We start from the raw sequence: 144,179 nt of genomic DNA on the forward strand, positions 1-144,179 counted from the left end.
TTATACTGTACAGGAATTTGGCACTGCTGCATTGATCTGGTACATGATCTGGTAAATGATCATGCATGCACTAGAAGTATTTACTGTATATATTTATGAAGGTCCCCCACTATGCACTCTCCAATGGTTAGCCAAGCCTCTGGGGTGGCTAACCACACCCCGTGTGGAGACTGGCAACACCCCTGAGCATTGTCCCCTACCACTACATTACCCCGCTGGGACCTTCATATCCCAGTAAAACACTGATACTACTCAGCCTACATTTTATGACTGCTAATCTGTTATTTTAAAGTTGAGTAGTGTCTAAAGATGCAGGAGGGAATTAGGTGAAGCCCTACACCAGGCCTGTCCAATGTTGGCCCTCCAGATGTTTTGAAACTACACATCCCAGCATGCTTTGCAATAGTTTTAGCATTCTCTAATAGCAAAACTGTGGCAAAGCATGCTGGGATGTGTAGTTTTACAACATCTGGAGGGCCAACGTTGGACATGCCTGCCCTACACCAAGCAAACTATGGCCCTCCAGCTGTTGTGAAACTACAAGTCCCATCATGCCTTGCCACAGTTTTGCTATTAGGGAATGCTAAAATTATGGCAAGGCATGCTGGGATGTGTAGTTTCACCACAGCTGGAGGGCCGCAGTTTGGACATACCTGCCCTACACTATATATCCTTCATGCATAACTTCTATTATGTTATGCGGGAAAGGTGTATGTAACCTCAGTGTATATGCCATCATGTAGGAGGACAGGAGTTATATCCAGTTCTTGACAACTCCCCAATGAAAACATTGTGTGGTAAATTTACTAAAGCTTCTAAAATTTTAAAAGAGGTGATGTTGCCCATAGCAACCATTTAGATTATGGGCCAGATGTACTAAGCTTGAAAAGTGATAAAATGGAGAGATAAACCACCAGCCAATCAGCTTGTAACTGACATGTCACAGGCTCTGTTTGAAAAATGACAGGTAGGAGTTGATTGATTGGTGGTTTATCACTCTCCATTTTATCACTTTTCAAGCTTAGTACATCTGTCTGTTATTTCTCTTTTGTATAATAGAAAATGATAGCCAGAATCTGACTGGTTGCTATGAGACCCTGAATATCACGACCCGGCATCTGCCATTAACATGCAAGCGCTGCATGTTACTGCCAGGAGTTAGGCCCATAGTCACATAAGGCAAGTGAATAAATATTGATATAATGCAGCAAGTTCTAACATTGAATGAAACAGAATGAAAATAAAAGGATGATTAATAAAATCAATAATAACATAATAAATATGGAATAAAAACATAAGCCTTTCTAATTTACCTAATTACTTTGTCACTCTTTGTCCTTTTGTAATGTTGGCATGTGTCCACTCCTCATCATTTAATTAGCTATTGAAAATTAGCCTACTGTGAAAAATATGATTGCAGGATCTTAATACAACTTCTGAAGTAGATTGTGCAGACCGCGTCTCAGCAAGTATCCTAATTAACAAGATCATTTTCCATAGGTTTCAAACAAAACTTTGACAGGTTAAAGCTATTTTGATTTAATTGGCCAAGAGTAAATATTCCTGTGAGTTATTCATTTTTCTGAGCCGGTCTGAGCTACTACGACAGTAGACCGTTCTAGAATGGCTATATTTATAGATAAGAGTATAAGGTTTTCACTTATCATGGATCGCATATTCAATGTGATCTGGACGGGATCTTACCACCCAGGATCGCATTGCGATATGTGATCATATTGGCGAGAGGTGTTATTATTTGGCCCAGGCAGGAACGGGGCTTCGTTAGGAGCCCATCTTTGGGATGTATTCTGACGGCGGTGCTGCCCATGTGCCGTGAGCAATGACCGCACTGCACATCAGACACTACTGGGGAGAGTTCCAGGGAAACCCTCTGCTAAGCCAGCTGCACGAGGTGTAGCCCATTGGCTACCACCGTTTTATATGGCGGTAGCTGCAGGGGCCAATATCCAGAATGTTTTGCATTCCGGATATTGGTAAATCGGTTAGCATTGCATACGCCATAGATACTATTGTATGCTGCTATTTTTGTACTGGATTAAAATTGTGTTGGTGATGGATTATACTGTGATACGAGACATTCCTTGATTGGCTGGGATACCTGGAATACCAAAGATACCTTTCAGTGAACATAGGGTCCCTCAATGAGGTGAGTGTCTATCCTTAAGGGGCCCTTTCATCTGATCTGTGTGGTGACCGTGGCATACTAGTGTGGAGTGATGAACTCATTTTAAAGAAACCCTTATATGAATATAGGGCCCATATATGAGGTCAGTAGATACCATTTCCTAAGGGATATCTTGTGGGTATGGGTAAAAACCGGACCAGGACAAAACCCCCAGACCGGACTTCAAACTCTGCATTATGGAGCTTGTAGCATCCGGGGGGTGTCAGTCCGGGGGTGTCCTGTCCGGGGGGGCTGACTGTGACACCTGTAACCAGGTAGAGGAATAGGGGTAGAATAAAGCCTCCCTGTATGGTCCGGGCATGTAGCAAAAACCGGATGGTCCGGACCACACGGGGAGGCTGGTTATAGCTATCACAGGGACCCCCCCCCGAATGGGCCACCCCCCAGACCGGACCCTACAAGCTTCGGACTGCAGATTTTGATGTCCTGTCTGGCGGTCCGGAGTCTAGTCCGGGTCCGGTTTTTACATAGTCCCATATCTTGTTCGTGGTCTGCCTAGCTGGGGAGGAGGATGCAGGAGGAATTATTATTACAACAAGAAAGAAACCTCTATGTGAATATAGGGACCTTTGATAAGGTCAGTAGATTCATCAAGGGTTACCTTCTGGACAGAGGAAGACATCAAGGGGTAGAAGATCATCCTGGCTTCCTAATTCTTTATTATTGGGAAAGGATATTATATTCCCTATTCCCCACGGAGTGTTTTCTTTAGAATAGCGCTGGAGTTTGTTTCCATTTTTTGTTTTAATGATTCAGGGTAATGCCTTCTAAACTAACCAATGTAATTTTATCCCAAAGATGGGATATATTCTGTACATTTGTGTATGTATATCTGGTTTATTTTTAATCTTATAACTAAAGATACTAGACTGACATATAATACATTAAGGGTTATGACTAGCCACCTGGTTCAGCATTCCTACATCATTATGTCCCATTACAGTAAATCCCATAAATAGCTAGTCCCCAAGTAAGGGGCAGGGCTAAATTTACAGCAATTTGCATGATTTAACCCTGACTCCTTCATACAGTATAGACCTGCATTTTCTACATATCCTTATGGCTTCACTGGGAGGTTGAAGCAGGAGAACCAACTCGTTCAGGGCTGTGGCCTGGGGGACTAATAGGGTTGCCACCTCTCCCGTTTTTCCAGGAAAATCCAGGTTTTCTTGTGTGAAAGCAGCAAGCTGCTACCCTACCCCCCCTCCTTCCTACCTGGGCAGCGCAGCACAGGGAAAGGAATGATTGTGCTGGCGGGCAGTGGGTCCATGGAGTGTATGTTAGATCAGTGGCAGGGTCCCTGCAGTGTTTGGGAACTACTAGTTCAGGGACCCCACTGCTGATCTAACATATGCCACAGGGACCCCCTGCCCGCCAGCACGATCATTTCCTTCCCTGCGCTGTCCAGGTAGGAGGGAGGGGGGGTAGGTTTGCCCAATACCTCATTGTAGGGAGGGGAGGGTGTTTGGAATTGTGCATATCTAACGCCCGCACTGCATATTTAATGAGCGGGTCCCCACCTGCTCATTAAATATTCACTGCCCACTCATTAGATATGCACAGAACGGGACCACTATTGGCTGGGTCCTAAATACTGTTTCAGACATGTTTAGACTGCAAAAAAAACAGGTCTGAAGCGAGCAGGAAAAAAACCCATTAAGAACACTTTTTAAATGCCGACCTTTTGGCTGCATTGAACTTTTAAACATGTCAACCTTGGCCTGTTGATCAATAGTGCTCCACCTATTGGATGCCGGATGACCTCCCAACAATTGGGATTCCAACGGTCAGTAGATTGACGTTGGAATCCTGACTGTTAAAAGCCCGACAGTTGGGATACGACTTACAGGAGTTATTCTCCCTTGTGGGAATCCATGACTCCCATAGAGTGAGAATAGTACCTGTGGAGAGCACAGCTTCATTGCACTCACCACACTCTCGGAGTACTGGCAGTCAGAATTCTGACATTAGTTTAATGACCTTTGGAATCCCGACTGTCGAACTCTATCTATTGACTGTCGAACTTTATTTTGTCGACTGTCGACCACATACCCAAGTAGCCTACAGCACCATTGTTGACTATTCCTTTCATTTCCATTGAGTTTCATTCCTAAAAAAAAAAAAAAAAAAAGGGTTTCAGCTACAAGTGCCTTGTAACTGGTTAATACAGCATACCTTTACAAAGGATCAAAAGGGCTTGAGATTATACCTGAAGGATAAAAAAGGGGCAGACTAGATGGGCCAAGTGTTTCTTACTGTATATAATAGGCAATGTCTTTTCAGAGCTATTTTGACAAAAGCCTATCCCAGAGATGGGCAAGATTCTATCTTCAATAGAACGCCACTCTTAGTAAATGTATCCTCATGTCTCTGGACAACAATGGGTCGTAGACCTAGGACTGAGTCCCCTAATGTTGCTTTCACACCACAAAACCGCAACACTGAAAGAAATCACATTAAACATATATTTCTGTACCTCAAAATACTATAAAGACATTGATTAAATAAAAGTGCAAAAATCTGCCTTTTTTTAAGAACCTTTAATACATTCCTAATTACCACCTCATGAGTCATGAGGTGGTAATGAGAAATGAATTGAGTCATGGCCACTAAAGCCTTTGATATAGTCCTGCTACATCAGTGGTCATTATTTTGGGTCTGGATCATTAGGATTCCCACACTTTTTCACGCATGTGTTCCAGGGAACTTTTTGTACAAATGTTGAGTGACTATGCTGTGAGTCCCACAGAAAGCCATTCTAATTTAGTGGGGTATCCAATTAGCCATGGCATTTTTGTTTTATTGACCTATCCAATTAGGTCCTAGTTGTTGCACACAAAAAAATACATAAGATCTGCAAAAGATCTGTATCACAGCTGTAACTGTAGGACAAAAAGCAAGTTTTTGGGAAAATGGTTTAAAAAAATCCCTGCTAAGCACTGGCATGTGGGCTAATTGTATAGCTCTTGTCTGCAGCAATTTGGGCGGTATATTACCATAGTTAATACCGCCCAAATTGCTGCAGACAGAGCTATACAATGGTTAAGGTGCCCATCCACTAATGCATGGTTAAGGTGCCCATACACTAATGCGAAGATTTGTGTGCTAGCTTCACATGCTATACCTCAACAGGCAGCTTGATCACATGCAATCCCATTCACTGCACAGGGCATGATAAATCCTTACTGCAGCAGTGACAATCTGTGGATACGACATGCAATGCACGGGACATGCAATGCAATGGATCAGAATTGTAGGTAAATGTCATATGATTTCACACTTTTCAAAGTATTGGCCCAATGCTTTGAAATCTTATAGAAAAGGCCCAAATCGCACTAGTGACCACCTTTCATTTTGCATTTGCTTAGGGGCGCAAGCATTCACACAATATATGCAAGTTTTATTATGTAAGCTGTTCGCCTTTGCAAACTGATTGAATTGACCATTAAATGAGTTTGAGATGATTAATTATAGCAGCTTTGTTTTGGATGCAGAGATTTTTATTGCAGGTCTTCATCTCATATGGTTCCAAGCCACCAGAGTTCAGCCTGATTGTATAGGAAGTAATCAGCCATGTTATTAGTGAGTAGCTGGAATTTTTACTGAAGTGGCTCCATCATTGGCGTTTAGTGGAGGCGGCTCCATGCAAAAAATTAACAGGTTAAACACATGCATGCAACCCTGCCCTGTTACCTCGCATCCCCTGCAGCCGGGACACCCGGTGCTGCACCACCCCGCTGCCGGTCATGTAAGGGCCGAACCGCACCGTGACCAGGGCGCTCTCTGGCATCTTCTCCTCACTGTCCCTGCGGCGCCATCATGTACACAATCCGGTCACCATAGTAACCCTATCCGGGACGGGCCGCCGCCTGACTCACACAGCACGTGTGCCGGAGCACTACACCCGGGGAGAGCAGCGACGTCTGGTTACTGTACATTGCATCACAACAACAGTCGCTGAAATACCTGCAGCAGAAGCACACTGCGAATCCACGCCTACATAGTACTCCTGCACCTTGTCACAGCACTGTGACCCTGGTATCGTGTCTACTGTCGTAAAATGGGCCTGGTTTTGCACAATAAAATACAGTATGTATGTAAATTGTTCTCTAGAAGATCTTTACTCCGACAAATCACATCATTATCTGACCAGTATTTAGGGTTACCACCTTTGTTTTGTGAGATTCCCGGACAATGCCCCACCCCTTGACACACTTCCAGCCAGGGCCGTTTCTAGACAATTTAGCTCCCAGGGCAAATAAATAAAAATATTTTAAAAGGGGGTGTGGCTTAAAATAAGGGCGTGGTCTAGCAGCAAAACAATTACCTTACATCTCACTTTTGCAACCTGCATGTCCAGACATTGGTTACCGCAGGAATTGTCATTGTCCTCCCGCACTTAAGTTGGCGGGCTGAAGACCACACGGTGACATAAAAATATAAAGCCCCACACAGTTACCTAGTACGCCTCACAGATCAAGGCCAAACAATGACAGGCTACTTAAATCATTATACACTTTTTTTTCCGTGATGCCAATTACACATTACATATTACGCCGCACACCATGATGGCAAGTACACAATACTCCCCACAACGTAATGCCTATTACACATTATGCCCAACGCGCCGCTGCCACACAACTGATGCCGTTTACTAATATGCCCCCACAGTGCCATACATATATGCCCCCACAGTGGCAGATATGCCCCCACAGTGCCACACATATGTCCCCACAGTGCCACACATATATGCCCCACAGTGACAGCTATGCCCCCACAGTGCCACACATATATGCCCCCACAGTGACAGCTATGCCCCCACAGTGCCACACATATATGCCCCCACAGTGAGAGCTATGCCCCCACAGTGCCACCCATATATGCCCCCACAGTGACAGCTTTGCCCCCACAGATATGCCCCCACAGTGCCAGATATGCCCCCACAGTGCCACACATATGCCCCTACAGTGCCACACATATGCCCCCACGGTGCCACATATATGCCCCCACAGTGCAACACATATGCCCCCACAGTGCCAAACATATGCGCCCACAGTGCCACACATATGCCCCCACAATGCCAAATATGCCCCCACAGTGCCACATATATTCCCCCACAGTGGTAAATATGCCCCCACAGTGCCACCCATATATGCCCCCACAGTGACAGCTTTGCCCCCACAGTGCTACAGATATGCCCCCACAGTGCCACACATATGCCCCTACAGTGCCAAATATGCCCCCACGGTGCCACATATATGCCCCCATAGTGCAACACATATGCCCCCACAGTGCCAAATATGCTCCACAGTGCCACACATATGCGCCCACAGTGCCACACATATGCCCCCACAATGCCAAATATGCCCCCACAGTGCCACATATATGCCCCCACAGTGCCACATATATGCCCCCACAGTGCCACATATATTCCCCCACAGTGCCACACATCTGCCCCCCTCAGTGCCAGACCTATATGCCCCCACAGTGCCAGAAGATAATATCCCAGCAGCAGCACAACTCACCGTTGCTGCTGCTGGGGAGAGCAGAGTCCGGGTCTCCGAGTCCCGTTGCCGCCGCCGCCGCTGCTTCTGTTTCCCAGGGGAGGAGAGGGGAGCGCATAGCGCATCTCTCCTTCCCCTTCACTGTGACTGGGCTGTCAGACTGAGACAATCATATCTCGCGGGCTGGCTCCTTATTGGCTGCCGGCCCGCGAGCTGATTGGCTAACAGCCCAGTGACACAGCGAGGGGAAGGAGAGACTTATGCGCTCCTCTCCCCTCCAAGTCCAAGAAGAGAGATCATCTTTTTGGGGCGGCGGACGGGGCGTGCGGGGGGGACAGCGGCGTGGGGGAAGCTGGCGGGCGCCCTGGCTGCTAAACAGAGGCGGACAAGCCGTGCGGCGCCCCGGGCGGCTGCACGGCTTGTCCGCCTCTAGAAACGGCCCTGCTTCCAGCCCACCCACTGACCCACCCTAGCCCCGCCCATTGATCCGCCTTATGGGTTTTATTTTTTAACCTTTGCTTCAATTCTATTCTATTTGCACACCGTAATGCCACTTACATGTCACACACTGTAATGCCCATTCATACCTCCCAACTTTGGCACTTCAGCAGGCGGGACGCTGCTGCTGCTGCGCGCCGGAGGCTCTTCCGCGAGGCCACGCCCCCATTTTGCCGCTATTGGGGCATGACCCAGAGGCTATGTGAGCCTCTAGCCATGCCCCCAGCCCCCTGGCTGCGGGAATAGACGCTGTGCGCATGCACACAGCGTTTATTCCCCGCTGCTTAGCAGCTGACAGGGGGGACTCCCAACAGCCCCCCCACACCGCGGGACACTGCCGCCCGCGGGTGGGACAGCGGGACAGGCCCTGACAATCGGGACTGTCCCGATAAAATCGGGACTGTTGGGAGGTATACCCATTACACATTATGCCACACAGGTGATACCCATTACATGTTACACCACCCACCCTGATGCCCAATACATGTTGCGCGTGCCATACACCATGATTCCCTTTACATATTATGCCATATACCAGGATGCCGATTACACATTATGCCATATAACATGATGCCCATTACACATTATGCCAGGACTCAACAAATTTTTCTTAAATAGGGATGCAGCAGGTGATGTTGGTGGCAGAGAGAGGGAAATGGTAATCAGGAGAGGGTGAGGGTTACACACAGAGGTTAAGGGTGACATGGCGATAGTGGCTGACACAGAGAGGACAGGGGTGACGCAGAGAGGACAGGGGTGACGCAGGCAAAAGGGGTGTCGCAGAGAGGAAAGGGGTTACGCAGAGAGGACAGGGGTGACACAGAGAGGACAAGGATGATGCAGAGAGGACAGGGGTGACACTGAGATACAGGGAGTAAGGGGCTGACATGGAGAGAGAGACGGTATTCTCTAAGTTCACCCCCTTCTCTCTTCAGCAGCAGCAGCAAGCCTCCGCTGCATGCTCCACCCCTCTCCAGGCTTCCCACACCGGGATTTACCTTCTGCTTGAGGCTTGCATGCAGGGCGTTTGGAGACTTTCACTGCTGTGTTGAGCGTCTCCTCGTGGCTGGAATGCTCGGGAAATCAAAGGCAAGGGAGCTCTTACAAATATCAGCCTCCTCCAGAGCCCACACTGACGGCTGCTGGAGGAGTGCTCTTGCAGCAGGATGTAGAGCAATGTGATTTGGCAGACAGTTGTCAGGTGTGGGGGCTATCCGATGGCCGGGGGGTGGCTTGGGGCGTTGGGCTTGCCCAAGGTTCCCTAGGATTATGAGATTGGCGCGGGACCTGGCTGTCCATCCTGGCACTTCAAATCTCGTGCCGCCTCGGGAGCCAATAAGAGCTCCCCCCGGACCGCGATATTTGAATCTGATTGGTGGAAGATTTGAAATGCCAGGTCTGACAGGCAGGTCCCGCACTGCGGGTTCTTATTCCTGGCGAGTCTACTCTCCTCAGGCATCCTCTCACCCACCAAGTGGCGCCTCGGTTCCCGTACAATGTATAGTCCGGAAACACCACCTGTCCGGACTCCGGACATCAGGCTTAATAACCAGACTGTCCGGAGTAATTCCGGACGGGTGGTAACCCTAACAGTATTCAGTGTAGTTTAGATTTTACATTATACAGAGAGCAGGCTTGGCTGGGGTGATCAGAGAAATCTGTGCTGATGTTCTATCCCCCAGGCTGCGCATACAGGGTCTTATATCGACACAGTGGTGTCTTATGCCACAGTGGTGTCGATTTTAGTTCAGGTTGGATCGCATAAGTGATCCAGATTCCAGCCCGCATTGTGCCTAATGTTTTTGTTCTGCATATTCCCAGGAACTGTTATGCCCAGGTGCAGGACAGGTCCTGATATCACAACGAAGAACAGTGGATGCCTCTGTCTGACCGCAGTGTGGCATGTCACCCCCATTTTCTGGGAATGTCAGGGCCAAAGGCGCAGTTTCCTAGGCCTCGCAAGCTGGCCTGCAATTGGAAGCCTGTGTCATACCCATTTCACATCGCACCTAGTTACATGCCGGTTTCTTGCCGGTTTGCCCCGATAATTGGTGCGATGTGAAAGGGGTTACCGGTTACAGCAAACCGGTATCAACACAGCAATATGAACTGGTAAAAAAGAAGGGTTCTTACTGGTTTGTTGCTTTGTGTTTCCCGCTCACGCTATGAAGGAGGCAGTGCTTGGAGCAGCGCAATCTCTAAACGCTGCCTCCTCCCCCACCCCCAATGACGCTCTACAGCTCTGCCGCGCCCCCGGATGACATCAGCGAACTGGCAATATTGCCAGTTCGCTGATGCAATAAGAACAGACTCACATGCAGGATCGCAACGGGACTGAACCGTTTCAGAGTCTCAATGTGACCCTGCATTTGCGGTCTGAATGGTATAAGATGAGACCTAATCAGGCTGCAGTCACAGAGGGACACTGATGGATCAGTTGCATGCCCAAGTCAACTTCACTCACTCCCATGAACAATCTCCTCTAAAATTCACAAACCCTGCCTCATACTATGGACTGCATCTCTGAGCGTTGACTATTGGGACACATGTGCTGTGTGAATCAGATGCATGTGCAGATTTAAAGATTAAAACAACTGCGCACAACATTGACACTGCATGTGAATCAGAATCAGGCCAAAGGATTGTCAAAGCATAGGAAGTATGTGAATGTGTGGGCCAATACTAAACTATTGAGCCAAAGCCCGATCCACCATAATCACCACTGGTGGTAGATGTACTAAACATCGGTTTTACAAAGCCGCCAATGATTAGCATCTTCAACCAATGTTTTTAAAAGGGCAATAGTAATTAATGCCATATGATGTGGATTTAGCATTAACTACTATTAGTCAAAGCAGCCAAAGTAATATTTATTGCCCTGTCCGATCGTTTGGGGTAGGTTTGGTGCTCAACCATTTATGCTCTATTACTGATAAACGTTGGTTTTGCCATTGATGGCAGTAGAGAATAACACAGAACCAAATAAATAACCATATGGACTGGATCGGCGTGCTTGATGAGAATATAAAGGAGCACAGGGAATTCACTCACAGCGTGGCCATGATACACATTGCCCTGGCGATCTGCTAAATCTGAAAATGCACTTTGCGGTTCTTGGCAGCTGTCATTGGCTGCCAGAAACAACTGAGACCGTTAGGGCGGTTTCACACACTCCTGCTCCTGCCGGGCGCCGAAAACCCGCACGGCCAGAAAGCCGTGCAGCACACAGTAGTTTATCATGGAGGGGATGGCCACAGCCCGGCAGCCGTCCCTTCCAGTGACGGGATCCGGCTGAAACCGGACGGCTGGGCCGTGGCCGTCCTGTGTGAATGGACACAATAGTGTCCATTCACAACTACTGTGCACTGCACGGCATCCTGGCCGTGCGGTATTTCGCCGTCCGGCAGGAGCCGGACAGTGTGAAATAGCCCATAGGCTGACTGTAGTCAACTGATCGGCCCAACAATGGCAGCGCCCATTGCGTGTACTCTGCGGGAGCCTGCCCAGCTGTAATTGTATCAATGTCAGCATAAAGGCAGCATATAGATCTATATAATATAGTATGTTTTACACAACTATGATACTAACCATATAAATATATGAATAAGACAGTTCCAAAATAACATTCCTTTATTCTTTGTACAGTAACATCTAGATATACAGTTTTGTTCCTAACCATGAGATTGCTTCACATAAATAGATACCACATAAAACAATATGCTATGTCCTCTTATAAAAATAAAATGTAACATTTTATTTAATAGCTGTTCATCTATTTTGACTAAGTCTATATGTATGTATATACAATAAATTATACTTGTTTTGCAACTGAAAATAGTTACATATTCAATACAAAAGGACAATTGTTGTACATATAAAACATTGAAGTTGTGTTTACACATGTGGCCTGATTCAGAGGTGACCGCTGTTCCTTTAGTCTGGTTGCAGAAATGCAGAATTGTGCATACAGTACACTCAGGGGAATTGATGCACCATAGGGGTTTTCTGATGTAGTTATTTTTTGCTCGTGTATAGTAACAATTTATTAGCTACTGTTCGCATTGTGTGCATTTTAAGTGTGACTTCGAATCAGGCCCGTGATGTTTAGCAGACATTACATTTTGCTTATACCTACAGTAGCTAACATGATTGATGTAGGTGCTCATATTTACTTAGAAGCATTCCACTATCTGCCTTACAATTGGCAGATGCTTGCTAGACATATATTTGAGACAATAGATGCTACAACAGTAAAATAAAACCCTGCACTATGTATTTATTAAACACACTGGTCATACAGTACAGGGTTCTCCGCATTTAGAATCTGTGTGCCATGCTTCATACATTATGTTATATATTCCATTGTGGCTAGCAGGTGAAAAGCGACATAAACATTTTAAATTTTCTCTCACAACTTCATGAGACGCTGTAATTTGTTCCTATATGACATGCCGGTAGGAGGAAACAACTATTTTCCATTTAATACACACGTGTGAATAAGTTTGGTGCTGTACAGCTACACTGTACATATCATATATACATATCATATATACATATTTACACATCTTTGTATGTGTTATTTCAGTATATAGTACATAAAGGTGTACAAATGGTATTTAGATTAAGGCAGGGTGATTAAATTTGATTCACAATTTGGCACTAAAGTAAAATGAACATACAGTAGAGGCAGATTTATAATTGTCACTAGAATTTATAATTTCTTATCCTTGCTTATCACACAGCTATAATAAATATATCATTGCCTGCAGTGTGAGACTGGGATAAAAAAGGGCGCACAGGGGAAATGTTATGTGAGTGGCTTATGTCTAGGAGTGAGAGTGCATGGTCTGGGGCTCTGGGCCCTTTATACATTATACATACAGATGCATACTGCTAGTGCATTCATTATAATGTACCATATTAATAACAGGATTGTACTGTAGAAAATACACCATAGCTTTGCAGTATAATGCAACATAGGGGTATAATGTATAATTCAAGTGGGATCTGATCAGGGCCGCCATTAGGGGGGTGCTGTGGGTACAGGTGTCCCAGGCTCAGCCTCTCTGAGAGAGAGAGAAGGGCTCGGGCCACTCATTTCGCCCACGCACCCCCCTCCGCTGTGCTGCCTGTGGCTGAATGAAGCCCTGCTCCCTGAGCGCATGCTTCTTCACATCAGGTTGCTGGCAGCCAATTACTATGCGGCACCAGGTGGTGAGCCAATCAGAGTTAGCATACCATTAGCCAATCAGAGCACCTACCAGTACGCGAGCTATGATTGGCTTACCACCCGGTGCCACATATTAATTGGCCACTAGCATCCTGAATCTGATGTCTGGGAGCAGGGCATCATTCAGCCACTGAGCAGCGCAGGCAACACAGCAGAAGGGGGATGGGGGAGCTGGGCGGTAAGTGAAGTGTGTGTGTGTGTGTGGGGGGGGGGGGGGACAGGGCCCGGACTAGAAATCAGTCCCGGGCCCCAAAATTCTTGGTGGCATTAGTGGTTGACCTAATGACTGTCGACATAGATATTGTCTATCTGTTATACCATGTATCACTGCTGTTCTTGTGTTGAATTTGGCAATATGTAGGGTCAGATGCACTAAGCTTCAAAAGTGATAAAATGGAGAGTGATAAACAACCAGCCAATCAGCTCCTACCTGCCATGTCACAGATTGTGTTTAAAAAATGTAAGTGAGGAGCTGATTGGTTGGTTGTTTATCACTCTCCATTTTATCACTTTTAAAGCTTAGTGCATTTGGCCTGTAGAGAGTACAGTACAGCAAAGGAATTTACCTTGCTAGATAGATGCAGTGGCCTGGCAAACAATTCTGAGGCTAGTTGCTAACACCTCAAAATGGGAACATAACAGTGATGTCAGCGCCGACGGCTGTGTGTGCTGGAACGGAGCAACACTTGAATTGCTCTGTGGGGCACCTTCTAGTAAGCACAACACTTTAATTCCCCCTATAGGTGAGGAGCAGCATTAGCCATTTATTATATATGATTTATTCGGGCCAACCCCCCCCCTCCTGGGCAATAGCTCATCTAGGTCTTTGTGTGACCCCTGCAGATAATGGGCCAGATGCACTAAGCTTCAAAAGTGATAAAATGGAGAGTGATAAACAACCAATCAACTCCCGTCTGACATTTTTCAAACACAGTCTGTGACATGACAGGTAGGAGCTGATTGGCTGGCTGTTTATTAATCTCCATGTATCTCTCCATTAGTCTCATACTTGTTATTGCATCTTGTTATTATCTAAAACTAAATCTATTTGATATGCTAAATACCTTAGCTTATGCTGTTAGCCTATGTTTTTGTCCTTGGAGGCTCACTAGCCCCTGCCCCCCCCCCCCATCCCCAGCCTCCCCAGGTGCTGGCACCCTAGGCAGCTGCCTAATAGTAGCATCGACTCTGGATGTAACTCATCTGCTTTAAAATTGGCAATTATAGGATTACTTCTATGGTTTTAGGCACAAAACGCATCTAAGTCACGTAATATACTAAATGTAATCTTATTTTACGGTCTTGACTCGATGAATGCATCCTAATTTGATTTACTATAGGAAGTTTCTTGTTAGGTATTGCTTGTTACAACATAATTGCTGCATGGTTCCACTAACGAGACCTCAGAAAATGTTAATCAAGTACTGCATTATATACATACTAATTACAGGAGATTATCATTATTTGCAATATCATATTATTCTAAACAGCTAACTAGACATGATGAATGGAAAAATAACATTAAAATATATTTTTTATTTACTCATGAATATCGACCTACTGTATACTATATTATTGCTATATTACTATATTATTCCATCTGTATAGTAGAGGTAACTGCATTAAAAATGTTGGTAGAAAAAGGCATTAGCAAAGGACTGCTCCTCCTCTCTTTTATAAGCTGCTCATTCATATTCTTTGTGGCAAGCAAAACGATTTCAAACTCTCAAAGCAATCCCTCTAGTTAGATTTATTTACAATAAAGTTAATTATCTTAAAGGCCCATACACACTGGGCAACTTTGAGCTGAAAGCCGCTGAAAAAAAAAAGTTTGAGTGACTTTCAGCTCAAAGCCACCCAGTGTGTACTGCCCGACAGGGAGCGCTGCTGCGTGCTCCCGCATCATCGTGGGGAAAGGCGTTCATCTGCTGGTATTACCAGCAGATGATTGGCTTTGAGGACGGCTTTGCACAGCACTGCGTTATGCAATGCTGTCCTCACCCCGCTGACGGCGCCGGGCAGGGAGAAAGCACTGAACGGCTTTCCCCCCAGCGATGATCGCGATCATCGCTGTCCATACATGCTGGGCATAGTCGCCCAGTGTGTATGGACCTTTAGTTTAAATATGTGTCACTTGAACTGTCACATGGACAGTAGTGTTTATCCATTAGTGAAAAAGGGCCTTATGCAAACCCTATGTATAGTACATCTATGATGATGCGGTGCTTGTGCAGGACCCCTTCTGTGCATGTGCCCAGCGGTACCTGCTTCGTTGCATGCAGTGCCCCCTGAGAGGTAGCCTGATTTAACAGGTGCCAGCCTCTGTACCAGAAATGGGGGCTTGTCTGGGTGTGCCAAGGCCAGAGTCTGTGTCTTCACCAGGGAAGCAACTCTGGGCTGCCTAGGGGGTTGCATGAATTAGGCACTGGATGTAATACCCATATGTGTAAGTGGGGGGGTGGAGCGGATCCAAATTACTGCCTTGCCCTGGGTGATGAAAATCCTAGTTTCAGCCCTGTCTTCCGTTGCTGTTATAAAGTCTTAGGTCACAGCACTGGGATCTACAATGCCGGAAGGAGGTGTGCACCCCGAGCGCCTCCATTTCTCATTGCTGCTGTGTTCACAGAAACTGCAGCAATGTGAACTGTGTCCATCTCTGAATTAGGCGCTAAAAGCTAAATTTAATAAAATAAAAAACTAAAAGTTGATAAAAACTAACTGGCTACAGTCATACTAAACACTGCTTACAGGGTTAGGCATACCTCCCAACTTTGATGAGGCAGGTGAAGGGACAGTCATGTGCGCCGTAGGTGCGATGAAAATTTTGGGGGCAAGGGTGCGTGGCCTATACTCGCAATGCTCCCGTGAGGCCACGCCCCCATTTTCAACACTGTGGGACATGAATAGATGCTGTGCGTATGCAACAGGAGGGACTCCCAACTGCCCCGCCGCTGCTGGACACTGCCGGCCCCGGGCAGGACGCAGGAACGTCCCCCAAAAAACAGGACGTTCCCACAGAAAGCAGGACAGTTTGGAGGTATGGGTTAGAGACTAGTGTAGAAAACACTAGCAACAAATACTACTGCATTAAAAAGAATGTCAGCTGATCTCCTAATGTCACACTTACCTGGCATTACCTGTCATTCTTAATCTGGACTTAGTAGTTGACATTTCAACTTTTGAACTGTGAGTTTGTAAGAAGAAAAATGTTCTAGGCATTCACAGTATGTTAAAAAAAAAAATGACAGCTATTTTTTTTCCAGGCAACTTGAAAAGCTGTCGTCTGGCACAAACCACAAGAGGGCTCTTTATTTGTAGGGCTCCCATGTGTATAATTTTATTGCTCTGTTTCTGCCACTAGAAGTCTGTCACTCGTTATTCTTACTATTCCAGAATCTAGACAAATCAGAATTGTTAGGAAAAGAATCCTACAGCTGTTTTGCAGAACTGGTATGCAAAATGTAAGGCATGTTATGAGATCAGCACACCCTTCTCTTGTCACTTTATACTATATACTACAGCATGGCAAAATGGAGCCTGAGGATAAGAGGAACTGCACAGCCACCCTGACATTGTGCGCATGGGCTGTTCAAAATTATTTAAAAGCCGCAGGAGGTGTCTTAAGTGAAAAGATGTCCCCCTGCAAACTCCTGCAATCCACTGCAGTTTTGGATTACCATTGGACAGGCATTTAGCCATGACAATTAAAGCGCTCAGGCCAGTAAACCTGCTTTAGTAGATCCTCAGCACACCCATAAATGTGACTCACATGCCACTCATTTCGGAGACACATCCAGTTCCCTCTCCCAGTCTGCGTCCATGGCATTGTTACTGCATTGTTACTGCAGCCAGTGGTGCAACTTGTGGGTGGTGAGACCAGGTTCAAAAATATAAATTGGGCCCCCTCCTCCACCCAATATGCAAAAGAGCTGTGGATGACAGGGATAGACAACATAATTTCCAGAATGTACTTTTTTTTGTTGCTAATAATGTACAGAGGACATCTGTAACTGGCACTACTGGGGGCATGATATGTAACTGGCACTATTTAGTGCCTGAGATTGTACACAAACTTTGTTTCATGCACAAGTAAAATATATTTGTGTGTATTTCATGTGTTTATACAACATAAACGCAAGCTACCTCAAGATACATAATTGAAATCTAAAAATATTCCAAAATACAGAATAAACCATTATCCAAAATGCTTCAGATCCAGAGCATTTTGGAGAAGGACAAACGGTGTAATGGTTGGTATTACTGCTTCACAGCACTGAGGTCATGGGTTTGATTCCCACCATGGCCTTAACGATGCAGAGTTTGTATATTCTCCCCTTGCTTGCGTGGGTTTTCACCGGGTACTCAGGTTTCCTCCCACAATCCAAAAATATACTGGTAGGTTAACTGGCGCCCAACAAAACTTAACCCTAGAAATTCTGTCTGTGTGCGTGTACATGTGGTAGGGAATATGCTCCACTGGGGCAGGGACTGATGTGAAAGTTCAAATAATCTCTGTAAAGCGCTGTGGAATATGTGTGCGCTATATAAGAAACTGTAAATAAATAATAAATAAGGGATACTCAAACTGTAATATGTCTTTTTGGGCATAAGCCTTAGTCAAGCATAATCATCTTACATATAGGCCATGCATGGATCAGCCAATATTGGAAATCCAGCATTCTGTATTTGCCAACAATTGATTTATTCTCTGCATAGGGAAGTTCTTAGTGAGATATGCAAGGTTGCGGTTCTTCAAGTAATGCCCTTGTAGCCATACATCCAACTGCTTAATGCTCTATAAACTGCAAAGGCTCCATCATGGCAACAACGAGCCAAAATTCTGGAATTGGGTAGAAGTGGCAATATACTGTATTATATAGTTTTCACTAAATTACAACATTTAATTTGTTTATAAAAAATACCTATTTTTCTCTATTTACTCCTTTGCACAGTTCCTACACTCAAAAATGATGGAAAGCAATGAATACTTCATCTCTACAGTCTGACGTCAGCTAGGTTCTGTGTCCATTCTTTGGCTCAGATTTTGTTTTTACTGGAGTTTGAGGCTTTGTGTTGTATTTTACACATAAGTCCGCCATGGCAGACAAACTGTCTTCTACGGCTTTGGCAAACATGGCTGATGAAGTCTCTTTGCAGTCACGGAAGCTTGAGATACAGAAGAGGATGTGTTCAGGCTGTGGGTTGTAACATGCACCATATCCATTTGGGACCACTGGACCATAGCAGCAAAACATTTCCATTGTAGTAGGTACCTGAAAAGATCAACAGATGGCAATATTTACATTTAAATACAATTCAGTAGCAGAACGTTCTTTCATAGCTTTGAATGGTGCCTAATGTCATCAACCAAGTCAAGATATGAAACTACCTAATGCTATGACAGTCAGTTTAAGTTAACTGTATAGTACAAGTGTCAACCAGTTCTACCATAGTTTGAGAACACTTGTTATTAAAAAAAGTGCAGGGCTATTAACCCACATTTGGGATGAGGGTGTGAAACTGTGCTGTCCGCTGCCTGGGACCGTATTTGTAAAGTAGTTACTAGATCTCAAAAAGTACTTAGCAGTCATCAAAACTTGGGAGTCCTGTATTCCAAATTATTAGGATCTCCAGGTCTAGTCAGAGAAGTAACTCTGGGAGGCAATGGAGTCATCTGCTGTCAGGCTCCTGCTCCCAAGGGGGCACCGCTCCTCTCCTGCAAGTTTGAATCAGTTAATTGAAAGCCATCAATATCGCTTCTGTGGCTGACTCCCCCTCCTAACATCATTTTTGCAAGTGTCACACCTTGTATTAGAACCCATGACTTGTCTTACTGTAGACAGACACCTTACTGATTGAGATTTTGGGGGGGGCACCAATATTTATCTTGCCTCTGGGCAACTGGGACGAACTTACGCCAATGGGTCTAGTAGTTACCAGAGATCTCTGGACTACCAATCAATTAGGCGCTGCTAAGAGTGAAATCTCGCCCCGTGCAAGTCTACAAATAAGCTTATTTGCTAATGGCTCACTGAGCTGAAAATCGATTTTGCAACTCAATCACCATCAAATGATTTCCCGGTCTGTACAAGTGTGTGTAACTCTGGCCATTCAGAATGTCTGCCACAAGTACAGGCCAGAGCTGACGTCACACGCCATCATGACAGGCCAGTTCTACCCACCAACTTCCTGTCAATTAAACTGTGGGGGATTGCGAATAGATTCATCGCTGTTTATGTTGCTGTTTGGCATTGTGCATGCATGCTGCGATCCCGATGCATGCGCAGTCATTCGATAATCGATCAGCTTGCAATTTTGCACAACAGCAATCAGGTCCTAATAACCCGCTATGATGTTTATTGTACAAACCAACAAATTGTGGTATGCTTTGTTTATTCGTCACCACCCTGTATTACATAATACATTGTAGTGTATATTAGTTGGCTCTGCATTAATTACTGCTCAGATGATTATGCAATGTGGCTAACATTTCATATTTTCATTTTTCCGTTGTGTCGAAGACGGAATTAGTAAAGATCAGGGCCGCCACTAGTAATGTTGGGGCCCAGGACTGACCTTCAGCTCGGCACCCTCCCCCCATTGCACGCGCCGGCACCCCCCCTCCTCCTCACGTCAGCACCCCCCCATTGCTATTACTTACCAGCGGCAGGCGGCAGCGCAGCATCTTCTCACTCTGGGAGTCAGGACTCGGGGCTCGGATCATCACTCACTGCACAGTGCTGCCTGCAGAGCGCCGAGCCCCTCTGTATCCTAGGCCTGGCGCTCTGCAGGCTGCACTGTGTATTGTGCGTGCCTGGCTGCCAGCGCTGGGTGGGGGAATGCATTGTGCGGGTGCGGGAGGGTGGTGCCGTGCCATTGTGGGCAGCTGCCCGGGCCCCTCCAGAGGACAGCTGTACCCCTGGGACCCCCCTTATGGCGGCCCTGGTAAAGATATATGTAGACCAGTAACCAATAAGTACTCTCTGTTACTATCAGCTGGATAACGCCTGAGATGATGGATAGGTGACGTTAAATGGGACAGCCCCCTACAAGCCCCGCTCTGTGCGAACTCCTCGGCGAGTGTGCTACTCGCCTAAGAAGTTCACGCAGAGGGTCTGCATATGCATATTTTTGCCGATACGCATGCGCAGAACCCCAATATCGGTCTCCGGATCAAACTTGGATTTTACCAAGTAAAACTGAATCACCCTCATACTACAGTATATACCAAGCTGAAGCTACAGGCTATAACTTGGGACAAGCCACATTAAAAAAGCAGATGTTCTAAGTCCAGTCTAAGTTCTTATCCAGCCAGAATCCTAATTAATGAATCACTTCTGGTAAGTGCTCTTCTGGTTTATTACCCACTGACGTTGTATAAATCAAGCATCTATCTCTTACCATGCATACTTTGCAGTATCTGCGCACACAAATGGGGCATGCCGATATTTGGTTGCCAACAAATAGAAACTGTTCAGTACTATATTAAATATAACATGGTGTAGCAAAACAATAGTTATGGTGTAGCGGAACAATAGTTGTTTTGTTTTCATCTCCTGTGAAGGGATGAATCATTTGTCCTAATCACTAATGGATTGCTTTGAGTGCTTTGATGAATCAGACTTGTGGTTTTGACAAATTTCAAGATACAAACAATGATAGAATATTTTAGACTTGGGTATTATACAGTACATAGTTAACAGATGCTTTGAAAACATATCTATATTAGGATGTTGTGGAGAAAGTACAGTAAATTCAGGTTTTCTGGTAACTGTTATTCGTGTATTTTAAGGACTTTGGGGGAAATTTACTAATATGAAAAACCTAGTTTTTCGTATTAGTATTTTCCCTACGACTGCATACGACTGTTTCAGTCGTATGCAAAGTCGTGTTCCGGAGGGGAAATTACAAAGCAGTCATATACGACTGCTTTGTAACCCTCAGATGTCGTATTCATTCGTATAAGCTGGCCATATATACGGCCGCTAATACTAATTTTTCTGGCAGTCTGCACGGATCAGTCAGATCCGTGCAGGCTGCAGTGTGTAAAAAAAAAGTAGAAAAAAAAAAATTATAAAAAAAAAACGGCGTGGGGTCCCCCCCACAGCTGTAACCAGCACCAGGCTGAAAGAGCCGGGGCCGGTAATTAAAAATCAGGGAACCCGACAAATAGGGGTTCCCCGATTTTTAACAACCAGCCCCAGGCTCCAGGTCCGGGGCTGGTTCCCAAAATACGGGGGACAAAATGACTAGGGGTCCCCTGTATTTTAAGAACCAGCCCCAGGCCAAACCAGCCAGCAGGGTAATGCCACAGCCGGGGGGAGACTTTTTATACAAGTCCAAAGCATTCAGCCCTACCGACCAGTCAGCCTGGCCAGGGGCCCTGGGGGAGTGGGGACCCCCCCAATAAAGGGGTCCCCCCCCCCTCCAGGACTTACCTGACCAGGCTGAAGCCTGGTGCTGTCCCCGGTGGCCCTGTGCGGTGGCCACCGGGCTGATCTTGGTGTAAAAAATAGAACAATAAACTATTGTTTCAAACTGTGGAACTATGAGTCCCAGCAAGCCTCCCCTGCAAGCTGGGACTTGGTGAACCACAAGTCCCAGCCTGCGGGGCATTAAAGGGCCCGCTGGATCTTGTAGTTCCACAGTAAAAAAAATAGTTAAATAAATACACACTGACACCTGAAAAATAAAAGTTTAATACATACATTACACACACACTGATACTTACCTATCTTGAGCCCGTAGGTAGGTCCCAGAGTCTTGATCCGGTGCCATGTCCTGGTTCCGGATCATGTCGTCTTTCTTCACCATGTCGATCTTCATGTCGGTGTCAGGTCCGGGTCCAAAGAAATCCATGGTGGACCTGTGGAAGGAAATCCAACTCACCTAGGTCCTCCATGGAAGTTTTTCTGGCTTGGTCTGACGTAGTCCAGGCATTCTTCCATCTTCTTCCATCTTCTGGCTTCTTTTTCAAGCTGCCGGGCGACTCCGGCAGCTCCCCGACTGTCAGAGCCGCAGAGATGTTTACTCCTCGGCGTCTGGACAAAGAATGAATTCTGGCCAATCAGAAGCCGCCTAGCGGCCAATCAGGAGCCCGGAAAGTCGGCTCCTGATTGGCTTGCTGGGACTCATAGTTCCACAGTTTAAAACAATAGTTTATTGTTCTATTTTTTATACCAAGGCCCGCACAGGACCACCGGGGACAGCACCAGGCTTCAGCCTGTTCAGGTAAGTCCTGGAGGGGGGGGGACCCCTTTATTGGGGGGGTCCCCACTCCCCCAGGGCCCCTGGCCAGTCTGACTGGTCGGTAGGGCTGAATGCTTTGGCCGGGGGGACTTGTATAAAAAGTCTCCCCCCGGCTGTGGCATTAGCCTGCTGGCTGGTTTGGCCTGGGTCTGGTTCTTAAAATACGGGGGACCCCTAGTCATTTTGTTCCCCGTATTTTGGAAACCAGCCCCGGACCTGAAGCCTGGGGCTGGTTGTTAAAAATCGGGGAACCCCTATTTGTCGGGTTCCCTGATTTTTAATTACCGGCCCCAACTCTTTCAGCCTGGTGCTGGTTACAGCTGTGGGGGGGACCCCACGCTGTTTTTTTTTCCTATTTTTTTTACACTAAAGCCTGCACGGATCTGACTGATCCGTGCAGGCTTAAAGCAAATACGACAGGGAAAGCAAGGTGTATTTTCCTGTCGTATTTGCGTGCCTGTTTTACACCAATTAGCAGCCGAATTATCAATACGGCTGCTTAGTACATCAGGAACCACCATTCTTTTGAATGGTGATTCCTGTCGTATCCTATCGATGGTGTAGACATTCGTATTTACATCATTAGGAATACGAATTGTTGTATTTATATGTATAATACAAATGTGTAAAAAATAGGTGTATTTCTGCCTACGAATACACCTATTTTTTACGAATCCATTTTGGTAAATTTCCCCCTTTGTTGAAAATTGTATATTTCTAAACATCTGTGATTATGGTGTGTACACACGGTGAGATTCCTTTACTATTGGACAGATTCGATTGCTACGCAATCTTTGCTAACTCATGTGCTATTTATACCCCTTTTACACCAAGGAATAACCCAGGTTGGACCCAGGTCGGACCCAGGTCAACGTTGGTGTAAAAGGGGTCAACCCAGGTCCAGTAACACTGGTCTCCTACCCAGGTCCTGACCAGGGTTGAACACTGGTTGGACCTGGGTCGTGGGCGGTGTAAATGGTCCCAACCCAGGTTGGGACATCCGGGTAGTGCTAAAATGATACCAGAAGTGCTGGACACCTTTCCACAGTGCGCTGCAGTGGCAAAAGATAGCAGCCAGGAAGGATACGGGCAGTGCACACATAAATCATAATTGGATGCAGTATCATTTATATCATTATTTTTTTTGGGGGGGGGGGGGGGGGGGCTGGGGGGAGCACATGTGAGATTTGGTCTGCTGCTGCAGGGGAAGGGGCTGGGGGGAGCACATTGGTGATGCTGCACTTTTATACCGCTATGTGTGCTTGAGCACTGAATAAAACTTTTTGAAAAATATTTTACAAAATAAACAAACAAACATTTTTCATGTGCTTGTCATGTCTTTTAATTTTTATTTTAAATCATTGAGGGAAGGTTGGCTGGCAGCTTATCAGTCCTAAAATGGACATTTTTAATGTCATCTATAGGGAAAAGCAGTGCTGACCCAGGTCCAGTGTAAACAGCGCAGACCTGGGTCCGACCTGGGTCACAGTGCTGTGTAAATGGGGTATGAAGCTGGGTCCAACCCTGGAAACTCCTGTGTTCAAAGACCAGGGTCTGACCAGGGATTTTGGTGTAAAAGGGGTATTAGATACAATTCATACTATCTACATTCAATCTGCACTAAATAGTCATTGCTGCACTGTCTATTTGGCTTTACAATTTCAGCTGAGCAGGAGCGCGCATCGGCATCAAATCGGGAAAGCTTAAAAACAAGTTCTATCTCCATTCGATGTCTCTGCAATCCCAATTCGATTTTGACTATAAAGTCAAAATAGAAAGTCAAATTGTACCGTGTGTACACAGCATTACTGTATTAATGTTACTTGTGTAAAATAAAATTGTTTTACAAATAATGGGGCAGATGTATTAAGCCTTAAAAAGAGATAAATTCAAGGGTAATAAAGAGAGATAAGCGTCTAGCCAATCAGCTCCTTACTGACTTTTTTCAAACACAGCCTGTAATATGGCAGTTTGGAGGTGATTGGCTGGACATTTATCTCTCCTTATCACCCTTGCATTTATCTCTTGTTAAGGCTGGTACTGTAAGTAGCATGACTATGCGTGTAAGTATGGTATATTGTACAGTAATGCCAAATATCCTATCTCTACGGAGTATATTTACTAAAGTCCATTTTTGTGGACTTTTGTGGCGATGTTGTTAATAACAACTTTATAAATAGGAAAATTAGTTATTTGTATGAGAGTCAAAACCCTCCCTACCTGCAGCCTGACCCTAACCTTCCCCCCACACCCTGACCATATGTATATCATCTATATACTGTATGTGTCTAGTGTCTGTGAGTCTCTGAAACACTGCCATCTGCAGGCAGAGGGTGAAACGACATCTCTTTCTCACACATGCGCAAACACAGACAGTAGCACACTAGCTTTCGAAGCTTTTGCTTCGAGCGAACTTACTAGCATATATATATATATATATATATATATATATATATATATATATATATAAAACGGAATACTGATCTCACAACCCACCATTTATTTAGGTACATTGTTATTTCAAATACTTTTGATTTGTGCTAGTTCTCTCCCAAGTTACATATTTATCAAAGCTTGGAGTTTAGAGAGAGATAAGGTACTAACCAATCCGCTACTGTCATGTTACACTCTGTGCTGTAAAAATGAGAGTTAGGAGCAGATTGGTTGGTACTGTATCCCTATCCAAGCTTTAATAAATATCCCTCCAAGTGTTATGCACAACCTGTAAGCTACTGTACTTGTTGATACTGCAGTGGCTGGCTATGGTGAAGTGCATATTGTGTATTAAAAATGAATCACTTATTGTTACAGTTTTGTTTTTTGTGTTGTTTGTATTATTGGGGTTTTCTGTTAATTTATTTGTAACAACATTACAGGTAACATATTACACATAACAAGTATTACAAAAAATCCCAACAACTTTTACCTGACTAGTAGAGAGGATGAAGCGATTACTAGACAGATACATTTCATCTGTAAAAAGTTCCGGCATCTCATCACAGTGTTCCCGCGCTAACTCCCTCAGTGCTAGTAAATGGTTATCTATTGCCATCCCTGTAATTGCCTGAGGAAAACAAGAGAGGACATAACTTATACACCAGTCTCCTTATTTAATAACCAGATTGTATTACATTACATATGTCATATGGCAATATGCTGTCCGAGAGCATTTGTTTTATTATCAGTTACATACATTTCCCAATGGTAGACTATCCATATATCACGTATGGGATGCACGCTGTTACTGGCTCATCCTAAATGACTAGATTCAGAACACTGGATTGCGGCAGGCTCAAGGCTGGACCATGGATGTTGCCTCCCAGGATGCTGTCATTTCACTTTGCGTAGAGGAAGATTGGGTTTCTCAGACCTCCATTGTGGACCTCACTTGTATTGCCAACCTTGTACATGGTGACTGCCTTTGCTGTCATTAGCTACAGTTTTATTGAATGGTAAGAGCAGAGTTCAGTGCATGACATGACATTAGATATAAGTAGCCTGTTCTTTTATTGTCTGATTGTGCTTGTTTGCCTGATGCTTACCTCCCAACTGTCCCAATTTTTGTAGTCCCATTCTTGGTCCCACCCGCGGGCAGCAGTCCTCCTGTCACTTGCTGCCCTGCTTAGCAGAACAGCTATGAATAGATGCTGTGCTCTGTGCTTAACGGCAGACACTATGGGACTGGTCATGACCCCATAGTGATTGCAAACAGGAGGTGGCACCCAAGAGAGCCTCAAAGCCACAACCTTTATCCTGAGGTCACACCCCTTATCGGGAGCGCATGCCAGACCCGCCTCCGCAATTTTAAAAGTTGGGAGGTTTGCACTCATCCTATGACAATTAACAATCTATTGCCAGTTCTCACCTAGGGGGCCGATTTATGACTACCTATATCATCAGATGTGGATGTGCTGTGATAACATCGGGCCAATTCGCAATGCGATAATTTACAACATTGTACGGATGTATCAATTATCGCATATAGGAACAGAGCTTCACAAAACAATTCCCTGATGCTATGCTATGCATGCATCTCTGACATCAAACTTCTACTGCCAATGCTGGAATCCCAGGGCCGGTGCTAGTCTGTATCACGCCCCTGGCGGGAAGGGGGGGGGGGGTGCACAGAAACAAAATAACTCATCCAAATCTAATTCTCTCTGCACATTCTCTGCTCCCCAGCAGTGCACATGGTTTTGTCCATTTTAGAAAGAATTTTCCTCTTAGAGTGAACCAGAATAAGTCTTACCTGTAAGTGCAGCTGAGAGGAGAGGGAAGTGCGATCAGTGTCCCCCCCCCCCCAGGAATCAGCGCCCTAGGCTGCTGCCTAATGGTAGCCCCGGCCCAGCTGCAGTCACCACTAACAATTCAATCCTCACAATCTATAATCATTTCTATATACACATTTTCGCATATGGCATGCCAGTGAGAGCTCAAATTATCCCTGCAGAGCCGGGTGGAAGGAGGTGGTACACAGTCCCAGTAGAAAGGCAGCTGCCAACAGTAAAGCGTTAGATAATGGCATTTACACAGTTAGGTAACCCCTATTGTTAAATTGCCAGCATATTAAATGAAATATCATGTTACAACATAACATTTACATTTTCCTAACATTGACATTTTGCAACATTTATCAATGTCATGTCAGATGGGAAACCGAGAGCAGCTAGTGCAAGGCAGCACATTTGATTAAATTATATGGAATAGAATCTCGGGAGGTCCTGACTTGTTAGACTCCATAACAAGTAGCACAACACATGGGGCCTAATTCAGACTCGATCAAACACATTTTATCTCAAATGGACAAAACCATGTTGCACTGCAGGGGAGGCAAATGTAGCATGTGCAGAGAGAGTAAAGCCCCATACACACTAAACGACGGGGGGCAGCGGCCTATACAATTAACAATATCATTCGCCGCCTCATCTGTATCAATTATTAATGTACACACTAGACAATATTGTGTACGATATTGCAAAGAAGCCCCTTTTGGAGCGATATTGTTCCCAATATCCTCTAGTGTGTATGGGGCTTTAGATTTGGGTGAGTTATTTTGTTTCTGTACAGGGTAAATACTGGCTGCATTATTCTTACACTGCAATTTAGATTTCAGTTTGAACACACCCCACCCAAATCTAACTCTCTCTGCACCTGTTACATCAGCCCCACATGCAGCGCAACATGGTGTTGTCCATTTGCAGAAAAAAAGTGTGCTCTACACAATCGCTCTGATTCTCCCCCGCATGTTCACAAGGGGGGGAATGATGGGGCAGATGTATTAAACCTGCCGAAGAGATAAACTGGAGAAAAAGTGGAAGGAGTTAACGCACCAGCCAATCAACTTCCAACTGTCATATTTCAAACACTGCTGATTGGCTGGTGGGTTATCTCCTTTCACTTTTTCTCCACTTTATCTCTTCGCCAGGCTTAATACATCTGCCCCGATGTTTCTGCCCGGCCTATTCTCATATGGGCAGGTGCAGGGAACACAAGCAAAAGGTCGAAATAAGTTTTTTGGGATTTTGCTTTTTCAAAACAGACCTGTTCATACTACATCATCCCAGTGGGCATAGAGGGTGAATATAAAGGTGTGCCTGAAGCGTGGCGAGCGCAGAGGTACACTTATACCGTGTCCTTCTCAACATAAAAACCAAAGAACCATGAAAACTCTTGTCCACCTTTTCATGTTAACATTTTGCTTGTGATTAATAGTGACTATGTTGACCCTTTTGCTATGTCGATTAATAGTGGTCAACTTATTGACTTTCGACCTAGACACTGTCGACTTAATGGCTCATAATTATATTCAGACATTTCAAAAGTGTCTAGTGATACATACCAGAATGGTGTAATTTGTCTGTGCTGCAATAGCTTCTTTCAAATATTCCATTTTCTCATGATCCTGCAAATACAAAATAAATTATAATGGCTATGATATAACTTACTGAGAATATTCCCAAACCATTGTGATAGAGAAAGACTTCCCTTTTCATTGTTCATTTATGTGGGTGTTCCTGGCTGGTGCTTTTGCTCAAGCAATGGCTAGAGGTGCGTACACACTGGCAGATGTATCGGCCATTTGATCTGATACAGATGATGCAGCTCTCAATGGAGCTGCTCCTGGCGATAGAATCGGCAATTGCCGTCGCACGCCACCCAACAGAAGGGGGCGCGCCACCCTCTGCCGGTCTCCAGCGCTCCCCGCAGCTCCCCCAGACTGCCCCCACTCCCTGCCCTGCCGCCTTGGTGACGGGGATGCGCGACTGTGTGAGACACTTGCGAATCCCCATCAGATGGAGCTCTTGCCCACCAGCCTGCGCCAGCTCAGGACATCTGGCAATCCTGCAGATATATCTACCAGTGTGTATCCAGCTTTAGCTATGCAGCTACAGGTGAGACCTGTTCTAATAATGATGTTGGTGCTGCCATTGTGGTGAATAGGTCCCAGGTGACATCGACTCAGGTTTACCCGTTTACACTGCGCCGCGATACAGGTTGAACCCTGGGGTAGAGACTGATGTGACTGTTCAAATATTATCTGTAAAGCGCTACGGAATATGTGTGCGCTATATAAATAACTGGTAATAAATATATATAGTCATAATGTAGTAATCAGTGGCACTCAAAGGAGTTTTTGACCGACGTTTCGTGGCGTAACGCCTCTTTTTCAATACTCACTTTGACTTGCCTTGAAACGTCTGTTCTACCAGTATTGATGTTTTGACACACATAAGGGCTATTTCACACCGGGCGGCGAAAAGCCGTGCCGCACACTGTAGTTAATAATCGACACAATTGTATCCATTCACACGGGGCGGCCATGGCCCAGCCGCCCGGTTGCAGCCGGATCCCACCACTGGAAGGGACGGCTGCCGGGCTGTGGCCATCCCCACCATTGTAAACTGCTGTGTGCGGCACGGCTTCCTCCTGGCCAAGCGGAGTTTCGCCATCCGGCAGTACCCGGAGCGTGTGAAATAACCCTAAGGATTTCAAAGTCCTCTGAGTGCCACTGATTATTATATTCTGAAATTACATGGATTACAGATCACAGGAGGCGGATAACATAGAAAAGTGGAATGCAGATCTTTCTGCTGACTCATTCAGTGTACTAGGTGAAATCTAGCCAAAGGCCCTATAGACAACCAAATAGGCTCACCTAAAGGGAGCACAGCCCCAGGCTATGGTACTTATGTGCTTTATGCGCTTTGTCTGATTGTATCAAGTTTTAGACAGGATAAGGCCCCCATTCACTAGGGCAAGGTATCACATGCAGGACTTTGTGGTACCCTGCCAACTCACCCGGCAGCTGCTGGGCGGCAGGATCGCATGTGATACATTGTATGTGGTCTTTTTGCATACAATGTATCATTTGTGATCCCAAAAAGGCCTCCGGGCTGCTATGAATATTCATGGCAGCCTGTAGAATCGGGAACGCGCCTCGCATCACAATCGCAGGAAAATTACATGCAATGTGTCACTTTTCATGCGGTCTGTTGCAGCAATTAGATAAGTGATTAGACCAACACAGTGAGTTTCAGAAGACCCCCATTGCACATTGACCCCCTTAATCCACCCCTGACTAATAGTAATAGAAAGTACAGTTACCGGCACCGTGCTTTTCCCATCCACCATAGCCTTTACAAATACTAGTGCTTCAGCAGTGGATGATCTTATGTTGTCCACTCGCCCCATTCGGAATCGGCGTGTAGAAGCACTCTCGTACGTTGGGACAAGCTTCCTGTGGCATCTGCACAATATAATAATTACAGGTTTAGTATCAACTCCTATTACCCAAATGTATTATTTGCTGAAGCTTACAAACATAGGGGCAGATGTGATAAGCCTGGTAAAGAGATAAACTGGAAATAAAGTGGAGATAAAGTGGAAGGAGATAACGCACCAGCCAATCAGCTCCCAACTGTCATATTTCAAACACAGCTGATTGGCTGGTGCGTTATCTCCTTCCACTTTATCTCCAGTTTATCTCTTGCCAGGCTTAACACATCTGCCCCATTATTTGAACTTTAAAAATATGTTGAGGTTAAAATATAATGACATGTAGGGAATGCGTATAATACCAGTGATAAATGACAATGCAGATCAAATACTATTGTTATACAATTAACCAGGGTGCCCTGGAAAACATGGGCAGGCTTGTCTTTTGAAGGAACACGGAGTTCCATAAATGAAATATCCCAAATGTGTAAAGTTGAGCTATTTCATGGGGCCGATGGCCCTATGTGGGTTTGATACAATTTTCTAAAAGAATCTGACTTGCATTGACCAGGCTTGGGCTGGCAACAAACAACGATGGGAGACTGTTATACCAGCCCAGCCATTGTTTTTCTTGCATTAACCCTCCAAGGCAATAGTATGAATTACTTCTTTAAGTAATGAGGTAGTTGTATACATTTGATGACAGAGGGCCAGCAATCAGCTGGATAATTGTTAAACCCCAAGGCTGTAATGCAATGAGCTTAAAGTCTTTAGTTACTTGTCCCCTTTTGAATGGATGTGTATACTATAGGGTTCCTGGCCACTGGATGGTTTTAATATCATGGGGAGGGGTTGTGAAAGGATTAAAGATCCCCCTTTAGGAGTGTGAGGCCTCTATTTCCCTCCCCGCCATTTGTAATTAATGTGCATATAATTTACAGTAGGGAGAACAATATTCCATGGACTCTGAAGATAGTTTATGCTTTTCCCCAATGATGCCCCCCCCCCACACCCCATCTATTTGTAGGAATCTGTCTGGCTGGAGTCAGGTGAGTCAGGTGTCAAACTCCCGAGCCTAGTATATACATGGAGGAGCAGCTTTACCTTAAAACTAAACCATTACTCCCATATATAATCAATATACACTTGTTCCCTTTACCTGTAAAATGCAAGCTGCAGGGACACCTGAATGAAGGCATCTGGGCTCATTCTCTGTTTTTTAATGAATTCTTTTCCATAGTTCTTAAACTTATACACCGTGAAATCAAGATTATTCACTATCCTGTAAAACACACACACAAGCAAGATACGCATTACATAACAAACTGACAAATGCTTGGCCTATAGCACTTACTAACTAAACTAAGTGCTTTCACTGTTAAATGTAAGGAGATGAACGCAGGGACGGACTGGGGAGCATCAATCAACTACAGCATTCTTTGTGTGTGTACAAATAATAGGGGCTTGGCCACCCAGCATAGGTTGTCTTTTATGGAAATTTATCAAATTTCTCTGTTCAGGACATTGACTCTGAGTCATCCAGGTGAACAGTGGAAAACATTTCTAGCTCTCGCTATTCCTGGGTTTGAATCCGCGTTGCCTATTTGCGCATACATTATGCAGCCATTGGTCCATGAAATAGAGAAAGGCCATAACAAGGCCACAGAGCACTCTTTGTTGGCCCTGCCCCTGCATGACATCATGGCATTGCACAGAGGGGGTGGGGCCACGAACACTTTGGGAGTGCAGCACTTCTATCCTGAAGATGCTCCAAAATGCAGCACAGACAGCAGGGTGCATGCACAAAGCTTGCCAATTGCTTCTTTAGGTGACTCTGCCACATCAATACTGGCTGCAAGGTGCAAAGTGCAACGACTGTACAGACCAGAGGGCCCAGAGCTCTGTGCAGAAGCATTGCTTGCATACAACTAAACCAAAAAGGCCCACTGACAGTGATTTTTTTTTTTCTTGTGAAATTTTACTGTGGTCTTTTATCAGGGGTGTAAGTAGATGTTTGTAGGCCCCACAGCTCAAGTTTTTAAGGGCCTATATGTACCAACCAATGGTGAGAAATGTATGTGACACAAGTAACTTACAAAGAAGATGGGCCCCCCTCATCTCTGGGCCCCATAGCAGCAGCACCCCCTGCACCTATAGTTGTCACGCTCTTGTCTTTTATGGTTATGATAAATCTTTCTTTGACATTTGACTGCTTTTTTTTTGTTGTAGGTTTTTCATTTTTTTTCATAGAACTAAGCACACACATATAGAAGATACATGTGCAGGAATGTATGTATGATCCTTAATTGGAGTTAACCAACAATTGAATACAACATAAATCAAATTGAAGAGAAGGAAATGGTATCAGGAAAGTAGGCTGTTCTTCAACCTGATGGTGGCACTATTAGGGATGGTCATTATCGATAATACCATAATTAGGTAACCTTGATGGTGTGAATCAGTCTCTAAGGGAACTATCAATGGTTTTTCCCGCTAATGGTCCCCATGCTTTACAATTCAGTTGGCTGTGGGCCAATGAGCGCTCAGGAATGGGGACTTCACTTGAGTGTCAGGGGCTTGTCCCAGCACTTTGTAAGAAAAACAAATTCCTTGCTTATGCATCATAGATGCTAAGAAACCATCTGGTTTTCCATCATCGATGGCAAAAGTATTCAACAATGATTTTGGTACTTGTGTATTATCTGGGCGCCCGATTTTTTAATCGCATGCCACTACTTAAGGCATGCAATGCGATTTTTCATTGTAAAGACCCGATTTTTATTTGTATAGTCACCCATGGGTGATTTCATACCCCCACTATCCAACTACGCATGGAGTTGATTTTATATAGTGTGGCAAGCGCAGCGAGCCACCGAGCCCGAAGCGTGGCGAGCGCATCGAGCCCCGCGAGGGGACACGGATTACTTTACATGTATTCTGCGTCCCCTCGCGGGGCTCGCTGCGCTCGCCACGCTTCGGGCTCGGAGGCTCGCTGCGCTCGCCACACTATATAAAATCAACCCCATGTGTAGTTGGATAGTGGGGTATGAAATCACCCATGGGTGACTATTCAATAAAAAATCGGGTCTTTACAATGAAAAATCGCATCGCATGAATTGTATGACACTATATTGCATGCGATGCGATGCAATACAATGAAAAAATCGGTCGCCCAGATATTACACAAGTACCATGATTTTGACTCATTAATGGTCAATGGCCATCCCTAGGCAGTACAATGTGGCATAATATAAATAAGGGCACTACTATGGGAATAAAATGAACAAGAGCTGTGGAAATAATGCTTCTGTTTAGAAACTTGGGGCTTGGGACCCGTCAAAATGTTGGTATGGTGACTATATAGTTCTGGCTATGGCTATGCAAATATATATATATTTACCGGGAGAGAGTTTGAATGTTTCATGTGTAGAAGCTCAGATTTGTCAGCTACCCAGGCACAAATACCAACACTAGAACTGTCTTTGTTAAGCATGCATTCATTTTAGTCAGTCTGAGGTGGTATTTTCTACTTAGGCCAGTATTCAATGCTCTGGATTCACCGCTTTTTTCGGTGAACTGGGCTGTTTTCCAGCGAAACAGTGATTTTTCTCTGAAAATGATATTCGCTGTATTCAAAGTTTACTGTTCACCAAAAGCGAACAGTGAATGTCGGCCAGTTCTCCGTTTGATACTCGCCGCAATTATGTACAGTATGTTTATCAGTTATGAACTAATCTATAACTGCCTTGTGTTCTCACTTAACATAGGGGCTCCCGTGCACATGGGGTCCAGGGTGTGCCTAGGAAGGAACACCGTAATGTTGGATGCTGTCAGCAAAATTACTGGTGCCAAGGATATTCCGATGTCACTCAGTGAATCACTTGACATACTGTACCAATAGTATCTGTAATGTGTCCTGCCACAAAAGGAGTTGCGAGGTGAAGTGAATTAATGTATTATATATACTGTACTGTCTAGTTATTTCTGGCATAATGTGAATTGAAAGAACTACTGTGTGGCATAATAGATTCCTGAGATATTAGTGTTGGAGGGATTGATGATTGACTAGCCTAATACACTCAAATGATGATGGATCCGATATGATTTCCCGGCGGTCGGGATCCCGGCGGTCGGAATCCCGACACTGGAATCCCGACCGCCGAAATCCCGACAAGGGGGGGACATGGATCGTCCCCCTTGCGGGCTCGCTGCGCTCGCCACGCAGCGGGCCCGGTGCCTCGCTACGCTCGGCACGCTATTTTATTCTCCCTCTATGGGTGTCGTGGACACCCACGGAGGGAGAAAGTTTCGGGATTTCGGCGGTCGGGATTCCAGTGTCGGGATTCCGACCGCCGGGATCCCGACCACCGGGAAATTAACCGCATCCCATGATGATATGTGCTGCACAGGTCAGTGTTCTTCAGCATGCACTGCGGCAAATTTACTAAAATGGGATTTTGCTCATAGCAACCAATCTGATACTATCTATTATCTTCTAGAAGGTGATAAATAGGAAGTAGAGTCTGATTGGTTGCTATGAACAACATCCCATCTTTAATAGAACTCCCATCTTGGTAAATGTATCCCTGTGTATCTGTGCTGTATGTTCTACTGCTATGCACCGCCCCATGAATCCATTACAATAAAATTATAATACTGAGAGCTAACATAACATAACAAAACACATAAAGCACATACTGTAATTTGGCGAAGAACTCATTTTATCCTTTATGTCTTAACTTCTCATCCTTTTCTACCATTTAAACATTAGATCTACATTAAACTTGATATCTTGTTGTTCTAGCATATTGGTGCAATATTACATTTGGGTGCACTTCAGCTGAATACAGCATATGACTTAAGGGGAGTTTCAGAAAGTGAGAGATTTGGGGCGAGTGTTCCCTTTTTTTTTAAGGTGGCAATCCTTTCCACTGCAAAACCAGGTTGATTTTGCCATGTAATTGATTGGTGCTTTAAAAATATACGAAAACTCTCCCAGAAACTCTCACTTTCTGAAACTCTCACCCTATTACATTTGGCCCCTGTGTTAATCAGATTTAATGTCATTGCGTAATATCAAAGAAAAACATATTGTGCACACACCGCATTTTGTTAACTGTTTTTTTTTTTATAGAGACAGGAAGCATTCTGGCCGCACTGTGTGTATGCTGCTATTAATAACTGCTTAATATGCTTGTTTTCTTTACTGTTTATACAGCGTTGGCAGGAACAAAGCAATATACTGAATGTGTGTCTCACATCACAAATTTAACCCTCATGGGTTCGCTTCAATAAGTATTGGCCAATATTTTAAGATTTCGGCAATATTCACTCCATGAGTCTGCTGCAAAGGGTCCTAGGTAACGACTACTAGTGAATGAGTAACAGTTACATGTTGATTTGCTTAAGATTAAAGCCAGGCAGGATAGACATGACAGAAGAAATATCTGCAGCTCTATCATACCATACCATATTTACTTATGGCCAAACGCAGGCAATTTGATTAGATAACTAAATTGCAGGAAGCTTAATTGGCCCGTCTACATTTTTTTCAACCATAAACAATCTATTTGCCCAATTATGATTTGTAGGTGTGGCTTGTAAATCTTGCCTTAGGGATGACCATCAACCATCAATAATTCATGACCAATGTTGAATACATTAATGGTGGAGTACCAGGTGGTTTTCCACCATTGATGCATAAGCAACAAATCATTTTGTTTATAAAGTGCTCCACCGTGCTCCACCCCCCTACACTCCCGTGAAGCCCCACCTCTGGGCTCTCATTAGTCAACAGCCCATGGAATTATAAAACTGGGGTGACCATTGGTGGGTGAAACAAATGATGGTTCCCTTGCAGATGGTTTTACACCACTGAAGTTACCTATTGATAGTACCATTGATGTGTGACCCATTGATTTATTTATTTATTAACAGTTTCTTATATACTGTAGCGCAGCATATTCCGTTGCACTTTACAAAGGAGACATTCATACAACAAACAGGGTATTACAGACAGTCATAATGTAGGAGGGCCGTGCTCGCAAGCTTACAATCTATAGGGCCTGATGATGGCCATTACTAGTGAGTAGGGCCGAAAAGGGAGCGGGCGGGTACTCTTTGCCCATGTCTGATGGAGGGGCCATGGACCTGTTAGCCCCCGCCCCTATTGCAGACAGCCAGGCACAGAGAGATTGAACTGCCAATGCAGCAGCCTCTCCCCCCAGCCTAACACACGCAGCTCAGTGCTTTGTGCTTAGCTGGGGACAGAGGCTATGGCTGCCTGTCCTCTCTCTCCCCCTAAGCGGGTGTGCGATCACACCAACACTCTGCTGCCCACCAGATTAGACACCGGCGCCTCCTGAACAGAGGTGTGGCCACTCCTCCTCTAGCCACGCCCCTGCAAAACTGTTGGTGCCCCTTTTCCTAGCTGGTATCATGCATTTTGGTCATTGGATTGATTGGTAGATTTCTACTTTTGCAAATTCCTACTGTTTGAATGTGTAGGTGAAGTGGCCACATATTTGGTCATATTGTGATTGGCAAATTGTCACAACACGTGTGTGTGTGTGTGTGTGTGTGCTGTATCACAAGATCCCATTATGGATTTATGCTGTATGTAATAAATTCATAGATACAGTTACTATAAAGTATCTACAGGAATACGAGCCACATCTTTAGTTTGGTAAGATTTCAGATTTTATTTTAATTATTTATTTTATTTTAAGTATTTAATTGATATAATTAAGATTAGAGAATGTGAGGTTATGAAATGTCACGTGTTTTCTTCTTTTTTTTTCAAATCAGAGGCATTGCGACAATAGTTATTTATATATTGATAATTTTGGGCCTTGTTTCTGAAGAATTTTGAATGGGGGAGGGAGAGTTTAATGGGACTGCCATCCCACATGAGATAGTATGTTACCATTTAGGGGTATACAGTTCCTAATTTGACAATCAGGATGGGGACAGAGTAATGTCAAAGCTGAAATGCTGACCTGTTAATGGGATGTAAAGCATAATAACATTGTTGGCTTTAGAGTTTCAAACATGAATCTTTACCAGTCAAGTTGTAAAGCAGACATTGCTAAAGATAACAGTATTAATAGCTCGCCATCTTGGATTTGACATTACACTGTCCCCATCCTGAGTATTGAATACTTGCACCTAATTCCCACTCTGGTTGAAGGGGAAGGTACAGCATGCGAACAGACATGATCAAGGCCCTTATTCTGATCTGTGCGGCCAGATCAGAATATGCGGCCAGGACCGTGCAGGCGAATCCCCGCCTTCCATACGGATCGCCACCTCCGTCCGTACGCGGATATGTGGCGGTCCGCATGAAAGTGGACGGGGATACGCCTCCTCCATCTTGGGAGCAGCCCCTGCATTCGATGGTCGCCGAACATCGAATGCAGGGCCGCACGCTCCACCAGCGCCCGCCACCCTAGACCACACGGACACTTGTCCGTATGAAATCATGTATGGGGGCGGGCAGCTGACATCCGGCGATGTCAGATGCCCGCCCCCTACACATGCGTCACGGCTTCATTACCATGCATACGCCCTGCGTTTGCATGGGAACGCCCATGAAACGCGGGGCGTATGCATAGGGTAATGAGGCTAAGTAGCCCTTCACTCCCCTCTCCGCCCCCTGTGCGGCGTCTAAAGAATAGGTACGGCGAAACCGCCTGCACATGCGCAGAGTGACCTCTGCACATGCGCAGTCGGAAACCATCGGCGGTCCGACCGCATGCGGAAAAATCCGCACCGATCAGAATAAGGGCCCAAGAGACATATTGGTGCAATTCTTGGAGGCATATAAATCTAATAAACATTGACTGCTCATCTAATTGAAGAACACACACATGCACAGGTTGTGGGTCAGATGTAAATGTTAAACTTTTTTTAATATAGGACTTTAAAAACAGAATTTGACAGCAGATAAGAACCAGGGCTGGATTAACAATGGGCCTGATGGAGCTAAAGCTCCAGGCCCACTCTCCAAATAGACCCATTTTGTAGATGAGGACTAGGGCTTTCCAATGAGCTCAGCCCCGTGTCGCTAGCCGCCTGGGAACCGGAGATACCGCCAAGCAAAGCTGGAACATTTTCCCCATAGGATAACACGGGACCCACTAATTCTAAACCCCCCCCCCCCCAGTTCTGACAGCTGCCAGTTCCCCCCTGGCATCACAGAAGCTCATCCGAACCCAAATTGCTGGGCCTTCAATCTGATACCAGGCTGGTTCATATGGGTTAATTGGTTCCGTAGATATTGCGGGTAAACTAATTTTTTTCCTGAAATGTAATTTCATGGCTGTTCATGTTCATTTCTCTGGAAGCAAATGGCCCAGTTTCATGGGACCAAAATCATTTGAAGCCCGCTTAAAAGTTCTTCAGTATGATACTGGTCTCATGTAAATGGGTCAGTTGGTTCCGAAGGTATAGCCGGTTAAATGCAGGGACTAGGCTGGTGTAGAAGGGGCCAGCCCGGGAATGTCCCTGTATGATCCTGGGAACATATTTCCAGGGAAGTCCCTGCATTTTCTGGTGTGAAAGGGGTTTTATTTCAAATAGCCGGGACCTGCAGTGCTCTGAATTAGGGAAGCCAATCCCGGGGGATTGAAAAATGCTCAATCCCGGGATTCCAGGGATTGGCTTTCCTAATAAAAAGACACCCTGGCTGCCCCACATTTACTTACATTTGAGGGTGCAGCAGGGTTGCCAGGAGCCCAGTTGCTGGGTGGGGGGACGGGTCGTCCATGCTGCTGGCTGGGTGCGGGCTGTCATGGTGGCGTTTTGGCTGGCTTCGCGCTGGCTGGGTGGGCGGGTGGGCTTGCTGGGTGGGCTGGCTTGGTGGGTGGGCTTGCTGGGCGGGCGGGTGGGCTTGCTAGGCGTGCTATGCTTTGGGCTTGCTGGCTGGGCGGGCGCAACCTCTGCCTGCGCAGCGTGACCTCTGATCTCATCACGCTGCGCAGTGCTGCCGGGAGAAGTTGGGCAGCGTCTGAGCTGCCCGAAATCCCGTCGTTTTGGGGCCAAATCCCGGGATCCCGCCGATCCCGGGATTGGCCACCCTATTCTGTATACAGCTGGGCAGCCCCCCGCTCTCTGCCTGGCTGTCACTTCTGCCCGGCGGCAGCTGTCCCCCAGTTACCACGAGCATGTATTCCCCCCTAAGCAATGAGCATGTAATACCACATGGCAATGAGCATAGAACCCCTAGCGATGAGCATGGAACCCCTGGCAATGAGCATGTAGGTAACCAGCACTTATGTAGCATAATGTTTAATTGGCATTATGGTGTTTGGCATAATACATAATGGAAATTATGGTGTGTGGCTTAACATGTAATGGGCATTATGTTGTTTAATTTTTTGTGAAGTATATTGTGCATTATTGCTCAATCTGTTTGACATAGTGTGTACTTTGGCTCAATCCATGTGGCAAAATGTGAATTTTGCCTTAATCTGTGTGGCATAACATGAATTTTGACTCAATCCATGTGCCATAGTGTGAATTTTGGCTCAGTCAGGGTGGAATTTGGCTCATTCCATGTGGCATAATGTGTAAGAGGCAAGTACAGTATAAGGGGGTTACTATTGTGTTGCATGATTTGTATAAGGGGTATATGGTGTGGCAAGTTTAGGTGAACGCATAAAAGGTGCTGAAATGTTGTCTACCAAGTTTCGGCTTTCAGTATTGTTTTTATGACTGGAATGCCGCCTCACCCGGCAAGTATCTTAGGACATCAGCGTCCTGCGGGTGCACCTTTGGAGGGCACCTGGCAATATATCTTCATGCATCCGGGGAGTGTCGGAATTTGTAATAATATATATTTTAGATGCATTAAACTGCACCAGCACTTTTCTTAATAAATTTGGAGCCTTACGTGTGCCGCCTACTTTCCTGCGACCGTATAGAATTGACTCTCCCCTAAGGGGGTAACCCAGATTTGGGACACCGGAGTGCCGGGAAAGATATTGTTTGTGCACATGACACTGGTCACGCCCCCCACATTATTAGGTGCTGGCCACAACCCCTATTATTGCGCAAAATAGGCCCTTGATCATTTTCAGCTCCAGGCCCATTTAGACCTTAATCCGGCACTGATAAGAACCATTTGGCCCATCAAGACTGCCCTAGACACAGTACAGGCATACAGTTAAACAATAGGGTAATTTTTGTTGGGAGCCAATTAACCAGGGTTGCCAACCCTCCCGGAATGGCCGGGAGGATCCCGAAAATCGGGTCCCCCTCCCGCCCCCCCGGAATGGTGGGCAACCCTCTCGGATTCCGGCGGTCCCCTCCCCCCCCTCATTTACCTGGAGGCAGAAGCATGAAATTGCAACGATTCGCGGCGTTTCGGCGGAAGGGGGCGGCATATTTAGCTCCGCCCCCTCATTGGAGACCCGCATATTGCGGGATTTGCATCACTGGGGTCAGGGACTGATGATGTCTCCATCAGGCCCCGCCCCCAGAAGTGATGCTGACATTGTTCTCCCGGAGAGGAGACTGTAAAAGTCGGCAACCCTGCAATTAACCTCCCCATGAACTCAGTGCAGTGAGGCAGTAATGCTAACCATTACACTAGTTATGTTTCCAGACATTGTTGATCTGAGTGGACTACAAATGGTACCCTAATTCTGGCAGAACTTCAAAGTCTGATACAGTATTTGTTGGTAGAATAGTGTGGTACAGTATATAGACAGTGTACATAAGGAGAGAAAACAAAGTGTTTTCTAGTATAAGAATAATACTGAATAAAGCATACTAAATACCTTTGGAGCTTTTCAGCTGATGTTGCTAAGTGTCCCTGGATCTCTGGAGAGCACTTCCACCTAAGCCTTCTGGGAGCAGGAAGCTCACTGACGGAATCTGCTCTCACCAGTTTTTTGGGACTGCTTTTCCTGGAAATGACATTAGAAATTGTATTTACGACAGGTGGTTGGGTGCAGCCGGTACAGTGATGCATATCCCTGCCATGTCTAATGAATCCTGTGTGCTATTATTTTTATCCCTTCAAGCTATTTTTTAAATTGACTGTACAGAATAAAAGTACTTATATGGCCTGTGGCACATGGATGTTGTAGTATTATTGGGCTATGACCATCCTATAGAGACAATAAATATACATTGACTAACATCCTAAGCATAAAGCATGAATAATTTACCTAGATTTTAAGCGCATAAATCAGTTGTGTTAGCAGAGTGCTCTTGAAATAGTCAGCAAAGAGTCAGGTGGTGCCATTGGCGGCAATACTTCCAATACGTTTATCAGCTGCTCTGGTTACTGGTGGAGTTGAAGGTAAAGCATATTGTTGACATCACAAATATTGCAACCCAAGGACCATATTTTCTTGGTCACATATGGTCTACAGCAGGCATGTCCAAACTATGGCCCTCCAGCTGTTGTGAAACTACACACCCGAGCATGCCTTGCCATAGTTTTAGCATTCCGTAATAGCAAAACTGTGGCAAGGCATGATGGGACTTGTAGATTCACAACAGCTGGAGGGCCAAAGTTCGGGCATGCCTGGTCTACAGATTACAGATGGTCATCAGATTATCTGTTGCTACTAAGGGGTACATTTACTAAACCGCCTAAAAATGAGTTGATGTTGCCCATAGCAACCAATAAGATTCTGTCTATCATTTCTTTATTGCAGCCTAGAAAATGACAGAGTTTGGTTGCTATGGGCAACATCATCTCTTTTCATTTTTATAAGCTTTATTTAATTTACCCCTAAATATAAACCATACATGCAGAATTACAGCATAGACGGTCTTTCAAGCTTTTCAGTAGATCTGACCGTCTACACCTGTGCTTGCTTCTTGCAATAAAAATAAATCTCTACTCACATATAAATCATGGTGTTTTTCATATTTCCAGCTCATAATTGAATCCCCCCCTTAGGGCTGAGAATAATGAAATCTGTGTATTTTTAAACTGCTTCAGTGGTACGGACTCAGCTTGTTTCAGAACAGTTAGCTGATCTACGAAGTTGCAGATGCCTGGGTGTAGACAGCCACCGCTCAGACAGATATAGGGGCTTATTCTGGTTGATTCGCATGTCCACCAAACCCCACCTGGCGAATGTCCGGCCGCCCGCCTCCCCCTCGCAGCGGGGGTTCGGCTGCACAGGCTGCGAGTGAACGTTTATCATTAACCATTGAAAGATGTGGAAGGTACACGCATATACAGTAAAAGTGACTTTCAAGTCACTTCCATATGCGTGCACGGATAAGAGCAGGCAGGCAATGCCCATGAAACGCTGGACGTTCCCATATGGTAGTGGGGCTGCCTGGCCCTTCTCTGCCCCCCCCCCGCACGCCATGTAGGCTGCGTGCACCCTATGTCTGCACATGCACAGAAACGCGCCTGCGCAGACGCACAACATCGGTCCTCCGTGAGAACCGAAAGAATATGAATAAGGCCCATAATCCCCACCTTGTGTATATTTGTATATTGCAAATTGATTGCTATTCCCTATCCGCCAACAAATACAGTACAAAAGTTCACAACATACATGGCATCAATTGCATGGCCTTATGTACCTAGTTATTATAATGGTTTTTCCAGTCTGTGTGGATCTGAATCAAGGAAGTATTGGCAATAGCGGGTACAGGAAATCAAGAGGTATCTAGCCAAGGATTATCTCACCTTTTATAGAAGAACATTCAAGAGAGAGTGTTAGGTGGTTTTGAAGAAACCATTATGGAAACCTCCCCCAAACTCAGTAGGGTCATTTTCAACTACTGCAAGAAGTGGTTCCCCTCTATTTATCCACAACAAACACAAATTTGTCATTTGTTTCATATGGAAGGGGAAGTGACCCATGCACAAACAGCAATGGCTAAGTATTTGAAACCCTTAACATACTCTGCATTGGCTGTGGGTGAAATGTCAACAGAATGTCCTGACCACCTCCTGGCCCTAGATCTAAAAGTAACAAATACAGACATTTTATTGACTTTGCCATGGTCTACATTTCCATTGTCGACATTTTGATCAGATTAACATTCTGTTGTGAATGTTGATATAATGAATACATATGGGGGAGGTAGACCTTGAACTGCCCTAATTACAAACCTAATGAGACGTGCTGAGACGTGTAGTTCCACAGAGAAAGAAGGAATGATGCAGATGCACGCGATATGCAGGTTGAGTATCCCTTATCCAAATGTCCGTAATGACATTCAATTAACTGATTCAAACTGGCAGGGGAAGAGAGGGGCCCCCTTGGGAGCAGGAGCCCAGCAACAGATGACTCCATTGACTCCTAGAGTCCCGCCTCTGACTACAAGTTTCAGCATGATAAAAAAAAATGTCTAGAACAACAACCACTGTATTGTATGTAAATCAGACTTTATTATTTGTTTTTACAAAGTCATGTAAGTCTGCACTCTTTACTAGAAACTGGATTAAGCAGAGGAGTTAATACCTTGGAAATCCAGCTGCTTTTTAGCCACTTGTAAACCTTTGTCTTCTTGCACTGATCATACTTCAGAAAGTATACCGTGCTCTTTGAGACAGTTAAAAGAGCTGAGTGAAATGTGTTTTTCACAGTGGGAAATTATATACTCAAATCTTTTATTCATTGTTGTAAGGATCACAGGCCGAGGCATTGGTCTCAACATTATATTTACTTCCCCTCCTGCAAGGACTGCCGATTTCTGCGGAATTTTTCCAATGCCACCTCACTTAACATAACGTAAATGTATGAGGAGACTCTACTGTACAAGATGGCAAATTACACAAGATTATAAAAAAGTTTTAATTCATTGTTACAATCCCTCATTTTGTGTCTTGAATGTTGGAACATGTTAGGTGATCTTATTCATAGTTTAATACTGACTTTGTGAATCCTACAGTGTGAAATGGTTGCTGCTGAGACACTAAAGATTTATAGTGGTTTAGGGTAAAATAGAAAATATAGTAATTTTCTATCATTGCATGTGTCTCCTATGAATTAGCAATGGTATATTGTCAGCCATCAAAATAACGGAACAGTATATTTCAGCGCAGGCTGCGTGTGCCCGAATGGAGCAACACTGATTACTTCGTCAGACGCCATCTATTGACTATTGACACAAAACACTTGATCCCTACCCCCCCCCAATACAGTTGAGGAGCCATGGTAGCCTGTTATTATATAAGTATATCAATATATTTGCGTTGATCAGTAAGATTTGTTAGAGTCTTCCCTCTTTGTGATAATATATTTGATTATTGTTAACGAGGGCTGCAGCATGGCCCCCGCTCCCCCGCTGCTGCACTTGCTGATGCCGGCATCCCACTAGGTCCCCATAGTTTCTGCCAGTGGCTCACAAAGGCCTTTGATATTGGTGGCGGGGATCATATTGTACCCTTAGAACAGTGAGAAATGATTGATGTGTTTTAAGGTAACTGACTTGGCCTAATGTGTCTTTTTTTTTTTAAGGATAATGTTGTTGGGAGGTATAAGTATGAGTATATTTTTCTGGTATATTTGGTTGAGTCTTGAGGGGTAAATGTAAATCCTGTCCTGCTTGCTGCTGTTTATATGTAGTTAAATTGTTTAGTGTTACATGCTGTATCTTAACTGTGTTATTATGCTTGAATTAACTGTCTAAATAACATCACGGGTGAAATTTAATAGGATGAGAGATTCAGAAAGCGAGAGATTTGGTAAGAAATCTCCAGGTTTTTTTTAAAGCGGCAATCATTTACACTGCAAAATCAGTTTGATTTTGCAGTGTAAATGATTGCCGATTTAAAAAAACATAAGATTCCTTACCAAATCTCTCACTTTCTGAATCTCTCTCCCTATTAAATATTACCCCACATGTCTTAGTAAAAGTTATTTACCAAGCGTGAAGGACTGTTTATACTTCACATGCAGGTCTTGTTTACTATAAAAGTGTCTGCAAAGGTCTGTCCCTGTCTTATTGGAGCATCACCGTGCTGTACGGCTGTACGGTACTTAGCTCAAGAGAGGACTTGTGAAGTTGACGACTATCTTGTCTTCTATCATAGGTATCCTGTTATATTCCAAACCTACACTGGTTTTTAATCAACATGTGAACTAACAACCTTGCTTGCATCTGGTACGCACCTACACAACTTGACGACTTCTAATTATAGTTTCTGCCAGTGGTTCGTAGTTCAACATATCTGTATACTATTCTTTGTCAACCCCTGGGTGTAGTGAGGTTGTTGGGGAAGACATGTCTACATAACACGACTCCAATGACTATCTACACTGAGACCTAGTTGATCTTGTAGAAAATGTGGAAATGAACAATAAAACAGACAAAGTAAATGTATAAAAAACTTAAAGTATTAAAAAATAATAAAATCAACGACAACCACGATAGCGTCTTTTACAACATTGAATAGGTTCTATCATTTGGCTGAATGAATGCACCAGGGATGCTCTATAAACTCACATGTATTTCAGAAGGTGTTCTGTACACTGTACAAGGACTATTCCATCAAATGGGGAATGTTCACATATGGTTCCACACACACCATCTCTTCCCACAACAAACTGAAATGTGAAAAGAGCGTAGTCATTATTAGTGCAAATTATGAACTTTTTTATATGAATAAGAAAACTCTTTACAAACTCCAATTTTTGCTTTGCATTTAACTCACTCTTTTGCTTATCTTGTCATTCGTTACCCATTACATCTACTTGAATTGGTTGCACATTCTAAAGGTAAATTTTTTAAAGATATAGTCATGACATCCATCTGAAAAACATATAAGTAAAGCTGGCCATACATTAGGGTGACTTCCCTGAGAGGAGGTGTCACCTGTGATCCCCTTTCGAGCTGCCCGAACCCTCCTGGGTGGCAGGATCGCATACGATACACCGTATGTGATCCTTTTTGCATACAATGCCTGGCTGCAATGTGACATATATCTCCTGCAGCCTGTGTGATGTTCAGGCTCTGAAGTGAATCACACAGGACCAAGCATCGTATCTGACCAAACGTCAAATACATGTGATTTGGATTGCAATTTACGATCTTAAAGTGCGATTCAGACCCCAAGAGTTGGGGATTTCTGAATCTTTATTCAATTCGAGATCCAAGCTGCGCTTCTGAGAGGAAATAAGGGTGCTTCTGTAATTTCCCTGTTGTCCGTACAGGCCCTAGCATGGGCTTCCTTTTTGTGGGAAAGAAATGATTCGCTAGTCAATGATGGCACTATTTTTCTAACTGCTTTCTAACATTTCTGATGAACCTAGACAGGTTTTCTCCACAGCATCAGCTATCCTGTGGCTGAGATCGGACACCCAGTCCATGGGACAAAATGTAGTGCAGGGGCTTTTGGAGTCAATTTAGGATGAACTGGTGTCCAGAGAACTTCTGTGGTCTTACTGTATATCCTTGTGTATCCAGATAGACCTCCAACATTAATAGAGGTGACCCTCTACCACCTCCCTTCAGGGATGGGTTAAGCAAAAAAGCTGCTGAAATAGCTCATCTGCTTTATTGATCTGTTAACTGGCAAAAGGCCTCCACATGGCAAAGTGTTTCCTCCATCACTTCCAGAAACCCTGTTGTATTTGTATATATCAATGGAGAACCTAAAGCGTGGATGCATGAGAGAGTCCAAGTCACCCTCTGGAGCTGACCTTTTCTTTTCTTAGGAAAATGGACAGAGGACTTAGACCTTATATTGATTATTGGTATCTGAACACCATTACAGTCAATGACCAGATGCCTTACCCCTGATTTCAGAATGAATTAGGACCCAGTCTGGATATGAGTTGAAGATGGCCTTCAACAAGTATTTAGTCATGCCTTTGGTTTTTAAAAGTGCATGAATAATATATTTTGGGACCTCTTCTAAAATAATTTGTTGGGCTACTTTGATGACATCCTGATATTTTCTGAGGATGTAATGAGTCATCACAAGCACGTATTTATTAGAGATGTGCGGCGGCCACTTTTTCGGGTTTTGGTTTTGGATCTGGATCTCCCTTTGTGTTTTGGATCTGGATTGGTTTTGGCAAAACCACCCTTGTGGGTTTTGGTTTTGGATCTGGATTTTTATGAAAAAATGCTAAAAATGGCTAAAATAACAGAATTTGGGCCTGTTTTTGCCTCTAAAGTATTATTAGCCTCAATAACATTAGTTTCCACTAATTTCTAGTCAATTTTGATCACTTCACAGCTTACAAAATTGTTTTCATTTACTGTAGTTGGGCCAAAAGGGTATACCGAGGTAGCTGGATGACTAAGCTAAGCGACAGCAGTCGGCATCACATACATGTGGACCTTACACTTCCAACCTGGCAGAGCGGCACTGCAGGGGCAGACAGGGTGGCAGTTTAATAAACTATCCCAAAAAAAGAGAAATGCTCCAAACAGCAAATACAAAGAGGTATCGGCCTTGTCATGACTGGTGGTAACAGCTTCAGCACTCCCACTATTTCCTCCTCCATCATCCTCCAAAAATGTGTTATTATTTTATTTATTACTTTTATTTCTTTTTCTTACTTTACACTGGACACAGCCTGTCACACTGGACACAGCCCCTTGGACACTGGACACTGCCCCTGGACACAGCCCCTGGACACTGGACACAGCCTGTCACCCTGGACACAGCCCCTGGACAATGGACACAGCCTCTGGACACAGCTCCTGTACACTGGACACAGCCGTCACACTGGACACAGCCCCTGGACAATGGACACAGCCATCACACTGGACATAGCCTCTGGACACCGCCCCTGGTCACAGCTCCTGTACACTGGACAATGGATATATGTCACGCTGGACACTGGATATATGCCATCACACAATGGTTAGATGTCACACTGGCCACTGGATATATGTCGTCACACTGGACACAGGATATATGTCATCACACTGGACACTGGATATATGTCGTCACAGTGGACACAGGATATATGTCGTCACACTGGACACAGGATATATGTCGTCACACTGGACACTGGATATATGTCGTCACACTGGACACAGGATATATGTCGTCACACTGGACACAGGATATATGTCGTCACACTGGACACAGGATATATGTCGTCACACTGGACACAGAATATATGTCGTCACACTGGAGACTGGATATATGTCGTCACACTGGACACTGGATATATGTCGTCACAGTGGACACAGGATATATGTCGTCACACTGGACAATGGATATATGTCACGCTGGACACAGGATATATGCCGGCACACATTACATGTCACACTGGACACAGGATATATGTTGTGACTTGTGACACTGGACACAGGATATATGTCATCACACTGGACACAGGATATATGTCGTCACACTGGACACAGGATATATGTCGTCACACTGGACACAGGATATATGTCGTCACACTGGACACTGGATATATGTCGTCACAGTGGACACAGGATATATGTCGTCACTCTGGACACAGGATATATGTCGTCACACTGGACACTGGATATATGTCGTCACAGTGGACACAGGATATATGTCGTCACACTGGACAATGGATATATGTCACGCTGGACACAGGATATATGCCGGCACACATTACATGTCACACTGGACACAGGATATATGTTGTGACTTGTGACCCTGGACACAGGATATATTGTCGTCACACTGGACAATGGATATATGTCGTCACACTGGACACAGGATATATGTCGTCACACTGGACACAGGATATGTTGTCACACAGGACACAGGATATATGTCGTGAGTGACTCGTGACACTGGACAATGGATAAGATATAGGCCGTCACACTGGACACAGCCCCTTGTATTACTGCAGCCCCTGTACACAGTATACTACTCAGCAGCACTGCAGCCCCTGCGTGTGAGCACTGCAGCACTGAGTTAGTTAGTTAAATCACAAAAAACACAGGGTTCAGGGCTAAATAAATCACAACACAGGGCTTAGGGCTAAATAAATCACAACAGGGCACGGGCCACAGGACAGCCCCTGGACAGTGGACACTGCAGCCCCTGCGTGTGAGCACTGCAGCACCTAGTTAGTTAAATCACACTACAGGGCTCAGGCCTATAAACAGTCACTGACTCTCAAGTCTACAACACAGGGCAGTGAGGGCACAGAGCAGGTCACGGAGCACAGCACAGCACGGAGCACATGGCACGGAGCACAGCACAGGGCAGTGAGGGCACAGGTCAGGTCACGGAGCACATGGCACAGAGCACAGCACGGAGCACACGGAGCTTCCCAACCACCCTCTTCCCTCTCCAAGATTGGAGTGAAGATGGCGGGGCGCGCGTGCGTCTTTTATAAGATCCCGCTCCCGCGAGAATCCGACAGAGCGATGATGACGTTCGGCCTCGTTATTGGTCCGGAATTCAGGCGGGAACTCCCGAGCCGGCTCGGATCTGACCCGGATACCCGATATTCGGATCTGTCGGATCTCTGGGATCCGGACCCGCTCATCTCTAGTATTTATAGTACTGTCTCGGCTCTATATTAGCTCTCTTGCAAATCAGAAAAGTCCTCCTTGGAGCAAAAAGAACTCTAATTTCTGGGATGCATGTCTGTAGACTCCAGGTGGACCCAGGCTATCTTTCCACCATTGTCATCTGACCTCGTCAATCTTGTGTGAAAGCAATACATTTTCTGTGATACTACAACTTTTATCAACAGTTCATCATTAAGTATGCATCCCTTATTTCCGCAGTCTCCAAGAAGGACCAGGATACCAAGGTATTCTCAGGATACCTGAGGATGGAAGAAGCGTTCTCTCGACTGAAGCAGTGGTTTTTTAGCACCCATTTTTAGACAACACAACTTTAACCAGCCTTTTTTCCCAGGAGGTGGATGCCTCTACGGTTTGTGATAGGACGGCGCATTCGTAAATAGATGAAGAGGGGAAATTGTGGTTTCTTTTCAAATTCATTTTTGTTTCCAGAGAAAAATTTCATTGGGGATAAAGAATTATTAACAGTTAAGCTGGCTCTGCAAGAGTGGCAAAACCTTGCTGGAGGGGGTACAATTCCATTTGACAGTCTTCAGACCACAAGAACCAATTGTAACCCTAAACAGCTCAGATGGTCATTATTCTTTGATTCCCTCAATGTAGTTCTCACCTACCACTCAGGAAACAAATACTTAAAAGCAGACGCCTTGTCACACGCACTCTGGTCCATAGCACATTTGTAATGCTGAACCAGTCATACATGGGTGAAGAGAACCTTGTATATAAATTCTCAGGGACTATTGTTGGACGACTATACATAGAGATATCATAGCTTTGTGGCAGCCTTTTCAATGTGCGCTCCACACAAGATTGCACTGCAGTCTCCCAGCTGTTCCAAGCATCCACTACTGGTTCCCATTCATTCTTGAACCCATATTTTCATGGACTTGGTTACAGATCTGCTTTCCTGACAAGATTTCAATACAATCTGGGCAGTGATGTATAGATTCTCCAAGACAGCTCACTACGTTCCATTAAAGGGGTTACCTTTTGGACCCAAAATTGTCAGAAGAGTTCATAAGGGAAATTTTCAGGTTGCATGGGTTCACCAAGACATTTGTCTATAAATTCTGAAAAGTACTATGTAAGTGTTTTGGTGCGATTCTAAAGGCCCATACACACTGGGCGATTTTGAGGTGAAATACAGCAATCTCCGGAGAAGTAAATGTGGTGGGAGCAGTTGTTGAGACGGGTGAAAAATTGTTGAAAATTAATTGAATTAATATTTCTTAGGGTGTGAGAATGCTTGGTAGACTTCAGTAACAGTTAGCTTAAAATAATGGATGATAGTGCGTAGGCGATAAGGTTGTGATTGGAGAAGGTTGTGGGTAAGTAGTATTCATAAATTTGCAAACAGAGCAGTCGGGTGAATGAAGGCAGTGTAGATACAGTATGTGTGTATCCCAAAAATCGTGCGCATGTGCACGATTTGTGGTGAAGTACCCTTCACCACAACAATAAATACAAATATAATGCACTCAGCTCAGTCAGCGCTGTAGAGGTTTTCTCAGTACTTTCAATAGTATTGATCCAGATAATACATGGAAAAAGTAGATAGATAACATAGTGAAGTACAATTTATTCTGATAAAAAACTGACAATAAAAATTCACACACAATATGCAACAGGATTACTTCTCCCCCTGGCCAGGGGAAAAGTAATCTAAGGAGAACGGCACCAGTGTCCAATGACGGCTTCGCTCGGAGCTGTTGTATCCAGCACCTGATTATGCCCGGGACATGAACTTGTGGGCTATAAAAACTGCTTGCCCGTTCCAACTGAGCCAATACTAGTTTACTTTTAGCCATCCCCTAGGATCCCCACTTTTGTTGTGTTGCATATTATGTGTGAATTTTTATTGTCATTTTTTAAACAGAATAAATTGTACTTCACTATGTTACCTATCTACTTTTTCCATGTATAATCTGGATCAATCCTATGGAAAGTACTGAGAATACTTCAGACCTCTACAGCGCTGATTGAGCTGAGTGCATTATATTTGTATTTATTGAATGAAGACAGTGGCTAGTCTAATGAGTATAGCAGTAGTAGTCCTCGAGAGCTACCAACAGATCACATTTTCCAGACAACCTAGCTGCTGCAAATGTGAAATCATTACTTACTGACACATTTTAAATGAGCCACAGATGGAGCTAATTACTTCACTTGTGATTCTGTGAGGAGATCTGGAAAACATGCACTGTTAGTAACTCTCAAGGACTGGAGTTGGCTACCCCAGGAGTAGAGGAATCAGTCCACTAGGATAGGATTAGAGAGGGCATTAGAGTAGTTTGGAAGGCAATACAAATATCAACTATAAATAGAGAACCTCTCTGGATGTTTGCATGGTTTAATGATCTGAAGTATAATAATTCCTGAATAGAATACTGTATGTTGGAATATAGTCAACCTGTGTTTTACTTCACACCAATAAGCAAATATGTGGTTTTGTCACAAAATGGGACTGTTGTAAATTTTTTCAAAGGTTAGTTTATGAGATAGGAAAACTGTAATCTTTCAATGAGGTCAATCTGGTTTGAGAATATGATTGTATGATTCTAGTTCTCTATTCTATTATCATATTACAGGAAAATGATTTTTTTCCCTGTTTTTATATAGCTCATTTTTGTTTTCAAATACTAATTTGTATATTGTATACAGCAGTGGGTCTCAAACTTGGTTCTCAGGACCCCACACATTTCATTTTTTCCAAGTTGTCCAACAGGTGCACTCATTACTGAATGACACATTTTAAAAGATCCACAGGTGGAGCTAATTATTTCACTTGATTCTGTGAGGAGACCTGCAAACATGCACTGTGTGTTAACTTTACTAATGTGCTGCCTTTGTGTTCTTAAGCACTTGATGTGCTTGACAACTTGGTTATTATACATGCTATATTACAGATAAAAAGGAGAGTTGTTTTAATTACTGTAATTGTTAATGAATACAGTGTCATAGAGGGACCAAAACTATTTCCTGAAAGTATTATGTTTGGGATTACATCTTCATGTTGATAATATTAGATGAGTGTGAAGTATAATTAAAGGTGTATTTAATAACTCTTGAACAAACCATGTGTTTTTTGCAATTAGCCCTCATAAAGGTCATGTAGGTTGACATAAGTGCTCTATAGGATGCTGAATTTGCCATTATAATGCCCCTATGCTTAACATATAAGTCCAAAGCTACAGAACAAAAAAATCTCCAGTCGGGTTTTCAAGACCTTCCTATGAATTTAAGTTGCATACACAAAACATGATATGTGTACCCAGTGATGTTGTGCATGATGAGACCCAGCGGGGGGTCCTGGCATCAACAATTGCTTACATAGTGGCCAGTGTCGAAAACGACAATGTGAGGATGGCATGCTGCATGGCTCTCGCTTGCAATATACTACATCATCCTGCATATATGGATAACGGAGGACATCCCTATCGACTCAACACTATTCGGTATTCACAAAAATGTAATAAATAATAGCATTATCGTGCATATCATTAAAAAAAAATTGTCTAGTTTGTACACACCTTGGGTAAAATTTAACAGGATGAGAGATTTAGAAAGTGAGAGATTTGGTAAGAAATCTCCAGGCTTTTTTTAAAGCGGCAATCCTATACTGCAATCCTCATTGAGAGGGAAGCTTGCAGACTAAAGTGAAGCTTGATTACTTAAGTGACTTGTGAGTTGGAAACTGAAGCAGGTGAGTAAGAATACTGAAAAGGTGAGTTTGAACACAGTCTAAATTTTCATATTCTATTTTATTGCAATATATTCATCTTCTTTCTATCCTATTGTAACCTGTTGCTCAATTTTGACATTTAATTAATTTTATCTATATTTTTTTCCAACATTGTATTTCATTTTACTCATTCACTATTATTTTCTCCTATCTTTGCCACACATTTATTGCACTCTGTTTCCCTCTTCACGCCTGCTCACATTTGCCTCACTTCTGACCTTCTCTGTTCCCTTCATCCTCTCACTTGTTGTTGTTTCATACTTAATTGGATTACTCAATCAACCTGATTTTACCCACTTGTCTCCTCTCTGACAGTAGTTCCTTGCCTGTTACCTTCTCTCTCACTCTGTTTTCTACCACATCCTCGCAAATCTACTACAGACGCTGTCTGTCCTCCCAAATCCCTCTGTCTGCTTTCACTAACCTACCCTCTCACCTTCGGTTCCTCATGGCTGTTAATCTCTCAATTTCACTTTCTCCAACTGCTCCTCCCCCCTCCCATCCCATACCTATCCTGACCACTTGACCCCGCACCCCCACCCTCCCAACGACCCCCCCCCTCGTTTCTGCAATCCCAAAAACCTTATCCACATAAATACACAACCCACCCCCCTCTTTCCTGTGCACTATGGAACGCCAGATCCATCTGCAACAAACTCCCTGCCATCCATGACCTATTCATCTCTAGAGCATTCCACCTCCTTGCTATCACCGAGACCTGGCTCTCCACCTCTGATTCTGTCTCTCCAGCTGCTCTCTCCCACGGTGGCCTCTCTTTCTCTCACACTCCCAGACCTGACGGTCGCCAAGGTGGCGGTGTGGGTTTTCTCCTCTCAGCCTCATGCACCCACAGTGTCATTCACCCTGAACCCTCTCTCCTTTTCTCCTCCTTTGAGTCTCACTCTATCCGTCTGTACTACCCCTACCACCTCCGTGTCGCTGCAATCTACCGCCCCCCTGGCCCTATCTCCCAATTTCTTGACAACTTTGCCGCCTGGCTTCCACACTTCCTCTCCTCTGACCTTCCATCTGTCATTCTTGGTGACTTTAACATCCCCTTGGATAACCCCGCTGATCCTGGCACCTCCAAACTCCTCTCTCTCAGCTCCTCTCTTGGCCTATCTCAGTGGACTACCTCTCCCATCCACATCCAAGGACACTCCCTCGATCTCATCTTCTCTCGCTCTTGTTCCCTTACTGACTACACTATCTCGGCTTTTCCTCTTTCTGACCATCACCTCATCTCCTTCTCCCTCACTGCTTCCCCCTCTCCCACCCCCCCTCCCAAGCGCATTGTCTCACGGCATAACGTCAACACACTTGATCTTGCTGCCTTCTCAAACACGCTGTGTCCTCTTATCGCCCTCATGTCCTGCCCGAACCTCGCCGCCTCCCTCTATAATGACACCCTATCTTCGGCATTGGACTCTGCCTGCCCTCCCTCCTCTATCCCCCTTCGATGCTCCAACCCCCAACCGTGGCACTCGCCTATCACCCGATTCCTTAAAAAGTGCTCTCGCACTGCTGAGCGCTGCTGGAAGAAATCACGCTCCCTTGTGGATTATCTCCATTTCAAATTCATTCTTTCCTCCTTCAGCTCTGCCCTTGCTCTGGCCAAGGAATCCTACTTTAAGTCCCTCATCCTTTCCCAATCATCCAATCCCCGCAGGCTCTTCGCCACCTTCAACTCCTTGCTCCCCCCCCTCCTCCAGCTCTTCCGTCCTCCATCGTAGCCGCTGATTTTGCTACCTACTTTTCAACCAAAATCTCCTCTCTCAGGACTGCCATCACTGCTGCCATGACCTCACCCTCTCCCACCTCCCCTCCTACATCTCCACTCCCCTCCTTCCAACCCCTGTCCTCATTTTACCCCACCACTGCTGCTGAAGTCCACTCTATCCTTCAATCCGCTTCTCCCTCCACCTGCCCGCTCGATCCTATCCCCTCCAATATTATCCGTCGTCTCAGTCCGTCAGTCTGCTCTCACCTGGCTCACCTCTTTAATCTTTCCCTATCCTCTGGGATCTTCCCTTCCTCCTTCAAACACGCTCTTGTCTCCCCAATTCTCAAAAAAACAAATCTGGACCCCAACTCTCCATCCAACTACAGGCCCATCTCCCTCCTCCCTTTTGCCTCCAAGCTCCTAGAACGTCTGACCTATAATCGTCTCCTAAGCCACCTTACTGCTAACTCCATTCTAGACCCCCTCCAATCCGGGTTCCACCCTTTACATTCCACTGAAACTGCCCTGACCAAAGTCACTAACGATCTACTATCGGCTAAATCCAAAGGCCTCTTTTCTATCCTCATCCAGCTTGATCTGTCGGCTGCCTTTGACACTGTTGACCACCCTCTCCTGCTCAACACCCTCCGCTCTTTTGGCATCACTGGCACGGTCTTCTCCTGGTTCACCTCATACCTCTCCGATCGCTCCTTCTCCGTCTCCACTCCGAGCTCCTCCTCTCCTACTACCCCGCAGCCAGTCGGTGTTCCCCAAGGGTCAGTCCTTGGCCCTCTTCTCCCTCTACACCACCTCTCTGGGCACCCTCATCAGATCCTATGGTTTTCATTACCACCTTTATGCTGATAATACCCTAATCTATCTCTCCTCCCCCGACTTACCCCCATCACTCCTGTCCAAGGTCTCCAAATGCCTCACGGCCATCTCAGCCTGGATGACCCAACGCTTCCTGAAACTAAACATGGCTAAAACTGAACTTCTAATCTTCCATCCCCCGAACATCCCCTCTTCTCCCACTATCTCCATCAGCATTGGTGAAACCGAGATCACGTCCACCGACCAAACGTGCTGCCTCTGTGTCATCATTGACTCCTCCCTCTCTTTCACCCCCCACATTCGTGCTCTCTCACAGTCTTGCCGCTTTTACCTACGCAACATCTCACGCATCAGACCATTCCTCTCCACTGACGCAACCAAAATTCTCATTCACTCTCTTGTCATCTCCCGCCTTGACTACTGCAACATCCTTCTCTCTGGGCTACCTCTCACCCGCCTCGCACCTCTCCAATCCATTCTTAACGCTGCTGCTAGGCTCATCTTCCTCTCCCGCCGCTCTACCTCCGCCTCCCCCCTCTGTCTATCTCTTCACTGGCTCCCCATTCCTTTCCGAGTTCTCTTTAAACTCCTCACCACCACCTACAAGGCTCTCTCCTCCTCCACAGCTCCCTACCTCTCTTCACTGATCTCTATCCACACTCCCTCCCGTCCTCTTCGCTCCATCGCTGACCGCCGACTGACCTCTCACCTAATCACCTCCTCCCACTCCCGTGTCCAAGACTTCTCTCACGCTGCCCCCCTGCACTGGAACAACCTCCCGCTACCCATCAGGCTATCTGATTCCCTTACCTCCTTCAAGCGCTCCCTCAAAACCCACTTTTTTCGACTAGCCTATCCCTCCTCCTAACCTCTTTTTATCCTCCTATCCTGCCTCCGTTCCCCTCCGTTCCTACTTATCCTATTGTATTTTGTTCGTCCACCCACCTATTTTTAGTATGTTAACATTTATGAGTAGGGTCCTCCTTCCTCACGTACTCACCCTACCTCATTACCTCACCTGTGCTCCTGTCCTGTTCTTCTCTTCCTCTGCTTCATCTTCAGTCTCCTCGACAATTTTGACACCTACTTCTGAACTGATGCTGATTTTAGTTCTACCAGCTATACCCCTATTTATACTGTATTTTTCAACACACCCTGTACGTTACCTTGTAATTTGTTTTTTTTTGTTTGCTATGTACGGCGCTGCGGACACTTTGCGGCGCCTTATAAATAAACGTACTATTACTACTACTAGACTGCAAAATCAAACTTGTTTTGCAGTGCAAATGATTGCCGCTTTAAGAAAACTGGAGATTTCTTACCAAATCTCTCACTTTCTGAATCTCTCATCCTATTAAATTTCAACCCTTAAGTCAGTTAGGGACAATCAAAACAACCATTAACTATTGTCTGATTGGTTCTATGTGCTGTTATTTAGTGCAATTTAATAATATAATATAGTCAGTAAATGAGCTAGTTCCATACAATGAAATATTAAGTAAATATGTTTACATTCAGTTGAATCTACTTAAAGTTGTAGTGGTTGTTGTCTCAACTCAACCTGGGCTTGGACAGATTTCAAGTTGTAAAACATGGTACTGAAACGTGATCGTCATATTAATGTATTCTCTCATAGACTGACCAACATTTATTCAAAGTAAGGGTCCAAGGGGATCACTCATGATTACTTTTGTATATTCATAGTTGCAAACAGATGGGAAGGTTTTTTTAACACTCAATAATTCCCATTGGTAACTAAGAAGTCCATTATGTTGTATGTTTTCCTCAATGCAAATGTGCGGTTCTATTTTTATTGCTTGATCTGGAAAGCACAAGACACCATACAGCATTACGCAGGTACAAATTAAAATACAGTGTAAGACTAGTCTAAGAAGAGTGCCAGTGGAATTAATGCAAAGATAAACTAAATCAAATTTCTAGTAAAGATCCATACTTTTTAAAAGGTAATGTTAAAAAACCAAGTACCCTATTGTCATGCTGTCAATCAAAAAAAATGATTGAACATTTTTGATATGTATAATAAAATTTTTATGGAATTAGAAAGTGTACTTTAAGATACAGTAATGCATAACTGACATCGGTACTTGTGTATTATAACGGCGCCCCCGATGTTGGTCGCACAATGTTTTTATCGCATCGCATGCCATGCACCCGATGGCATGCGATGCGACGCGATTTTTGCCCCCTATGCGATGAAACATTGTATAAGCACCCAAATGGGTGCTTACAATGTTAAATTCACCCCCACGCCACCCCCCCACTATAAACGTGAACCCGAAGCATGGCGAGCGCAATGAGCCCGCGAGGGGCGGCGGTACGCGTCCTCCGACCTTTTCATACTCCCACTATCCACGTCGGCATGGAGTTGAGAATAGAAAGTGTATCCGACGTGGATAGTGGGGGTATGAAAAGGTCGGAGGATGCGTACCGCCGCCCCCCGCCGCCCCTCTTTTAGCCATAACTTATGGAATTTCATATTTAACTGGGGCAGTACGGACGGTGTAATGGTTAGCATTACTGCCGAGGTCATGGGTTCGATCCCCACCATGGATCTAACTGTGCGGAGTTTGTATATTCTCCCCGTGCTTATGTGGTTTTCATCCGGGTACTCCGGTTTCCTCCCACAATCCAAAAATATACTGGTAGGTTAATTGTCTCCCAAAAAACCCTAGAATGTCTGTGTGTGCATGTACATGTGGTAGGGAATATAGATAGTAAGCTCCACTGGGGCAGAGACTGATGTGAGTGTTCAAATATTCTCTGTAAAGCGCTGCGGAATATGTATGCACTATATAATAATATGGTAATAAATAATAAATAAATAAATATAACAAAACATTAAATGGCTTGTAAATATTAAATCATAAATACACTGTCAAGTATGTGATGAAGAAAAATGTCTAAATGTGTAAAATACTGTATTACCGTGACATTGTGAGTTAAATGTATGGATATTCAGACATGTATGCATAGCATGGTTTTATAGCGGTCATTATTATCAGTGCACACTTGTACTAACCCTATCCAGGGTACAAAAGATATGTCTGAAATCAGGTGTAATTGTTCATGTGCACAGCTCTGCATAGACTTCTATTCCAACAACACACCTTTGCCTAGTAAAGTGACTTTGCTAGTACCCCCATTGGTATACGGTCAACATACCAAAGGTTGACATGCATTGGGTCAACCACTGAAGGTCACCACCTGAAATAGGTTGACATGCCTAAGGTCACCATGGATGGACGGTCGACACAGACATTAGGTAGACAATGGCTAAATTGACAGTCAAATGGTCGACATGTAGACAATGAACAGTGGTGAATAGCGATAGGCTCCGTTTTTGGATTAAATAGCGTGGATCTTGCAGATCCACGCAATTTAATCTGAGAACGGAGCCCATCGGCATTCACCATTGGTCATTGTCTACATTTATGTGTTAAAGAATTTTCTGTGGTCCTTGTTTTGTGGTGAGGCAGCAGAGTCTCTGTTTGTGCCTTAGGACTTCTTTTTGCTATAAAAATGGCTGACATGGTTTTTTCACTTTTTTTTTGAGCCGCCATGTGCCGACAGGCGATATTTCATGTCCTACCAGCCACTAGGGAGGGAGAATAGAATAGTGTGCTGAGCATAGTGAGGCACCATATCTGAAGCATGGCGAGCACAGTGGTACACCTTTGTAGGGATGGCCATCGTTGCCTTTGCCATCGATAGTTGCCATCAATGGCAAAAGTGCAACTGGCCATTGATAGTTTATAACTATTCAAGGGATGACCATCGATGTTTTTGTAAATCGATGGTCATCTATTTTCACTGATTGAGTTACCTGTGGGCCAATCAAAATGCGGGGGCGTGTGTCGGGGGCGGAGCTATGCTCCGTGTCCCAGCACTTTAGGGAAAAAGCAAAAACGAAACTATTCGTTTAAGCTTTACATCGGTGGTGGGAAATCATCAGGTTCTCCCCCATCGATGGCAAAACTATTTGACATCGGCCATAAACCATCGATGATTTCTAATCATTGATGCTCGATGGCCATCCCTAACCCTTTGATTGTGTCCATGTCAACTATGTCAAAATTCGGTACAAAAAAAGCGAAACACCCACATTGACCTTTTGACTGTTGACCTAGCCATTGGTCGACCCAACGACCCATGCCCCCCATATTTACACCCCTTCGGATTTAGGTGGAGATGTGAGTGAGCAAGCTCATCTCCACAACCTGTCCTGTGCAAACATAAGAAAACTTTTACTGAAAAAGCCATTCCTCTATTTAACAATTGTAAACTGAATTAGGGTAGTACCTTTCTTTTTACCATTGACACATGCCTGCATGTCGCAATATTTGCATTAGGAAAGAAAAACGTACCTGCATTGGCTTGTCATACCATCGATTGCCTCCGTTTTTGTCATAACCTCCACCATGTAGTAGCTGCAAGGCCCGATTGGTGTCACTTGGCTCTAGGGCTGTTGGTGCATCCAGGCACACAATGCACATACATCTTTCAATCATATCAAGAGAGTCTCGGTTTGTGGAGTCTGTGAGATGTACATTATAAATAAAGTTCAGTATGGATACATATTTATGGATAGTCATAAAAGTGGTTGTCAGTAATGGAAGCAGAGCATTAATAAGCAAAACCATGTTATTAGTACATAAGAACACCTAAAGTAGTGGCAGGGCCGTAACTAGGGGGGGGAGGCTGGGGGGTCATGTGCACCGGGCGCTGGAGGGGGCGCAATACTGTCACTGACCGTGCAGGGTACAAAAACGGTCACAGATTTTTTTTCTCATCTCCGTCGGGTTCCTCCTCCTTGTGATGCTGTGCGGGTGACGTCATCACACATGCGCCGCCCACACGTACATCATAATAGGAGGCCAAGTGCAGACTGTGTGGAGGAGCAGCGGCAGCCCCTGGTCAGAGAGCCAGCAGTGACAGCGGCCAGGAATACAGCTGGTGTGGATCATATTTATAATGGGCATCACAGTATGCGGCATAGGTATAATGGGCATCACGGACTGCACTTTTGGGGTCATGTGTATCTGGCACTGCACTATTGGGGGCATATGTGTATCACACCTCCATTTTCCATGGCCGCACCCCATGTGGCTACAGCTCTTAGAGAGCTGACCATGCCCTCATAGCGGAAAAAATAGGGGAAGTAGCCTCGCAGGAGTTCCCTGGTAGTAGGTGAACCCTCTTATTTTGGGCGCGTGCCTTCGGCATGCGCAGATGTCTCATATTGTTTCTAGCATATATGTGTCTTGATGCAAGTGGACCAGTTGAGGGATAATTTATAAATATATATTTCATTTCAGAATACAGTGTGTATATATAATAATATATGATATATTGTCTTGTTTGTTGGTTTAATATCACCCTTCTGATGTCTGTAAGCACATAAATATATATATATATATATATATATATATATATATAAATTTTCTTTTTTTGGGGGGGGGGGCACTAAATGAATGTCTTGCCCCGGGCACCAGAAACCCTAGTTTCGGCCCTGGTAGTGGCCACTGTCAGCATATATGCTTTGCGGTTGTACGCCCAACTATGCTCCTTGGTGCACATACAGTACCAACTCTTTCAAAAGCAGGGAATTAATCTGTTTCTTTAAATGAAACCTAATAATTCAATTTTATATTATTTGTCTTGGGTGACAAAAAATGGCATATTGGCGATGCACGCTGGTAACATGAAGTGGGATTGGTTGGCGGTGTCCCCAAGATACGAAGAGTAACAGAAAACTGAAATGTTGATAAAAGAAATGTCAAGTGTTCAGTGGGTGCTTTAGATGCCCACTGCTTTACATTTAGTCCGTGGTGTGCAGTTGCTTTCTGCTTGTGAAATATGGGTTTATTGGAGGGCACTTGGGTATCTAGGATTGGAGTGCTGTCTGTGTAATGTGTGTGTGTGTGTGTATATATTATATATGTTGTGGCAGAGATAGCATCTCTCTACTTGAGAGTAATGGGGAGGATCCAGACCAGGTTTTGGAGCAGTAGCTGAAGCCAAGTGTGTAATCAGCAGCACCTGTTATCTCCTTATATAAGTGTTTCCAGGGCAGAGTGCAAATGCTCTTGATGTTTGATTAGCTGACAAAGTGATAGGCCAGAGTGTGGACTATGGTAAGGACCACTGGAGCATTTACAAGAGTCTGTTTATGCTGTGATTACCAGTAAGCTGCTGCCTGTAACTACGCTTGCCTATGGAATTATTCTGGTATGCTGTGACCTACTTTATAAAATAAAGATCAAAGTCTTCATCTGAATCCCGTGTATGTGATTCTTGTCACAATGTTTATTGTCAGAGCACTTGGAGCCCACAATCATGTGGCAGAGTGAGAGACAGCACAGCATATCCTCCAATAGGGATCCCAGAATGAGAGGGCGTGCTGAGGTCCAGCAATCTGCAGGTATCCAGCTGGCCACACCTGCAGTGTAGTGTGTGTGGTGCTACTCTACACGCAGTATTTTGATATATTTTTGGGGTGGGATAAGGGGCATGAGCTACAACATGACCACACCTCCTGGATTTTGGCCACACTCCAAAGTGCCCACCCTCCCTGTTGATGTCCCTGTATATAACATATTCTCCTGAAATCTGTCTATTCTCCAACATGCATGAGCACTGGGAGCTGCACCGCAGAAGAGGAGTACCTGGTCAGTCACCACAGCCAGGGTAAGTATTCCCCACTATTACTACAGGAGAAATGTCTTTCTTTAAATTCATACATCAGTGATTTTTAGTTATTCATATGCTGCATTATTTCAGGACAGAGAAAGCTACTGCATTAGGCGGAGATCAGTAGGTGAATATATCCAATAAATACAGTATTGATTACTTGTTAAATTAAGCAAGCAAATAAATAAATACAGTATTGATCAGTTAATAAATCTATGTCCTTAGTTCACTTTTGCTTTGCCGTTTCATAAGTCACCTGGCTTGCTACGGTCTTTCATTTGTTGTAGCTTGTCATATTGATAGATGTGCTTTGGCTTCCTTATACAAGTCACATGGGCTGGTCTAATTAGCTCAGTATAAAACGTGTGCTTCTGACTATGATTACATTGGGGTCTTCAGTCATTTTTGGCTGTATTCTGTATTGTGTCTAAAATTGGTTACTAATAAAATAATATTGCGTTTATGGATTAAATAATAATCTCTCTAAAATCCATTATTGATAACTACAGATACATTATATATTGTATTGAACCTTTTTAATAGTAAACCTCCACTGTACTCTGATGATGAGTAATGTATTAAATATCCACTGGTGCCACATACTTAGAATCAGGTACAAAGGTATTGGAGAGCGATAAACTACCAGCCAATCAGCAGCTAACTGCCATTTTAAAGGCTGTGTTTGAGAAATGACAGATGCTGATTGGTTGGTAGCTTTCTTTCTCTTTGATAGATATGCTCAGTGGGTGGGGCTTCTGATGCTGACTAGCATCTGCACTATAGTTAGCTCTGAAGGGTATAGAAAACAAGCCATCTCCATACCCCCCAACATGACCCATTCCATTAGGTACAAAATGCTCTTTTCCTGGACTTCCCTGCCAGTGGCAGTTACAGAGGTTGAACTCCAACGCAGTCCAAAATTCAAAGAGGGGGGTCACATCAACTGCCCGTGAGTTCAGGACAGTGATGTTTGGAGTGGCATTAGGTGTGGCTCCCCTTTTTGAATATTGGACTGTGCTGTAGCCTCACAGCTGCAACTGCCACTGGTTAGGAAGTCCTGAAACAGAGCATTTTGTACCTAATGGAATGGGCCATGTTGGAGGGTATATGCATCTCTTGCATACAAATATTTAAATCGCTATATTTAGGACATTCCTGACTATGGTTCGGGGCTACTACCATTACAGTACTGAGGGCAGAGTAGCTGGTTTCTCCACCCAGGGTTCAAGGCCAAGGTAGCAGCAGGAATGTTGCTAAGCAGCAAGTACTTATCTTGCTCCTGGTGCTTGCGCTTCTGTGAGAAAATAGATTATGTATCTGCTGATTAGAAGCATTTCTTACTGTACCTTTCATTAGCACCTCTCTAGCCTGGGCCCATTCTGTTCTTCCATCTGATGATAATAAGCCAATAGGTGGGAGCCTCTCATCTTCATTTTCTGCCATTCTAACTATTTTTCTGAGCTGAGTGAATAGATCCCCTTCACTGAGTCGCCGGAAGTTAATAACAACATCCAATACAAAGAACTGTAGAGAGAACAACATCGTTTATCATTTATAAGGGACAGATTGCTATAAGATCTCTTACATGAATAGATATATCCATACACTAATTACCAGCCTGTCAAAATGGCAGAGCAACAAAACAGTAGTGCCAGCCGCTGTGCACACCCAAAATGAACACTTGAGTTGCTTTATTGACTGCTGGTGCGCAAAACACTTGAATCCCCAATGGATTGTCGATCTGCAGCCCGGATAACGACAATCTACGCCCGTTATTGGCAGAATGGGCCCGACAGCTACTAAACTTGGGCCCGTTCTGCCGTGATGCCGCATCAATGCTGTCGTTAATGACAGCATTGAATAGGAAGCCGCCGCTATTTCCCATGTCGGAAATAGTGGCAGCACATTGCACACCCCCCAGCATCTCTCCACATGAAAGCAATGTGGAGGGCAATACAGACCAGGTTTTAAAGCAGTAACAGAATCCCAGGTGTGCAAGTAGCAGCACCTGGGATTACCTGATATAAGGGTTTCCAGGGCAGAGTCCAAGTGATAGGCCGGGATGTGGGCAATGGTAGGAACCATTAGAGCTCTTGCAAGAGTCTGTTATGGTGGGATTGCTTGTATGCTACTGCTTGTAACCATGCTTGCCTTTGGAATTAATCTGCTACAGTAAGTTGTGAGGGGTATCTGAAAATAAAGAACCAAACATTCATCTGAGTCCCCGTGTGTATGTGATATCATTGTGACAGCTTCACCTTGTCACAGCTTAAACCCTTGTTTCAAGTAGAGTGCTGAGTTTTCGGTTGAGATTTATATATATATATTTGGTGTGAGGGCCTTCTTTCATTGGACTGGTCTGTATCTTTTAGAAGAACACTGGACTCTGCTTCTTTACTGTTCTGAATGCTAGCATGTTGTGGATATCTATCTATCTATCTATCTATCTATCTATCTATCTATATATATATATATATATATATATAATTTTTTATATATTGTACATATTGTAACATATTGTATGTGTCCGTGTACACTACTTCAAACAGATGTAGAGACAAGAACAACTGGCCACAGGTGTACATGATTTGCCTAGGCATTGAGTGCTCAATTACTTAGCTGCAGTGCATATGGTAAACCTTTTGGCATTCAGTATAACTGAGCTCTGGAAAGCTGTTCAGCTTTTTACGCATTTGGAATTCTACCTTTTTGGAAAAAGAACAGATATTTATGAGTCAATGGTATAGAAGTCCTGAACTATTGAACTTAACTGGTCAAATGGAGTCACAGAGGATAGAAGTAACTATTTCTAAGAGGTCTATTAGCAACCCATTGGGTACATGCAACGCAATTGTGGAATAAGTTATGGGCCTGATTCTTATTCCTTTGGTCTCAGGCGTGTTCACACCATGGACCAATGTTTCTGCCTGTACAGGCACCGGCACCAGCACATGCGCAGTACAGATGTGGGTACTGCGCCTGCACAGATTTCAGATAGGGAACACCTTACCAATGGGACTGCCTTGGTGACTGGCAGGTCGGACTTCCAATAGGAAGTCACAGACAGTCATAGTGAAGCAAGAGCATTCTCAAAGGCTGCATCTGGCTTCACTACAGTGGCAGATTTTACCTGGGGGGGGGCTGCAACCCTGCAGCCCATAGGTAAAAACCGCCACTGGTAACACCTATCCCCTAGTGCTTACTGGCAGGATCCACTGGGATCCTGCTGACCGTATTCTGACTGTCAGGATCACGATTGCATCCCATTTTGTTCATGGCCATGTTTGTTACTAGGGGCCAAATGTAATAGAGTGTGAGAATCAGAAGGTGAGCAATATTGGGAGAATTTTCACTTTTTTCCAATGTAAATTATTGCCGCTTTAAAAATGTGGGAAAACTTTCCCAATTTCGCGTACGTTCTGATTTTCACACCCTACTACATTTGGCCCTAGAAGTATTTTATATTAGATTTGGTAATGACCAAAAGAGCACTTCTAAAAAACATTTTTCACATAATGGGGGAAATTTACTAAGATGTGTATTCTACTTCACATGTGATGTTGCTATGGGCAACCAGTCAAAATCTACTTCTTATTTAATTAGCACCCTCTAGAACAGGGGTGGGGAACCTTTTTGGGGACAAGGGCTGTTTGTATAAGGGAAAAAATGCCTCGTGGGCCATAAATAAAAAAAAAACACTTACAAGTTCACCTGCGGCAGCCGACCCACGCTCCGGCGGATGCCGCAATTTGAAGAATTGCCGCTCTGTGTGGTCCGACGGCTGTGCAGGGAGTCAAGTATAGGGGAAATCTCACGAGAGGTCGGTAGTTCTCGCGAGATTTCCCCTGTACTTGACTACCTCCGCAGCCACCAGGCGGGTGGGCGGGCCGGACAGACCGGCTGCGGGGGCCGTATACGGCCCGCTGGCCGGAGGTTCCCCACCGCTGCTCTAGAAGACATCACATGTGAAGTAGAATACACATCTTAGTAAATTTCCCCCAATATGTCTAGCCACTGCAGTTAAAATTTTATTTTTTAAAAGTCTGGTTATTGAAGGACCATTCAGAAAGCAATTGCAATCGGTAATGCAGCAGATTACTACTGCGTGAATTAACATACTACAGTATCTTGTGTAAGATATGAGCATATTCTTAGTTGTATTAAATAGGATTTTTAAACAAATAGTATGTGCTGAGCAGACTGTAGAACAAGGCTGACATCTAGGTAGCAATCTTGATGCATATTTATTGTTGTTCTTAGTAATAGAGGTGTCAGGTGGGTAACTCCTGTTGAATGGTAGGAGAATTATTGGCTTGGTTTGAGAAAAATTGAGTTTGCGATGACAAGAGAACCTCCTATCCAAAATAAAACAGCATAAGGCAAAATATATTGCAAGCCAGCAAAATATTGTCCTATGAAGATTGCTAAGACGAGGAAGTAATTAATGTACCTGGTTGTTGCACGCAACAATGATATGCTCTGGTTCCGGCATAATACTGCTTTCCTGAGCAACGAGTGTGTCCTTGGAGCACCCTGGAAGACGATATGAAGAGAAAAGTCCGTAGTACTGCTTCATGCACATAGGCTGTCCAGACAACTGACCACGGGCATAGTCTACGGGCAGGGCACGCCTAAAACATAAAAAAAGTTGTATTACAATCCAGCCCTCAGATGCCCGTTGCTACCTACAGTAAAATGGAAAGTGAGTACATTTCTTTATTTAGTGCTAATTTTAATTTGTGATTAAACACATAAACAAAAAACAATATTAACAAAGACGTAAGAGGTCCTGTTATCTTACAACGTGTACAGTATTATACCAAGAATATTATTGTATTATTAAGGGGGGTATGCAATCCTCCGCCGCTATTTCTGATGGGGGAAATAGCGGCGGGGCCCTATTCAATGATGTCTTTACTGACAGCATTGAAGAGGGATCATGGCAGAACGAGCCCGACTTTAAAAGCTGTCGGGCCCGTTTTGCTGACAACGGCGTGGATTGACTTGATTCCAGCCATATATAGTCAATCAACGCCCCTTTTTGCCAATCGGCGAATCCCGCCTGCCGATTTGCTGTTGGACAAATGGGCCAGGATCATGGCTGTCGGGAGGGATTGACAGCCATGATACGGGATGGCATATCCCCCTAAATATTGCCAATTCCAATTATCACTACTCATGTCTAAATGTAATTTAATACATATACAAGGACTCCAAACAAATTAGTTTAAAAAATAAAAAATAAAAAAATCCCCTAGTTGCATTAACCATGGGATTAATTGTTGAGGACTTCAAACATACAGTGTACTCAACCAGGGCTGCCTAAACAGCATTGTAGGCCCTGAGCAAAGCAATGCACTGGAGCTCCTACACGCCCATACACAGCAACTGACCAATAATTATAACAAACCTCTGTTACGCTATCTCATCACAGGCTTCCATACAGTGAATAGCTGTCAACACTCTGATTGGTGGATAGATTCGGCCATCCACCAATCAGCATGCTGACAGCCATTCACTGTGTGGCTGCAGGGTGGTAGGCAGGTAGCAAATGCCGCCTTGCTGCTGTGATTGTCTCTGCTCAGACCTTTGTGCCCATGAGTAGCTGCTCTGTGTGCCTATATGTGAATTTGGCCCTATGCTGACCCTGCCACAGCCAGCTAACAGTCTGTTCTCTTTGCAACAACACCCAAGGGAACTGTGAATATATACATTGAGCACTGTATGACTTATGTTTGCGGGATCCGGAAATTTTTATTAAAATAATAAAATGCATCTGTTAGCATACAGTACTGTATGTCTGAAACCTTGATTGTGGCATGCTACTTTCTACTTGTCTTGAACCATTACCCCCATACAATATATTTGAACATTGTTTTCCTGTTGTCTCCACATCGGAATGACTGATGATTCCATAGTGAACAACCCAGTTATCCATCTTGCCCCAAGAAAATTTCTATACATTCTGGAAGATACTATCATGTCACTTGGACATGGGCATGATCCGGGGGGTTCCCGTCCGTGGATCAATACTGTCTAGTTAGATAGTCAATAGGTGGAACCCGTGTGGTTGATATGCAATATGTTGAATGGTCAAAAGGCTGATAGGTAAAAGGTCAACTGTGCCTGAGTTAGACAGGTTCTAAAAGTTGACATGATCAACCTATTCTGTGTCAACCATTTTCATGTCTTTTACATTTGTTGACCTCACCCCCTGACGAAGAGAAAGCAAGCTTGTTATTAAAAAGCCCACCCACTCGCTGCAATTTTCCGAGATTTGTGGGTCAATGGGCAGAGCCAATATTATAAGATTACATTAGAATCGTATGATTTTAGCCATGCACCTCCCAATAGACCAATAGAGGTTGGTAACATCCTGAATAAATATTGGGGGGGGGGGGGAATACCCCCCACAATATTCCTATATTTGCTCCTAGGGTTGACCTATTGACTGTCTATCTAAAATCTGTAGTTCTATTATACCAGGCCCCCTGATCCAGTATGAAGAACATAAATAAACAAGCCGTTATTATTTTGTAGTTGACTCCATCTATATTAAACTAATGTTACTTGTAATACAGTAGTGTAGTAATATATTTAATTTTGAGGTTTAATTATTCAGATGTTTGTTGAATTATTCTACAGTATTGCCATTATTTGGTTATTGGAAACGGCCTCTTATTTGGCAAAAAAATCTGTTCAGCTCATAAAAGATAATATATGGTACCTCATGGGTAATCTGCAGAGCAAAGGGAGAATGTATCTATTCCCATTACTGCAGTCAATGCAAATATGAGGAAACTTGGGAAGATGGACTAAATATGTATGACAGAAATCTTTAGCAGTGTGGCAAACACTTTACAGTCCAAGAAAACTTTCATGCTCACTTCAGTGATGTTCTTATTTTACATTTCATATGTCCCCATGCTGTTTTCCCATAAATTATAGTGGCCCTTAATCCATCAGTTGCTCGCCTCCCCATGAGAAACTGTTCATCTGCCGCATAAGCACATCAGGGGTGCCCCTACATCAGAATGCAACTCGATCGTAAAATTAGGGTTCATGGCTGCCACTCTGTAATGTGTGGAATATGAAATGTGTAATATGAATACATTTGCATTACTAATCGGAGTAGAGGATGTTTCTCTGCATCCAGAGGCTAGTCTCTTAGGTTTAATATATTAGTTTTAAATCCAAAGAAATAACCAAAAGCCACATTAACCTGCAGGAGATGCCAGATGCTAGTCTCTAATCTGAAGAATTTGTTTTAAATGATGTTGCGATCAAATGACGCCCAGGTAATGGCCACGGAACCACATATATAAACAATTACAATATCGGTTTTTATTTCATACAGCTACATTTGAAAATAATCTCCTATCCTATTAAAGGCCCTTATTCTGAATCGGACGGTACGGCCCGCGTGCGGCCGTACCGCCGATGTTTTTAGTCTGCACATGCGCAGAGGTCAATCTGCGCATGTGCAGCCCCATTCGCCGCAGACGTATTTCGTCCGCCGCAAAGGGGGCGTATAGGGGCGTGAGGGGCTTCATACCCTCATTTCCCTATGTATACGCCCCGCGTTTCATGGGCGTTCCCATGCAAACGCGGGGCGTATGCATGCTAATCAGGGTATGACGCCACTGATGGGGGCGGAAAGCTGACGTCGCCGGATGTCAGCTCTCAGCCCCCATACAAGCTATCACACGGACGATTGTCCGTGTGGTCTCAGCTTGCGGGAGCTGCTGTGGCGTGCGGCCCTGCCTTCGATGGTCGACGACCATCGAATGCAGCGGGCAGCTCCCACCATGGTGGAGGCGTACGCCCCACCATTTTTATGCGGATCGCCAGCCGTCCGTGTACGGACGGCCGTGGCGATCCGTCTCGTGGGCGGGGATTGGTTTGTGCGGCCGGAGCACCGTGTGCGGCTCCGGCCGCACCAACCAGAATAAGGGCCAAAGTTACTTCCACCCACAATGATGTGCTATGCTGCAACATGGCAAGGCATTGCTCACCATTTCCAAAACCCATACAATCTCTAATTGACCGCTTATAAATTATTGTTAACCTCTACAGCAGGGATGGCCAAACTGGTCCCCAAGAAATAGTTCATGTTCTTCAGGCTAACTGTGGATCTGTGCAAAGTGTCGGTCAGGTTAACTGTTCGGTCCAATGTGACAGTTATGCCCTATAACCTATATATCGCTCATTTTTCCCCTTCTGAAGTATATTGTTTTAAATTTTGCATGGTGCAAATGCTAAATACCATCAATGATGTGCACTACCATGGGTCTTTTACGTCATCATGCATATACGGAGCACTATCTTCACCCCCCCAGACACACACACACCGCTGCCATTCATAGACATATGCAAGTGAGTCCCCACCACCGCCAATGTTGCCGGGTACACACGTTAAGTACATTGTAGCCAGCTTTATTAAAGACTACACCCGTACACCAGTTAGTCTGTAAAATTGTAACTGTTACTACATCTCAAAAACTGGGCTACAAGTGTAGCTGATGCTTTAATACAATTTTTTCACATTGAGAGGACAGTTAAAGCGTTTCTAGCTGGGATTATTAGTTTTTTAGCAATTGTATCTCCTATTTTTCCGAAGGTCAGATTTTGTTGCCACATGGAACTGGGGCTTAAAATGATCGAGGCCCTGTTGTGAAAAGGAAAGGAGCTGCATCCAGTGCTGTGTGGGTGTGGCCACAGCAATGTTTGTATGTAAACTCCCGAATGTAAAACTTTATAAATTGCCTCATTTTGTAAGGAAAATTGAAATACAATTTTATTACTTTAAGAAAAATAGTTTATGGCCAAACTTGTGCCTTGCTGGTGGCGGTCATGGTTATGACGTGGTGGCCTGTGTTTATTTTATGCCTATTTAGAGTTTAAGACAAATGGCAAAAATTTTTAGCCAGCTGTTCGGGAATTACTGCGGGGCTGCCCGTATTTTTATTTAGTTTACAATACAAGGCTAAACTGACCTGGTCGCAGGCTATTACATTTTTGCCCAATATCTGAATGTTTGGGTTAAACAGATGTGAATCTATATTATACACCGCTCAGTGTTCAGGTAATCCAGAGCATCCTAAACTCCAGCAGATTCATCTGTGTCAGAACTGAAGATATCATTTATATATACAATTATTTTATTCTCTTTTGAGCCATATGAGGAACTTGTCTGTCCGGCCCAAGCGTCTCCTTTATGGCATTCTGTTAAGTGAGAGAGTAGTGCAAACTGAATGTTCATCCCTTTGGTGGCTGGTCATGGTGATGGGCCTATATTTATGTGGAGACCTTGAAGGAGCAATACATTTTCCTGAGGTATGTCAAAATTACGTGTCTAGAAAATAAATCTGGAAAGCTGTCATCTTCTGTGAGTCCCCCATTCATACTGACTGCCATTTGTGACTCTTATATCACATTTACATCCTATACGTATTTATTGCAAAAAACACAAACATATGCTAATAAATGTACTTGATATTGCTGCACAACAGAACTAATTAAGCTTGCTATTACCGCCCTATTAATAATGCTAGAATTTAATTACCGCAGAGAAAGCTTGTGAATATCACATAGGTTCTAAATTATCTGACAAATGACAACTTACAGATCCAATAAAGTTTTGTAATCAAGCACTCCGGAGATGAGATTAGCTGTAAACCTGCAAGAAAAATGTGCAGAGCAATATCAGTGATCTTACGACTCAAAGGAGCCCGAGACATTGCTTATCGACCTACCGACTCTCATTGCTCATTGTTTTGAAACTATTCAGTTATGACAACCAATAACATTTTACCGCAAGTAACCATACCGGTCTTAAAACAGAGCAAGCTTCAACACAAATCACAGGTGCTACTAAAATCAAAGCAATGTAATAATAAATAGATTGCACTGTAAATGTAATGCAACAACGTCACACTCATAAATATTATCAATTACATTCTTTTACTGTGTTATCTTGTCTGAGAAAGTCGTACTATCCCATATATAAGAATATGACTTGACTTGCAGATTAGAGGCACAACATCCTTCAAGTAATCATGGGAGTCACCAACCCTTGTGACCCCGGTTGCGTCCTGTTCATGGGGGTGTGGTATAGCAAGTCGAAATGCAAAAGGTTGCCATAAGGTAAAGGTCGAAATGAAAAAGGTTGACATACAAGGTCAATATCAAGAAACCAAATAGATATAACCAAGCGCAGGGCACTAGTAATGGTCCCAGCTTCCGTTTATAAGGGATACTCAGCCCTCAGAAAATACAAAAAACATACACACCAGGTAAACGGCGCTAATGGACCATACTAATTAGTATTCAAAAAGGTATAAATTTATTTAAAAAAATTAATAATACACAATAATACAATTTTAACAATGCCACCGGCCGGTAGAGCTATCAAAAATGTGCACAATAATTTCTGGCCATAAAAAATACAAGAATACAAGATACAAGTATTTATTCTTGTATTTTTTATGGCCAGAAATTATTGTGCACATTTTTGATAGCTCTACCGGCCGGTGGCATTGTTAAAATTGTATTATTGTGTATTATTAATTTTTTTTAATAAATTTATACCTTTTTGAATACTAATTAGTATGGTCCATTAGCGCCGTTTACCTGGTGTGAAGGTCAGTATCAGTTTTTTTTTTTTTGTCAATGCCGACACCTGAGTATTGGATCCCCCAATTAGTGTACCACTCTCTTTGCTCGCCGATGCACTCGGTACACTTTTCCAATTCTAAACAGAATCCAGTGAAGTATAAAAAAGTCCAAAAAGTAGAAGAAAAATCAGATCAATCTATTGCTTGTGTCGACCTTCTGACCATGTCGTATTAGATATTGTCATCCATCCGGATATCGTTCACCTTTCCTAAAATCAAGCATTTGGAAATCGCCCTTGAGAAATCACGTGATTGCCCTAGGAATCAGGACAATGATGGGGTGAAGCCAAGGGCTGGACAGGACCATGCAGACCATGGTGACCCAACATATAATTGTTCCCTTTTACTAGCTATATTATAATTGGAAAATTACATAAGAGGCTTAGGAGAATGTAATTCATGCTCCGCCACACATTGTCGGCATTCGCATGGTTTAATAATCGCATCCTTTGCTTTGTGGCTTTCAATGTGCAGCGGGTCCCCCCTCCCTCCTTGGACTCTTACCTGGCTGCCAGGGCTCCGCTTCCTCTTCCCTGCACCCGAAAGCAGTGCAGGGAGGAGGAGGTCACTGGTCCGGACAGCACAGCAGGAGGCTGCCCAGACACAGATGGGGGGGGGGGGGGGGGGGGGGTGGCGCGGTGTGGATAGGCGTGGAGTGCGCTGGGTGGCAGGGGGCGCAGAGGAAAGCCCATAGGCTTCTATGGAGTTACGCCATCTAGAACTGGCATAACCCCCTGCAGCAAAGCCCCGGCATTGAGGCTTTGCTGCATATGAAAATGCGTTAAAACCTTACAAATTAGAGATTAGATTTGTTACAAACCTTTTTTCTTCCATGTCCTGATAGTAATTTTTGGGTTGGGAATTTTCATTGAATGTTATATTTCCTTTGAGTTTTCCATTAATAGGGAAAGATAAGATGCAGTAGAACAGGTCCTTACATACATGCACACAGCTGGCTCTGCTTTTCATTTTATGATGATAGTTTGTTTTGTTAATTGTTTTTCTCAGGAGAATGGAAGCATTCTAGTCAGTAGTGCCATTGTTATGTGTGTATATCATATTGTGCATTTAGGTCCTGCTTAGCCTCGGTGGTTTTAATGTACTCTGAAGATTATTGCATCCTGCACATGGCCAGTGAGTCAGTAAGCTGTAAAAAGTTCACTGCTCTGTGCATTTCTTTGAATGGAGAAAGGAATCTATATCTATAAATACATATACAGTATATCTCTATACATTTCTATATCTCAAGTATTCAGACCCTACAGACTTAGCAATAACAGCATTGGGATAAATCATACTTGCCGACTTTAATTTGCCTCTTCGGGAGAAGCCCGAAGAGGACAGCTGAATCTCCTGGTTGGGGGGCGGGGACAAGGCTGACTACTCAAATCCCCTCCCCCAATCCACGCAAACACCCTGATTCGGGGGTCTGGCCCCCTCCCACAGACCTACAAATTTCGGCAAATTTCGGAGCCTACCAGCTATTCCGGGAGGGTAGGCAAGTATGGGATAAATGTAATAGCCTCTGGAATTTTATACGAGTCTTCCCTTTTTAAAAAAAAACAACCCAGCAATCGTTTACAAGGCAAATACCATTTTGGTTTTGCTTTGTACGGTACTTCTTTACTTTCACGGCGCCACTAGATAGGACAGATAGGACAGATAGGACAGATAGGATACTAGATAGGATACGATTTGTTTGCGATTTGACATAAGATATCGCATAAGATATAGGATAAGATTTACTATCCATTTCATTACCCCACTATCCACTAGGGCGTGGAGTGAGAATAGAATAGTGTGGCGAGCGCAGCGAGCCACCGAGCCCGAAGCGTGGCGAGCGCAGCGAGCCCCGCGAGGGGACACGGAATGTATTTTATGGAATTGCATGCAAATGGCATGCGATATTGGGGACTTGCTTTCAAACAACATCCGTGTCCCCTCGCGGGGCTCGCTGCGCTCGCCACGCTTCGGGCTCGGTGGCTCGCTGCGCTCGCCACACTATTCTATTCTCACTCCACGCCCTAGTGGATAGTGGGGTAATGAAATGGATAGTAAATCTTATCCTATATCTTATGCGATATCTTATGTCAAATCGCATACAAATCGTATCCTATCTAGTATCCTATCTGTCCTATCCTATATCTTATGCGATATCTTATGTCAAATCGCATACAAATCGTATCCTATCTAGTATCCTATCTGTCCTATCTAGAGTGGCGCCGTGAAAGTAAAGAAGTACCCTTTGTACATTATTTCTACTTTAAAAAATGGGCAGACTGGCACAAAAGTCCTGCACCTCCGGAACTCTGAGGCTATTTCTTTTAGCTCTGTACAATAGTCCCTGGTGAAAAGATAAAGTGGAGAGAAAGTAGAAGGTAATAACGCATCAGCCATGTTTGACAAAATGACAGTTAGGTGTTGATCGGCTGGTGCATTCATACCTTCCACTTTATCTCCACTTTATCATTTCACCAGGCTAATACGTCTGCCCCATTTAGCTCTGTATTCAGTCCCTGCCGATATTCCCGAAAGTCTGAAATATCTGCAGTTTTCGCAGTTTTCTTTCCACTTTCGAAAACATTCCGAAAGTTGGAAAAGACGTGGATCAGCAGATCCATAACTTTTTAGGTGGAAATGGACACAAATTCAAAAATGTTGTGTCCGTTTCCGCCAGAGCAGATGCGGCTTTTCAAAGATCTGAATCTGAAACGGCGAGTCTTGGCTGGAAACTGCCGGGATTGAATAGATCCTGTTTGGTATTTCTGACTATTGGACTATATTGGAAATATCAGCCAGGATTGAAGAATACCCCCAGGGTCTGTTGGGGATAAGCTTCTAACAGCTTTGTACACTGATTTTGGAGGGATTTATGTCCTTGATTCCCGAGCGGCAGGATCACATGCAATACATTGCATGCGGTCTATTCACATGTGATGTATTGCATTTGACCCCGTTACCCCACAGCTGGGAGGGGGCCGAAATTTGGATATCCTATGTGCAGCACATACTGTATCATCTGTGGATCTGATCCAATTTGCACGCGGACGCGCATCAGATCAGATATCGGATAGGATGAAAACAGGCCAAATCGGACCTGTGTATGGGGGCCTTTATTAGAAGTGAGACAATAGAAAATAGATGAGCTGCAGTAAAAGGTTTATCCTATCACCTCCACACCCCTGATCTAAATAATCAGATATTACATTGTAGCCTTTTCCCATCTTGTACATATCAATAAGTTTATCTTTCATTTTCCTACACTGTTTTCAGACCTCATATGCCGTGTCACACCCGGGATTAGGACACGGGTCCCATTCCCAGAGCGACACGGCATATGCGATCTGAAAGCTCCATCACTGACCCGGCTTATTGCCGGGTCGCTGACGTCACACGGGGCGGAGCTGAGCGGCGGCGCGTCACCGGGGGCTTGGGAGGAGGCAGCACTTGGAGCTGACAGTGCTGCCTCCTCTATACTGTGAACGGGACCCGGGTCGCTCGACCCAGGCACCCATTCACACTGCACTTGACACGGGTAAGAGCCGTGTTCAACCCTGGTCATTACCAGGGTTGAACTCCCATGTCAAACTGACTGAGGTGCTATTTAAGTCACCTGTGCCTTAGCATGAGTATCTTTGAAACCTGCACTGTTGGGGTTCCCATAAGACTGTGTTTGGGAACCACTCACTTAGAGGGTTGAATACTTGATATTAAATTGTATACATCTTGATATTTTACATCTTGGACCTAATTCTGGTCTGTTGGCAGCCGACGTTCAATCGCGCGGAGACCGATGTTTGGCATATGCGCATGCGCATACATGGGCGTACCACCATTCGCAAGGCGGGCTCTGGTTGACTTGCAAGTGTTCGAATTTGCATCCGAGCTAATCAACCAGAATAACCCCCTTTATTTCAAGTATTTTTTTTAATAAATAATGCTATTTCAGTTGAGTGATACCTAAGTATGCAGCACACTGTACTTTTACTACACACGTGCCATTTACTGTATATGCTCTTTGCTAGAAAAAGTATACTGCTTCAGCATGTGCAAATATTTACTACAGTGAAAAGTGTGATCCTATTTTCAGCCACTACTTTGAATAGGAAACAAGGTTCCATGTGTAAAGTGACAGAAGGATTAAACACTGTTGTATTGCTCTGTTTGTACATAGAGATACTGTACAGAACAGACAGCTATTGTCTCCGATTATGCAAAACCTTCTTTTCCATACACTGAACTCATTTGCATTTAATAGAGTTTTTTTAATAACTTGTTAATCTGATTTGTGGAGCTGTTTTATAACTGGACAGATAAATGGTATCCAGATGATAGGTCGACATGAACTAGGTTGACCCTGGAAATACAGTAGGTCGATATGTCAATGGTTGACAAAAGTTTTTCATGTTTTGTTTTTTTTCCATGCTTGACAATCCATGTGGACTCCGATTGGGAACGGTGAAGTGTGCCAAGCTCAGCAAGGCACCATGCCTGAAGCAAAAGTACGTGTTACACAAATTGGGGGTCCGTGTCAACAGATGTCTACAATGACTCAAAGAAATGTGAAAAACTCATGTCAACATTTTTTCGGTGTTGACCTTTCTGCATGTCTACTGGTTTCCCATGTCGACATATTGATTTGCGACCTAGACCATTTCAACCCTATAATCCACACCCCAGAGAAACATGCAATAGAGGGACCTACAGTAGGACAGAAGCGTAGTTATTATGTTACCTTAGATGATCATTGACATCCTGAAAGTTGTGACGAGCGAATATTACTGCAGGACTGGAGTTAACGGGGAGAGGCATACGGTTATTTAGATACATGTCTTCAAGCCAATATTGGTGTATCTAAAGTCAGAAAGAGAAAAAAATGTTGACAATCATGTAAATAAAGCTAGAGTTATGCAAGACGTAGATTTTCTTTACTCAAAGCTCCCAGCCATATGGCGGAAGGTTGAACCAGTGCATACAGTTCAACAACAACAGTGAAACCACATTTTGCTCACCTCTGGCACAGATGGTAGGAAGACTGATATCTCTTCTACAAGGCACATTTATCCCAGAGACAGCTGTGCAATCAATACGGCAGAGAATGAGACGGGGGCAGAATGCATATTCAGTTTAGAGTATGAAATGAACTATGCTTTTGATCTACAACCACGGAAAGGTAAAGTAATCATTTGCTATGGATGTTCAAATCAGTCTTTCGTTACAAAATGCGCATCGACCCCAAAATCTATCTTTACACATGTCGATGCGCAAGCGGAATTGGATGTTGGTATTCTGCAATGCTATTTCTTTTTTAACCTCACTTTACAGATCCTGTCACTGAGAAGGAGGTGACAATGCAGCACAAGTCTCTGAGGAAGCATATGATCTCCAGGGATGCTGGGTACTACAATGGCCAATAGTGCTTCTACTGGGCAACTGTGTCCCACCCCTGACTCGGGTGCCGGACGTCTCACCAACAGTCGGATTTTGTCTGTACTGCTCTCCACAACTTATCAGGTCCTCCAAAGCTTCAAACAGACTCCCAAATCTATTTATTTACCAGGGTCTACCTGCTCCCCACCCTTACCTACCTCTCTTTTGTCTTTGCAAACTAAAAAGTAAATTTACTAAGATGGGAGTTGTATTGAAGATGAGAAATTGTCCATAACAACCAATTAGATTATATCTTCTAGAAGGTACTAAATAAATAGGTAAAATCTGATTGGTTGCTATGAGCAACATCTCGGGCCAAATGTAATAGGGTGAGAGTTTCAGAAAGTGAGAGATTTTGGGAGAGTTTTCCCATGTTTTTTAAAGCAGCAATCATTTATATGGCAAAATCAACCTGGTTTTGCAGTGTAATTGATTGCTGCTTTAAAAAACATGGGAAAACTCTCCCAAAATTGCTCACTTTCTGAAACTCTCACCCTATTACATTTGGCCCCTCATCTTTAATAGAACTCCCATCTTTGTAAATGCGCCCATTGGTTGGCGTACAGATTCAGCCAATGAGGATGTGTATATTCTATAGCCTCCAATATTCCACTTTGTTTGTGTTGTAATTACAGTATATGCACTTTATATCTAGTTATTGTTGGACGGTATCTTTATATTAGCTTTGTATGGCACAGCAGACCCTTTGTGGTTAATAATATTAATAAAGTATTGGGAATATTAATAGTGTTACCCATAGAAGCAGGGCCTCATTTGCAGTATATAACAGTAGAGAAATAATGATTTGACACACAACTACTGTAAAGCAATGCGAACCTTAAACACAGGTGTCCTCATAAACAAGCAGATTGTAATATTCTAGATTAAAATGGAAAAATGTTTATGGACTTTGGTGGTTCTACATCAGGGGCCAACCTCATTCAAATCAGAACTGGCAGGGACATGGGAAATGGAAAACACCATGGTCCAGATGCACTAAGCCTCAAAAGTGATAACGTAGAGAGTGATAAAAAGCCAGCCAATCAGCTCCTGCCTGACATTTTTCAAACACAGTCCATGACATGGCAGGTAGGAGCTGATTGGCTGGCTGTTTATCACTCTCCATTTTATGACTTTTGAAGCTTAGTGCATCTGGCCTCATGTCTGTACATATTGGACCTTATTCAGGTCCGTACGCTCGCATGCAAATTCGCACAAGGGACTTTTTCTTCTGAGACTGAGCCCAACAGTTTAAATTCAGGATTTCATTTTGAATTCTATTTCCATTTAATCCTTAGTATTTCACTGGTATGATACTGCTACTATTAAACACTAATTAATTACTACTTTTATTATGTGAACATTTTCAGTATTTTTGCAAGAGAATCATGGAGGTTTATTTAATAGGATGGGATTTCTATTGAAGATGAGATGTGGGCAACCAATCAGATTCTGGGCCAGATGCACTAAGCTTCAAAAGTGATAAAATGGAGAGTGATAAACAACCAACCAATCAGCTCCTGTCTGACATTTTTCAAACACAGTCTTTGAAATGGCAGGTAGGAGGTGATTGGCTGGTTGTTTATCACTCTCCATTTTATCACTTTTGAAGCTTATTGCATCTGGTCCCCTATCTATTCTGGAAGGTGCTAAATAAAAAAAGAGAATCTGATTGGTTGCCCATAGAAACATCCCATCTTCAATACAACTCCCATTTTAGTAAATAAACCCCATAGAATCCTTTGTCCAGACTTACAGATTAGAATGGAGTTTCAAAGCTTGCAACTTCTGTGGCATAATAAACATCTATTGACAGATAGACATTATGGGGCTCATGGAAGATTTTGTTGTAACAAGTGCAGGTGTAAACTAATAAGCAATTGTTTGCATGATGCGTTCACTTGAAATCAGTCTATATTGTAGATGTGCTTCATACTGTCCGTAGTCATAGGTGCCTGCCAGAGTTGGACTGGCCCACCAGAATAATAAAAAAGGGGGAAACTCCCAGTGGGCCCCATGGCCTTACCTCCATTTGTGGCTATGATATATTTTTAGTACATTTCTATTATCAATCTGGTACATTATCATACTGTACATTGATATTGCACTCTCTAAGGGTTAGCCAAACCTCTGCAGCAGCTGGCCACATCCCATCAGGATTTTAGCCACACCCCTTAACAAGGGCCCCTATCACTGCATTTCCCAGTAAGCTCTTCATGTCCCAGTCCGACACTTATGCCAGTGAGGGAAAGATGGGTATAATGTCCCACGACTGAGATCAGTCTGGGAGCATGATCCTCCCAAAGAGCTACAACCACCCCTAAATGTTGCTTACATACTTCAAATTGTCATCAACTACAGAGGGGGCCTGGTTATCAGAGTGGAGTGATCAAGCCCCCACACACTTTGGGCCTTATTCTGATCTGAGCTCAGTACATATTTGTTCGGAAAATGGGCAAAGCCATGTGCACTACAGGTGGAGCAGGTGTAACATGTATAGAGAGAGTTAGATTTGTGTGAGTTATTTTGTTTCTGTGCAGGGTAAATACTGGCTGCATTATTTTTACACTGCAATTTAGATTTCAGTTTCAGCACACCCCACCCAAATGTAACTCTTTTTGCACAGGTTATATCTGCTCCACCTGCAGTGCACATGGTTTTGCCCATTTTCCGAACAAATTTGTACTGCGATCAGATCTGAATAAGGCCCTTAGTCACGACCCAACTGTACCTGAGCCAGACATTTCTCATGGCAGCCTGTCTACTAGTAAATGCTAGAATCATACATGAAAATTAAATGGTGCTCCCGGCCCCCCAGAAAGGTGGGCTAGATTTCCATTGGTACTCAATATAATACTGTAGAAATATTGGTATAGTGAGTGTTAATAAATAATGTAAAAGTTACATTTACCATACAATGAAATAAAATGACAGACACAAAATGAATAAATCGAAATTCAATTATGTTAAATACAACCATTCCATTCGTTAAAAATAGGGATATTATTAAGTGCCATAGGGCCTGATTCAGACCTGATCGCTGGGCAGAAAGAGCCCAGCAATCAGGTAAATGCGACCCTGCTGTCACTGTGTCTGCATAACCCGCCCATGTGTACGGCTGCGAATGCGATCACAGCTGTGCACATAAGGGGAAAACCATTCAAAACTACTCCCCAATGAAGGGTTTTCCCCTCTCGTCTCAGCAACGAGTAAGTCTACACTTACTCATTGCTGAGACTTACTCAGTGTCAATCACCCAGTGGGCAGCCTGTGATGTCTGTCCATCACAGGCTGCCGTCACACAGAGGGCTGCCGCATGCGTACTGAGGAACGTAGGCATGCGTGGTCCTCCGATAATTGGCATTTTTGCAGCGCGGTGTCCAAATCTGAATCGGTCCCATATTCCATAAATAAATTAATGCAAAACGTGCTGTACTAAACTAATAAATAATGATAAAGGTCCACATGCAATCGGGCAATCAGAAGTGAAATCAGATTATGATCCTAATCAGGGCGTATTTTGCATTAAGGAATGAGTAGCTGTTAGATATACCGTAAGAGCCCCTGATCAGCTAATAAGCATCTTTGTCCAGGAATGCTGAATGATATTGAACATTTTGACACATTATTGCCTACCAACCTGGAAGCTGCATTAGGCCCCCTATATTTGGGATAGTCCACCACAGCCCCGGAAAGAGTAGGCGGCTCTCCCACGTGCTGCCCACTTCTTAGTGAAGTGGGCAGGATTGTATGTTACCACCAGTAGAGGAAGCCATGGGAAGGGGACAGGTCTAAATAACTGGATTCCTCCTTTGGCCTAACCCCTGCACCATGGGCCCACAAATTTCAGGTGTTTCCCAATTATAGTAGCGGGGGATCAAGACCATTTGGCCCCAACCCCTTGAAGTGCCCTGCAGTGTGCTCCTCCTTTGTATAGAGACTTACAAAGTATGTTAAGTATATTTTTAAACCCATATCTATGTGTATACTGTATATTTAGCTGCGGGACTTAAATATGTACCATTAGAATCTGCTTATAACAATAAATTTATAGAATGCACTTGATAAATGTTACCCCAAATGTGATTGGTTGGCACTTCTTCACTGGAACATTTCTGCTCTGTTTTCACTGCTACATCTCCTTTACCGTATACTAAGGTGGCTACAAACGGTCATTATTTCTCCATCAAACAACTTCCCTTTAAAAGTTTAAAGGGGGTTTTGTTTCTACAAGCAAATGCTCTTATACAGTATATGTAAGGCACGTATACACATATTTGGTATAAGCCTAGGAAAATTATGGAGCTCTTACCCAATTTTCAGTTTTATCTCTCCTCTCCAGCAGCTTTTGTTGCAGCATTTCCCCATGTCCTCCAGTCACCATAAACCTTTCCACAATCGCTTTGCTTTTGTTATATTGTTCTTCTGACACAAGATGTTTCATGCATTTCAGATACATGTCCATAGTTTGTTGTAAAGGCGGAACAGGCAGTTTGGGTAACTCCTGCACATAACAAAAGATATATCCATCATTTGTAAACATTAACCTTTACAATAATTGTATTTTGAACTATTGCTTGTTCATCTTGCTCAGATCCCCAATCTATCCAACCATGTCCTTATATACAGATGGAGAACCCTTCATTCAGTGCTGGGGCTCACCAGAATGCCCCCTCTGACGAACCGGTGCGCCAGATGACTGGGATGTGCGAGCATCCCACACGCACGCTCGTCCCAGTTACCTTTCCTTGGGGGACGCGAACCCTGCCCGTCTTCACTTCAGGGAGACGGGCAGGGTTAGGGGGGAGTGAGGAGGTGGGATTGGGCATCAGGGACCGGCGGCGAAGCGGTGGTGACCAGCCGGGAGCTCCAAAGTAAGGGGACGCACGCGCGTCTCGTGCACGCGCTTCCCCTTTTGGCAGCTGGCGGGGGGCTGGTGGCTGGCAATTCTACCGCCAGCCCCTGCAAGAATGACAGGCGCTACATCTGTACAGTAGCTAAATGTTTGCTCCAGGTGAAAGAAAGCCTACTGTAGCATCTCCTCTGGATACACTGGAAGCTGCACTCGGAAGAAATTGTAGAAACATTACTGCAATCTCTGTCTACTTCTATCAGGGCTGCTAACTGTATTTACTTCAGGCTTTACTAACACCGTGCAGCCCTGATCTGTTTCATTATTATAGTGAGGGCAAAATTAGACCATTTTGTGGTTCCATTTAATTAATTAAAGTACAGAAGGAGTGTAAATATGGGGATGCTGTCATTTGTCTAACATGTCTGACCTGCTAGTGATTTCCTGGTCTAGGGGCATGGTCAGCTGCCATAGCCTGGCTTACTACATTTATGTATCTGCAGCTAATGCGGGGTTTGTGTGTGTGCTAGTGGAAACTTGTGCCACCCATTTATTTAATTCTGGCCACAGCAAATTGTCATCATTAGTATTTACATCTGCACTAGAACAATACTGGGTGCAACAGACATGTCTGAAATAGGCTTCCCTTCCTCATACACACATCTCAGACTTGCACATAACTTTTGTATACAGTACATCCACCAGCGACGGACTTGGCTACCACATCAGCCCTGGCATTTGTGCACGTGCGCAACGTTTGCATGTGTGCACTGCCTCTCCCGGCCTACAGGAGAGAGGGGAATAGCGGCGTGTCTCTCCTGGACCTCAGCGAGTCCAGCGGCTCTCTCTGTGTGCCGATCGGGAGGCTGAGCCTCCACTTACAAGAAGGAATCAGTCCACCTGGACATCGGCTCCTCTGGCATTTGCCAGAAGTGCCAGATGGCCAGTCCGCCCCTGAAATCCACAACACTCCCATGATACTGACAAGTCAGGGTGATTATACAGTCAGGGTAGAAAGGGAAACAGGGAGACCAGTGCACAGGTGTTTAAATACTGTTAGAATATAATAGCGTAGTATTACAGGTCCACTGTTATAGATTATACAATAAGGAAAATCTTACTGAGGAAGCCAGATGTGAAACGATTGTCTGTGAAAGCAGTTCCCGCCATATGTGGCGGACTCTACAGCAGCACATTGTAGCAGGGACACACGCTGAGTATCCCCCTATTCAGGAAAGGTACCGCTTTGTCTCCCCCTCACTTCTTCCCAACCTTTTCCAAGGCATTCCACCGCAGCACAGCACCAAGGTAAATGACCAAATGCCTCTAAAATTGCCTGTAGTTTAAACAGTTTCTTTGCTGACTGTATGCCGCTCACCTTCCACCTATACAGAATCCTGTACGTAGAAGGCAGCAGCGCATCCAGTACTGACAAGTGATTGTTCCTCTGCTCTCCCCACTTTTTTCACTTCCCCACTGAGTACTTGTCACCCTGGACATGTAAGGGGATCACTCTGCACCTATTCAGGGTGACCCCGATGTGGCTGGGATAGCAGATGCTCATTTCCTCTTTATCCCTGACATCCCTGCAAATTAGACCCACTCACCCAACATACCTTCAAGCCCATTACATTGTGATGGTAGCTGGCAATCACTGAAAGCGTAGCCTCCAACCATTCCTTGCATATGGTATATAAAGTAAGCAGTACCAGTCCAGCTAAAACAATTCAATGAGACTTTGGGCCAGATGTACTAAACTTCAAAAGTGATAAAATGGAGAGTGATAAAAAGCCAGCCAATCAGCTCCTACCTGCAACGTCACAGGCTGTGTTTGAAAAATGTCAGGCAGGAGCTGATTGGTTGGTTGTTTATCACTCTCCATTTTATCACTTTTGAAGCTTAGTGCATCTGGCCCTTTATTCCTTCTTCTCTTACTGATCCAAGGGGAGATTACTATCCATATCCTGAATTAACCACATTGATAATTATTGATTCTCACCTGTTGTTCAAAAATTCAAGAAATACTCTGACGTAATACATAGCTGCGGATAATTTTAGCGCATATTAAATGCCACTATAATGATTATATTATCAACTTATATTTTCACTGGCTAATTGCTTAGAAAACGTAAAAGAACATAGACAGTGTTTTGGAATCTATCGTCTGTAAATACTTTCATTAAGAGCAACTGACACAGTGACCACCATTAGGAGGAGGAAACATTGTCTGACATTTTGTCATAGTTTCTGTATTATATACTCAACACTCTCAGTATGTTTCCTCCATTGGTAGCACAATCTGAGACTGTCAGCCTTTTTCGAAAGCATCTTTCTGCCAGGTAAAATTGTGGGACAACACATCACTAGCACGGGCACCAAATAAGGATTGTTTATTCCATCTGACGTGTGCCACTTAGCATATATTCAGGGCCACCAATAGGGGGTGCTGTGGGTACAGCTGTCCTGGGCCCCGTCCTCTTGAAGGGCCCATGCAGCTTAATTTGCCCACTGCAACCCCCTGACACTCAGTGCGCTGAACAAAGCAGGTCCCAAAGCATAGGCTTATTCAACCCAGGACGTCGGCATCCAAATAAAATGCTGCACCGGCTTTTGAGGCTTAGCCAATCGGAGCTCGCGTACCGGCAGCCAATCAGAGCAGCAGCCGGTATGAGAGCTCTGATTGGCTCACCAGCCGGTGCTGCATTTTAAGTGGCCGCAGGCATTCTGAGTTGAAGAATCCAGCAGGAGCCGGGTTACGGGAAGTCAAGTTATGGGGGGGCTGGACTGGTGATGAGTTCCAGGCCCCAAAATTCCTGATGGCAGCCCTGCATACATTATGTTTTCCCTTCTTCACAAAAAATCAGGCATGCGGCGATGGCGATTGTTCTTACACCAATATTTCTTCTTTGTCTATAGCATACAATTAAATTACTCCTATAATGGTATCTTTTTGAGTCATAAACTCAGCCTCCATGGACCATATCTTTCACTCCATGGGCATAAACTCAGGCATGTGTTTTTTTCAGGAAAAAATAAAGAGAGAATCTCTCTTAGTTTCAAACTTGATTTCAAGGTGCATAAAACAGTGGTGACTGGAAGTTGGAAACATTGGACGGTACCTGGAAGCGCGCAGTGGCCACATGCGCAGGAACCTCACCTCCAAAACAGAAATCTCAGTCCACAAAGGTTGGCACCCCTCTCCACTGACGCGTTTTGATAGGTACTCCTATCTTTGTCAAAACGCATCGGTGGAGAGGGGTGCCAACCTTTGTGGACTGAGATTTCTGTTTTGGAGGTGAGGTTCCTGCGCATGTGGCCACTGTGCGCTTCCAGGTACCGTCCAATGTTTCCAACTTCCAGTCACCACTGTTTTATGCACCTTGAATAAAAGTTTGAAACTAAGAGAGATTCTCTCTTTATTTTTTTCCTGAAAAAACACATGCCTGAGTTTATGCTCATGGAGTGAAAGATATGGTTCATGGAGGCTGAGTTTATGACTCAAAAAGATACCATTATAGGAGTCATTTAAGTGTATGCTATAGACAAAGAAGAAATATTGGTGTAAGAACAATCGCCATCGCCGCATGCCTGATTTTTTGTGAAGATTGTCGTTAAAAAAGGACTGCGTGTTGGGCCTAATTTGAAGGCTTGGCAGAAGGTGTTGGGTAGCGCCTTGGGACTTTTCATTTCTTGTTTTATTATGTTTTCCCTTGTCCAGGCATCATGTACAGTATATGGTTGATTTAAAATGGAAGGCTGAATCATGGATACATATCCTGCAGATATCTTGTTACAATGTTTCAGCTTTAGGACTATTTGTATCTGGTTTGTTTTTACTTTCAGATAACTTTCTACACAGCCTACAACAACATTGAATTTAACTATTACTACACTAGGCTGAGTGACCAGCCAAACACTTAACAGTTTGATTCTACTTTTTACTATTTTTTCATAGGGGCTAAAGAAGTGCTCTACCCACCATGAATTTACTTTGTATGTTATCGTATGTTCATGTGTTGCCTTTATGTATATATGCGTGTATGTGTGGCAAATTTGTAACAAATTAATATTAAAAGTTACATTTTAACAATCCCATCATCTCATATTAAGGGACGTTCTCTCACTATCTAATAAATTACAGTATTTACCCTATTTAGGACTTTGCCACTATATTGTATATATGTCCAAGTGTACAGTCATTACATCATAAATCTACACATATATTTCTCTTTCGTCCATCCTGGTGACACAGCTCGACATTGGGATGTAGTAGGGTCCGCAGGAGCCAATGCACCTATGCTGACTTCTTTGAGAGCAGGCTCCTCCCTTCTGCATCCCATAATGCTCCAGTTCCTTTTAGGTGCCCACAGGAGTGGGTGCTGTGCTGAACTGGCTGCTGTCTGCAGCCATTTTGTGAGAGCAGCTAGGTGTTTTTTATTTTATTCATTCACTAGTTAGTACAGGCTTTCCAGTGTGTTACTTTTTCTGGAAGTTCACACACACTGAGAGCGCAGTAGAGGCTGACAGAAGCGTCAGCGCTCTGTATAAAGAGAGCTGCAGCTGCGTTACCTACACAGCGCTTCAACCTCTGTTGCAGAGAGGTTGTCCTTAGCCCCGGGGGCGTCCTGAACCGGCTCCTTGCATAGAAGGGGATCGTGGGGTATGGACCCCCTGTGATGGCGGCTGCCATCTTGAAAGGGCTTATAGACTAAAATCCCACTAGGGAGGTGAAGTCTATTACAGGAGTCCAGCGCTGCTGGACAACTTCTAGTGTTCGCTGTCTGGGGGAGTCACCGGAGGTGAGGAGAGACACTTTGTAGGAACGGCTGATGGAGGAATGGGGCCAAGAGGTTTCCCTCCTCGTTGAAGCAGAGACTGGGTCTCTTCCTACACTCTGTTTGGCGCCATTTTCTCTCCATACTGAGGAGCTGAAGTATGGATTACACTGCAGAACTGAGTGAAAGTCTCTCCTGGGCAGCGTCTTCCCTGGTGATCGCGGAGGATCTATTGCAGTAGAACAGTCAGATAAGTACACTGTACTTTATTCTTAGCAAACAAGTGTTATACTGCTGCTCATGGGGAAAGGATGCCTGCCATGTTAATTTTCTGCTGATTATGTAGTGTAAATTAACATTTTTACAGATGGATTAGGGGGATTTGTGCCCCTCATGTGAGTCTGTGCATAGTGGGCCTCTAGCCCAGAGGTCTGAGCAGCCTGTACCCAGGGCCGGCTCTACCACTAGGCAGCTTTAGGCAGCTGCCTAGGGCGCTGGGATCCAGGTGGGGCGCCACCAAGTCTAAAAATATATAAATCAAGGATATCTATGAGGATTCTTGTTGTACTTAATGCAGATAAGGGCTGTGAAACTTCTAAGACCTCACCTCCATACTTTCTCTTGAGACATACTTCCCTACTTTGCGGCCACCTCCTCCTTGTACTCTGTTGTGGGTGGCACATGATTAAGTATTTTTTGATGTGGGGGTCAGGAGGGGAGAGTAGGTTGAAGTATTGCCTAGGGTGCTGAGAAGCCTTACACCGGCCCTGCCTGTACCTGTGTGGACAGCTGGCCTGAGGAGGTCTAGGATTGCCATGGCAACGCCGTAGACTAATAGGCTTGGAATAGGCAGGGAGATAATTTAGAAAAATCTCCTCTGCCTTTTTTCTTCCCAATCCTTCGGTGACCTCTATTAAAACTCCATCTCATGGAGTTCCTGCTTATTGCAGGGTATGCAGGGCACTACTAGGTGTGTCCATAAAATGACTGCATTTAAGGAGCAGTGTGCAAGGCTCCTGAGGTAAATTACCCCAGACGCCCCTTATTTACACCTCCCCTGCTGAATTTAAATTCTGATAATGAGGTGTGTGTCCTGGGGACACCTTAAGGGAAGAAATCCTATCTCTGTTATTGAAGATTTGATTCTAGCAGTTAAGCAGGCTTTGAATCTCTCAGAGGAGAAAAATAGGTCCAGCGCAGAGTAATTTAGTGTCACTTTAAGAATCATAGAAGACACCTGCTATCAGGTTTCTCATGCCCAATAGGCTGCATTCATATACAGTACCTAGTGCTCCAGGAGCACATAAAATTGGGAGAAAAGACCCCTCTGGTGGAGGCGCCCTCATCTGTACAAGGGGGTATTGTTTTTAAGGACCCCATAGACAACAAAAAAAAAAGATTTGAGGCGTCCTACGGATGGGTAAAGGGATAGGTTTTTACCTTACGCCCTATCTAGACCTGCTTGGATGTTCTAAGGCCATGATAAAGTGGGCCTATGCCTGGTTTACTCAACTTCCGTCTGACACAGTAGCTTTTGCTTTGACTGAACTGTTAAAGTGAGCTGCAGAGTACTTTTGTGTAGCTGGGAAAGAAGCGCCAATATGGCATAAGGGCTGCCAGCTCTCATTTTGATGCTTGGAAAGCTGACAGTGAATCCAAGAAGTCTCTAGAGGTTTGGCCTTTTAGGGAGAAATTCTGTTTGGAGTGGAACTCTATTCCACCTTTATACAGGCCACAGGGGGAAAGAGCTCTTGCCTTCCCGCCACGTCTAAGCATTCATTGTCTAGGTTGGAGTTTTAGTCAAACCTTTCACCCCCCCCCCCCCCTTTTACAGGGGGTGCTTCCAAAAGAGTACAGACAGGTAAAGGAAAAAGGCCTTTTAATAAAGGAAAGGCTCCCAGGTCACGTTTTGGGACCTTGGCAAAGGACCACCCTTCCAATGGGAGGTTGGCCCTCTTGGGGGCGGCAACATCGCTTTTCAAGAGGGGATGATGATCCCGCTGCATCAGGGGGGATTTTATTCTGTTCTTTTTTCTTTAGTCCCCAGTCCGGTCGGTAACGTCAGACCCATTCTAAGCCTGAAGTCTTTAAACTCACTTCTGTGGATGGCTCTCTTCAGGATGGAATCTCTGAGGTCGGTGCTCATAAGCATAGAGCCTGGAGAGTTTCTAGCGTCAGTGGATATCTTATTTACATGTGCCTGTAGAGAGTGGTCATCAATTTTTTTCTGCGTTTCGCAATAGGAGAAAAATATCTGCAGTTTTGGGCTCTACCTTTAGGGTTAGCCACAGCTACGAGAGTTTTCACAAAAGTGAGGGCTGTCATGACAGCAGCTCACAGGCTAAAGAAATTGTAATTATTCCTTTATTGGACGACCTCTGGGTCAAGGCCAAATCCACAGAAAGAGTTGCAGGATCATCTGTCAATGGCAGCACAGTTTATCAGAGATAAGGGGTGATGTTAATTCTTCCAAAGTCTCATTTAACACCCTCTCAGAAATTTCTGTTGTTTGGTGTGATCTTGGTCACACATCTTCATTGTGTGTTTCTTACAGTGTCCAAGGCACTAAACTTTCACCGGTTGGTGCGGTCGATTCTTCATTCGCAGAATCTAAAAATTTGGCAGGGTTTAAAACTGTTATATATGGCAGTGTCCTTGGAAACTCGGATGTAGGTGAGGTTTCTCTCAAGACCCTTACATGGAACATTCTGGCCTGTTGGTCAGGGAACACAAAAACCATGAAACAGGGAACTCTGTTGCTGTTTCAGGAGACAAGAAGCTCATTGATCTGGGGGACAGTCTCTGCAAATGGGGCAGTTCCTCCGCTCATGACCGATGCCGGTCTCAGGGCAGGGGAAGGCGATGATTCGGCACCTCAGACTTCAGGGTCTGTGGTCCAAAGAATCCAAATCTATCAAATACATTCAGACAAAGACACGACTTTGGCTTATTTAAGTCATGAAGGCGGTACTCGCACCAGGATGACTATGTGGATAGTCTCGCGCATTTTTCAGTGGAAAGAGGTGAACATGCTAGATTTGTCAGGGGTGTTCATTCCGTGGTTCCGGAATGTGGGAGCGGACGTCCTCAACAGTGCAGTTCTGCTGTGGGGAGAGTGGATGTTACACAGAAAGTTTTCAGTAACTAATGTCTCTTTGGGGGTCTCCCAGACTTGATTGCATACAAACGCAAAGGGGTATATCCAAGAGAGGATATAAAGTAATCTCCCAGGTGTGGCACAGCCTTCTATTGACAGAATAGTAACTCTGTTAAAATTATATTTTATTAAATAAAGTAGGTCCTTTTTGTTGGACCTAAATGACACGAGACATAGACAAACAACATAGACGTGGTTCCCACCTATGTCAACAGTGACAAAGTGGGAGTAAATAATGCATAGAATTATGAGAAAGCAGTGAAAATATGAGCTTTTGTGAATGTTTGCAAGTATGAAGAGAAACAATTAAAAAATTGAGCCTATACAGGTAATATGTAATCTCTATGTCAATTTTGCAGACAAGATGCCTCAGGTTGCCACAAAGTAATACAATGGGAATAGTGTAACAATATTACATAATGATTTTATAACATCCAGTTAATCCTGGTTACCGCAGCTAAGTATCTGTCACTCAGAGAGTGTTAGCTAGTGGTGAGATGTGTGGGTAAATAATGCTGAAAGACCTGTGATTAGATAAGGTGGCCGCTTAGTTACAGGCTTTTATCTGTGGAATAGAGTAATAGCAGGTAGAGAAGAAGTTGTATAAAGTGAATTATATACTTGAGTTCAATTTACTCAAGGAGTGGCTGCTGCCTGCGCATGTGACAATGGTCAGTGAATGCGCAGTTGAGAGGACTCCAAGGGTGTCACAAGTATGAGAATTAAAGAAAGAGGAGGTTTCTGCTATTGCCAGGGGTAACCTGTTTGGCTCTGCTGTACATGAAACAGCGCAGAGTCAATATAGGGGCCCCTGGGAATGAGAGAACCTAGAAATGGAGATTGAGTATAGAATACAGCTCACTGGGATCCCTGGTGCGTGCTGCTGCCCATTGTGTACAGTAATAACTGTAGTGAACAACGGTTGAGTGATGACATCTTGGTGGTGAGGTATGGAAAGAAGTATTAAATAGGCTTAGGCATGTGGTCCTCAGAAGTCCTCAGTGTAGTCCCTGTTGTCAAAAAATGGCATTGCAGGGAGTAAACACATTGCTCCCTGCAATGCCATTTTTTGACAACCTTTTGTGGCAACCTTTTCCCCATTAACTATATAATACAAACACAATCGTCAGGTCTCCAGGTTCTACTCTCGGATCACGAATCCGACCGAGGGGACAGTGGTTGTCATGACAGTTCCAAGGTGTTTCACTCTGGCCTAGGCATTCACCCCGTTTTCTATTATTAGTCAGATTCTTAAGTGGAGTGAGGACACAGGTGGTGCAAGTCATGCTGTCCTGAACTGGCCCAAGAGGTCAGGGTATTTAGACATACTAAGGTTGAAGATGACCTACGGGTGTCTTCTTATTCTTCACCCAGGCTTATTCAGTCAAGGATCTTATCTACACCTGGACTTAGCTCGTCTCAAATTTTGACGACCTGGCTCTTGAGACATCCCTTTTAAGGAAGAAGGGTTTCTCAGTTGCTGTTATCCAACTCATACTTTGGGCTCGCAAGCCGTATTGGCAGTTTATTCACCTTTGTGTTTGAATGATTTATATCAGGTGGTGTGTATGTCAGAAAGTACACATTTCCAGGTTCTAGGTCGCTTGACTTTTGGAGTTTTCTCCAGGATGGGTTTGCAGCAGAGTTTAGTCTGCAGTCATTAGAGGTACAATTGCCTGCATTATCCATATGCTTTCAGAATAGAGTCCTGGCCAGAAGTACAGACCTTTTTACAGGGAGTTATAAGACTCCAGACCCCATATAGGCAGCCAGGGGTGCCTTGGGACCTGTTCTGGTATGGTCGATTTTACTAAAACCACAGTGGGAGCCTTTAAGGTCGGCTGATCGTAATTATCTTTCAAGGAAAATTTCCTTTTCTGGTAAGATAAGACGGTTTTCAGAACCGTATCGAAGTTTTCTACCTAGGTAGTATCACTTTTTCCATTTACACCAGGAGTTTGGTTTCCGGTGTTTTCTCCTCTTGAGGAGGTAGAAAAAAAAAAAAATTAAAACAAAATGGGACATACTTCGCGCTTTGCGCATTTATGTGGACAGGGTAAAGGATGTTTGCAAAAATGACTGTTTTGCTAGTTCTATATGACGTACATAAGAGAGGGTGGTCTGTTTCCAAGCAGACTTTTCCTAGACGGTAACGGTCGGTGTTTACCTTTGCTTACACTACGGTAGGCAGAATGTTTTCCATAGGATTAATGTCTTTACCACTAGGATAGTGGCTTTTTTCTTGGGCTGTGCGTCTTTGGGACCACAGTGGGGAAGTTATGCAGGGCTGCCCCCTGGTCATATGTTTTTTCTTGCCTTTACCAAAGTCTATAGGTTCATGAGTTTGCGTCGGAGGATGCTTAATTTGGGCAAAGCAGTGATGAGAACTGTAAGCCTGAGCGTACCCTCCCAAAGAACTGGCTCGTGAATGTCCCAATGTCGAGCTGTGTCACCAGGAAGGGCGAAAGAGAAAAGGGGATTTTTGTTAGAAATTACCATTCAAATCCCTTTCTCTGAGTCCATCCTGGTGACACAACGATCCCTGCCTTACGCTCAGTAAGTATACTGGAGAAAAGCAAATGTAGTTCCACTGCACAAAAGCGGAAGCAAAGAAGAAGCAAGTAACTACAGACCAGTGAGCCTTACATCAGTAGTAGGGAAAATAATGGAAAAACTATTAAAAGAAAGAATAGTGGAATATCTTAAATTAAACAACTTACAGGATCCAAAACAGCATGGTTTTACTGCAGGGAGATCATGCCAAACAAGTCTCATTGACTTTTTTGACTCCGTGACCAAAATACTAGATGAAGGGGGGCTGTAGATGTGGCATATCTAGACTTTAGTAAGGCATTTGACACTGTCCCACATCGCAGGCTGCTAAATAAACTTGAAAGTGTGGGATTGGATTATAAAACAATTAAATGGATAAGAACCTGGTTGCAGGATAGGAAACAGACAGTTGTAGTAAATGGAGTGCATTCTATGGAGGGACATGTTACCAGTGGAGTACCCCAGGGATCTGTACTTGGACCAGTGCTCTTTAATATCTTTGTTAGTGACATTGCAAATGGTATTGAAGGGAAAGTATGCCTTTTTGCAGATGATACAAAGATATGCAACAGAGTAGACACACCAGGAGGGGTAAATCAAATGACTGATGATCTAAGTAAACTTGAGAATTGGTCAAGAGAATGGCAACTACAGTTTAATGCTAAAAAATGCAAAATTATGCACTTGGGACTCAAAAACCTAAAGGCTCAATATAGTATCAAGGGTACTATAATGGAAACTACTGAGGAGGAAAGAGATCTAGGAGTCACTATTTCAAGTGACTTAAAGGCAGGGAGGCAATGTAACAAAGCAATGAGGAAGGCTAGTCAGATGCTTGGTTGCATAGGGAGAGGAATCAGTAGCAGAAAAAAAATGTAATAATGCCACTTTATAGGTCATTGGTACGACCTCATCTAGAATACTGTGTCCAGTTCTGGAGACCATATCTTCAGAAGGATATAAATACATTGGAGAGTGTACAAAGAAGGGCAACTAAAATGGTTTATGGCCTACATCACAAAACTTACCTGGATAGACTAAAAGATCTTAACATGTATAGTTTGGAGCAGAGAAGGGAAAGGGGGGACATGATAGAAATCTTCAAATATATCAAGGGTTTTAACATAGTACAGGTGGGAAATTTTCTTCAAAGGAAAACAAGTAATAAAACACGAGGACATGCACTTAAACTGGAGGGAGGTAGGTTCAGGGGAAATGTTAGAAAGAATTACTTCACAGAAAGGGTAGTGGATAAGTGGAATAGCCTCCCATCAGAAGTGGTAGAGGCTAAGACATTAGAACAATTTAAACATGCTTGGGATAGGCAAATGAATATCCTTACAAAGAAATAAGGATTAAAAAGGGTTGAGTTTACCTGAAGGGTAAAAAAAGGGGCAGACTAGATGGGCCAAATGGTTCTTATCTGCCGTCAAATTCTATGTTTCTATGTTTCTATACTGTTTATGCGTTGTCACGTTATTGGTTATGTGGATTGTGCATAATAAAATGTTCAGGCGTTATATTGAGTTATGTATCCTAGTGTGCTTTAGAAGTTGAACTGAAGCATCATGGGATGCAGAAGGGAGGAGCCTACTCTCAAAGAAGTCAGCATAGGTGCCTTGGCTCCTACGGACCCTCCTACATCCCAATGTCGAGCTGTGTCACCAGGATGGACTCAGAGAAAGGGATTCGAACGGTAAGTTCTTACAAAAATCCCCTTTTTCCGATTATATGTTGTTTATCTTTTTTCCAAAACAAGAGTGCCCCAACAAAAAAGAGAGTCTTTGTTTCTCACCCAACCATAAGTCAGGGTGATTACATGCAATTGTGTTCATGCCCCAAAATGCTCTAAAACCATTTAAGTGGTTCTGGCATAGAACATAACACACATACACAGACATTTTGTCATTATTTAAACAAATGCCTGTACCATGACAGTTAGGAGCTAATTGGCTGGTAGTTTATCTCTGTCCACTTTATCACTCCAAAGCTAGATAGACCCCAAGGTTTCTTGTGGCCACTAAAGTGTATACACACTTGCTGATGCAGGTGATGAACAACTGTGGGAGCCATGCTGCATTCTGCAGCATGGTCCTTATTAATGATCCGCTTCATTGTCTATGCATGCAGAGATGACGGATGAGTTTGTTAACGACCCACAAGAAAACACATTGGCCTTCATGTATAGCATACACACTGGGAGAGAAGAGCAATATCGCTCAGAAGGGATAAAATGAGTGATATTGCTCATTGAATCCCCACGTGTGTAATGGGCTTCTTATAGAACCACTGCTTTGCGGTTAATTTACATTTGGATGCAGGGCCGGACTGGCCATCTGGCACTTTTTGTGCAGAAAGTTCTTACAACTTAGAAGTTGTAAGAACTTTCTGCAATAGCGGTGCAGACTCTGAGCCAGCTGCCACGCTGCCCCCCCCCCCCGTCATGATGCTGCGCCTCCCCCCCCCGTCATGATGCAGCGCCACTCCCACCATCATGAAGCGGACGTCCTGAGCCCGCTGTAGTGGCGGGATGGAGCTTCACCGACTTTCACCCTGCCTGGCTCTCCCCCTTCCACCCAACCTGCTGCCCTTCTACTGCAGCCGCTGGTGCTCTGTTCTGTAGAGAGTAGCCAGTCAGCCAGCCAGCCACTGGAGAGAGCAGCTATCCGGCCCACACACAGGCACACAGGTAAAACCATCTGTATCAGGATGCACTCCGCCTGCTATTCTGGGTGGGGTGGTGGGGGTGGGTCAATATATTTGACAATTGTCAACATAAAAAGTGTCTTTTCAATGCTATATGAAAAAGAGCTGCACTTTTTACTGTTACTGTAAGGATTGTGTCATATTCTGTAAAGGTGCGTTACGGTGTGTTGTGTGTGTGTCCTAATGTGTAATGGGCATAACGGATTGTGTCATAGTCTGTCATGGGCATCACGGTCTGTGCCATACCGTGTAATATGCATAACGGTGTGTTTCATAATATGTAATGGACAATACAGTGTGCGGCAATGTGTAATGGGCATAACGGTGTGTTCGATAATGTGTAATGCCTCCTTTTTATGAGGCCATGCCCCCTTTTCACGTGCGGCTTCGCCGCGCAAGGGTCCCGCCTACTTTAGGTGGGCTTGTCTGCTCAAAATGCCAGGGCTAATTTCTCGGCCCTGTTTGGATGTACTGTAAGTAGTTTTTATGACACACCTTTCAGCTGTAGCTGGACACGTCCTCTTACTAACACTGAGCTTATAGATACAGTAGTACTTTCACAATCTCCCTGAAATGCTTATTCAAAAGTCAGCATGTATGAATCAAACCCTGGCTATGAACTCTGTGTGGCCTAATGGTCACTTTCATATCCACTGTGTGCTATCTTACATATATTATAATATATATATATATATATATATATATATATATATATATATATATATATATATATAAAATAAGTATATAACACTGTGTAAAGTTTTAAGCAGGTGTGGAAAGATTTATGCAAAGTAAGATTGCTATTGAAAAATAAAAATATATTGAATCAAATCAAGGTTATTCCAAACACCTTGTAAAACTAACTGACCCTCTTATGTGGATGTAGGCTTGCTCAGATCCTTCTATTTATAGACAGAGCATCCCTCTTCCTTGCAGGGCCTGGCGGTAGATTTGCCAGCCGCCAGCCCCTGCCAGCCACCAGAAGGGGCACTTGTGTCCCCTTACAATGGAGTTCCCCCGGTTTCCCCGCTGCCTTGCTGCCAGTCCCCAATATGGTCCTCCACCTCCTCATTTTCTTTTACAATCAGAAATCTAGATGACCGGACTGTATAAAATGAAAGAGATAAGGGTCCAACAAATTGGGGTCCCTTCCAAATGTTTTTTTTTTTTTACAACCAGTAGTGTATTCCTTTTACCATAATAACGCCATATTCATTATGGATGGAATACAAAAAGTTAAATAGGCCTGGAAGCTCCTCCCCCTCTTCAGACAATATTGTGTACAAACAATGATTCATTCACTTTTCTTAAAAATGTAGGAATCCTACCTACTGTATTAAGGTGTTCTCATCATAGAATTTCTATGTGAGCCCAAGGGTACCTCTCAGTTAGGAGATGTGTTCCCAATTCATGCTCAGCATGGAAAAATTCTGACTGCAGCCGCGAACACCATAGGTGTCTATGCATTCCTGACCTTAGCCACTACAGATAACTTTAGCAAGTTGTAGCATATGTTCTACAGTTTGAAAAAGCGGCATCAAGGGCCGTGCTGCATGCGTGGTCAGGAGTCCTGGCACTTAAGTGTATGCATAACAGGGGCAGTGTGTGTGCTGATTAATATATGCCGGTAGTGTGCAGTAGTTACATACAGCAATGAGATTTTGGGTGCTAATTTCGTGCCCAAAACGCAATTATTGGTAGTCTTATCTTGTTGTATTTAAATGACTACAGGGGTTATAGATAATGATTCAAAGCTTAACTTGGATATAGGACATAAAGGAGAATGGACAGTTAAATATAATAAGCCTTCAACAGTGCAATTCTTGATCAGAAACAAAAAAAGATGCCAGGTCTGAGGAGTGGCAGGGATGCCAAAAGGAGGGGCACCTCCCTGGATAGGAAAACAAAAAAAATGAACCCTTAGTATCTAAGAAATTAGCCATGCAATACATTTCTGTGGGTGCTCGTCTATTCCTACCTCTGCATCTTCACAGCTTTTGCTTTGTGACTTCTCCAACGTGGATTTCTTTAACACAGGCATTATATGACTGTAGTGGTGTTGTTCTTTAAGATAGGTAAATCTGTTTGAGGAAGAACATATAGTACATTGCATTAAATGTACCGTAAGTGAAATATTCTTACATACTGTATACAATAACACCATCTTCATATTATACTGATCTTATTGTGGTTTCAATGACTCACCACTCATTGTGGTGACCTTACAACAAAAATCACTCAAGTGAGTAGTAAGTAGGCTTACGGACTCTAAAAACTGTGTAGAAATTATTTATTGTAGAAATTGTTGACATATTTTAAACAAGTGTGTATAAGTGGTAGTCTTCATACAATAAGTGGATTTACCATTTATTTAAATCTATCAAAATGGATCTCAATCCAATGATAATTTGATGTACTAACTCTTTCAATCCAGGTTATCTTTTAAATCCACACACATTATAGTAATTGTAAATCATTTAAAAAAAGAAGTGATACCAAAAGGAGTTGCTTTAAAGATCTTCAAGCTTTTTCCAATCATTTTAATGGTACATTCATTTCACTGGTGTTTTTAGCATGTGTGTTACAGTACATATGTGTTATACTGTATCTTGTGTACTGTAACTAGCCAATGGGATTCTTGGGGTGGGGGGACAGGCAGATACATTAGGGAGGCACTTAATTGCTCTATCCTGGTGGATACAGCTGTGATTCAAGGTGCTGATCCCCATGGAGCTTTACCTTCCTACAGACATCCAGCAATATAAAATAAAAGATATATAGGTAAAATTAGGTTTATGTTTTATTAGGTTCCCCTCTACCAATTTTTGTTTGATCTGCAGCCCCAGGGAAACATCCACTACTGGCTAATAGCATATTTTAGCAAGTCTCCGAAGTCCATAATCCATGTCCAACACTATAGCTGAGAATACAGCTGCTTGCACCTCGGGAATCAGGCCCAATATCCCTTTCCTAATGCTGGATACATGAAATCACCAATATTGGTGTTTATTAATACACATAATTCCACCATCTCCACCTGCGTGGTAAATGAAAAATGACATGGTTTCTATTTGGCCCCGAAAAATCCATCTAAATGCTTGTTTCTTGTGTTAGCACCAGAGCATAGTAGAATTCATGACCTTTTTAGTGTATGTGCTAATAAAATTGGTTTATTTGTTATGTATAGAGTGTACTTTACACTGCTATTTTTATGTTTATTTTTTATTTTCCAAGGTTTTCATTTAGTTCCTTTGTGTATAGTTCCTTTTTTTGTATTCCATTTGCACTGTTAAAACAGTCAACAAAATAAAAAAGAATACATCAAATAGAGATGATCTTGTCAGTTTTATACGGTGCCACGCTTTATGATGCAAATAAATTCCAGGTACTCACTACCCCAAAAAGTAATACAGTGGATCTAAGATGCAACTAGTGATTTACAGCAAGTACAATGTCTTCACATACAATCTACAGGAAAAACAAAGTTATGAATAGACAAAGGAATTAATGAACACTATATCTCCCTTCCCCATAAGAATTGATGGCATTTATTGTGATATTTATTACAGTAGGTGAAGAGCTTCCTGCAGACCAACATTATTCAGACTGTTGAACGGCTCCCCTAATAAATACAGGGTCATTGTTTGTGTCGTTTGTTGTTTTTTTTTACTAGATTTTCTAGACAAATGTTTTTGCATCACACTGAGTTTCAGTATATCATGCAAATAGAGGAACTCTGGATTGTTTACAAAACCTATCCGTGTGTGTTAGTGTGTGTATGTGTGTGTGAGAGAGAGAAATAATGAGCAGGAGGCAGCATGGTGGCATAGTGGTTAGCATTACTGCCTTTAAGCATTAAGGTCCTGAGGTCAGTTTCTGACCAGGGCTGTGTGGTGTACTTCAAATGCTTGTGTGGATGTCCTCTGGGTGCTCTGGTTTCCACCCACATTCCAGAACTAGTGGTTTAATTGGACTCTGACAAAACTGAGTGTAATATGTATATGTGCATGTGTATGTGTGTGTTTATGTATGATTGAATTTAGACTCTAAGCTCCAGTGTTGGATCAGGAACTGATACAGTATGAATTACACATTCTTATACAGCAATGCTCTCTCTCTCTCTCTCTCTCTCTCTCTCTCTCTCTCTCTCTCTCTCTCCCTCCCTCTCTCTCTCTCTCTCTCTCTCTCTCTCTCTCTCTCTCTCTCTCTCTCTCTATATATACAAAGGTAAGTCAAAAACCATACCATCAAACACCTTAGGATTTACCTGACATAAAGGGGGGAATTTAATAGGATGAGATATTCGGTAAGAAATCTCCAGGTTTTTTTAAAGCGACAATCATTTACTACACTTCAAAACGAAACTGGTTCTGCAGTGTAAATGATTGCCGCTTTAAAAAAAATGGGAGATTTCTTACCAAATCTCTCACTTTCTGAATCTCTCATCCTATTATACATTTAACCCAAAGTCTCATGGCAAAGTGTTCCTATCCTGGCCAGTCACACACTAGATATAAAAATAGGAATATTCAAATGCATGCCACTATGTATAATTTGTGTGTGCTTTATATAAAAATGAGTGCTGTACTTGTTTGAATGAGCCTTAATACAATCCATCAACATTTTATTATACAATTTTAAGTTATGTAATATTAAGCAATGACAGTAATTTAACTTCAAAATCATTAGACTAACTTTAATCTTGAGTTATCATGCGCCATAACATTTTTCAACAACATAATTCAATGGACTTAACAATACAGAGATTGTAAACTTAGATCTATGGTCTAGATATTGACCAGAACAAGTAATGTTTTTGGGGTATTCTCCATTACATACAGGAGGGAATTGGATGATGTTGCCCAACTGACTTGCTTGGTAACACAAACTTGTCATTAAAGGCCCCCTGGTGACTAAATGCTGGACCATGTGAGTTTATATTGGCTAATGTATTTTCTGGTGACATTCAGCAGAGTTTTAACCACTTTGTTCCTTAATGTTTCTAGACATCTGTTGTAAACACCTACTGTAAATACCTTTAGTCTGGGTAGTGTATAAGATTATGGTAACTACTACCCTCTCCCTAGATCCTGCAGACTGCTAATCCTTAGCTGGTGCTCAATGTTATAAATATACATAGCAACATCTCTATGTCAAGTAGTTTGGTTAAAATGCACATAGGATTTGAATGAGGAGTTAAATATCTGCTTCAAGTATCATTCCCCGTAATTAGCTATCTCCTGTCTTTTGCTTTACATTTCTAATTTCATATATAATATAATATAATGAAGAGATTAAACATTAACACAATAAAACTTATTAGGATATACTGAACATTACTATGTGATTCTTAATACAGCAAAGCAGTGCATATTACTAAATAGCAACGATTGCCAGATAGGGTTGCTGATGATAACATTGTTTTTCATTAATAATTAAATGACCACAGAAAGCATCAATTGGATATGTATCGTGTTCAAACCAAGAGGTCTTAGCAGCAAATTGAACTTAAAAAGATAACTGTAGCTCGATGCAGACGGCTGCTGAGAAGCTATTTGGCTTCTACTACGAAACTTTCTCTGTCTTCATTCTGCTGTGAACATCTGTTTTAGCTGCTATTACCAGCACATCCTCTTTCGCACACTAGTAATTTGATTGAACTAAAATGACCCGGATCCTGAGCACTCAAGAAAAGCATGGCATTAATATTAATCTGTCCAGCGCCTATGGAAAGCTGGGTGTACACTATTGGAATGCAGCAGTCACTTCTGGAACCCAGCAGTGCCAATACCAGCACACTCTCGTTTCATTTCAAATAATAGACTGTTAAAACTTTAAAAGCCTCCTTGTAGAATAAATGGTAGAGTGGAATAATGCGAGTGCTTACCTGCTGCACACAATTGATCGGTCTCAGAAAGTCTTCTCAGGAGCAGCAAGTAGCTCACAGCATTGACAAGTGGTGGTAAGTGAATATTGCCAGCGCCGCTGTCCATGGTGCTGATCCTATCCCCATGGCTGGGAGACGGTGCCACTGTCCTGCATTCTATAGGATCTGGGACATGCCACTAGTGTTACACTAGATCTGCCCCTAGCCACCTCTTCCTGCCCACCTTTCAGTGCTCTGGCTGGATGACTCCTCCCTGGATTTTCCTATTCGTGCAGATAGAAATTACTCGCGACAAACCTGCTTGGAGATCTTGCCTCGCACAGAGGGCAACTCCATCTGCACATTGCTGTAGTCATCATGTCATTTGAATTGTTCTGTAGAGTGAATTGAAATGCCACACTGCCCTGTACGTGCGATCCTAGTACATAGATTTGTGCGATGATCATTCTTTAGATAATCACTAATTGGTTTATTTACAGAATAATGACATTTTGCTGCTACAATCCTAATTGTATATAATGGTTTTCATTGTACAGACTTTACTTACGATCTATAAAGTATTCTAATGGTTTGATCTATATCACAACTGTATTTGTACCTATTCCCAATACACAATATCTAAGGTTTTTGGAAGTTTTGTTTGAGTGTATTGTATTTAATTACTTGGGGTTTTTTTTTTTTTTTTCATTCGTTCTCGCTCATCCTGTCATTCTTTTTACTCTCTGGCTCTCTCTCTCTCCCTATTATTTCCTCTCTCATTCTCTTTACCTTTAATTACTTATTTATTTCCTCTCTATTTGTACAGGTATTTCTCATTGTGTGTTCTCATTTTCTAAACTTTTGTCTCTCATTCGTTTCTCCTTTATTTCTCCTTCATTCTTTCTCATTCTACCATTCTTTCTTTGATTTAATTTTTTTTTATTCTCTTTCTACTGCTCTGTCGTTCTTGCACTTTGTCACGTTTGCTTTCTCTTGTTTGCATGGAATTCCAGTATGATTTATGCCAGAGTTTCCCAAACGTGGTACTCGAGGCACCCTAATAGTCCAGGTTCTAAGTATAACCATGCTTGGCCACAGGTGTGTTAATTAGTGCTTCAGTGAATTGGATTTAGCCATCTGTGCTGAGCTATGGATATACTTGACTCCTGGACCATTAGAGTGCCTTGAGACTGGGTTTGGGAACCTCTTATCTATGCTCATATTAAAATCACTAATATTCTTATAAATTAAAGAGTAGTGATCAGTTTGTGTTGTAGAATATATTTATTGTACAACCCTCCCCACTCAAAGGTTGCAATCTCTATATACAGTATATTGGTGTCTAAAGCGGGGAGATCCCCACATGCGAAATAATTTGCATGGCATTGCAACTGATGTTATAGGAATATTAAATGCATGTGAGTGTGACAATGGGGTTTTACTGATGTGACACAGAAACGTTTATCAGAATGTTGTCACTGTAGTGTAATGTGACACATGTATAAACGGATTACATAGCTGGGCACTGAAACCTAAAGCCATTAAGGATATGTGATTTCCCAATCACATACATGCCTGTATTTGGACAGCGGCTCTTAGTATTAGAACTGCGCTGTAATCTATTGAACGATGAGAGGCGTGTAAGGTTGATTAATGGGTTTCTTTTGCACTTTTTGAAAGCCATCATCTTTTTTACAAGCTTGATGGACACACTGTATTATACATTTATTGATATCTTTTAGTTCTAAAATAATCAGAACTTGGAAGACTGGGTCTATCAGACAGAAGCTTAATAATGTACAGTATTAGACTTATGATCTGAAAGACCAATACATCTTATAATAAACATAGACATTGAGAAATGAATGCATAAGTGCGTTAGTCTTCACTTTAGTAACTGAAGTAGTGCTTGCTACAGTGTATATATATATATATATATATATATATATATATATATATATATATACACTCCTAAAAGTAAAAGTGCACCTCTCAGTGTCATTATAGTATTGCTGCTGCTAATTCAATATATTTGGTATAATTTGCCACCTATCCATGTAAAGAAATAAAGGTGTTTTAATAAATCCAGTCGGTTAGAGCTACTTTAGATGTTAATCATTTATTTGTGATGTTTATGTACACAGAACATGATACGATTTGACACGATGTAATTGTCTTCAAACCCAATGAGACGGTTTAACTAACGTGTAGTAATTGTACAAACTTAAAATGATACGTCTGTAGCTACAATGAGGGAAGTTCAGGAGTACAAGAGACATTTACTTTGTTTAGAATCAAATCACAAAATATAGATATGTACAATATTTATCAATTTTATTTCCCTGAATATGCAACATTAGTCATTTCATATAGTTTGTCTTTTATACAGATATACAATATATCACACAGTATGGGCTTTACAAATAATAATAAAAAAAAAACTGTTTCACAATACTGCACCTAGTTTTCTTTTGAAGGGCTGTGAGTTATTATTAACTAGCATGACCTTGGTGGACTGATGGGTTCAAAGGTTGTTGTTTTTTTGGTCAGGAAACGAATATCTTAAAAATAGATTTAACAGAAGCATTGTGACATCATATGATTGTGAAAGGTACAATTATGAATTGCAAATTGGTGCATAAACACATGGCTGATTAATTACTTCCCATCGCTCTAGACAATACCTGAACTACTGTACTTATAGTCTAGCTGTACTCATAGTCAGATGACTCTTCATCAGACATGTATTTACCTGCCCTGGCTCCATGGTAATTGTCCATACTATTCTCTTGAACCTCTCCGTCTTTAATAATGCCCTTGCGAGACTTAGCCCTGCGCTCCTCCATTTTAATGGTATCATACAAACCCTTGGGTTCCTCATCCAGTAGGATGTTCCTTTCTGAATGAGAAGGCTTCATCTGACACACGTTTCTGAGGAGCAGAAGAGCAGGAGCGTACAGTACATTGGCAAGTCCCATGCCCAGATTTAATTGGGTGAAACCTGTAGTATGTACAATTTGGCTAGCTACTATAGGCCCCATGGCATAAGCCACCGAATAGGATATGTCTGCGATGGCATAGACACTTCCATACACTGAGACGTGGCGAAGATCTACAAGTAAGGCGAGAGTGGGCAAGAGAGCAGTGTCTACCAAGGCAATGCCAAAGCATAAACCACACAAAGGGACAATGAGCTGCTCGAAACTTTTACAGGCTGGCACTGTGCATGAGCTGGCACCTATTATAACCATTCCTATGGCACCATAGAACCATTGGTACTGAGGGTAATTAGCAGCAAGCTTTACAGTGATATAAACCCCTAATATATGGGGGAAAAAGGCTGGCAGCCAAGTGAGACCCATTTGCCACTCAGAGGCACCCATAGTTGTTTTCATCCAGTTTGCTATAGTGGGTTCCAAAAACGCCAGAGGGATATTGCAGGTGGTCAGTGCCCCTGCCACCACTGCAATGTATGGATCAATCATCAGTCTGTGAATGGGTGTGCCCACAGGCATGTTCTCTCTAGTCCTATTGGCAAAGGGTTTGATGATTACTAGTAAGAGAATACCATCAATGAGGGAGATGCAAGCTAGGATTAAGAAGGGGACTCTTTTACCCACGAACTGGTACAAGATGCCTCCAAACGGGGGTGCCACCAAACTCCCGAAGGAGATAAACGCTAAGGCTATGCCCAGGGCTTTGCTCCTCTCTGCCTCCTCCGTGTACTTATCTGCGATCATAGCGATCCCAGACGTGTCTGCAAAGGCAGAGCCCAGACCTTGTAAGCTTCTCGCCACAAACAGGGTGGCATAATTCTCGGCAAATGCAAAAATAACAGTAGAAAAAAACATGACAATGAGTCCAATGAAAAGAGGGATGTCATAGCCAACCCTGTCTATGAAGGTGCCACTCAGTGGATTGACAAGCAGCTGTAGGATGGCTTTGGAGGCAAACAGGACTCCTATTTTGATGTCTTCGTTCTCTGTGGGATAGGGGGGTCTGATGATCGATTTATTGGAATGGAATGCGCTAGAATTTAGGTCTCTGAAATGTTTTTCGCTATCCAGTCTCATACTTTCAATGTAGTCTGGGATGATGGGTACTATCACCATGTAAAGCATATTATCAAGAAAAAGGGCCACACACACAATGAACAGGATGAGTCTCCTATGGTGGTGCGCTTCCTTCATGGCTGAGCCAAGCTGTTTAGTTCTTTCCCCCATGGCATCTGAGAGTTTCTCCACCGCAGACTTGGCTGCCCCTGGTGTGTTCTCTGAAGCCATCGTGTCTTCCTGCTGTTTCCCTGCTGGTCACAGCAAGCTCACAATCCCAGCGGACCCTTTCCACTCTGATAGACAAGTCTCAGGAGGGCAGCTTGGAGCATAGAGGGACCATTCAGTAGATGAGAGGCACCATTCAACCGGGGCCCTGAAAAAAAAAACCAATACATTGTAATACACACTGACAGTGGCAATAACATCTGTGTAATGATAAATCATCTTTACTGAATGTTCCATATATAGGCTACACAGCAGTATATTAGTAGAATAATCTTGGACATTAAAATATCAGAAACTAATCAGAACAAGAAAGTGTCACGAAATGCATATACTGTACATTGCCATTTCTGAATACAAGTTCTCTATGGTGGTACAGTAATTGCTGATTATCCCATCTGATGATCAGGAACAAGCAATTAGCAGTATTTCTATTATAGTCCTCTCACAAATAATAGTTCAGAAAAGAAAGCTTCCTCCCAGCACTCCCAGCTAGCGGAGCCATCCCTCATCCCATCCCTGTACAGGAGCCAGAGCAGCACTGTGTATATAGGAAGAAATCACTTACTTCTCTGTTTCCTTGTACAGTAAATCAGCTCCAGCGCACAAGCATCATCCTCGCAGCAGAGTGTGAGCGCTCAGCAGCTGAGATGATGACCACAGCCTTATCCAGAGAGGAGAGCAGGAAAATAGCTTAATTAGTGCTGGCAAGCTCGGTGCTTCTTGATTTGAGATTCATATCTCGCTGTGATTGAACCATTGGAGAGGTCTCCACTTCACCCAAGCATCCATCCTTCCCTTTGTGATGCCATTGGCACAAATTGAGTTGCATGCTTCTTGATTCCTTTACTTTCTTTACACCGAGGGCTGTGACGCGCAGTTGGCTCTGGCCCCCAAGTGGCTACTTCGAGAGCGGCGTCTCCTTATGCTAATTTAACACATGGAAGAACCTTAACCAATTACCAAGGGCTGACCACTCCCCATTCACTTGCTTCTTAGGCATCATAATTAGGAGAGGTGCTCCCCTCTCTGCGTACACACGGGTGTACCGTATACAGTATATACTATGTGTGTATTAGCATCTCTCTCTCGCCTACAGTATGTACACGTACTGTATTTATACATATATAAAATATATTCATATGTACTGTATACACACTATTCTATCTATCTATCTATCTATCTATCTATCTATCTATCTATCTATCTATCTATCTATCTCTCTATCATCTATCTATCTATCTATCTATCTATCTATCTATCTATCTATCTATCTATCTATCTATCTATCTATCTATCTATCTTTGTATATACATATCTATCTGCATATCTATCTATCTATCTATCTATCTATCTATCTATCTATCTATCATCTATCTATCTATCTATCTATCTTTGTATATACATATCTATCTGCATATCTATCTATCTATCTATCTATCTATCTATCTATCTATCTATCTATCTATCTATCTATCTATCTATCTATCTATCTATCTATCTTTGTATATACATATCTATCTGCATATCTATCTATCTATCTATCTATCTATCTATCTATCTATCTATCTATCTATCTATCTATCTATCTATCATTGTATATGCATACTGTATCAATCTACATATCTAACTTTCTACTCTATCTATCTATCTATCTATCTATCTATCTATCTATCTATCTATCTATCTATCTATCTATCTTTGTATATACATATCTATCTATCTATCTATCTATCTATCTATCTATCTATCTATCTATCTATCTATCTATCTATCTATCTATCTATCATTGTATATGCATACTGTATCAATCTACATATCTAACTCTCTACTATATCTATCTATCTATCTATCTATCTATCTATCTATCTATCTATCTATCTATCTATCTATCTATCTATCTATCTATCTAATGTGGCTGTGTGCTGGGCTGCAGTGTGTCCAGGAGGTGCTTAAAGTGCTATGTTTTCCGTACTTTGGCCCTAATTCTGATTGAGTCGGATGGCTGCGTGTTTGGTCGGATGGCCAATGTTTTGTGTTTGCGCATGTTCAGAGGCGTTTCTGCGCATGTGCAAATGCCATGCACATCCGAATACGGCGTGAATTCCGTACAGAAAACGATCGGTCGGAACAATCCGAACTGGGGGCGGAGAGGGGCGTGAAGGGCTGTTTGGGCTCATTACCATATGAGTGTGCCCTGCGTTTCATGGGCGTTCCCATGAAAAGGTGGGCGTATGTATGGTAATCCGGCCGGGACACACGTGTGGGGGGCGGACAGCTGACATAGCCGGATGCCAGCTGCCCGCCCATATCCCTGCTTTCGTACGGAGAAATGTCAGAGTGGTCTGGAGCACTTGGAGCTGTCTGACCGCTTGGTCCATCATTCGATGGTCGGTGACCATCGGAGGATGGGGGAGGTTCCCACAGATGGGGGAGTTGTTCACATGAAACATCCACTCACGGTCTGTTCACTCAGCGTCCTACCGCAATCAGACAGTGTGAGCGATCCGTACAGTAGGCGGGGCTAAGAACACTCGGTTGGCCATCTGAAAATACGCATCCGTCAGAGTCAACTATAATAAGGGCTTTTATTCTGAAGGTGCATGGCAACACCTCCTTTGCTTAGGCCACACCCCCTGAAAAGTATGTGGGCGCAGCTAAGATTTTTATTGAATAGAGTGTGTTTACCTGACGCTGTATTCTGCCCTGCACACAACTATCTAGCTCCATCGATCCATCCTTGCACCAAATGTATAATAAAGGCAAAATCTATTGCACAGGATAATATCAGTAATTTTGTTCTATTTTGTTGTGATATTTGTAATTATTTTCTGGCTAGCTTGGCAATAGATGGTTGGAGATTAGTCTGGAAAGGGCATATTCCGCATTCTGCAACATAAGTTCATGCATCTGAGCAATGTTAAATCAAACAGGTAAAACCATAAATGAAATTGTCATTCAAGTCACTCACTATTTGTTCAGATATTGGTCACATCCAATCCAATCCAAAAAGCCACTGCAGTATTTCTGCAGCATGTATTTACGTCCTTGGAATTCTTTTTGAAGGAGTTGCAGGCCACAATGTCATGTGTACCTATCAACTGTTGGTGAAGAGCAATCTCTGAGTCGTTGTCTATTGTTTAAAGCAGTGTTTCCCAAACACGGTTCTCAACGCACCCCAGCAGTCCAGGTTTTAACTATATCCATGCTATGGCACTGGTGACTTAATTAGTACCACAGACAGTTTAATTATACCATCTGTGCACAAGCAGGGATATCTCTGACCCTGGACTAATAGGGCGCCTTGCAGGGCTGTCTTAATGGCATTGTGGGCCCTAGATAAAGCAATGAACTGGGGCCCCTATATAAATTTTTAAAAAACATACCTTCCTGTGGTGTCTTTCCACCTAGAAGGCCCCTAGAATTGTAGGGCCCTAGGGCATCTGCCTAGTAAGCCCATGCTTTAAGATGGTCCTGGTGCCTTGAGGACCGCATTTAGGATACTCAAGAGTTTTCTGTATGTACAGATGGAGTGCCTCTCAGCCAGTGCTGGGAATGGCAGAGAGGCGCTCCATCTGACGGGGGTCGTGCAAGTGTCTCACGCGCACGCACGTCCCCTGCCTGTCTCGGCTTCAGGGAGATGGGCAGGAATTGGGTGGGGGAGCATCGGGGGAGCTGCAGAGGGCGGCAGAGGGCTCCGTCAGAACGGGGCACGTGTGCATCCTGTGTCGCGTGTGTCCCCTTCTGGTGGAGGGCGGCGGCTGGCATCTGTATTTATTTATTTGCAGCTTCTTATATAGCGCAGCATATTCCGTTGCGCTTTACAATTGGAATCAACAGTGATATGTCAAACTGGGTGGTTACAGACAGACATAGACGTTGAAGGGCCCTCTATTTCGGATTCAAATTATTTGGGGGGTAAAAACAGATGAAGTATAGAATAAAGGCCCTTATTCTGATCGGTGCGGATATATCCGCGTGCGTTCGGCCCGCCGATGTTTTGTGTCTGCGCATGTGCAGAGGCGTCTCTGCGCATGTGCGAGCGGGGCGTACGGCCAAATCCCGCATGATATGTGAACACTACGAACAGGGGGTGGAGAGGGGCGTGAAGGGCTATTTGGGCTCATTACCATATGCATACGCCCCGCGTTTCATGGGCGTTCCCATGCAAACGCTGGGCGTACGTATGGTAATGCGGCCGTGACGCACGTGTAGGGGGCGGACATATGACATTGCCGGATGTCAGCTGCCCGCCCAGATCCCTGCTTTTGCACGGAAAAATGTCCGTGTGGTCTGAGGTTGCGGGAGCTGGTGGAGCACTCGGTCCTGCATTCGATGGTCTGCAACCATCGAATGATGGGGGAGGTTCCCTTAGATGGAGGAGGCGTATTCCGTGAAAAATACACGTGCGGTCCGTTCGGACAGCTTCTTACCGCATACGGACGGAGTTGGCGATCCGTATGGAAGGCGGGGTTTCGCACGCCCGGTCCTGGCCGCATAATCGGCTCCGGCCGCACCGATCAGAATAAGGGCCAAAATGCAGTATATGAATTCCCTATTTAATAGTTGTATTATTGAGACATTAAGCACAATCGTTACACAAAAACAAAGATTAATTGCAACATATACTGTATTTAGAAGCAGAATCTGATTGGCTCCTGAGCAGGGAGGCTCTGTATGTATTGTTGTGGTTGGGATTTTTTTTTATTGTAGATGCACCTAGCAACCCCGTTTGCTTCTGTCAATACACCTCATATTGTCAGTGAAACTGTTAAATGATTCATATGAAATATTTGTTTCTGCTGTCAATAACTGTTTAACAGTATTGATGTCAATCACCATGACATCTTTTCATATCAGGTCACACCTCCCTTTCGCCCTCATGCTGGGAAATTCAAATTTGCTTTCCTTTACCCATCTCAGTGGCTGAAGTGAATGCACTCTTTTCCACCTACTGTACTTAACTTTGCTGTTTCTAACTTCCACAAAGCATACTACAGTGCATCCGGAAAGTATTCACAGTGCTTCAGTTTTTCCACATTTTGGGGGTTATTCTAGTCCATTCTTTCTGACAAAATCCTTCTTAGATGGACAAAACCATGTGCACTGCGGGTGGGGCAGATGTAACTTGTGCAGAGAGAATTAGATTTGGGTAGGGTTTTTCTTCAAAGTGAGATCTATATTGAAGTGTAAAATCATGCAGCCAGTATTTTCCCTGCACAGAAACAAAATAACTCACCTAAATCTAATTCTCTCTGCATATGTTACATCTGCCCCCCTGCAGTGCACATGGTTTTGTCCATCTAAGAAGGATTTTGTCAGAAAGAATGAACTAGAATAAACCCCTTTGTTATGTTACAGCCTTATTCTAAAATTTAATAATTTCCCTAAAAAAAACAAACACATGTACATAATCCTTGCAGTATTGTACAAACAGCCCTTACAAGAGCCAGATCCCAAGATAGGGAAGAGACTCATATGCTGCTTTCAGACCGCATAACTGGCTTTGACCCTGTATTTGGAAACGTTTCCAAAAACGGGTCTGCCAGATAAAACCCCTTTCAGACCGCAGCACTTAAACGGTATATTACCGTTTAAGTGCCGATTTTTTGACACTGGCAGACCCGTTTTTGGAAGCTTTCCAAATACAGGGTTAAAGCCAGTGCAGCCTTCAGCACTCCCCTCCGTGCAGCTCCCCCCCCCCCCCTCGCGTGTCGACCGAGCGCATGTCGACGCCCCCCGCGCGTGTCGACGCCCCCCGCGCGTGTCGACGCCCCCCGCGCGTGTCGACGCCCCCCCACCCCCCCCCCCGCATGTCGGCGCCCCCCCCCCGTGTCGACTTACCCCGTGCCGGTACCTCCGTTGTGGACTGCAGCTCAGTATGCTCGGAAAGCACTTATGAAAAAAGTGTCTTCCAGAAAATGGCTGCCCCATAGGAAACCCAGTTTAAAAAAACTGTCTTCCGTATGGGGGCAGCCATTTTCTGAAAGACACTTTTTTCATAAGTGCTTTCCGAGCATACTGAGCTGCAGTGCCGGGAACCACAACGGAGATACCGGCACGGGGTAAGTCGACACGGGGGGGCCGTCGACACGCGCGGGGGGGGTCGACACGCGGGGGGGCGCCGACACGCGCGGGGGGCGTCGACACGCGCGCGGGGGGTGTCGACACGCGCGGGGGGGGGGGCTCCAGTGCTGTGAATACTTAATGAGCGCTCATTAAGTATTCACTGTGCTGAATTTAGGACCCAGCTCATTGGCTGGGTCCTAAATACCGTTTCTGAGCCGATTTTTTGGCTAAAATACCGGTTCAGAAACGGGTAGGACCCTGCATTTTAACCGGTTAGAAAAAACTGCATTTTCTAACCGGTTAAGTGGGACTGGACCTTTCAGACCGCACACATTACCGTTTTAAAACGGTAAAAAAACGGCAATTTACCGTTTTAAAAGTGCGGTCTGAAAGGGGCATTAGGTACAAGGATAAAACATTTAAAGAGGTTAATGATAAGCTAAATTGTCTGTTTATCACTAAATATAACGACAAACAGAGGGAAATTAAGAATATTATGGAGAGAAATTGGCATGTTCTTAAATTGGACCCTGTCGTAAAAGATCATATCGAAGACAGACCCAAAATTGTCTATAAAAGATCGACCACTGTTAAGTCGATGGTGGCTAAAAGTCAATTGCAGCTACCCGCTAGCAATGGTGTCCCCAAAAATATGCTAGACATCAAAGGCTGCTTCCCTTGTGGAAGATGCAAGGTCTGTTCACATATTGAAATGGGTAACAAGATTAAAGATAACATGCTAATTAAACAGTTTATTAACTGTAACTCTGTTTTTGTTGTATACATGCTTACATGTGGATGTGGTAAAGTATATGTGGGTAAAACAAAACGTAACCTAAAAATCCGGATGCTTGAGCATATACGGAACATAAAGAATGGGGTGCTAAATCATAGTGTTCCAAGACATTTTAAAAATTTTCACAATAGCGATCCCAGCAGTTTGAAGTGTAAAGGTATAGAAATTGTATATGCCAACAGGAGAGGTGGGGATAGGGATCAGGATCTGATAAAGAGAGAGTCATTCTGGATCCTGAATCTAAATACCCTGACACCTGAAGGATTAAATGAGGGATATGAAATTACGCCCTTTTTAAAATAATATACTATTTTCTAATGCTTTTTTTTTATGAATTTTTTGTGTATTTTTTCCATGGATATGATACATGAATTTTGTGATAGTACTGTACCTTATGAAATGTTTTTCTAATCAGGTTAATCCATGTATTTTTTAATCCATGTTTATAGTATCTGTTTTTAATGTATTTTTTAATGACAGTAAACAGGGGCGTAACTTAAAATGTTGCGCCCCCAAGCCAAAAAAAATCACTGGCGCCCCCCCTCCCCCGATCGCACCCCCCCTCCCCCGATCGCACCTCCGGCCATGGCACATGGCCGCCATAGTACCTGGTCACAGGGCTCCGTCACAGGGCTCCTTCTCCAAGATCCGGCTACAGGCCTGAGAGCACAGCTCGAACTTCGTGCGGCGGCTCCATGTCTAGCCCCATCTAGACGGACGCCCGTTGCAGGTGAGCCTTGAGGTCGGTGCTCAGCACTAGAGCGGGCCGTTTGCGTCTCCCTGGCAACGGGTCAGGCGTCTTCTCAAGTAGCGACAGCGAGGTCCTCTGGGAGGGAAGAGTTTCACCCCTGCTTCCTGCTTCTGGCGCCGCTGCCTGTCAGTGTGAGAAGTGCAGAGGCGGCCGGCGGCAAGATCAACAAGGTCCCTCTCTGCACCTTGCTGATCTTGCTACCGGCCGCCTCTGCACCTCTCACACTGACCGCCTGTACTGCATCCTGAACCCAGCGCCCTCCGCAGCGCTGCTCCTCCAAGCAGTGGCGGGGGCTGCCACACGGTGGCTACGCCACTGACAGTAAACGCAACACGGCCAGGATGTGCGATATGTATCATTATATATACCCAGTGCCGTTTGTTTTATATATAATTGGTTTTTTAACATTGTAATACTTGTGTTATGAATTATATGCTTTTTTAAAGATTTTATACTGAGTCACTTTAAAAGTTATAAGTGCTGCTCGTAAAATGCTGTATTGAAATAGGCATGTGTAATATGATTTGCTGTTTACCCTGTCAATCCGGGCTAAGTCATTGCCCGATTGGTAAAAGCAGGTGCAATATGTGATAGGTCAGATGCTTTGCCTATCGTAAATGGTGAGAGCCTATTGGCTACATGCACCTTCTTGAGACGTCAGCGAGCGCCCGATAGCCACGCCCTCTGACGAAGTGTTCCACGAAACGCGTTAGGGCGTGGCTACGGTGACGCTCGCTGTCCTGCTTCCAGGCGTCCTCCGGCGGTCTGTTCCTGCCTAGGTTCCCGGCACGCTGTGTATCCCCTTGGGGAAAGCGGCGTGGGCTGTGCTCCTGACGGTGCCCCGGACTCCCGTTGGACCTGCTTTGGCCTGGTAACATCTATTTGATTAGACCATGTGGTATCCAGCCCACAACTGTTGAATAACTTGGTACGAGCAACTTGTGACCATTTTCTGCTGCTGTTTGCTGTTCATTTGAATAAAACTGTTTTTATGCACTATGGAGCGCCCCTCTCTTTATCTATTTGCTACAGATCTCCTTTACTCCTGAGGATCCAAGGAGTCACCTTTTGAGGGAGCCGCAGTCTTATTGGGACTTGGTGCTTACACAGCCCTGTGAATCAGAGGCTTTTTTATGCTGGACTGAGGACTTAATAGCGCTATATATCCACTCTGTGTGTATGACATGTACATAAGTATTCGCAGCCTTTGCCTTGAAACTCAAAATTACGCTCAGGTGCATCATGTTTCCACTGAACATCCTTGAGATGTTTCAACAGCTAAACTAGAGTCCATCTGTGGTAAATTCAGTTGATTGGACATGATTTGGAAAGGCACACACCAGTCTATATAAGGTCCCACAATTGACAGTGCATGTCAGAGCACAAACCAAGCAAGAAGTCAAAGGAATTGTCTGCAGACCTCCGAGACAGGATTGTCTCGAGGCTCAAATCTGGGGAAGGGTATGGAAAAATATCTGCTGCTTTGAGAACAGTGGCCTCCAACATCCGTAAATGGAAGAAGTTCAGAACCAACTGAAATCTTCCTAAAGTTGTCAGGCAGTCTAAACTGAGAGGTTGTGGGAGAAGGGCCCTAGCCAGGTCAATCTGTCATAGCTAAAGCATTCCTCTATGGAGAGAGAAGAACCTTCCAGAAGGACAACCATCTCAGCAGTAATCCACTAATCAGGCCTGTATGGTAAAGTGGCCAGATGGAAGCCACTCCTTAGTAAAAAGCACATGGCAGCCCATCAGGAATTTGCCTGAAGGACTCTCAGTCCATGAGAAACAAAATTCTCTTGTCTGATGAGACAAAGATTGAACTCTTTGGAGTGAATGCCAGACGTCATGTTTGGAGGAAACCAGGCCCCGCTCATCACCAGGCCAATACTACAGTGAAGCATGGTGGTGGCAGCATCATGCTGTGGGGATGTTTTTCAGCAGCAGGAACTGGGAGACTAGTCAGAATAGAGGAAAAGATGAATGCAGCAATATACAGAGACATCCTGGATAAAAAACTGCTCCAGAGAGCTCTTGACCTCAGACTTAATCTTTTAGCACAGGAGTGGCTTCAGGCACAATTTTGTGAATGTCCTTGAGTGGCCCATCCAGAGCGCAGACTTGAATCCAATTGAACATCTCTGCAGAGATTTCAAAATGGCTGTGCACTGACACTTCCCATCCAACCTGATGGAGCTTGAGAGGTGCTGCAATGAAGAATGGGCGAAACTGCCCAAAGATAGGTGTGCCAAGCTTGTGGCATCATATTCAAAAGGACTTGATGCTGTAATTGCTGCCAAAGGTGCATCAACAAAGTATTTCGCAAAGGCTGTGAATACTTATGTACATGTGATTTCTTCGTTTTTTATTTTTAATACATTTGTAAAAATCTCCCAAAAACTTTTTTCACGGGTATTGTGACTAGAATTTAGAATTTTGACTATAAATAAACTAAAGTTTATTTATTCCATTTTGGAATAAAGCTGTAACATAACAAAATGTGGAAAAAGTGAAGTGTTGTTAATACTTTCCGGATACAATGTATGTCAGCATCTCTGTTATGGCACCTTCCTTTTAATCCTTTCAGTTTTACCTATTTTCCCCATTTTTAAGAAGTGCTCTCCTTCTTCCTCTCTAACTATTGTTCTTACCATTCTATATCTTTTCTACCCTTTGCCTCCAGGTTTGTTGAGCAGGCTGTGTACAATGACCTTACATTTTCCTCTCCTTCTACTCTCTACACCCTCTAGAACTTGGCTTCAATCCCTGCATTCCACCAGAAGTGCCTTCACCAAGGTCACTGATGTTTTCTTTTTATGTTAAATTCTAAAGGTCAGATCTCTATTCTTATACTCCTTGGCCATATATAGTTGACTAGGTGATTCATCGCGCTCTTCACACCATTGTAAGGTGCTCCTCTCCCATAATCTGTGAACGCCTTTATTGCCGGGATGCACTGGTTGAGTGAGGGGCTGTTGTAGGGGTGCTGTGGGTGTCGGGCTGATGGTGGGGAGGTATGTGTGCGTGGGTACTGGGAGTGCTGGATGGGTGGGTGCGGTGTTGGTTTGGCTGTGTGGGGGAGGTATGGGTGTGCGGGCACTGGGGAATGGGTGGGTGCAGTGTTGGTTTGGCTGGGTGCGGGGGTACCATGGGTTGGGGAGGAGTGGGTGGGTACAGGGGTGGCGTGGGTGGGGGAGTGGCAGGTGCTGGTGTACTGTAGTTGTCATCGTCATCGGCTGAAATGCGGGGTGGGGGAGAGGCATATGTGAGTGTGCTGTGGGCAGTGAAGGGGTGGGTGTGGTGCAGCTGGGGGTGTGGGGAGGTGTGGATGTGGTGTTGCGGCGGGTGGGGTAGGGGCGTGTGCAAGGATAGTGTGGATGATGGAGGGGCAGATGCAGTGGGTTGTGGAGGTCCGTGTGTGGGGATAATGTATTAGGGGAGTGGTGGGTGCGGGGCGAGTGCAGGGATGGCACAGCTGTGTGCATCTCTAGACATGTGACTGCAAATTACTGGGAAGGTGCCAGGACCCAGTGCGGAATCACCAAAGTTGAGGTGTATTGTGGAGCCATGGCACCCAGAGCTTTTGTCACTTTACCCCCCTCCCCCAATGTTCTTTTAGTACCATTACCCCATAATGCACTCCCCACCAATAGTGCAACGCTGAAATGCCCCTGGTAGTGCCACTCATATGTAATGTCCCTGCTTTGACTGAGTGGGGGAGGGGAAAGGCCACTTGGGGGAGGGTGGAGCCAGCAGCTAATGCTGCTTGTAATTTCCCCCCGCTGATGGAGTGGGGTAGAGGAGAGGCTACTGTGTCTGGCACTCGGGGGGGGGGGGGGGGGGGGTAAGCCAGTGGCTATTGCTGCTTGTAATGCCCCAGTAGTGCCTCAGCAACCTCACTCATATGCCCTCATGGGGAGGAGAGGCTGCTGCAGCTCTGGACAGGTAGGGTGATTGGAGAGAAGTTGGCGGCTGCTGCCGCAATTTGCTTGGGCGGGCAGGGGGATGCTGCAGCTGCTGCTGCTGTGGCTGGACGGCAGTTGGGAGAAGAGGCTATTGAGGCTATTGAGGTTGTTGCATCTTTGAGTGAGGAAGAGGAGGTGGTTGCATCTTTGACTATTGAGGTTGTTGCATCTTTGACTGAAGAAGAGGAGAGAAGCTGGTGGCTAGTGCCACTGCTCTATGGGTGGCACTTACAAGAGCAGTGCAGAATCATCATCATTTTGACCAGCGCCACTGCTCAGCCTCCAAGAGGAAGCAATGATCCCGCCTCACACTGCAGGTGATTGGTGGGGCTGCCGTGTGCCCTCCCAGTCTCCCAGTATTGCTGTGCGGGCAGGCTGTAGGCGGGTGGGGCGGGTGGGCCGGCTATCCAAGGCCCATTGTTCTCAGCTGCAATACAATACATAGAACAATACAGTAGGGGATTAGCAGACTAATCCTATTACTCAATCCTATTAAAGGGCTAGATGAGGATGGCTCCTTCTGTAGGTGTGGTTTTAGTTTCATTGCAACAACTTGCCTCTGTAGCATCTAGCCCCATCTTCCTCTACCTACCCTAACCCCTCTGGCCCCCCTATATGTGTGCGTAAATGCATGGGGAGCTCTGAGACCAGTAGTATCCCATTAATATTTTAATTCAACTGGCAGTTTATAGGGAATATGGTGGGAGGTTAAGTTTCTGCTGTAGGAAGGGAGGATTAAGGGGCAGATGGAAGGTAAGTATATGGACCCTTTCTGGTCAGCGGCATTGGTATTCTGATCACTGGCACCCTGACCGCTGGCTGGCAGACCCATTTGCAAAGAACATTGAAGAGTCTTTAACATCTGTGCAAATGTGAGTACTGTAGGTCTGAGACTGCGACTGAGAAAGACTGGAAGTGGTCAACACTGCTATCAGAGATACACCTCTAAACCACCCATGCATTTCTAATTAGGGATGCATACTGAATAACCCTCATAGTTAAAGCAAAATCCGCAATAGCCCATTTTACATTGGATTTAAATGTATTTTAGTTCCCTATTTTCCGTGTTGTTGTTTGTCTTTTTTATTTCCTTTATACTTTTTTATTTCCTTTATAAATAATGTAAGAAGGTGGTGGTGTCAGACTGCTTTCCCTGGTACATACTACGGAAATGGCATGAGCTATCCTATGCCAACATCACAGCGATTTTTACACTTTCTTAAGGTGCATACACACTGTACAATTTTTTTGACCAATTTCAATGAAAGACATTTCCCTTGAAGCCAGTGTCCTGGACAAAAGATATTGACGATAGACGAAAGACGAAAGATCTAGCTACAGTTTATAGGCTCTTTTTGAAAGATATCCAAATTGAGCTGCATGCACAGTTGACGAACAACCTTGATAAACTACTGGCGGGTATGGGAATCATCATTCGTCATTCAATGCAAACGCACTGAAAGATATTTTGACCAATTTCGTTCAGAATGGCCAAGATGAACGAAATTGGTCAAAAAAGTTGGTCAAAAAAATTGTACAGTGTGTATGCACCTATAGAGTTTATTAATATAAACTGTATAGACTTACAAAGCAAATAGACTCACTTGCTTAAAATGTATGCATGACCATTGATTTTATGCACATTTACGACTGCATTTCTGGTCTACAGTTCGATAATTATTTTATACCAAGGATCAAAACCGATAAAGAAAGACACTTATTTGTAAGGGTCATTCATTTTGGTTGCTGTTTTTTGTCAGGATCCTAGCTATAGATCTGACACCAGTTGTAGCCTGACACCGGATTTATAATCATGACATAGATTAATGTGTCAGATAGAGGGGCTTGCCTAAGCAGTCAATCCTGTCGTTCTTTCCCTTGTTATACTCATGCAACATGTTCTAGATTCAGAAATGCTCACCCATGCACATACCGCACAATATTTTAAATGGTAGAGTTGGAGGAATGGTTTCTTTGAAAAGATGCATTGAAGAAAAAAAAACACGTAGAATTTATTTTAGAGTGAAAGCTTTATTAAAAATGGCGTTATGTCGTGTGAGCATACAGTTGTACTAGAAATTAATGTTTAGGTTATATTTGAAGTTGGGGGAAGTTAGCAGGTGCCATGAAACACATTGTAGTATTAAAATGAGGTTTTTATATTTAACTCTATGCTGTAATTTTACATTGCAATACTATGATTTTAAGCAACTATTTTGATTCAATTATATTTATCAGTTATCTTTAATACTATTTTTTTTTATCATATTTTTTATATTTGTTTCACCATGACAGTATTTTGATCTATTATGATTTCATTGGTGAATTACATTTTTTTACGTTGTTTGTGCTTTTGGTCATCCTGTTATCGTCTTACTGTATAGAACACATTTTAATAAGTAAATAGATCATTTTGCTCATTTTATACTGAAAAATCTTTGAATACAGTAGTACCAAAACAAGGATTGTCTTTCCTTCCTTGTGAGTAAAGGGCCATACACACTGGGCAACTTTAAGCTGAAAGCTGCTAAGTTTACTCCCGTATCATCACTACCCCGACTGCTCATCCGCTGGTATTACCAAAAACGTCCAGTGTGTATGAACCTTAATGCACCATATAGTTACAGGTTGGTGTCATAGAAACACCCTACTTGTTGCAACAATAAGGATAAATTATACTGCCTTCCCCAGCACATGTGTAGGATGATTCATGGTCAGGTGGGTCTTGGCTGGATCTCTTTTAGAATGAAAAGGATATTTTGTAGCAGTAATTGAGTGGTCACTTTGCAATCATATGACTGTTCCATCTTGTGGGATTGTAGCTATACATGTATGCTCTTATGAGTCGTGAATATGGAGAAGGGAAGCCTATTTCTGCAGGATCTCTTGTACCTAGCATGGTAAAAATGCATTACTATTGGTGACATACAGTAGCTATGAATGGAAAAACAGAGGGCAGCGTCACGTTCCACTTAAAGACGTATGAGTCCTCACGTTAGTGGAGGGTTAAATGGTTTCCAACAGAATGAACCCTAGTGCGAATTTGAGTATCCAGACGGCTGACAGACAATGGGCAGGTCTCCAGGAACATGGCGTTTGTGCTGCATTCCAAGGAACATCCCTATTGGATATAAGTGAATTTCCCTGTGATATTTGCAGCTCTGGGGGGGATGCTGTGTGTGTGTGGGCCCCCTAGATCCAGCGGGCCATGTGCACTGTCAATGTACACAAACTTTGTTTCATGTACAAAATGATTAATAATAATGTATACAGTTACATTCAAGCTATGTGAATAAGGTGTATGTGAAACATAAATGCAATTTGTGTATACACTCTGGTCCCAGCCACAATATATCTCATTATGGTATGCAAATATTCCAAACTACAGAAAAATCTAAAATTCTAATTATGGAGAAATCAGAAATCCAAATACTTCTGGTTCCAAGCATCTCAGATATGGCAGGTTCAACTGATATTGACAATACACATTTTTTACAACCTAAAATTTTCTGTGTATTGAATGAGCATTAATCTCTTTCTTCCTTTAATGCATATTGCAGACTTTTTTTTTTAATTAATGCACATATTTGTAAATTGACATCCATACTGTATTCTACTTTTGCTAAAGACAAGATTGTGGCTCTCAAACCTCCACCCTCCTCCATTTTCTTTTGGTTCTATATTCCTTTCCTTACTGATGTTTGTAGAATTCAATAAAAACCATTATGTTAACAAATAAAAACCATTGTGCTGCTCTAGAATAAATAGTCTTAAAGGGCTTTGGGTATACATTTATGGTGGTACTCCAGATACAAAACTGTGAGGTTTAGCTTCGGAGTGTAATGGTTAGCATTACTGCCTCACAGCACTGATGTCAGCAGTTAGATCCCCACCATAGCCCTAACTGTGTGGAGTTTGTATATTCTCCCTGTACTTGCATGGGTTTCCTCCAGGTACTCTGGTTTCTTCACACAATCCAAAAATATACTGGTAGGTTAAATGGCTCCCAACAAATTAACCCTAGAATGTCTCTGTGTGTGTGTGTGTGTACATGTGGTAGGGAATATAGATTGTAAGCTCCACTGGGGCAGGGACTGATATGAATGTTCAAATATTCTCTGTAAAGTGCTGCGGAATATGTGTGCGCTATATAAATAACTGGTAATAATGGTAATAATAAAAATTCTCTGTAAAGCACTGTGGACTATGTGTGCACTATATAAATAACTGATAAAGAATAATAGTGGTGTCTTTTTAGCATTGAAAATAACTGTTTATGTTTAACCAATATCTAATAGTCTTAGTGTACGGTCTGGGACATATCTAGTATAAGTGGTAAATTCTAATTATTCCCTTAATGGAGATAATCATATACAGTATGAGTAATTTGCTTATCTTAATTTAATTATGAATTAGACGTAAAATAAAACAGTTGCTTTCTGCAAAGTATATGTTCCTAATAGACAAATGCAGTAGTGATGTTTCTCCTTTACCAAGGAATAACTGTTCCACAATAGAACAGCCAAGTAAGCGCATTGGAATCTTGGCTGTAACTTTATAAAGCACTTCATCTGATTAAAATATCTCTTTTAATCAGAGATATGGCAATTTCCTCTTTCTTAAATGGAACTGGGCTGGGTCATGTCTGGAAATTGCTAGAGTAGTTTTTCTTGTTCTTGTCTCAGGGGAGCCAGATGTCATTTATTACAGTTAAAGCTGAGCTGAATTATGCTTGTAAAATATTGCTAAATTAATTTAGGTGGCTCAATAAATCAAATAATTGATCAGCTTATGCTGAAAGTCTGCGTCACTGCAGGGTCAGACTCGCTGCATAGACAGAATGGAGAATGCTTCTGCATTTTATTGTCAGGCCGGGTGGTTGAATGCATATTTGTTTGGCATATGTGGCTGTTTGATGCTTATACTATGTGGTATGCATGGATACAATATTGTATATAATAATGTGATGTCAATTGTAAAGTGTTAAGGAATTTGCTCAGGGGGCATATGGTCCCTCGGTCGACAATGTCTAGGTCGGCAATCACTAGATCGACCACTAATGGTTGACAGTGACTAGGTCGACACCTCTAAATAGTTGACATACCCTAGGACAAAAGTCCAACACAAGCAAAAGGTTACATAGGCATGGTCAACACTGAAAATGTCGACACAAGTTCTTCATGTTTTTTTTGTTTAGAACGATTTAGTTTATGGATTATATTATATTGTGTACATGTTGACATGTCAACATAGACACCAAAACATAGGAAAACCTTTTCAGTGTTGACCATGTCAATGACTACCTTTTGCTTCTGTCGACCTTCTGTCAATGTCGATCTAGGGCAGGGCTGGGCAATTGCGGCCCTCCAGATGTTGATGAACTACACATCCCAGGATGCTTTGCATTAGCTTTGGTATGTGGCCATGCTGAAACTGATGCAAGGCATGCTGGTATGTGTAGTTCATCAACATCTGGAGGGCCGCAATTGCTCAGCCCTGATCTAGGGTATGTTGACCATTTATAGGGGTCAACCTAGTCACTGTCAACCATTAGTGGTGGACTTAGTGACTGTCAACCTAGACATTGTTGACCCACTATATACCATATCCGCTCAGAGGGGTATCTCATAGAACAGGATTGGGCAGTAAGCGGCCCTCCAGTTGTTGATGAACTACACGTCCAAGCATGCCTTGCATCAGTTTCAGCATGGCCAAACAGCAAAACTAAGGCAAGGCATGCTGGGATGTGTAGTCAACAGCTGGAGGGTGGCCTATTGCCCACCCCTGTCCTAGAGGCAATGAAGTCACATGCCCCTGGGTTCCAATCCCTATAGCAGCATCGGCATGTACAGTACTGTACAGCAGCACTTGTGTAGAACACAGCGTGACCCAAATGGGACTGTACAGTAGCTCTTCCAACTGAGCTCTGTGGCCCATGAATGCTGATTCTGAATGTTGGAGATAACTGTGTATGACCTTGAGCTAATGCATAACTCTCAACTGTCCAGATTACAGCGGGGCAGTCCCTCTAATCAGAGACTGTCCCTCTCGCAGGTCACAGTGTCCCGCGGACAGGGGGCACAGTTGGGGGTGTCGATGATCACCGCTCAGTGATCTCTCCTGTGTGGGGAGGGAGCCAATGGCTGCCCAGCTGCTTCGGGAGTGCTTGGCACTCTTCCGAAATGACAAAAATGGAGGGTCATGGTGCTCGATCACGCCCCTCTGTCAGTGACCCTGCCCCTTCCAATGCGGCCCTCAGGGCATGTCCTAAACCAGCCCCTGGAAAGTTGGTAGGTACTGTATACCAAATGGCCATTGCTATACAGCAAATACATACATGCACTTTTTATAAGGGGGAGCACCAAACAACAATTTACCTCCAGGAAACTGGGACGAACTTACGCCTCTGAATGTGCTGGTTAAATAAACTGCTCAATTTGACAGGCAGTGGAAGTAATACGTGTGTCTCTGGAAGTGAAATCCTTGCATTTTGAATCTATTCTGTTGTATAGGCACAAAAAATGCCTGTGTTACAGTGTTCTTACTTTTTTTTTCTCCTTTATTGTAGATGTCTGTAATAGTGGAATTCAATAGGCATCCATTAAAGATAACATTCAGAACTGCAACCCAAAACACTTTTCAAAAATGCTAATTCATGGTAGAGCTGTTTTATTGGCCTACAGTATGTGTACTAAGAGGTTCATTTACATTTTTTATTATTATTATTATTATCCTTTATTTATATGGCGCCACAAGGGTTCCGCAGCACCCAATTACAGAGTACATAAAAAAATAAGGAAAACAGTGGCTTACAGTTGAATACAATAGAGGACAAGTACAAGGTGCATAACCATAGCTGCAACAACAGAGGACACTGGAATAAGTATCATCATCATGACAGAAAACCATTACATTCTATAATCATTGTGTAACCAATTGTGGGAATGTATATGTATACAGGTGCCGGATGGGTTCCCGACAGTCGGGATTCTGACGGCATTTACCCGATGTCGGGATCCCGACTGTCAAAACACCGAAAGCCAGGTTCCTGACGGCCACCTGTTATTTTCACTCGTGGGGGTCCACGACCCCCATAGAGGGAGAATAGAATAGGTGGCTTGCGTAGTGAGCCACCATGCCCGCAGCATGGCGAGTGCAGCAAACCCTCAAGGGGTGTAGTTGTGCTCACCATGCTGTCTGGGTCTGGCCAGTCGGGATCCCGACCTCGGGCTAATGACTGTCGGGATCTTGACTGTCGGACCACACCCATGTATACTGTATAACATTGTCTAACATTACTTTTTAAACAGTTGACCTAATTTTTGGTCAGTTTGGTGTACAGTATTTTCTATGTCACACAGAGATATGACTTGATTATACATGTTTTCTTCCTAACAAAACATTGATTTGCAGAAATTCCATCTCTTATCTTTTACCATTGGCTTTCTTTGAGTATCTAATCCCCCTGTGTTTAATGATGACACAATATTAACAAGGCAGCTGCACTGGGGTCAGCTAAGAGACCCCCTGCACAAGCTCGAAAAGGGAGTGCGGCCTCATGGGAGCCCCATTACCATTACTAGTAAGGGGGTTGCATGACATGACATGCCAGCGCTTGTGCTGCCACTCGCTGTTACCTCCACAAAATTGTCACTTCCTGTGAAATCGCTCTGTATTAAAAATCTCACTGCGAGCAACATTACAGAGGTACCTTGGTGCATACAAACTGTATTTTCGGTGCATAGGCAGTATGCCAATAAATGCTGGTGTTTCAATGCTTGTTTGTGCATCGTATCCAACCTGATGCGATTCGGATGCTTTTTATGAGATTGATCGCCGTAATAGCATTAAAAGATAACAGGTCCCTAGTGTATGGGCACCTCAATACTATTTACTTAATAGAGAAATGTCAATGCCATTCAAGATACCTGTACTGTATATTTATTACATTTGTTTATCCAGAGCCAGAGATGTTACATTCTTCATATAGCAGATCTAGGCCCTAATTCTTGTTCACTCGCAAAGGCAAATTCCTTCTCAAATGGAAAAAAAACATGTGCACTGCAGGTGTTGCAGATGTAACTTGTACAGAGAGAATTAGATTTACCTGGGATTTTACTTCAAAGTGAGATCTACAGTATATTGCAGTGTAAAAATAAAGCAGTCAGTATTTTCCCTGCACAGAAACAAAATAACTCACTCAAATATAACTCTCTCTGCACTGTTACATCTGCCCCACCTGCAGTGCACATGGGGCCTTATTCTAATTCACTCTTAGAGGCAAATTCCTTCTTAGCTGGACAAAACCATGTGCATTGCAGGTGGGGCAGATGTAACATGTGCAGAGAGAGTTAGATTTGGGTGGGGTTTTTCTTCAAAGTGAGATCTATATTGCAGTGTAAAAATAAAGCAGTCAGTATTTTCCCTGCACAGAAACAAAATAACTCACCAAATCTAATTCTATCTGCACCTGTTACATCTGCCCCCCCCCCTGCAGTGCACATGGTTTTGTCCAGCTAAGAAGGAATTTGCTTTTAAGAGTGAACTAGAATAAGGCCCATGGTTTTATCCATTTTTATCCTTTGCAAATGGACCATAATAACTCCCCCAATGTCCAAGCAGAAAGGTAAACTGTGTGTACATAGAAAACAAGAAAACAAACATAAATTATAGACTTTACTTTCTTAAGTAAGATGATCTTCTACCACAAAGGATTTTACACTTCAAATTCAGTCTGTCTCTAAGCCTCCCATCCTGCAGACTAACCCTAACCATCCCTGGCATAGGTACATTTAGGATGCTGACTGTCATCCAGGAACTTTACCTGGATTATATTTTCTCGCGATAGTGGGTACTTGCTTCTCCCTCCCAAAAAACATTGGGCATAAAATTGTGGAAAAGACCATTGACGATCAATTGAATTGCCTCTTATGTATCTTAAAGTGTATCTTAATGCTTCATCTTACTTAAGGCCCCCATACACTATGCGATTTGGGCCCGATTTCCCAGCTCCTGCCTAATGACATTAGTTTGCTATAAACTGTTGCCATCCTCGCTGCTCTTTTTTTCTGATTGCCCTGACTGCAAGCTGATAATCCTCCAAATCACTGTAACCTACCATACCTTCCACTGTGCCTCTCCACTGTCCCCAGCATAGACCCAGTCAACCTGCAAGTCTTTCTGTTATGTTTTCTGTTGGCTATTCAGTACTGTCCTGTGTCACTCTGTGCTAACTTACTTTAGCAAATTATCTAGTGTTCTCCAGCCAATTGTATAAACCCCTATTGCTTGAGGTTTAAGACCTGGCAGCATCCAAAGTACTGGTGTGTGCATGAAACACTAAAGAAACAATGGGTGGCTTTATAGGTGGAGTATCCTCAATCATGGCTGTATGAGTCTCATGTAATTGTGCTGTACATAACCCCATATCTCAATAAGGGTTTGTATACATTACCCTTCCAACACAAATTAGCCTTCCACCCTCTAACAAATATCACCCTTATCATAGCTCTATTTTTCATGTGTAATAATATTAATGTTGATGGTATTTTAACTTAATTTTATTTAAGATCTAAAGCAATTTCTCTACCATACTCTACAAAGTTTGCCATATTAACATTCACCAATGGCAATTTTTACATTAACACCAAGACATTGTCATCACCACAAATGTATGTGAGTCTATGCATCACTGGGACGGGATACAGTCATTAGGTCTACACCAACTAGGTCGACAAGCATTGGGTCTACACCACTAGGTCGACAGGCAAAAGGCCGACATGGGTTTAGGTCGACATGGGTCACGGTCGACATGTGTCTAGGTCGACGGGTCATTAGGTTGACACAAGCATTAGGTTGACATGGGCAAGGTCTACAGTCAATAGGTCAACATGGGGTTTTTCACTGTTTTTTGAGCTGACATGAGTCGACAGGCGGTATTTCATGCCCTACCATCCACTAGGGCATGGTGGGAGAATAAAGTAGTGTGCCGAGTGTAGCGAGGCACCGTGCCCGAAGCAGGATGCGGTGCACTTCAAACTGTGTCCATGTCGACTGTGTTGACATTCGGGTCAAAAACAGTGAAAAACCCACGTCAACCTGTTGACTGTCGACCTTGCCCATGTTGACCTAATGCTTGTGTTGAACTAATGTCCTGTCGACCTAGACCCATGTCAACCTAGACCCATGTCAACTTTGCTGCCTGTCAACCTAGTGGTGTCGACCAAATGTTTGTCGATCTAGTTGGTGTACACCTAACAACCCACAGCCACTGGGAAACATCTACATCGGAAAAGCCAACCCAACTTCAGAGCTTTAATAAGAGGTGTGCGAGGGGTGCAACAACTCAAAGTACAAACCATTTGGGGTTGCATTATTGCAGCCCTGTGGCATCTGCATTTTTCTAGCAGGATGTGTTCAGTCTGTAGACCTCGTGGAAAGCTGTTTGGAGTGTCCTTAGGATACTGTGTGCCCTCTTCTTTCTGGTCCCAGTGGCCCTTCCCCCTTGATATGGCATCATGATATATTTTGTTTGTAGATGTATGCAAATGCACTTGCCGCAATGAATTTGCAGTGGCCATGAGACAATATGACATGTTGGACGGCCAGTAATTGCCCAACTGTAAAAAAAAAATCACGTTTGAGTACAACCGTGAATCAGGCCCATGTTCATTGCTTCATTTTTTATTAAAATTTTTGTAATTACATCACACAAAAGTCTTAAGGGCCCCATACATCAGCAATTAATTGTGACAATTTTCATATATGGAGATGATTGCCACAATTAATTTTAGATGTGTGGGCTCCCCCTTTTGGCAATCCCAATCAAAATCGCCAATGGATTGCTTAATCAGGTTTTTAAACATGTTTAATATTCTGGTATTATCTGCAGATCTTTTTTATATGTGTGGGCATTCCCAATTCGTCTTCTTCATCTATTTACGGTACTTGTTTCCTAGCAGGGCGCCCATCGCGGGCATCGCATGTACATCGCATGCCATTATAATGACATGCGATGCGACCGACGCTATTACCGCGATTTTACATAGGGAACAATGTTAAATGTCCCAATTGACCCGATTTCACATAGGGAACAATGTTAAATGTCCCAATTGACCCGATTTCACATAGTGAACAATGTTAAATGCCCCCCCAATTGTTAACGCCACCCCACGATCAACGTCAACCCGAAGCGTGCCCACGAGGGGCGGCGGTACGCGTCCTCCAACCTTTTCATACCCCCACTATCCACGTCGGCATGGAGTTGAGAATAGAAAGTGTGGCGAGCGGACACGGATTACTTAACATGTATGTTAAGTAATCCGTGTACCCTCGCGGGGCTCGCTGCGCTCGCCACGCTTCGGGCTCGGTGGCTCGCTGCGCTCGCCACACTTTCTATTCTCAACTCCATGCCGACGTGGATAGTGGGGGTATGAAAAGGTTGGAGGACACGTACCGCCGCCCCTCGTGGGCACGCTTCGGGTTGACGTTGATCGTGGGGTGGCGTTAACAATTGGGGGGGGGGGGCATTTCACACTTCAGGGTGGGTATTTGGGGTCTGTGGGCCATTTAACATTGTTCCCTATGTAAAATCGCGGTAATCGCGTCGGTCGCATCGCATGCGATTTTTGTCAGCATGCGACGCGACCGACGCGATTTTTTTCCTTGCGATGCCTACGATCAAAATTGTGGGCGCCCTTCTAGGAAACAAGTACCCTATTTACATTATGAACAGCTGAAATGACAATCGATTGGGCAATTTACAGATATGAAGATGCACTCTTTAGATGGAAAAATCTGCCGATCACTGAAATAAATCTGTAATGTGTGGGCAAACAAAGTCAGATAGATTGTAAAATCCATTTATCTGGCCAAAAAATCCCTGTATCTGGAAATCCATAAATTGTGATTGCTTATGTATGGGGCCCATTAGATAGGACGATCCTATCTAGGGCACCCAGTCACAGCAGTCATTGCTGCATGAAAAGGAATGGATGGTACTGTCTTTAGGCCTCAGTCACTGACCTCCTTGTGTATATATATGTAGAGTGCTTGAGATCATTCAATGCAAACATGACAATTCAAGGGAGAGGCCATCAGACTCACATGTCACCATAAAAGCATTTCATTCAATTGGATGGTTTTATAGAAAAGCTTGTGAATGGCGATTAAATATGACCAGGGTGACAATAAGTGAAAAGCGTTGGTTACGTAATAAGTCCGCAACCAACGTACCCTTTATACCTAGCTACGTGCGAACAAAGCGTAGCGCAGCGTAGCGTACCTTTTATTGTATTATGTATACCAAGAACCAATACCTTAATCAGAGATTCCTTCGCAGTACTTTGTCTCTAATCTGCGAATATACCTTATCGGACTGTGTCCGCAATATACTTTATCGCTATTATGCGAATAAACAGACAACGACCACTGTATAGAAATATGGAGATAAGAGCTCAGTAAAAAGGTTGTATTTGAGTCCCTAATGGACAAAAGGGGGTTACAGAAATAAGAATAAACAGGTATAACAAGTAATACAATATACTAACAATGAATACTAAACAGACTCTGCTAAGGGGAAAGAAAACAGATACAAGACACAATCAGCCAATCAATACAATAAGGATAAATACCGTTAATGCAACCGTTACCGTTCTCATCAGATATGCGAAGTGTAGTCCGGTCAGAGCTCACTATCGTTCAGGGATGAACTATAGTCCGGTGGTCAGGTCAGGGAAAGGTGGATGTGCCGAAGAGACTTTGTCTGCTCTGGGTCGCCTATCTTATAGGGTCAGAAAGGGGAGGTCAAAGGCCGTTCTCATTGGTCAGGGGTCGAATGTCAGGTCAGCTGTGATTGGGGGTTTAGCTGATACACCTGGTTTGGCTAGGTCCAGGGGAGTGAACTTTAAGAGTCCTTTGTTCGGTGGTTTCGGCGTCAGCAGTGATAAGAACTGGTTTCATCTGGATTCCTTTGTTACATTCTTTTAACAGAAACTGTCCCTGGATTATGGATTATGTCCATAACTATCGAGCCGTGTATATTGCGGAATATTCGCAATGACCGGAATACTTCGCATAATGAACTGAACGGAACGGTACTAAACACGATACAAACAGATGTATGCAGGACTAACTAAGCTATGTGTGGCGTTCTAAATCTTTAACTATTATTTTACTTAGTGTCAGTATGTATTTATGAATTTATGTGTGATAGTATGGCTACTCTTCTGGTCCACTTTGCCACGCATACTCGGGTATGGAAACTTTATTTGCGCAACTCTGCGAACCAAAATGGCGGCCATACTATCCTAAAATGGCGTGTGTGTAACTCGACTTCCATAGTCCACCCTTTAACAGTAATTATAAAACTGTTACAATACAAAAACATTTCACACGACAATACAGAAATTCATAATCCTAACAGAGAAATTGGGATACATGAGTTAAACATATAAGGGGAGTAAACCATCTGCTCTCGGCCGATCCAGGATCATGGATAAACGATGGGCCGCATTTATCGAACAATCTACTCAGGGTCACGAAGGATAATGTACAATTTTGGGATAAAAATAAAAACAGGGGTGGTTACAACATATACACGTTCACAAAATATGGTTTCTTTAAAGGGAGGTGGTTTCGATTCTAGGGTCATATACCAAACCCTGGTCTTCCTCTGTATCTCTCGTTCTTACACTCATGATTTCGGTACGTTTTGTCTTTCCCCGGGTCACCACTTTTAAACATTTGAACAATAACACAAAGACTATGATGGCACCACCGATACAGAGAAGGAGTTTTCCTATGCTAGCTATGATCCCTTGCGCCCATTCTCCTAAACCAGAGAACCAGTGCATTGGATTCAACCAGGAGGTCCATTCACTAACTTTGTTACCTATTTCTGCCAGGCTGATATTATGTTCCCTTCTAAATTCCCATTTAAGCTGAAGAATCTCATCCATCCGGTGATCGATGATTTCTTCTGGGTCTTCAGTATTGTTGGTGATATATGTACAACATTTCACCCCAAACTGTGTAGAAAGGGTGACACAATATCCTCCTGTCATAGCTGTCAGATAGTTCAACACCATTCGATGTTGGACTAGCTCTCTTTTATACGCTTGCAACTCCTTCCCAGTGTATCTAAAGGTGTCGTCATAAATCTCAGTGATATTATCTACCAAGCTGGCTAATGCTTGTATATATTTAAAATTTATGACTCCTCTGGCGGTATGGGTGATATCTAAAGCAATGAGGAGTTGGATACCGAACGACTCGTGTATCATTTCGGAAGCTAGGGGTTCTTTCCTGATGGTTAAATCCCTTTTATGGATTTGGTCATAATGGGTATGAGTGTAAGGAGGAGAAATACCTCTGTGTATGTTCATCATCTCATCATGTGTGAGGGTCATCACTTCCGGTAACACTCTGCCTAGATAACAAATACCAACGTAGTTCATGGAGAGCCATTTGTACGCCCTCCTACCACAAATATAATAAACATCGTCAGGGAGAAAATAGGGGACAGAGTATTTCATGATCTTGTCACACATTATCCATAAGAACATCCCCGTCCCCTGCTCCCTGACTCGTTCCTCACATGTTTCTGGCTGTAGGGTTACATTACAGTAGCCGGCCGATACTCTGCCGGCCATCATTTTACTTCTCTTCACCGTGTAGACATATTTATAATGTCTCCCACTGGTTCGGATCTTTAACAACAATTCTTTATCAATAGGCTCTCCATCTGGACGCTGGGAGTAAGTTATTGTCTGGTTATGCCATGTCACTTCCCAAGTACCAATCGCTCTGGAACTCGAGAAGTTCATACATACCAGGGACTTATCCACTTGGTATGGGTGTAATCTAAGACTAGGGGACCTGGTATACAGGTATCTCTTATCCAATGGCCTCCCCTATTGCAGTTGTAACAGATAATTGGCTTTCTACCTGTGTCCCTGGTGTTTTGTTGTTGGTATGCAGCTTTGTTTGGGGCATTAGAAAGGGCTTGGATGCTAACCATCATCAGTTTGTCAGTTTGCAGTTCTCTGCGTTTCTTGATGTTACGGTCGTGGTCTACAGCAGATTCCCGTAGGGCATCCACTGTCATTCCACGCCAATTTGGAAAAGAAGTTTGGACTCTGGCTCTCAGGTTTTCGTTAAGCCCTTCCACCAGCACAGAGACAATCAGCTCCCTCAGGTGGGGGTCGTCCTTAGGCTCGGAGACACCAGTGTACTTTGATACCGCCATCAAACCCCGGTTGAAATATTCGCTAGCTACTTCACCATCTTGTTGTTTGATAGTGAATATCTTGCTATATTCCACTGCTGCAGGAAAATACACTCCCAACTGTAAGTTAATCAGGCGTATATTCTCCTGGTTGATCTCATCATTTATCTCCTTGTCCACTTTCAATCCACTATCCTGAATGAATTTCGGGATGTCAATGTGAGTGGGGAGACAGGCCCTCAACATGATTCTCCAATCTTTGTTGGTGGGCTCATCAGAGTTTCCCAGATCCCTTACAAATTTCCGGCACACTGCCAGATCTTTCCTAGGATCAGGGAAATCTGTAATGATGGACCGCAGCTCTAACCGTGTCCATGGGTTTAACATGGTCATCTTTCTGGTAGGTATCACACCCTCTCTGTCTGCCTTACCATAGGGAACCTCCAGTGTGCGTACAGGGTATGTTTGTACCACATTCGCATTACTGGGACCTGCTTGGGAGTCAACTGTGTCTGTGCTGTGTGGTGCATCATTACCTGAGTCCAATACTATGCTGTTGGCATCAGCCGTCTCCTCCTCCTGTGCTGGGGCCTCAACAGCGGGTTGAGCTTTTCCCTCAATCATATTAATTGCATGAGAGACGGCCAGTGCCAACAGCTGCTCGTTTTCCTCTCGGGCTTCCTTGTAAGGGGATAAGACAGGGTACAGGTTAGCAACGGATACATTGTTACTTATACTTTTCTTATGAGTCATTATCCCCTTCGGCACATATGGGGGTGGGGGAGCTGTTTCTATTGTGGCGGCGGTTGCATTTATATTGTGGCTGATTGCGTCAGGTATTGCCAAACCTCTGCTTCCCCATTGTTCCTGTCCTTCCTTCTGCCACAATTTAAGAATATTTATATGCTTCACTCTCTCCTTACGACTGGAGAGTAGGCATATTTCATCTTTTACTGCCGATAAGATTTCCGGATCGAAGCTACCAACACTGGGAAATTCTAACTTGCTGCCTTGTGTCATTTTTCTCCATTTATTTTGGTAAACAACTGCGAGTTCACCGTGCTTCCTGCACATAATAAAAGCAGCCGATCCTTTTGGCTGGCTTGCTTCCTCCCTAACATGCACGTTATCACAGCGTGACCCGTTATTACCCATAATTACAGGAATAAACGTTCACGCCTAATAGATAATCGGTGGGTTATTTAAGTTGAGAGCTCCCCAACCACTCACTTCTCCACACAGCGACACTTCAACACAATCAAGCGAAGAGCCCACAATGCGAGGTAACGTACTCAATCACCAAGTCTTTCGACTAGCAGCGAACTTCTAGCCAACTTGCTTGATGCGGCACAATTTTTCCAGGGTATAACAAACTTGTTTTCCTATACCCCCAAAAATCGGATTTCTAAAGTAGCTAATCGGAAACAAGTGCGTTCCGATATATCTTCTTGTACCCTCCTAGCGGAATCAATTCCACTGAAGGGGCAGTTCCTATGGGCACGTCGTCACGTGAACCCTAACCTTGTCCTACCTGGACTGTCCTACACTGGACTACACTGCGCTTGAGTCGTGTCGTCACACACCCGTTCGCCTCAGTTATTTTTCACACTGGGCGCTGGTTACACCTTGGTCTTATGCATATATTTGAAATATTTCTGTACAGAAAATCTTCCCAAGTTGGTAGCTTTTCACTGGATACTTATGCAGGTATAAATCCCTTATAACACTCTATAGGAATCTATTAAAATAATGCTTGAGTTGCTTGTTTAAAAAAAAATGAACAAAAAGAAAAAAACTTATTTTCTTTTATTAATCACCGCCTCATTCGCAGTATATTGCTATACTGTTTAAATAAAGCTAGTGGTTAAATACTGTTCACCTTTGCGTTCCTATGTGTGCTGCATGTGCAGTACCAATGAACAGCCACGTGTGTACATGCACTGTTTACAGGCCGCCGATGAATCGGCCACCCACGTGTTCTATAGTGTATTTGCAAGGCTGTGCTCGGGTTTCGCTATACGCAGTAAGTGCGCCTAAATGTGGAATAAATCCCTTAACTCCGTCCGAAAGTTACGTATCAAGATGCGAAATAAATCCCGCACTTAATCCGTAAATCACGTACAAAGATGCGAAAATTTCCCGATATGGGCCCGTGCGCGCGCACCTTGCGTAATACACAATAGACGCTTTACGTTACTGCAAAAAGCCCAGGACTTGTCGCCACGTGGCGGAGTCCCTGTTTTTTTGCGGTAACTAACAATAAACAATTATAGTTTTGCACAGAGGGGATCCTCTATGTACTATAATAAACACAGATTCCACGTGTGCGAACCTTATCGCACGTGGTACATATACTATAATAAACAAGCAACCCAAGACACTATACCCCGTTAAACTACTTGTGGCAGGCAGAAGTACAGTTTACTAAACACTTAGGTATGATATGCTTTAAAACACGTGGCTTTCACTTATTGTACACCGGGTTCAGCGCTAGCACTTCCCGAACCCCGCACCGCCGCGGACTCGGCCTATCCAGCAATGGAAACAAATAAATACATCCACCCTTTTGCTGGTATAGGTCGAGTCGCACGCCTGGTACTGAGTTCTGGAATGTGGAGCGGACGGACGAGCCCCCAATTGTTAATGGCGATTAAATATGACCAGGGTGACAATAAGTGAAAAGCGTTGACTTCCATAAGCTGCTTTGACCTAGTTTGGATATTGTGAAGGCTTTATTCATTGGGTAGACATGCTTTTCCTCAGACATAATATCCATGGGTTGTGAATGGTGAGGTTTGATGGAATAAAACTGCTTACATGCCTACAGTAGGTCATGGTCTTGTACCTGGGAGAGGTATCTTCCTATTTTTTTTTATCAAGCACTGGAAATAATCAGAGGCCAGACTGAGGGGTGATAGGGACAAAACAGTGACAGCTATCCCATACTGAATCTGAATCGCTTTTGCTATGGATGGAAGCCCTTAAATATTTGTGTGTGAGTCCTTAATTTAAATGTATTTGTAGGGAAACTAACATTTGATGTAACTTATGTACCACCACCAGCAATAGGATGCTGAGCCAGTGTCAGTGTAGCTGAAAAGCCCTATACATTATCCCCATGCATGCAAAATTTCATAAAACCCCTGCATTACACAGAGGGGTTGATTCTGGTTGGGTCATTAAAATGCTCCCCCCCCCCTCACATGCTGATTTCCCCACACACATGCAAATGGTGTTTAGCATAAACATCCATTTGCAGCCTTGTGAAATCAGTCAATGGTCACCGACCGTCAAATGATTTGTACAGCGCTCACAGATCTAAGACACCTCTCTGGTGTCTTAGATCTGTGGCGGCGCTGTACAGGAAGTGGGCAGGCAGCTGACCTCTGCTGATTCCAGCTGCCTGCCCCCGGCACCCGCCTCACAAGCGCATTTCCATGGTAACGGCCAGCATTTTTATGAGAATGCACATGAAACACTGGGCGTTCCCATAGATGCAATTCCTCGCCGCCGCCCCCCACCCACACTGCCAGGTGCGAACGGGATGGCAAAGAGGCAATTTGCCATGCCCGCTCACACCAAGCGGCTAAACAACTCTCCTCTGCGAGAACGCGCAAAGGAGCAAAGTGACCAGAGTCAGGGCCAGAGTCACAGTGTTCACACAAAGGTGCTGGGGCCACCACACATTAGAGGAACTGTATCAGAGTTGCCTACCCTCCCCATTTTGCAGGAGGCTTCCTGTTTTTTATTGAACCCTCCGCTGCCCTGCAAACCCTGCTCTGGCCCCTGGGTTCCTGTGGAAATTTGTACTGTCCATGCAGGACGAGCATAGGTGCGTGCATGGGCTACTGTACTTGGTCTGGAGTCTGGCTCTACCATCCTTGGAAATCCGCACCTCCAGTTTCTGCCTCCTGCCCTGACATTCACCAAGTGAAGGACATCAATCAGTATCCACTCCCACCTGTGTCAGCATCTAGCCCCATCTCTCCCGGTCGGTATGATAGCAGCCTACTCAGAAGCATCATGGAATTCTTCTGCCTGTAGGCCTGTGTCACGGTACACACTCTGCAGCTCCTGCTCCTCACCAGCTGCAACCGCACCAGCACTTCCTATTGGTCTACAGGTCCCTCTTTCTAGCTACTCTTCTTGGGGGTCCTGACTCAAGAATGTTTCCCTCTCTGGTCGCAGGATCCTGTGTAGCTGGCATACAGTTCCATTACCCGCATGCAGGCTCCTGGATCGGCTTCGGGTAGATGTCCTCAAAAAAGATACAGAATGCATAAATAATAATGCAGAATCCCTCAATAATGAACGTTGGAATGTATGGATGGTGTTACAGGGAGGTTGATGTTTGACGGCAATTTCACTTGTGGGGGCACCCACAAAGTCAATGTCCATGGGCCCCCACTAGCCGTGATCCAGCCCTGGCTTGGCATCAAGTTTGTTACACAGCGATTGCCTACCAGGATCTGTATCCAGCTTGGTGACGGAAAGGAGCCTTAGGTAGCAGGTTAGGGTGCATGCTGGGAATAGCCTAGCAAGGAAGCAGATATACAGTAGATGCAACGGTAGTACCCGGCTGCCTGTAATCTGCAGAAGGCAGGACCTTCAGGCTCCTAGTATGAACTTGTTTCCTGATCGGACGGGTGCACACAGTGAGTTTGTGCACAGAGCACTTGCTGTCAGAAGAATATTGGTCTGATCTGTCAGATTGTGCTAAGATCTATAGAATTTGCCTCTCCCCTGTCAACCTCTACCTTTCCAAAATCATATTTTTGCACCTTGGCTCACGACTCACAAGTTTTACCACTGAATGCCCAGAATTAACAAATGGGAAAATGAATTCACTAGTGGATACTGTGCTGTATGCTATACAGATGTGGCCACACTCATCTTGGCCACTAGTGCCCATTTGATGCACTTACAGTAATTGCACTGTGGCTCGATGTAGCCACTATGAGCGTGGTTACATCTGTATAATGTAAGTGTATGATACTCCTTGCTCTCAGCCATGAATCCATCAGTAGTTTTATGTACAATGTAGCAATTTATCTATATTTAACATGTTCATGAGATCCATACTGTATCTGTTGAGTTTCTTTTTTTTTCATCTGTTTCTTGCTTAGTTTCTTACTGTGGATAATGTCGACCAGGGGTCCTCAAACTATTTTGCTCTGGGACCCCATCAGATAATAAAAATAATGACAGGACCCCGGCAAGTTACTGCAGAAGGCCATCACATCACATGTGTAGTCAGCAGACAGCACATACTGTACATGGCAGCATTGTGGAGGCAGAAAAAAGGTTTTGGGAGGAGTCTAAAGTAACAGACAATTCAACAGATTTATCAGACTCCTTAAATCAATCACAGGGCAGCGAGCAGACCAGAAAAAGGTCCTAAATGTGGTTATACAAAATACTGTGTTTATTTCTGAGTAAACATAGGGGGGAATTCAGTTAAACATTGCTGTCATTAGCATTTTACCACAGTAAAGTCATTCTGTTTGCACCTCCATAGGCTGCAAGCAGAATTAACTTTCTACAGTTAATGCGTGAAAGCTGCTGGGACCCATTCCAGAGGCTTCCATACATCATTTCATTTGCCCTACAATGTTAGTGCTAATTTATAAAACAATCCTCATTTCATTTTACGGGAATAACTGGTCCACCTTGAGAATAGGATATGCGTAGATTCTGTGAGTCATGGTGTTCTACAAATAGCAGTAAAACCTGTTTTAGTGAGTGTGGATCTTCCCCCAACAAAATCTTTTATGAATTCATTTCTTGCTCTGCAAAGTACTCTTATCAAATATTACTCTTGAATACAGGTAGCAAATGTTCTTTTTTCACCTTCCTTTATTAGAACTCTGAATATTAAACTTACATTCTACCTTTATAAATCTGCCATCTAGATGGGATAAATTGAGGTAAACTCTTCAGGTTTTACATTTCTGACAATAATGGCATGCGTTGTATCAAGAGACATGCTTTAATTCGGTAAAAATTGCCTCTGGCTCACACATTTTGAAACCAGGCACTCTGTGAAGACTTTCTCTTCTTTGTCAGAGCTGAATGGGGGAGACTTGTAAAAGAGAATTTTTAAGCAGTGGAAATATCTTGATTGATTTTAATGCACTTCTTTACTAAATGTTCTCCATAGAATTTCCTCTTTTTTTTTATTAATGCAGAGAGCCCTCCAAAGCTTTTAGGACTATTTGCACTCTGGGATGAGTGCGCACATGTGCAAATGACAAAAGAGGTTTAGCAGAGTAGGGCAAAATGATTAAATCAATATAAATATAGACTTACCTTTGCACTGTATGCTAAAGAATGGTAATGACTTAAGCAGTGAATAAGTATTTAATCAAGTACACACCTGGAATATGAGATCCCAGAACTGGTATTTACTTCTTGTATTCATATGTAGGCAATGGCTGTGTAATGGGATATGTGGTGATAAAGTTACTACTTGTAAAACTTGTAGCCTGTCATTATCATGAGACCCATTGTGTATGTTTTATTCCCAAGAAATGTATCCATACACACCTGTGTAGATAATTGCATAATGTTATGAAGCACCTCACTATGGGGGGGTATTCAATCCCTGCCACTATTTCTTAATATTTGCCCGACAGCATTGAAGAGGCAGATAGACAGAACGGGCCCGACTTTGAAAGCTGCCCGGTTTTGTCAATTACGGCCGTGAAATGTCGCAATCACGGCCGAATCTCAAAAATCCACAGCTGTTTACCCAAACACACCACATTTTTGCTGATTGCCAAGTGGGACATTGAATCCCACCTAGCAATCTTCTGTCGAGCAAGACGAAAATGGGCCAGGGTCATGGCTGTCGGGACAGATGAATAGTCGTGATCCGGGATTGAATACCCCTTATTTATACCTCCCAATATTTTAAAAGTTGCAGATGGGCTCCTTATGAAGGGGGGCTTGGCTTTGTGCCCACCAGGCCACGTCCTGTCCCCTGAATCTCATCAAGCTGGGGGAGCTCAGAGCTCTGGCAGCTCCCCTGGCACTAAATGGGTGGCACTAAATGGGTGCCATGCACACCACTGCTCTGCAGCTAGAGCAGCTAGAACAGTGATGTCATAATGCCTAGTTTGTTCTATCACTTGTTTCCAATTGTAAATCAATGTGAGATATTCTGTGCTAATTAAGAGTTTATATAAGTTTGAATGAAGTCCAAATGAAATATGTATTTGTCTTTAGTACACTTCCCCTATTAGTAAATACACTTAAATGGTCTCTCTGATATGTCTCATTTGGACATTCCAGTGTAATAAGATCAGTACTGCTGCTTTTGGGTGATTTAACTATCACCCCATAACTTGCAAAGTGTTGTACAGGTGATAGAGGCTTTTGGATCACTTATACAGTTCACCTAGGCTTGTCTAGAGTAAATTAGTTGTTGACATAAAAGGTGAGGTTTCAATACGCCATCCCTGCCTCAGTGTTTAGACACACTAATATCCTAAATGGCTGTTGTTACTATATTTCTAGAAATGTATAATTAAGGGGGAGTTATTATATTTTTTTTTCCCTTAATGTAGATTTTGGTGATTATCTAGTTCTTCCTGGAGAGACAGGTGCCCCACTCTCAGGTCACAAGTCAAGGACAAAACAGCCTTTTTGAAAATGATACAAAATCAAGAATGGAAAGAGTCCTACAACTTCCTAATACTGGATGTGACCAGTATTTATTCAAACATCCCACATGCACAAGGCCATGCAGTCATTAGCAACAGACTTGACTGCGACAATGTGTGGAATTAAAGCACTTTGTTTTGGATTGTATCACCTTTATCCTCACACACAATTATTTCCTATTTCTAGACATTTATTATTTACAGGTCATGGGTACCACCATGGGGACCAGGTTCGCTCCAAGCTATGCCAACCTCTACATGGGGGAATAGAAATAGTTTTTTGTGTGCCAGCGCTGGCTGAAAAGTAGACGGTATATCAATTCATAGTTTTTACTACATAAAATATATCACAATAAATTAAATAAAATAAATGACACAGATAAGATTAAAATAGAAGACTTAATATATAGGGCTCAGTCTCTCAATTGATTTGAGTGGTAAAAATGCAAGTTAAAAAGTCATAAGTCAGTTGAACAGGGATATATAAACATTACCATCCTTGGTCCTCCTCATAGATTGTTGTAGAGGGAATTGTAATCCAAGGGTTTTTGGTTAAATATACCAGTGTTTCCCAGTGCCCTATAATTTCAAGAGCTCTAGACTCCCATATTGCAGCTCACCCTGTTATCTAACTAAATTAGGGATCGTGCTTTTATCACACAGCCTCAGCGTTTCTCAGATTCAGTTCAGCATGGTGTGCTCTTGGTTGGGAGAAGTGGGTAGGTCTCTAAAGTAGATGGTCCCCGTCAACTGACAATTCAAAGTGCTCAACGCATTTCCCCAGATTAGTAAATGTCCGGTTTCCTCAGGAGCAAGTCACTTCCATGTATTATATAAATAACTGGGGCAGAACATATGGTGTAATGGTTAGCATTACTGCCTCACAGCACTATATATATATATATATATATATATATATATATATATATATATATATATATATATATATAGAGGTTGGTTGGAACTGGCACTCAATCCCTTCTTACTTGTAGTTGCCATGGTGCCTCCCTCAATTACTGCAATCCAGGAGGAGGGCAGATAGTGATGTGAAGAGGCGGCACTCTTAGGTCTTTGAAAAAATATTTCAGGTGAGAAACACCATAACTTATATCAATGTTTCAGTTTTATTCTAAACGAAAGTTTATGGTGTTTCTCGCCTGAAATATTTCTTCCAAGACCTAAGAGTGCCGCCTCTTCACATCACTATATATATATATATATATATATATATATATTGCTCTTGTTTATTGTTTGTGTGCATTGCACCCCCATACACCATAGTGAGATACTGTCAGAAGTTCCGTGTTTGATTGTTCTGCCTCCACGCAGTGTTGGACAAGCTGCGTTCTCTTTAAAAAAATTGAAATTGTTTTTTGTCTCTTATTGACTTTATTTACATTGTTTGTATGCACTGCACTGCACTCCAATACACCATAGTGAGATACTGTCAGAAGTTCTATGTGTGATTGTTCTGTCTCTACGCAGTGTTGGACAACCTGCGTACTCAAAAAAAAAATTAAATAAAAAATATTTTTTTTTCTCTTGTTTATTGTTTGTGTGCACTGCACCCCAATGCACCATAGTGAGATACTGTCAGAAGTTACTATCGTGCCCGATAATAATCTGACATGGAACAGCCATGCAGTAAAAAATCAGTCTTGCGCCTCCGTAACGTAAATAAATGATGGTAGATCCCCTCAATATTTTCTTCCATATTGATCAATGCAGGATCTTCATCAAACAGAATATCATTAATTTCTGCTGCTGTAAATGCAAAAGTTTCTCCAAGGGGTATAGACAGGTCTGGCAACCAGCTTGGTCCTGCGAAAACCCCACTGAATCCATGTTGATGTATAAATCCAGAAAACCTATGGCCAAGTGCCAGAGAGAACTTTCTGATATACTCTCAGCGGCTTTGGCAGCTGGTGATTTACCTGCCAAAGTCCGTGACCGCATATCCATCACTCATCCTCTGGTACTGGTGTTATACACATGCTCTAAACTACACAAGGACGCTATGAAACCCCCTGGATGGCCTATCATTGCCACACCCAATACATTGTACCAGCTTGTGTCTTATTTGCTGGACTATTTGCTTCAGCCACTTTTACTATACAAAAAAGCGTTTCTCAAGGATACCACAAGTTTTTTGAAGCTATTGCTGAATTTACCAGTAGTGCTTTCTGGGACGTTAATGTGTTGCCTGGATGTGGCAAGTCTTTATACGGCTATATCCCATGTCGGTGGACTAAATGCTATGCAGTCCTTTTTATCTCAACATCTTGATTATGAGTTATTTGCTTAGTCTGACCTTTGAGCGCAATTTCTTTTTGTTTGACAGCAATTATTACCTCCAGCTACGGGGGTGCGCCATGGGGTCGGTGGTTGCACCCTCATATGCTAACGTCTACATGTTTCAAGAAGAGGAACAGATGTTCCTTGGTTGCCCAGAGGTGAGTAGGCACCTGCTCCTGTACACCCCATTAAATAGATGATATTTTCATTCTGTAGATGGATGGACAGGAGCGTTCTGATGCCC

The 144,179-nt window shown here is 43.6% G+C and overlaps 3 protein-coding genes across 4 annotated transcripts in view; all 3 read right to left on the reverse strand.

Annotated features, from left to right (window-relative positions):
• C6H10orf53 (chromosome 6 C10orf53 homolog) overlaps window positions 1–6,124 on the reverse strand; it is an 8,512-nt gene extending 2,388 nt beyond the window's left edge. The window contains exons 1-2 of one of the 2 annotated variants that reach the window (XM_083146380.1): window positions 5,900–6,057; window positions 4,259–4,316 (exon numbers count right to left, since the gene is read on the reverse strand). In XM_083146380.1, coding sequence (XP_083002506.1) covers window positions 4,259–4,304 — 46 coding nt within the window. In that variant the 5' untranslated portion in view covers window positions 4,305–4,316; window positions 5,900–6,057. Of the gene's footprint in view, window positions 1–4,258; window positions 4,317–5,899 lie in introns of both variants that reach the window. The other variant, XM_083146379.1, reaches the window with a different exon arrangement.
• A 7,531-nt stretch (window positions 6,125–13,655) lies between these two features.
• CHAT (choline O-acetyltransferase) lies at window positions 13,656–103,223 on the reverse strand. The gene is made up of 15 exons (XM_083146382.1): window positions 102,917–103,223; window positions 99,008–99,110; window positions 83,299–83,490; window positions 78,292–78,410; window positions 72,506–72,559; window positions 67,331–67,511; window positions 64,227–64,404; window positions 60,555–60,724; window positions 45,836–45,936; window positions 41,185–41,313; window positions 31,563–31,685; window positions 30,293–30,434; window positions 28,527–28,589; window positions 25,614–25,751; window positions 13,656–18,711 (listed from the first exon to the last, which is right to left on the reverse strand). The coding sequence occupies exons 2-15, from the start codon at window positions 99,068–99,070 to the stop codon at window positions 18,451–18,453; spliced, it is 1,914 nt and encodes a 637-aa protein (XP_083002508.1). The 5' UTR covers window positions 99,071–99,110; window positions 102,917–103,223; the 3' UTR covers window positions 13,656–18,450.
• Window positions 103,224–105,004: 1,781 nt separating this feature from the next.
• Window positions 105,005–108,064, reverse strand: SLC18A3 (solute carrier family 18 member A3). The gene is made up of 2 exons (XM_083146383.1): window positions 107,741–108,064; window positions 105,005–107,323 (listed from the first exon to the last, which is right to left on the reverse strand). Exon 2 carries the CDS (start codon window positions 107,176–107,178, stop codon window positions 105,601–105,603), a length of 1,578 nt encoding a protein of 525 aa, XP_083002509.1. The 5' UTR covers window positions 107,179–107,323; window positions 107,741–108,064; the 3' UTR covers window positions 105,005–105,600.
• Between the last annotated feature and the right edge of the window lie 36,115 nt (window positions 108,065–144,179).

The sequence above is a fragment of the Crinia signifera genome, chromosome 6, assembly GCF_055691185.1.
Source record: "Crinia signifera chromosome 6, ASM5569118v1, whole genome shotgun sequence".
Classification (NCBI taxonomy): Eukaryota; Metazoa; Chordata; class Amphibia; order Anura; family Myobatrachidae; genus Crinia; species Crinia signifera.

Bases quoted from the DNA above. Each gene is read 5' to 3' on its own strand.
- CHAT (XM_083146382.1), bottom strand. From the start codon at position 99,070: ATGCCTGTGTTAAAGAAATCCACGTTGGAGAAGTCACAAAGCAAAAGC. The intron at 83,491-99,007 runs GTAGGAATAGAC...TGTTATGTGCAG, and splicing joins AAAGCTGTGAAGATGCAGAG to GAGTTACCCAAACTGCCTGT. The intron at 25,752-28,526 runs GTATGTATCACT...TGTTTTCCTCAG, and splicing joins AGACAAATTACACCATTCTG to GCAATTACAGGGATGGCAAT.
- SLC18A3 (XM_083146383.1), bottom strand. From the start codon at position 107,178: ATGGCTTCAGAGAACACACCAGGGGCAGCCAAGTCTGCGGTGGAGAAA.